This window comes from Felis catus, chromosome B3 (assembly GCF_018350175.1).
Source record: "Felis catus isolate Fca126 chromosome B3, F.catus_Fca126_mat1.0, whole genome shotgun sequence".
Lineage (NCBI taxonomy): Eukaryota > Metazoa > Chordata > Mammalia > Carnivora > Felidae > Felis > Felis catus.
The window spans coordinates 22,398,065-22,542,243 of NC_058373.1; the positions used below are offsets into that span (position 1 = coordinate 22,398,065).

Below are 144,179 nucleotides of genomic sequence, written 5' to 3' on the forward strand. Positions count from 1 at the left end.
TTATTTGCAGGCTGTGTAAAGGTTGAGGCTCCAGCAGACTTCAATTAGCACATTCCTCTGGTCCCCAGAACACAGTCAATCCAGTTGTTGAAAGGATCTTGTATCTTTAAAAGACTTGAGGAGCTTAGCCACCTAGGGAAGTCACTGGAACTTTTTGATTATGGTATGAGAGAGAAATAAACCTTATAGTGCTATGCCAACAGGATTTGTGGATTATTATTGCAGCTGATATTACTCAATAACTTTGGCATTTTAAACATACTTATTTTATAGTTTTTTTCCCCAAATCATCCTCTTATCTCAAATTGTGGGATACTAACTTTTTTTGCCTGTGGTCTGTGTACTTTCACTTACTATTGGCTATTGCCTCATAGGGGATGTAGTTTATTTCGGAGTGGGTTTTATATTTTTTAGTTGGAGTTCATTTTCATGAAAGTCATAGTTTTTTTGAGCTCCATGTGTGTAAATTTATAGAAGCTGTTCCCAGAGGGATTCTTGAATTCTAAACCATGTAAGTTGTATACATTTGGGCACACACCTAAGCACTATGCATTTTTTTCAAAGTTTGTATTTACTTATTTTGAGAGAGACAGAAAGAGAGAGAGAGAGAGAGAGAGAGAGAGAGAGAGAGCGAGCAGGGGAGGGGCAGAGAGAGAGGAAGACAGAGAATCCCAAGCAGGCTCTGCGCTGACAGCACAGATGAACCCAATGTGGGTCTCGAACCCATGAATCACGAGATCATGACCTGCGCCGAAATAAAGTGTCAGATGTTCAACTGACTGAGTCACCCAGGCGCCCCTGCAATTTTGGGTTTATAAATGTATAGTTACCTTTTCCCCCTATCCAGACTCAAAGCAGAAAACATGTTTCCTCCCATTACCCTTGGTCATGTTTAGGGTTTGCTGGTCTATTTTTACATGAAACGGGAGATTTTTGCAGGCTCTAGATTTATCTGGATATTTTTGTTCCAGTCCCCCACCTCTCATAGACTCAAGACCAGTTTGCTTCATTGAGGTTTGTTAAAATTTAAGACTCTTATCCTTGGAGCCCACGTCTAGATATGCCTCTCTCCTGGACTATGATAATAGCACCAGCTTGTGAGTAACTATTCTGGGTTTGTTTCTGGTCCCTGCCTTTCTAAGCTCAAGTATGTATTAATTTTCTCTTACATTTTACTTACCATTCATGTTGGGAATGGGAGTGAAAGGGGTACCTGCAGCTCTGTCAGCTCAACTCCCAGAAAGTCCCACTCCTTTCTTTATTTTACAAATGAAAAAACTGAGTCTTATATGGGGATGAACACAGCCACACTCACAGACCTATTTACTGGCACAGCACAGACTGAAATTTATTTATCCACACTCATGTTAGCTCTAAATTGTAAACTGAGTGAGTGGATTGTGCTGGTAGGTCCTACAGGCATCTAGCAGATCATAGGACATACATAAAAACTCATTGACTGGTTGTCCCACTAGAAAATAGTTTAATTCTAGGTTTCTGATATTATGGGTACAAGGGACAAAAGAAGTTTTTATGCTTTTAGGAAGGTGATCCCAATGGCCAAACTCAAGGTATATGAATTCCCTTGGCCCCTCTAGGCTCATGTCCCTCTAGAATGGAAGGCTGGGCTTTTAGACACTTTCAGGAAATGTGTTTGAGAGCTAGTGTTGCTTGCATTCAGATGACCAGTGGGGATGGCATGCCGGTGAGAATCTCCCTGTTGTGTCCTATGCCCCCTCTATTCTGATATTTTATTTTCTTTCTCTGACTCTTTGCCAGCAGCTGAAACCCTTTAGTTCATTTCTTCACCAGTGCCAGCTCTGTGGGTATCCAGACTGCCAGATTGCAGAACTCAGGAGCTCGATTAAAGCTAAGAGCATACCTGTCTGCTCACCAGGAAATTCTATTCTGGTGTTCCCTTCTCCTGGCTGGACCCTTCCTTTGTGGCAAGCCCAGGTTGGCTGTCATGTCTATGAACTCTTCCCCAGAAAGAATCAATCTTTCTTTCCTCTAGGACCTTCTCTTAGTTCAAAGCTTACACTCATTATTTGCTTATACATGCATCAGTTAACAGGTGTGAATTTGCTATCAGACACTTCCTTGCAAGACTGTCACATTTCTTTGTTTTTTTCCAAATCAAATAACTGGCTCAGTCACCCATTCCTGCCGCTCCGGTAAATTCAAAGGCAGTCACGTTTTGGTGAGCTTTTCTAGTGTTTTGTTTGTTTGTTTGTTTGTTTTTAATGTCATCCAAAAATCCCGTGTCTTATGCCTTGCCCAAATGTGGGCTTTGTCTCTGCCGGTCCAACCTGCCTGAGCTCTTGGTGTAGATCACTTTGGGGCAGCGCCCCCTACGTGGGCGCAGGGAACCTGCTGCACTCAGCTTTCTGCAACCTTCTTGCAGAGAGCTAGTGGGACAGAGCTTTCCGCCTCCCTATCCTCACCCCCTTCCTCTTCCAAATCCAAGCCCCCTCCTTAACGTCTAGGACTCGACTTAGCCTCTGACCATTTGACTGATGTTTACTCTGAGCCTCCCCATGTCAATTAACTCTCTCCCGAGTTAAAAAGGAGAAGGAGAAGGAAAAGGAGAAAAGCCTAAATCACACCACCAAGTTTTGGTTGTCCTTCCAGAAAGGGGTGGGAAGTAACTTTTCAATTTTAAATCTCCTTTAAAAGAGAACGAGACATAAAGAGGGTGTCCACTGGGATTGCCATCACACACTTCTGCGGCGTTTCTCCTCCCCTATAGAATGTCTTCCAGGCAGAGATTTCCCCTCTTCTCCCAGCACCTAGATGAGAACCTAGATGAGAATCGGACTGGTGATGCCCAGCAAATGGTTGCTGAGAGAACACCCTGGCGGGAGGTAGGAGGGGGGCTTCCTCTCACGTCTGTTTTGTCTGGTTGGAGAGACGTCCCAACCTGTGGGAGCCTGGTTCCTAGTCGCTGTCACCCAGCCACTGTCGTAAGGGAGGGGAGGACCCTGGAAGACTGGACCCCAGAATTGTCCCGCTCTGTCTCAAGGACCCGTGCAGCTTCTGTCTGAGAGCAGGAGGGAGCGGAGTGGGGACCAAGGACAAAAGGGAGAGACAGAACCTGGCCTCGGACAGCCCCTGGCTCGGCCGGAGGTGTGATGCGGAGGGACCGGGACAACGGTGGAGACGGAGGCGGGGCGGGGTGCCCTGGCTGTAAGCAGTACTCCGGAGCGCACTTCCCACTTATACCAGCGGGCTGCAGTTCCCTGGGCGGCCGCCGAGCCGCCAAGGGCCCCGCTGGCTGGCTGGGGTGGGGGCGGGGGCGGGGGCGGGGCTCGTCACGTGGAGAAGCGCGCGGAGGCGGGCGGGGCGGGGGCGCGCGCTCGGCTCTTTAAAGGCGCGCGAGCCGAACCGGGAGAGGCGGCTCCGCGGCCGCAGGCGCAGGCCCGGGCCGACTAGCGAGACGCTGGGCGCGCCGGCCGCGGCAGCTCAGAGTCCCAACATGCGCCGGTCGGTGTGGCTGGCGCTGGCCGCGTCGCTCTTGCACGGTAAAGCCGCCGGATCTCCTAGTCCTCTACTCCTCCTCCGCGGGATCCCGGGCGCATCCTGGCTGCTCCGTGCGCCCCGCGCCCGGGCCAGGTTTGGGGGCTCGCGCCAGCGAGGGACAGTGGGCGGCGCTGCCGGGGGCTGTCCTGGGAATGAGAGCCCCTTTCGTTTGGGTTGCTTGCTTTGGGCGGTGGGGGTCCGCGGGCAGGGGGTGTGGGGTGCACCCCCGGTGGCCTTCCCTGAGCAGCCCGCTGGGCTCTCCTTAAGTGTCCCTGCAAGGCGAGTTCCAGAGGAAGCTCTACAAGGAGCTGGTCAAGAACTACAACCCCTTGGAGAGGCCCGTGGCCAACGACTCGCAGCCGCTCACCGTCTACTTCTCCCTGAGCCTCCTGCAGATCATGGACGTGGTGAGTCCTGGCCCCGGCCACAGGGCTGCCCTCTCCCCGCCTTGGGCTCTGAGGGGTCGCAGAAGCATCAGGCGGGGTGGCTTGGCTTGGACGCGCTAGTTGGCTCAGGGTGAGGCGGACCCACGCTCTGTCCCCGACCTGGGCCTGCCCTCTGCTTCCTACCTCAGTTTCCCCATCTGCTGCGTGCCTCAGTTTCCCCACCAATCGAGGAGGAACCCCGTGTAGCATGTTTCACTGCCCCAGCTACTTGTGCATGGGTACTTCAGTCCCACCTTTCCCTCAGCTTAGAAACTCAGGATGAAAGTATCCCCATCCTGAGCCAGAATCAGCAAGAATAAGGTCCAAATGATCACATTTTAGTGCTCCTTATGTGCTAAGCGTTAGCATGCAGTCTGTGCCAATTTAGCCATCTCTAGACTTTGCTGGTGCCTGAGGTATGTAATTTCTTTGGGTAGGGGCTTGGCCTTGGGCTTTGTAGTTGGTTAATGTGTCCAGGCAGTTGGCCAGCTGTGAGCATTTACACGCCCCTCACCACCATACCAGTAATGGACTTTCCCTGGCCCCTTACTGGTGAGAGTAGTGCTGGTAGTCCAGCTTTGGGTCCACACCCGAGATGCACTTGTCTGTTCCTTCAGGCACCTGCTCTCAGCCCCATGGGGTTTTTTCTTTGTGGACTTGCTAGTGCTCATTTCAGTGGACAAATCTGTATCATATATACGACAAGTTCTTTTTTGCTCTTCTAGACTGCTCTGAAGGTTCAGTTTTCATTGTTATATCCTTCATACAATACAAATATTTTACAAAAGCGTTTCATTGTTAAAAATGGGTTTCTGTGCGGTGTCTGTACAAGGCATCAGATTCTGTTCTGGGGCACATGAGGATAAGAGTGGGACACAGGGATGGTGGTGTTCAGGGAGGAAAGAGGTGTGCGAATGGCCTAAGTTCCACACAGAAAGTGCTAAGAGCCACCAGAGAGGTTCAGATAGGTGGTGTAAGAAGACATGTGATATTTCATAATTTTACAAAGAGTACCCACACTACCACACTGATGTGTGTTGCATCACTTAACCTAGTTAGAATTGCCACAGTGAATGCCTTCCTCTCCCATACTACACCTGTGTTAAATGTGTACTTTCTGCTACAGACAGAACTATGCTTTAAAATATTCAATGCATATGTGATGACATGGTCAACTTATCATGAAAGGAGGGCTGTAAAGAAAAACACGTGCCATCGTACAGTTTGCAAAAATTGCTGTTTACAGAGCTTGGATTATAGGAGAGGGGAAAGGATGAAGAGTTGGAGTTAGGGGAAGAGAGACTGAAAAAGAAGCTCTAGCATTGAATGAAGCCAGGTCAGAGAAATGCAAGTCCAGAGGCCTTGGGAGGGGCACAAGTCTCTGGGTGTTTGGAGAGGCAAGTACTTTACAGAGCAACTTCTCTTTTACTTCAAGAGGTTCAGGATTTGTACTTGGGAGCCTTGATGGGTTCTGGCTTTGACAGTTTGTGGATGATTGCTATTAGGTAAGTTTTATAAGTGATCAGAGTCTGTACTGTGCATGATAGCATTTCATTGGTCACTGATGAGCTAAATATGTGAATGCACTTTGAGAGACCACAAAGTTAGCACATGACTGTGGTCATTTTCAGTAAAACATACCAAACCAAACAGCACTCCCCACCCCATCCCCTACACACATGATAAAGGACCAGTCAACACACTCCACAGTTGGTGCATGATAGGCTGGGAAGGTGAAACCCACTTCCCACTGTCCCATTTGCCTAGGATTGGCTCCAGCCAGCAAGATAGCCTTACCATGGGTATGCTACACAGTTGCCTCTCTTGAGTGGTCCTTGTGCTGGCTGGATGGTATGTGAAGTTACAGTGGCTACTTAGCCAAGGAGTAGGAACAGTGAGCAAGTGAAGCTGTCCTCCTAAGGCTGGCCATCTCTTTTGGAGAGGAGACTACTCACTGAGCAGCTGCAAGCCTTTCTGAGTGCTTTTGACTCTTTAAGAGACCCTTAAGGAATCAGGTTATATAAGGGATTTGGGGGTCTTATAAGAAGTTTAGGCATAAACTTGAGTTACACAATGTGACAAATAATAAAACACAAACTTGTGTCAAGTTAGGAAGTTTAAAAAAAAACAAAAATCATGAATACTGGATATCATCATCATTACAGTATTAGAGAAACACGTGAAGACAGCCATTAGCAGCGTGAGGTAATGGGAAGGTGGGAGGGGAAAAAGCCTTGATCTCACCTTGGCTGTCCAGCCATGACCCCATTGAACTTCCTAGGCAGGCAATGCTGCTAGCTCATGGTGTGGCCTTGAACAGATTTCTTTACCTCTTTAATCCCTGTTTCTTCATGTGTATAATGAGAATGGTAATACCCACTTCACCAGGTTTCAAGAGGATTAAATAAGAAAAAGTGCTTGACATACGCTAGTGATTCACTGAAGGTTTGCTCAATCTTAATTATGTAGCTACTCAACTCAGAGATTGGGAAGTTGATGCCTAGAAAGCTGTGGTCACTTGCCCAAAGTTGCTCATTGGTTAGAGGCAGGGCTGCAAGGAAAACCCACATCTAACTTGCAAGTTCTTTGCATCTCTTGCCTCCTTTAGAATTGATAACTACTTTTGCAGAATAGTTAGCTTGATTTATTTAAACTGGCTGAACTGTAACTGATTGAGTGTGACTGTCCTGAGATCCTAGGTGAAAAGGAAGTCTCTGTATCAGAAGTAATGAAATATGCAAACATTTGTATTCCAGTTGGAATTGACTCTGCCTGGTTTTGAAGCAGGGCTCTCCAGCTGGAATCTTAGCACTGTGGACAGAGACACAGTGGCTCTCATAAGGGATTCATGTGACAGTCTTGACTGGTGCAAAATTCTCTTTATAAATCTGGTAACAGGGGTCATTTATGCACTCTGACTGAGCTGTTCTAAAGACCATTATCCCTCCCCCTAAGTCTTGTTATTGTTCCCCTTTTTGCCAGCAGAGGTTTCCTGGATGGAATGATGGAGAGTTGGCATATGATGTTGCATATCTTATTTTCATGAAAGATCATTTCTCTTTCACCAGTTTATTCCACACATATTTACTGAACTTGTTTTTGTGAACATTGCTTGATTCAGAGGATTCATAAATGAATAAGGGATGGTTTCTACTTTTAAAACTCCTCACAATCTGGCTGGGGAGACTGACATGGAGATCCAAGACTACGACGTGTGTAATTTAACATACATGCCTATACAAAGTGCTACAAATACACATAGGAGAAAACATTTATTTCCAGCTAGCATGGCTGGGAATGGTTTCAAAGCGGAGGTAGTTAGATTTCTAAAAATGAGTAGGAATTTGACAGTTGGAGAAAGTAGAAGAGACTTTCCAGGTGATGGGGGCAGGGTGAGGAAAGACAGAGATTTTGGTGGAGGGCAGCATACCTTCAGCAAGATGGGTTCTATGAAGCACTGTCTCCTGGTTAACCTTCACTACAAGTTTTACTGCAAGACTTCTTAGAATATTGAATGTCCTTATGTTTATTGAGAATTTCTAAAAGAGGGATATAGCATTGACCAAACTACTAATTTTTCTTTACAGACTCTTTTGTAAGAATTATGTTCTAGAAACACACCTTGCAGGGTGAAGGATAGGATTATTTTTTTGGTAGGATTATGAGTTGAGTTAAGAGACAGGAGGGGAATAGTGTAATGTGTCGTGTATGCTTTTGCAGAGTTGAGTTTTTGCCTTCGTCTGGGTATCTCAGAGGGCATGAGGAGGCAGTGTGCCAGGGGATTTGTGAAGCTGCAAGATCAGCTTGCCATAGCATATTTTCCTAGAAATGGAAACAATCCAAACTGTGATATTTGTATTAAATCCAACAAGTATAAATTATAGATTAGAATGAAAAAAAAAGATGCACACATTTTAAAGACAAAGCACGTGTTTTCAAAGGGATTGTTTTACCTGCTGTGGTCTGTTCTAGCTATTTAATAGGCTCCTTGGTGAAGTGCTAGGTGTAGAGTGGGAAGGTCTGGTGGATTTTTAAGGAGAGGAGGGATGTAACCAGATCTGTGTTTATTTAGATAGAGGATGTTGAGGGCAGTATGTGTGCGGAATTGTTTGGAGAGGAGGTGAAGTGTATGTAGGCAAGGGATGAAGAGGTCGAAACTTCCCACATTGTGGGAAAGTGAAAAGTGGACAGATTCCAAAGACACTTTGCATAGCCAATCTGTGATGTATAACTGTTTACATAAACTTCATGTAGCTACATAGATAAATTTGTTATGTAAAAGTGCCTGAGTTATTCCTAAATGCATACTCTGACTCACAAGAGTTTATTAATTTACTTCGTGGGTTTGTAACTGGGCTGCGAATGAGATAAGACACAAGAAATCATTTTGAAGTGTTGCAAATGCAGGGTTCTAAACTGCCAACAGTTTCCATAATATTTCTCCTTTATTTGTGCCATTTAGTCATTCACCTGTATGCATACATCTTAAGGCCATTCCAAGTGTTGATTTGCATAAAATAAATGTGCACAGTTATGAAAGCCTGTCCAGAAGGCAAAGTATTTAAAATGAGTAATGTGAATCAACACATAATTATTATACAATGTAAAACACATAATTATGCACAAATGATTTTTGGTATTTTATAGATTTTACTTTTAGATTCAGCCTTTTAGAAGCGTTAGTCACAAGACAGTTGAACTAAGTGGTCATGCATTTGGGGTTTGCTGCTACCAGTGGCGGGCATGGTTGTGGAGCCTGATATCCTAAGGGCTTGTGTGTTACCTGACACATCCTCACGGGGCCTTTGCTTTTTCCAGGCTTAGAATTTTTCATCTACCAGCCACTTTAAAATGCTATAACTCAGTTGAGAAACTTAACAGGAACCCATGGGGGAGGGGAAGGAAAAAAAAAAAAAGAGGTTAGAGTGGGAGAGAGCCAAAGCATAAGAGACTGTTAAAAACTGAGAACAAACTGAGGGTTGATGGGGGTTGGGAGGGAGGAAAGGGTGGGTGATGGGTATTGAGGAGGGCACCTTTTGGGATGAGCACTGGGTGTTGTATGGAAACCAATTTGACAATAAATTTCATATATAAAAAAATAAAAAAATAAATAAAATGCTATAACTCTAACTTAATGTTATCAAATATTAACTGTAAAAATTGTACATCTTGAACATCATGTGTGAAGAAAACCCAATGTTCAATTAAGTATCCTAATGTTTGTATACATATTTCTTAAAACTACAAAGGTAATATATATTTTGTGTAGGAAACAAACAAACAAAAAGGCCCGAGGGGAAAATCATCACCCAAATTACCATTACTCAAGCCATTCTGGTGTAGTTCATGGTCTCTTTTCTCTATAGAGTGTGTAGAGAAATATTTAAAAATTAAAAGTTTAGGGGTTCCTAGGTAACTCATTTGGTGAAACATCAGACTCTCAATTTCAGCTTATGTCATGATCTCATCATTCATGAGTATGAGCCCCACATCAGGCTTAGTGCTGGGGATAGAATCTGCTTAAGGTAATCTCTCTCCCCCTGTCCCTCTGCCCCTCCCCTGCTTGTGCATGCACTGCACACGTGCTCTCTCTCTCTCTATCAAGAAAAAGTGGGGGCTCCTGGGTGGCTCAGTTGGTTAATCATCTAACTCTTATCCTCCTCCCTCTCAAAAATAAACTTAAAAAAAATGTATAACCCCATTACAACACCTTAAACCATATTAACAGGCATTAATTTTAAAGTGATGCCAAGAAAGCCCAGGGTCCCCCAACTTCTCCGCCATATTAACTCCTCCCCCCAATATGCCATGTAGTAAACAAATACGAGTTTTAAAATAAAATCAAATTCATTTTCCACTATCCTGCATTTCTCACATCAGTGCATGTTCAATCTCTGTCCCTCTTTTTATTTTAGAAATCGTTTAAAAAGTGTATATTGAAATGATTCATGATGTGACTTTTAAGTTACATGAAATGATTCATGATGTTGTTTCTAAACCTGGTTGCCTTTTTATTTTGTCCCAGTGCATATGAAGAATTGTAGGTATAATTTGAGGGTCTTGAGGATACTATCTTTATCAACTTTCATGTTTGTTTCTGGCTGACATCTGGGTGATGGCACCAGCACAAGCACAAACTGCCTTAATCCAGTTAATCATTGAGATGATGAGGGCCTGGACTTCCATCCCTGTAAGGGCTGCTCTGCTGTTGATTTTTGCTTATACATACCTAAATATAAATATAAAGAATTTGCTAGAGTCTTCTTTCTTTTCAGTGGAACTTGAACTCCTGTTTGGTTCCCCTGGCTCTCAAGTCTGTCAAGATGTGCTTAATTTTTTGGTCTCTTAGGCATTGTTTCAGGAATCATCAAATGGTTCCCAAAAGGTGCCCCAAACTCTGTTATCTACCCAGGGCTTCCCTCTCCTTCTGGATCTTGGTGCTGCAATTTCTCATTGCTCTATTAATTTCTCTGGTGTTTTTATGCATGTGATCATTGCATTTTCCATCCTAATTGTTCTAACTGGAGGATTCGTGAGAACCACTTTGTTCATCATTGATGGTAGCAGAATTGAAATTCTAAATTAAGGCATGTTTATAATGCATCCTTATAATTGCTCCAGATTTATTATGGTGGAGATTTTATCCCTCTCAAACCTCTTTTTTTTTTAAATTTTTTTTAACGTTTTTTTATTTTTGAGACACAGAGAGACAGAGCATGAACGGGGGAGGGGCAGAGAGAGAGGGAGACACAGAATCAGAAGCAGGCTCCAGGCTCTGAGCCATCAGCCCAGAGCCTGACGCGGGGCTCGAACTCACGGGCTGTGAGATCGTGACCTGAGCCGAAGTCGGACGCTTAGCCAACTGAGCCACCCAGGCGCCCCTCTCTCAAACCTCTTTATGGCTTTGGGACATAAATAAACATACAAATTTTTTAGCTTTATAAACTGAGAAGTATGGACACTTTTACTAAAGGAATCTTTCTTGTAAATGTTGCTTTTCAGGTCTACCACTGAAGGTATTCCCCAAAGGGTTCAGTTTTCTCAGAGTTCCTGATTCATCCTTGACATGCTGTTAAAGGAAGAGAAATAGTCTTGTTATGGAGGGATGCCAACCAAAATCTCTGTTCTCTTATTGATTTATTAGGATTAGGTAGTGTTTTACTCCTCAGAGAAAAGGAGAGTCATTTGGAACCTTCTAATAGCAATTCCCATGGTATTTTTTTCAGTAATTTATTGACAGTCAACATCAGCTATAAATCATTTTAGCAAAAACGAAAAACAAACAACTCCCCTAAACCAAAACTATTATAAAAATAATGGGTCTGTGTACTTATTTATGTGTATATAAACACACACACACACACACACACACACACACGTTCTTATCTCTCCTTGTTGAATATTTTCTTTGGGTACCTCTAAATGAGATATCATATAGTATGCTTAAGTTTCCATGAAAAAAAGCTAGAAGTTACAGAAAAAGCTAAGGAATCACAGCTCCCAGATTTCCAAAATAATTGGATAAAACTAACATGATATTAAATAAGGAATTGTACAAAAACCCACATTCTAGGTTAAAAGTCACTGAAGGAGAATGGGCTGTGGGAGAGTGTTGGACATGTGCTGACTCCAGGTCCCAAGTCAGATAGTAGATGAAGGAGCTGATCTGTCCCAGTGACAGGTAGAAGTTGGTAAAGGGGGAGGGAATTGTAACTGTCATAGTTAACAAATGCCATTTGTGTGAGATGATTCTCAAAGTGGGGAATTTACTCTCAGATCATTGTAAAGATTCCTGACTTGGGGTAAAAGAGGTAGTGTCTATATTTCAGGGAGAAGGCATATCGATAAAGTAAGAAAATTGCATTTATTTCTCACTGAAAAACCATTAGTATGACACTGAGCACCACGATTTAGTTTTTCCCTTCTCTGGAAGTTTATGCAGGTGGAATAATGCAAGCACATGGTGTGTATTCTTTTGGGTCTGGTTATTTTTGCTCAATTTTATTTTTGTGAGAGTGCATTCAAGTTGTTGCTTATTGCAATTTATTCATCTTTATTGCTATTCTGTTGATGGATATTCAGATTCCAGCTTTTGTCTATTAATAAGAACTCTGCCATGAATATTCCTATTGTACATATATTTTGATGCACATGTGTATGCATTTCTGCCTATCACATGCATATATGTATAGAAATGGACTAAGTCATAAAGTGGCAATATCTTTAAGTTTTCCAAATGAAGCCAAATTGTTTTATTTATTTATTTGTAAGTGTTTATTTTATTTATTTTGAGAGAGAGACGTAGAGAGAGAGAGAGAGAGCGAGCAGAGAGGGGCAGAGAGAGAGAGAGAGAGAGAGAGAGAGAGAGAGAGAATCCCAAGCAGGGTCCACGCTGTTAAGTGCAGAGCCCGATGTAGGGCTTGAACTCATGAACCGTGACATCATGACCAGAGCTGAAATCAAGAGCTGGCTGCTTAGCCCACTGGGCCACCCAAGTGCCCCCAAATGTTTTAAAAAATGGTTATATACCAATTAATATTCTCACCAGAAGTGTATGAAAAATTCTTATTGCTCTACATACTCACCAACTCTTGGTATTTTCAATCTTTTTTATTCACCATTCTGGTGGGTGGGGATTTTATTATTTTTTATTTATTTACATGTTTATTTATTCTGAGAGAGAGAGAAGGAGACAGCATGAGCAGGGGAGAGAGAGAGAGAGAGAGAGAGAGAGAGAGAGAGAGAGAGAGAATCCCAAGCAGGCTCAGTGGGGCTCAACACCATGAAACTTGAGATAATGACTGGAGCTGAGATCAAGAGCCAATCCTTAACCAGCTGAGCCACTCAGGCCCCCTTCTTTGTGATTTTAGTTTGTTTATTTTTGAGAGAGAGAGAGAGAAAGACAGAGACAGAGAGAGCAGGGGAGGGTTTGAGAGAGAGGGAGAGAATCCCAAGCTGGCTCCACAATGTCAGTGCAGAGCCCAATGTAGGGCTCGAACTCACAAACCGAGAGGTCATGACCTGAGCTGAAATCAAGAGTCAGGTGCTTAACAGACTGAGTCACCCTGGCAGACCTTCTTCTTTGTGATTTTAATTAGCAGTTTCTAGATTACCAGTGAAGTCAAGGACATTTTTATTTCCTAATTTTCAGCTTGATTATTTTCTTTTGGAAAGTGTCTATTCATGTCTCTTGCCTGTTTTTATCATTTCTATTTTTTTGTTTTGTGTTGTTTTTCCTTTTTGATTTGTATGAGTTATTCTGTATCATGGATATGAGTCCTTAGGCACTTAAATGCTTTTGCAAATATTCCCTCAGACTCTTGGCTTGTCTTTTTGCTCTTTTAATGTTCTTTCTGTCTTTTGTAAATCTTGAATCAAAGTATAATATACTTCTAGAGAGATGCTGTCTTGACGAACAGAAATTCATTATAATGTGGCCCAACTCATGAAACCTTATTTTCTATGTGTAATGCTTATTGTGTCCTATTTAAAAACTTTCTTTTTCTCAACATCATGAAGATATTTTCCCATAGAGGCGTTTTGTTGTTCTTGTTTTACCTTTCATATTTTATGTACCATCTACCTAGAATTGATTTTTAGTTGAGCATAGTTTATTTTTTTAATGTTTATTTATTTTATTTTGAGAGAGAGAGAGCGAGAGCGAGAGAGAGAAAGAGAGAGAGCAGGAGCAGGGGACTAGCAGAGAGAGGGAGAGAGAATCCTAAGCGGGCTCTACACTGTCAGTGCAGAGCCCGATGCGGAACTCCATCCCATGATCCATGAGATCATGACCTGAGCTGAAATCAAGAGTCAGATGCTGCCCAGGTGTCTCTTAATTTAGTATAGTTTAAAGGGTATCACTTTTAAAGCAGTTTTGTGGAAATCTTGACTGATGATTAATTTATTTTGTTTTTTAAAAGATAATTAAAGGATTGTAGTGTATTTGCTGTGTGAATGTTGAACTATATCACACTTGGACATTGTGTATCCACTGTGTCTGCCTTCAGATAGATGTTTCAGTTATTTAATGTGTGTATAATATGGATAAAATGTATAGGCTGTGACATTTTTAAGTGTTTAAACATGTCGATATGACATACAGCAGTTACAGAGCCAACAGTAAAGGATTTATAAGAAGCCCTAACCCCTAACCCCATTGCTGTTCATTCCTCAGAGACCTCCAGTGGTCTGTTTCTGGTTATGACTCCTGTTTTAATACTCCATTTATTATTCCTTGATTGATCAACTGTATCCACTTGCTATTGACTTCTTGTTATGACAGGATATGAACTTGGCTCACTCACCACAGCTCCCCCCTTCTACTCTCATACCACTGTTGTCATTTTCACTGATCGCTTTTATACCTTCAAAAGACAGTTCTTAAGGCTTTTTTTCATTTCTGTTATCCATAATTGGGTTTCCCTCTCTGTAAGCACTCTAGTTCTGTCCCTACTTTTCTTTAACTCCTTCTGCCTCCATGTTGGTAACCTTTACATTCTCTCTTTTAATCATATTTAATTTCTCTGCAATTTGATTCTGTTTTTTTAAAGCAGTCTTTATGATTTTGTGACAATGTAAACTGTATTGTCTGCAAAGCCATTTTTCTGAGCCTATACTTCCTTCTGTATGGGTCCAATGCTGTGGCTTCTGTGCCATTCAGTGGGGTGGAGTGTATCTGTTGTCTACTGATCCTGGTGTCTGTCAAATTCAAATGTTCTTCTCTTTTTAAATGTTTTATTTATTTTTATTTTTGAGAGAGAGAGAGTGAGAGAGAGCGCACACGCGTGAGAGAGCGCGCATGAGCAGGGGAGGGGCAGAGAGAGAGAGACACAGAATCCAAAGCAGGCTCCAGGCTCTGACCTGTCAGCTCAGAGTCCGATGTGGGGCTCAAACTCCTGAACCACGAAATCATGACCTGAGTCGAAGTCAGATGCTCAACTGACTGAGCCACCCAGGCGCCCCTATTTGTCTTTTTTTATACTCTTTACCAAGTCATATCATACCTTTCTTTTTCTAAATCTTTAGTCATGCAGTTTATTCTGTGGATCCTCCTTTTATTATTCTCTCTGTTCATTATACAGTTGATCACCTTTCTCAAATGATATCAGTTGAAGATTATTGTTCATTTCTTTAGTTAGTTTATGTGTTTTAAACTGGATTGTATTATTTCTTCTAAGGTAATTTATTCCTTTTCTTTTAATTTTGCTCATTCATTTATTTGTCTTTCTGTTTATTTTTACAGTTTGTTTGTCAAGCTTTCCTAAAATGACTTCTGATTCTTAGAATTCTTTTTGTATTTTATTTTTTATTTTTATTTTTTAAATTTTTTTAACTTTTTTTTTTAATTTATTTTTGAGACAGAGACAGAGCATGAATGGGGGAGGGTCAGAGAGAGGGGGAGACACGGAACCTGAAACAGGCTCCAGGCTCTGAGCGGTCAGCACAGAGCCCGATGTGGGGCTTGAACCCACGGACCGCGAGATCATGACCTGAGCCGAAGTCGGCCGCTTAACCGACTGAGCCACCCAGGCACCCCATCTTTTTGTATTTTAAAATTAGGGAAGAGAAGCATTGGTGGAAGTGCTATATTTGAGAGTAGGATTTAGTGTCTTTCAGCTCTGGTTTTAGGGTCTGAGTGAGGACTGTTAAAATTTTTGAGGCCCCTAAATGCCAAAGAGCTGGATGGTTTGCCTTAGGGGCATCTCTTATCACATTAACTTCTTTATTCTCTAATTCATTACTATCCAATAGAAGTATAATGTCGGCTACAGATGTAATTTTAGATTTCCTAGTGGCCACACTTAAAAACATATAGGTGAAATTAATTTTAATAATATATTTTACTTAACCTAATATATCTAAATTATTAACATTTCAACACATAGCAAATGCGGAAACATTGTTAATAAGATGGTTTACACTTCTGGGGGAGGGCAGAGCTGAGTCTTAGAAATTACATGTGTATGTTGCACTCAGCACATTTCAGCAGCGGTCACTTATCAAGGACTCACCTTTTCCTAGTGGCTACCATATTAGACTCCACAGCTCTAACCAATCCACTTTTTTGGGTTTTGACTGTATTGAGAAGAAACCCTGGCTAATGGTTATTCTTAGAAGGGAGCTGGTAGCTCTCTTTCCCAGAGCTCTCTGTCATTCACCTGTCTCAGCTCCACTCCATCCACCTTGCCTCCTTCAGTTCACTTCTGAACTCAGTGAGGTTCCACTCAGCAAACCTGCTCCTCCCACCCTGCAGTCAGTCCCCTCTCCAGTATTTAGCAGTGGCTACCTTCACTCTACCTTTGCAGTCACCAAGCCTCCATGCACATGCTGTTTTCCTGTAATGTATTGAAATATTTTTATTTATGATTCCATTTATAATTTAATTCCCATTCTCTTTGTTTGGGGGTTTCTATACCACTTCCCTCCTTTATTTTAATTTCAGTGGTCTTAGAGGGAAAGGGGAAATAAATAGGTATGTTTAGGGTGACATCTCAAACTGGAAACTTACAGGATATTCTTATCAGCAACTTAGCCAATGGCATAAATATGTTGTTTTGTATTTTTAATCCATTGTTTGATTCACATGTCCATGTTGATACTTCTGTAATACATTTTGATATTTAAAGGGATCCTTTAAACTGATTGGGCAGTGAACACTTGGGCACAGTTGTTTCTGTCATTTTCTTATATTAGTGCAGTTCCTTGGAATGCTGTATGACCATATCCTTCAGATGGCATTCTGTGACCTGTTGAATATATGCTTAAAAGGTATTGTCTAAAAAATACAGGTAGAAGTTATAATTTCCTCGTCCTTGGCAACACCCTTGAATTTACCAAGAATGAGATAATAAGCATTTTCACATATGTCTTACATATACAGTTTATTTAAATGTAAATAAATGTTTTCTTTTAAAGTAGCCACTGTAGAAAGTGATACATTTACTCTAATGAACTACTATATTATCGAATACTTTTGGACTCCTGTTAGGGTTAAAGCACTATTATTTGAAAATTTTCAGTAGGGAATTTTTAGTTTCAGGATAAGTTTGTTTATGATGAATAACAGGGTGTTTCTTAAAGTGGGGTCTCATGATGAAGATTCATGGCTCCTAAATGAGATGGAAATGGATATTCTGTTCTCTTTCTTTTGGATGCTTATAATCTGATACTGAAGAAAAATCAAAATAAAGTTCCCCAAAGTGTCCTAAGCAACTTAAAATCTTTCTATACTATTTTCAAAGAGAGCCTGTAATGAGATAATGAACTTACTGGTACGTAAGCTTGAAAAATCTTTAGTTTGTATTCATATCTTATATATTAAATGAAATGTTTTGTGGGTTTTAAAAATTAAATTAATTAATTTAAAAATTAAATGGTTAAAGCTTTTTTTAAAAAAAGTTTTTATTTATATTCCAGTTAGTTAACATACAGTGTTAATATTACTTTCAGGTATACAGTATAGTGATTCAACAATTCCATATAACACCCAGTGCTCATCACTACAAGTGTACTCCTTAATCCTCATCACCTACTTAACCCATCCCCAACCCAACTACCCTCTGGTAACCCTTAGTTTGTTCTCTATAGTTAAGAGTTTGCTTCTTGGTTTTCCTCTCTCTCTTTTTTCCCTTTGCTCATTTGTTTTGTGTCTTAAATTCCACATATGAATGGAATCACATGGTATTTGACTTTCTCTGACTGATTTTGCTCAGCATAATAATCTCTAGTTTCATCCATGTCATTGCAAATGGCAAGATTTCATTATTTTTATGGCTGAATAACATTCCATTGCATATATACACCACTTTTCTTTATCCATTCATCATTTGATGGACACTTGAGCTGTTTCCATAAAATGACTATTGTAAATAGTGCTGCTATAAATATTAGGGTGCCTGTATCCCTTCAATTAGTACTTTTGTATCCTTGGATAAAAACCTGGTAGTGCAGTTGCTGGATTGAGGGTAGTTCTATTTTTAACATTTTGAGGAGCCTCTATACTGTTTTCCAGAGTGGCTGCATCAGTTTTTTCAGTTTGCATTCCCACCAACAGGGCAAGAAGGTTCCCCTTTCTCGCATCCTTTATAATACCTGATGCTTCTTGATGTTTCTTTCTTGTATTCTTGAGTTTAGCCACTCTGACTGATAATGAAGTGATATCTCATTGTAGTTTTGATTTGCATTTCCCTGACGATCAGTAATGTTGAACATCTTTTCATATGTCTGTTGGCCATCTGGATGTCTTGTTTGTAAAAGTGTCTATTCATGTCTTCTGTCCATTTTTTAATTGGATTATGTTTTTTTTTTTTGGGAGGGGGTTTGAGTTCTTTATATATTTTGGATACTAACCCTTTACCAGGTATGCCATTTGCAAATATCTTCTTCCATTCTTTTGGTTGCCTTTTAGTTTTGTTGATTCCTTCACTGTGCAACACCTTTTTATTTTGATGAAGTCCCAATAATTTATTTTTTCTTTTCTTTCCCTTGCCTCTGAAGACATATCTAGTAAGATGTTGCTCCAATTAAGGTCAAAGAGATTGCTGCCTGTGTTCTCCCCTAGGATTTTGACGGTTTCCTGTCTCACATTTAGGTTTTTCATCCATTTTGAATTTATTTTTGTGTATGGTATAAGAAAGTGGTCCAATTTCATCTTCTGTGTGTCACTATCCAGTTTTCCCAACAGCATTTGTTGAAGAGACTGTCTTTTTCCCATTGGATGTTTTTTCCTATTTTGTCGAAGATTAATTGACCATATAATCGTGGGTTTATTTCTGGGTTTTCTATTCTGTTCCAATGATCTATGTGTGTGTTTCTATGAATTGGCAAAACCTTTCCAAATACTTAGTAAAATCCTCAACATTTAAAAGCTTCTTTAAAAGGTTTTCTTTTTAAAACTAAAATGTAACTCTTAGATTTTTCATTAAATGTTATAGTTATACTCAGCATATTATTCCTGAATCACTTACAACAGTATTTTATATTTGCCTCAAATATCTGTAGATTGAGGATCAATACAATTCTGAGTGATGAAAACTAAAGAATAACAGGTATGTTGATTAAAAATGGGCAAAGTCCATAGAATCTTGGTATTTGTGAACATTCAGATATTTCTGGTTATTTTTCAGGGGCATATCCTAGAGGCAGTTGGAAGTCAGGAGATAGGTTTTTGGGTTTTTTTATTGTTGTTTTGTTTTGTTTTGTTTTGTTTGTTTTAAGTGACATATAGAGCCGGCCGTGTAGATAGCTAAAGCAGGAGAATTTATCTAAATTTGTCTTTGAGGCTTCCCTGTTCTTTATATTAGTAGTCATGTGTTTTATTGTTCCAGAATATTGCATCAAGGGCTTTTTTTCTCAAAGTCATTAGGCCAAGGAGTTGTATTTTCTGACTTAGGGTCCCAGGAATGAGAGAGGATTTTAAAGTAGCTCTGTGGAAGCTGGAACAGAACTGGAATACAGTCCATAGCCACAGGGAGTTTCTCCTTATTTTATTTCCCTCAGAGGGAGTCAGGACAGTTGGACCCTTCATCTTCTTCCCACGTATGGAGCAATTAATGTAACAGGCATGGCCTTGGATGATCCTTTGTCAGTAACCATTGGGTGTGTATTAAAACAGCAACATACAGATGGCACCTTCATTGCTTATGACAGAGAAAATTAGGGACAGTGGATTACATGAAAAACTGAAAGGGAATATTCATGATAGGAAATGCGTTTCCTTTCCAGTAGTGGTTTGCACCAGCAGGGAGCAGCTGGTCACAGAAGTCTCTTCACAAACAATCTTTCCACTGGCTTCCTGCATTTTTCCAAATAGCATACCAGATTAGAGAGAAATGCTTATAAAGTGCTTGAAACTTAATCTCAAACAGAGGAAATGAATAGCAAGATGGAATACATGGTGTAGCATTGTGTAGATGGGAAAGATTGCACTGATTTCAGAAATCTATTTTTTTGAAAATGAGTGTCCTTCTGACATTATCATTGTATCTGCCAGGAAATCTGGAAAAGGCTGTGGGTAGGTGGGTAAGACCTGAGGTGGGTAGGATTCAGGGTCTGGTTCCCCTACCTATAAGTAGCTTTGATGGTTTGACTTTGGACGTATAGCTCAATGTCTGTATTTGAAAAGAGCTTTAAAATGTCATCATCTGTATGTATATAACTTTAAAGTTTCAAACACTGTCACACACCTTATTTTTGTCTCTTCAGTAATCATGTGAACTACATGTTATATTATTATTTTTTTTCCAACGTTTTTATTTATTTTGGGGACAGAGAGAGACAGAGCATGAACGGGCGAGGGGCAGAGAGAGAGGGAGACACAGAATCGGAAACAGGCTCCAGGCTCTGAGCCATCAGCCCAGAGCCTGACGCGGGGCTCGAACTCATGGACCGCGAGATCGTGACCTGGCTGAAGTCGGACGCTTAACCGACTGCGCCACCCAGGCGCCCCTACATGTTATATTATTATGGTCATTCTTGTTTAGGCAGAGAAACTTTGGGGTTAGAGCCCAGGTCTTCTCCTTTTTTTTTTTTTTTTTTTTTTTAATTTGGGGATTTTTAAATAATATATTATGCAATATTAAAGATTTTAAATGGGTGACCAATGAGATTTTATTATCATTTTGAATTATTCTGGGGGATATTTGATATGTTTTATTGCATTGCAGTAAATATTTCTAAATGCTCAAAATGTCGGGTTACCTCCTGTGTCTTTTTGGCATGGTTTCTGTGACCATGGATATTTTCTCTGTTTCTAGCACAAAATAAAATGAGGTGTCACAAGTTCATTGTGTATCTCCCACTCTAGACCTAGATCCCCTTTTATCAAGAAGCCTGTCAGTGGGAAATTGTGTTTGGAAATCACTGATTGACAGTAGGTAATAGAATAAATTCTGACTTGAGTCTACTATATCTCTCAGAAAGAGATAACTGAGAAAATGGGAAGTAAGAATAATAAAGAAATGATTAAAAAAAAAAAAACCTTCTAGAGTTCAAGGAAAACATGAAAACTTAGATGAAAAAGTCACACTGAATACTTCAATTTTAACACTCCAAGTAAAGGAAAAGAAAATCTTTAATTCGTGCATAACAGGCAAAAATCATTTTGCCAGAGGATGATTGCCAAAATGACATCTGTCATATAGGAGGAAACCTTGGATTTGAGAAGACAATGGGCTATAATGCCAAAGCTTAGATGAGAAACTGATTATTATTATCCCCCAAATCTCTACAAAGTCAAGTAGAAAAGAAAAAAAAAGTTTCAAATATGTAAGGATTCAAGGTTTACCACCCACAAATTATTTAAAAGAATTGCTATCCAATGTATTCTAGTTATGCAAAAACAAAAAGCAAACCCTAACCAAACCTTTATAGGTGGGGTATAAGAAATACAAGTAGTCAGAGACAAGAAAAAAAATCTCATTAAGCCTAATTAAAGTGTCAGGCAACAACAATCCCTGCAATTTTAATAGCAGTCTATAACCCAGATCTCTCTTTTGCTCTCTCAATGTATATATGAATGAAAATATTTTTTTTCAAAAATTTAAATAAGCACTATAAGAAAATTATAAAATTTTCAACCTTGAATGGGAAAAATGAAGCAAAGAAACTTGAATATTCCAGTAATATATACAGATGGTTTCAAGAAACATACCAAAAACACTGTGGGGAAAATAGCAACCCATTTTGATGACAGAAACAAGGCCAGTCTTAATCCATAATCACTACTGTGAAATGGGTAGATGCACCTTTAAAAACAGGAAGCCCAGATTAATTTTTCAAAGTTCCAGCTAAATGCCACTTCCAAATTAATTTCAAATTAATCAAATTATGCCACTTTTAAATTAAAACTACTCAGTTACTAATAGATAAAAAGACATAGATAAATATTAGATGGGAAAATGCTGCAACTGGGAGATAGAACAGTGGACTCACTATTGTATCTTCCTCTATTGGAGGCTCACTGTGATGGTTAATTTTATGTCAACTTGACTGGGTAAGGGATGCTTAGATAGCTGGTAAAACATTATTTATAGGGATGTATGTGAGGGTGTTTCTGGAAGAGATTAGCATTTGAATCTACAGACTGAGTAAAGAATATCACTTTCATCCATGCTGCTGGGCATCAACCAATTCATTGAGGGCCCTAATGGAACAAAAAGGAAGATGAAGGGTGAATTTGTTCTCCATATTTAAACTGGGACATCCACTTTGTGCCCATGGACATCAGTGCTCCTGGTTCATGGGTTTTCCAACTTCACAGTTCTGGAAGGACTTATACAGTTGGCCCCTAGTTCTTGGGCTTTTGGACTCAGACTCAGACTGAATTACACCAAGATCTTTCCTTGTTTTCCAGCTTGCAGACAGCAGGTCATGGGACTTTTTGGCCTTTGTAATTGTGTAAGCCAATTCCTATAATAAATTTCGTGTGTGTGTGTGTGTGTGTGTGTGTGTGTGTGTCCTATAGATACTGTTTTTTAGGGGAATGCTGACTAATGCACTCATCAAGGGAGGCCATCTGCAATTGGCCTGGGAGGGAAGGTGGCTTCAGTGAGGTGGGAAGGCATTGAAGCAAGTATTCAAAGTCCACTGGGAGGACAGAGCATACATGTCAAGGGGTGATGGCAGAGCTGTGTACCCTGAGGAGCATTGTGGGCCTTGAGGGCTCTGGATGCTCACTGTGAATTATAAGATCAGAGGGATGACAGCAGTAACCAATGTCAGTACCTGGCTCTGCATTTAGTCCTTGCTGCAGCCCTGCAAATGAACTGCTATTCACTGTATTTTGTTAATTGGACACCAAAGTTGGTGTGAGTTCATGGTAATTGTAAAAGTGGAGCTGCCATGTGTTGAGAAACTACAAATGGCTTAAAAACCATTGAGAGCTCAGCAGCCCTTGCATCAGGAGTCATGAAGTGGACTGTACTTACTGCATCCTTCACCCAGCCCAGACCAGAAACCAAGTCAAGGCAAGAGAGAAGGGAGGAAAATTGTCTAGCCATTTACCCTGCCTGTAAAGAGCAGTCTGAAATGGTTCCTGGCCTAGTTCAAATGACATTTCTATAAAGAGATTTCCTGGTCTCTTCTAGTCGGAATTAATCTTTTTCCCTTTGGTGATATCAAAACACTTCACTTATTTATAAGTTGCTGCTAGGTAGATTCAGACAGATACACAAGATTTGACATCATAAGAAGAGAGTTTAAAACTGAGCTCAGGGGTGCCTGGGTGGCTCAGTCAGTTAAGTGTCAACCTCTTGATTTTGGCTCAGGTCATGATCTCACAGTTGTGAGATGGAGCCACCTTCAGCTCCACGCTGGGACTGGAGCCTGACTGAGATTCTTTTTCCCTCAGGCCTTCCTCCCCTCCCTGAAAATCAATCAGTCAATCTGAGCTCAAACCCTCCTAAGTTGTGTGAGCTCGGGAATGCTGCCACACCTCTTGGATACTGTCCCTTAAAATAATAATACTTACTGTGATAATGTCACAGTACTGTTGTAGGTGGTGATACTTTTAAAAATTTGTATTTTTGTTAATATAATTCTTGCACATAAATTAAGAACTGAAATAGATCTCTATGGCTTATTTATATATCTGCCAACATTTACATTTCCCAGAAGCAACTACTTTCATTTCTTAGCTGTTTCTTTGAGATTCACATCTATATCTTTAAATGAAATGCTTGCAATAACCACTACCTTTTGGTTTAGAGTTATGTTCACTATCTAAGTACTTCCCAATGCTGAAGTGAAGATTTATTTCTCCATTCACTCCCCACCCCCAAACAAGTAATACACTTCCCCCTTTCTTCCCATTTTCTCTCAGTGGAATTATATCATCATTTTTGGTTAAGTTAATACACAGTATGAAATATAATTATGAAATTACTATCACATCTGAGCCATGTAGTAGACTGTGATTGTATTTATTTTCTAGCATAATTTTTTATTTTCCTCAAAGCTAATGTTATTATCTTTTTCCAGTCATTGAATTTCTTGTGTAAAAATCACTGTTTCATCCCTAAACGTTTTAGTAAAGTATAAATTGTACTTCTTATGTTCAGACACATGTTGTTTTTTATTTTTCAGGTTCTTAGAGACATATCTTTTGAAGCATTTTGTCTTCCTGTTTGAAACTAAATTGGTTGTTCCCTAGGTCTGCTGCATAGCTGTCACACTGGTATTTTCTTTAACTATTGGGTTCTGTCAACAAATCTCAAATACCAATGGGGTGTCCTACAATTCAATTCAATTCTCATCCCAACTACCCAGAGTTAGCATCAGATCTGACAAGATAAGGGCATAGAACCCAGCCAGACTGCTCTTCCTTCAGATACCAGCCACAAGTGGGGTCTCCAGGCTATCAGCACTTCTGCCAGGGCTTTCCAAAACCCCTCAGGTTTGATAATTTCCTAGAACAATGCACACAACTCAGGAAAATGCTATGCTTGCAATTATTGTTTTATTATAAAGAATATAAAGGAGTAGCCAAATAAAGCAGTATGTAGGGCAAGGTCTAGGAGGGTCCCAAACACAGAAACCAGATCATGTCACCCTCCCTGTACACCAACCAGGAAATTCTGACAACCTCTGTTGTCTAGAATTTTTAATGAAATTCCATTTTGTAGGCACCCTTAATTAAATTATTGGCGGCATTATTATTGAACTCGATTTCCAGCATCTCATCCTCCTCCTCCTCGAAGGCTGAGCTGAAAGTTCCAGCCCTTTACTCTCATCTAGGGTTTTTCTGATGATCACCCTCCATCCTGAATCCTTTTAGGGAGTCCCCTGCTTTTGCCTTAAGTGCTTCATTAGTGTAATGAAATCATTCTTATCATTCAGGAAATTCTAAGAAGTTTTAAAACTAATTTCAGGAACATGGAACAAAGATGGTGTGTGTGTGTGTGTGTGTGTGGGTGTGTGTGTGTTATTTTTTACTATGCCACGACTATCAAGTACAGAATTTCTGTTGCTCATTCTTAGTTATGTCCTTTTCAGGAACCCATGATGTCTTTCTATGTTTCTGTTCTCATTCTGATGGATGGTGACCATCAGTAGCAGTTCGAGAAAGGGAGCATAGAGGAATATGCTTATATGAAGCAAGGTCTTTTTGTGACTTTATTTTTTGTTGTACTTGGTGGATAGTTTAGCTGGAAATAAGCTAAATAATGTTTCCTCAGAATTTTGTTGTTTCTTTGTCCTCTATCTTCCAGTGTTCCAGCTTTCAAGAGCTCTGTTTTGCATTCTGAATGTTTCTTGTTGGTAGTGTCTGCTTCTTGTTGAAACTTGTTCTTCTTGCATTGATGCCATAGCTTCTCTTCCATCTCTGAAGTTATTTTTTTTAAGTTTTGGAAGTTTTCATCTGCTCCTCATATTGTCTGTTTCTTCAGAGTCTCCTTATTCCTTGCTTATTTTGGTCTCTGTTTTTCATGTTAGAGGCTTTCTCATAGTGAGGTGATCTTTGGTAAGAGTGGTGTTGTATGTATCCATGAATATCTTGGTGATGGTGGGGGAGCGGATTTCACTATAGCATGGTCTGGCTGGGAAGATATTTTGTGGACCTTAGTACTTTTAGATCTTTTCTTTGAGGCTTTTCAGTTTGCCACGAGAAAATATTTCTATTATGCAACCTGGACAGTATGAGCCTGACAGAGTTCTGGGAGCCAGGAAGGGACAGGGGCTAAGGAAGTCAAGTACTCTTAACCCCACATCTATTTTCAGTGTGTTATCTGTTGAACCTGTGTGTCTCATACAGAGCCCAGAGAGTAAAGGTCTAAAATTCTACTAGGACAGGGAGGAGCAATTGCCAGATGTGAATGTGAGTATATTGGGGCATTTAAATGATTCTTATAAATACTTTGCTCCAGTCCTCCTGTTTTAACCCCATCTACACTTTTAGTGTCACAGTTAGCTGCTCCCTTTAATTTGTGACCTGTACTGGGTCCTGTCTCAGCTTCCTCTATGTTGACTTTGATTTGTACTTTGCAGACTCTGACAAGTCATCATCATTTCTTGTCCACTTAGGTTTCAGATTCCAAGCTGTTTATGTTGTGTCTCCTTTCACCTTTCATATTTGTCTTTTATTGTAAATGTGAATTTATGTCTTGACACATTTTGTTAACATTTTTTTTTTAATTTGGGAAGAAGAGAATGCATATCCCAATTTCAGTTTTAATAGGAATTTTCTGAATGGTGGTGTTGAACCAGGACTATGTGCCAGAGCCCTATGAAGAACTTGGTCAAATATGAGTGCCTTAAGGGTATAAGTGAAAATGTAGAGTAAGGAACCCCTGAGAATTCTCTCCTCCAGAAAATCAAGAAGAAAAGTGAAATTTTTTTTATAAAAACAACTTCTTGGGGCACCTAGGTAGTTCAGTCATTTGGATGTCTGACTTCGGCTCAGGTCATGATCTCCCAGTTCACAAGTCTGGGCCCCACGTCAGGCTCTGTGCCGACAGCTCGGAGCCTGGAGCCTGCCTCAGATTGTATCTCCCTCTTTCTCTCTATTCCTCCCCTGCTTGTGCTCTTTCTCTGTATCTCAAAAATAAATAAAAAAAAAGTTAAAAAAAATTAAAAAAGAAACTTCTTAAAAGCTTTGGAAATTAACCAAAGACTTGTAGAAGTCTGGGGGAGCATTAAAGAAAGTCAACTGAATCTTGGTAAGAAGAGTGAGCTTTGTAATTTGCCCTGTTTCCCTCGCCATATTTCCAGCTGTCCAGGAGCCTTGAAACCTACAGTCTGCAATCATGCTCAAAGCCATCAGCTTACCAGCACTAAAGGGAACAGAACAGCATTAGGGTTCCTTGAAAGTCTCATTGTCAGAGAATGGCCATTATTTGATCCATCTGGTGATTCTTTAGTAAACACTACTTGCAGGGCTATCTTTAACAGACCTAATCCACATCTTTACAGAAAAAGGTCCATAAGACCTTTTCCATGGGAGCATTTGTTGAAAAAAAATTTTTTTTTCCTCTGACTTTCATTTCTATATTCCTTCGGTACCATCATAATTTCTTTGTTTTTGTATTTTTTTTCTTTTTACCTATTGACTCCTTTTGCCCATTTCTCCCCCCACTCCAACCCCACATATTCTCTGTATTCATGAGCTTGTTTTTTGTTTTCCTTTTAGATTCCACATATAAGAGAGATCATATGGTATTTGTTTTTCTGTGTCTGACTTGTTTCACTTTGTATAATATCCTCTAGGTATATCCATGTTGACACAAATGGCAAGATCTCACTTTTTTTATGGCTGAATAATATACCATTGTATATATGTATCCCACAATTTCCCTATCCATTCATATATTGATGGACAGTTAATTAGGATGCTATTGGCTATTGTAAACATATCTTGGCTATTGTAAACAATGCTGCCATGAACATGGAAATGCAGATACCTTTTTGAGTTAGGTTTTTCATTTTCTTTGGATACTCAAACATTGAATTGCTAGATCATATGGCAGTGCTATTTTTAATTTTTTGAGGAATCTCCAGACTATTTTCCATAGTGGCCGCACCAAATTATGTTCCCACCAAAAGTGAATAAAGGTTTCCTTTTCTCCACATCCTTGCTACCATTTCTTATTTCTTGTGTTTTTTTTTTTTTTTGTTTGTTTGTTTGATTGATTTGGTAAGAGTTATTCCCACAGGTATGAGGTGATATTGTGGTTTTGATTTACATTTCCCTATGGTTGACCATTTTGAGCATCTTATAATGTACGTGTTGTCCATCTATATGTCTTTGAAAAATGTCTGTTCAAATCTTCTCATTTTTTAAGTTGGATTTTTTTTTTTTTTGCTATTGAGTTGTGTTTTCCAGCTTGAAAATTTTAGAAGCATTTGCTTAAGCTTAGAATTGCCTGAGTCAATGGATGGCATGTGGGGGAAAATACCAATCTAACCAAAAGACTAATAGTAAAAGCTAGGGAATTAGATGCCGATAGGGTCTTTGAAAATCTCCAAAAAGCATATGTAAGGCTATGCACATGCTAAGCAAAGACCTGAGAAGCCCTAACTTTTCACCTTTGATTGACCTTGAGGCTGTGTGCAAGCAGGAAGTAAATGTCAAAGAAAAGTAGTCAGCTGCCTGGCTGACTGTTGAAAATTTACTTCAACACATACACAGAGCCTGTTGACAAAGATTAGGAGACTTACTTGTTACAGGTGTTTAAGGAAATCTCTATTCCATTATTAACTAGAACAGATACTTCAGTGGCCACATACAAGGATACAGACTAAACAAATAAATAAACAACAACAAGATCAAACCTGGGGGAGGGAAAAATGATTTCCAGAGTTGTGACATTATATTATATAAAGTGTCCACTTTTCAACAAAAATATACAAGATGTGCAGCAAAAGAAGAGAGTGTGGCCCATATACAGAAACAAAGCAATCAATAGAAACTACTCTGAGGAAGCCCACTTATTGGATATGCTAAACAAAGACTTTAAATCAGCTGTTTTACATATGTCCAATGAACTAAAGAGAATTATGTCTAAAGAACTTAAGGAAAGTATAAGAATAAGAATGATGTCTCACCACATACAGGATAAAGAGGTATAAATTATTAAAAGGAGCCAAATATAAATTCTGGAGTTGAAAATTACAGTAACTGAAAATGATAAACTCACCAGGGAGTTTCAACAGCAGATTTGAGCAAGTGGTAGAATATAACTAGGAATCTGAATATAAACTAATAAGATTATCCAATCTGAAGAACTTAAAAAGAAAAAATAAATGAAGATAAATGAACTAAACTTCAAAGACCTGTGAGACACCAACAAATGTATCAGTGTATGTAAAATGGGAGTCCTATGAGGGAAGATAAAGGGAAAGAGATAATATTTAAAAATATAATGGATGAAAATGCTCCAAATTTGATGAAAAACATGAATCTGTACATCCAAAAAGCTCATTGAACTACAAGATGAACACTTCATAACTGATAAATGAATGGATACAGAATATGTGATATATGCAATGGAATGATATTTAGCCATAAAAAAGAATGAAATCTTGCCATTTGGAACAACATGGATGGAGCTAGAGAGTATAATGCTAAGTGAATTAAATCAGAGAAAGACAAATACCATGTGATTTCACTCATATATGGAATTTAAGAAACAAAACAAATGAACAGAAGAGAGGGAGGGAGGGAGGGAGAGAGAGAGAGAGACCAAGAAACTAACTTGTAATTATAGAGAACAAACTGATGGTTACCAGAGGGGAGGTGGGTGAGGGGGATGAGTTAATTAGGTGATGGAGATTAAGGAGTGCACTTGTCATGATGAACACCAGTATGGAATTGTTGGATCACTATATAGTACACCTGAAACTAACTAACACTGTATGTTAACTAACTTGAATTAAGATAAAAACTTAAAAAAAAACCTTCATAATCAAACTATTGAATGCCAAATTCAGAAAGAATCTTGAAAACAGTAGAATGCAAAGTATCCTCAGATTAACAGCTGATTTATCTATACAAATCATGAAGGCTAGAAGGCAGTAGGATGAAATATTCAAAATGCTGAAAGAAAAAAGACTCAACTAAGAATTGTATATCTCTCAAAATTATCTTTCAAAAATGAAGAAGAAATTAATATATTTTCAGATTTCAAAATTGCACATCATTTTGTAACTATATATGGCGATGGATGTTAACTAGACTTATTGTGGTGATCATTTTACAATATATGCAAATATTGAATCATTATGTCATATACCTGAAACTAATATATGCAATTATACCTCAATAACAAATGAAGAATAACTGAATAATTGGAAAGATAGCCCATATCTGTGGATTTAGTATAGTTAAAATGGGACTACTCTTCAAATTAATCTGCAGATTCAATGCAATTTGTATCAAATTCCTAGCTGACTCTTTTTGGACAAAAGAATCTTGAAAAAAATGTTGGAGGACTTGCTCCAGTAATCAAGACTGTATGATACTTACATAAAATTAGACATGAAGATCCAAGGATTAGAGTTGAGGATCTTGAAATCTATAAATTGGTGGCTAATTGCTTTTTGATGAGTGTGCCAAGATAATATGAGTAAGAATTTTTTAATAGGGGTTTCTAGGTGGCTCAGTCCATTGGGTGTCCAACTCTTGATTTTGGCTCAGGTCATGATCTCATAGTTTATGAGATCAAACTCAGTGTTGGGCTTTGTGCTGTCAGCCCTCTCTCTCTCACTCCCCTGTTCATGCTTTCTCTCTCTCAAAATCAAATAATAATAAAAAATATGTAGCTTTAAAAAAGAATACTTTTCAATAAACAATTCTGAGACAATTGGATATCATGTTAAAAAAAAATAAAATTAGACCTCTACCTCATACTATATACCAATATTAGCTCAAAATGTATCAAAAAACTGAATGTAATTGCTAAAAACTATGTAGCTCTGGAAAAGAAAATGGGGTGTATCTTCGTGACCTTGGATTAGGCAGTAGTTTCTCTTCATGACCTTGGATTAGGCAATGGTTTCTTAACATCTAAAGCACAAGTAATAAAACCAAAAATACATTGGATATTGTCAAAATTAAAAACATGAGAAGTTACTATAAGAAAGTGAAAAGGCAAGCCCAAGGTCCTAAAGATTTTCTCCTATGTTTTCTTTAAAAGTTTAAAGTTTTACATTTTACATTTAAATCTGTGATCCAATTTACTTTTTTTATAAGTTATGATATTTAGGTTTACTTTCTAAAATATGATATCTAATTGCTACAGCCCTACTTGTCAAGAAGATTATCCTTTATCTCTTGAATTTTTGCATTCTTGTAAAAATCAATTGACCACACTACTGTGGGTCTACAAATAGGTTCTTTATTTTATTCCATTGATCTGTGTGGTAAACCCTCTGCTAATACCACACAGTCTTTATTAATGAATCTGTTTAATAAGAACTGAAATATAGTAGAGTATATTCTTCACATTTTTTCAAAGTTGTTTTAGTTATTCTTGTTTCTTATCTTTCCATATATATTTTAAATAATATTGTGAATATCTACAACTATCTTTCAGAGATTTTGATATAAATTGCATCAAATCTATGTATAAATTTAGAGTATTGAGTCTTCTAATTCATGAATGTTATGACTACATATTTATATCTTTGACTTTTATCACCCATATTTGTAGTTTATAGCATATATGTCCAGCAGATATTTTATAAGATTTACTTCCTCCTTCCTACCTCCCTCCCTTCCTTCCTTCTTCCTTTCCCTTCCTTTCATTTATTCTTTCCTTTCTTTTTGTAAACAAATATAAATAGTAATGTATTTTTTTTTTAATTTTGTTCATGTTTTGTTCACTGTTAGTGTGTATAAATAGAATTGATTTTGGGGTATTCATTTTGTATCACCACATTGCTAAACTCATTTATTATTGGAGCTATTATTGTAGATTCCTTGGAGTTTTCTATGCAGACAGTCATGTTTTCCGCAAATAGTAACACTTTATTTCACCCTTCTCCATATGTATGCCTTTCATTTTTTCTTTCTTTTTTTTTTTTTATCTTGACCTTACTGTCCTGGCTAGAACTTCCAGCACTATGTTGAATAAGAATATTGAGAGCAGGGGCGCCTGGGTGGCGCAGTCGGTTAAGCATCCGACTTCAGCCAGGTCACGATCTCGCGGTCCGTGAGTTCGAGCCCCGCGTCAGGCTCTGGGCTGATGGCTCGGAGCCTGGAGCCTGTTTCCGGTTCTGTGTCTCCCTCTCTCTCTGCCCCTCCCCCGTTCATGCTCTGTCTCTCTCTGTCCCAAAAATAAATAATAAAAACGTTGAAAAGAAAAAAAAATTAAAAAAAAGAATATTGAGAGCAGACTTCTTTGCCTTATTTCTGATCGTGAAGAAAAATTGTTTTTTTTTTGCCACTAAGTATAATGTTAGCTGTAGATTTCTTGTAGATGTTCCTTAAGAAGTTGAAAGCATTCCCCTCTACTCCTTTTATTTCTAAAATTTTTTTTTTTTTTTTTAGAGTTTAGTGCTTATTTTGATGCAGTAGATATGATTGGATGATTTTTCTTGTTTGCCTGTTAATATTTTGATTTTTAGGGGCGCCTGGGTGGCGCAGTCGGTTAAGCGTCCGACTTCAGCCAGGTCACGATCTCGCAGTCCGTGAGTTCGAGCCCCGCATCAGGCTCTGGGCTGATGGCTCAGAGCCTGGAGCCTGTTTCCGATTCTGTGTCTCCCTCTCTCTCTGCCCCTCCCCCATTCATGCTCTGTCTCTCTCTGTCCCAAAAATAAATAAAAACGTTGAAAAAAAAATTTAAAAAAAAAAAAATTTTTGATTTTTATATTGACTGATCTTTAAATGTTAAACAAGCATCAAATCCTTGGAATAAACTGTGCTTGGTCAGGTCACATCATTCTTTTTTTATATTGCTGAATTCCATTTGTTCACGTTCTGTTACTGATTTTTCTGTCAATGTTCATGAGAGATATTGTCATATGTTTTATCTTTTGTACTTTTTTGTTTTCAGGGTAATACTAGTTTCATAAATATGTTGGTATGTCTTCCTCTTCTAATTCTGGAAGCAGTAGCATATAATTGCTGTTAATTCTTCTTCAAATGTTTGGTATAATTTAGTGAAATCATCTCAGCTTTGAGATTTCATTTTTGACAGTTCTAAAATTACAAATTCAGTTTATTTATTAGTTATTGGGCTTTTTATGTTATTTTGTATTGGATGCATTGTGATAGTTTCTTTTTCTTTTTTGAGGGAGGTGGGAGGAAGAATTGGTCTATTTCTTCTAAACTTTCAAACTTACATGAATTGAGTTCTTTGTAATATATTATCTTATTATCTATTGGTTGTCTGAAGGATCTTTTCATATCCTGTTTTATTCTTTATGTTTGTTTTCTTTCATTTCTTTGTTGGTCTTGCTAAGTGTATATTACTTTTATTGATCTTTTAAAAAATTATCTCTTTGTTTCATTGATTTTCTCTATTTGTTTTAAAATTTATTGGTTTCTGCTCTTTATTTTTTTATTATCTTTGCTTTGGGTGTTTTTTCTCTTCTTTTGATAGATTCTTCAGGTGGTAATATAGATTATTAATTTGAGACTTCTCTTTTCTCATGTATGCATTCAAATGCTATAAGTTTCTCTCTCAGCACTGCTTCATTTCTCTTCTACAAATTTTGATGTTATATTTTCACTTTCAATGTATTTTTAAAAATTTCTCTCGTATCTTCCTCTTTGACACACTCATTATTTAGAAATATGTTTTGCAGGGGTGCCTGGGTGGCTTAGTCGGTTGAGTGTCTGACTTCAGCTCAGGTCATGATCTCACAGTCTGTGGGTTTGAGCCCCGTGTCAGGCCCTGTGCTGGTAGCTCTGTGCCAGAAGCTTGGGGCCTGGAGCCTGCTTTGGATTCTGTCTCTCTCTCTCTCTCTCTCTCTCTCTGTCCCACCCAACACTCACACTCTCTTTCTGTCTCTCTCAAAAATAAATAAACATTAAAAAAATTGAAAAAAAAGAAATATGTTTTTCAGCATTTTAGCCTTTGAATAATTTCTTATTGTCCTACTATTATAGATTTCTAGTTTAATTTCATTGTTGTTGGAGAACACACACTTTGTATGATTTCAATTATATTAAAATTTTTAAGGTTTGTTTATGGACCAGAATATGATCTATCTTGGTATACATTCAATGGACACTTGAAAAGAGAGTGTTCTGCTATTGTTGGTTGAAGTGTTATATAAATGTTGATTAAAGCCTGTTCATAGGTATTGTTGTTAAGTTCTTCTGTAAGCTTGCTGATTTTTTTTCTGCTTGTTCTTTCAAGTACTGAGAGAAGTATGGAGAGCTCCAACTATAATAGTTTGTGTTTCTGTTTCTCCTCTGATTTTTTTTTCCAGTTTTTTTCTTCTATGTGTTTTGCAGTTCTGTTGTTTTGTGCACACACATATAGAATTGCTACGTCTTCTTGGTGAATTGACTCTTTTATCATTATGTAATGCCCTTATCTGTCTCTAATAATTTTGTTTGCCCTGAAGGCTATTTTATCTGACACTAATATAGCCAGTTCTGATAGATCTGGATAAGGTTTACATGCTATTTATTTTTCTTTCTTTTTACTTTCAACTTTCCTGTATTGTTATTTTGATGTAAGTTTCTTGTAGACAGCATAGTTAGGTCACTTTTTTAAATCTACTTTGCCAGTCTCTGTCTTTAAATTGCTGTATTTAGGCTGTTTACATTTAATATAATTAATGATATGTTAGTGCCTAAGTCTATCACTTTGTTTTTGTTTTCTGATTGTTTCTCTCTTTTTTAATTTTTCTATTTTGTTTTACTGACTTTCTATAGGTTATTTAAACGTTTTCTTGGAATTTCATCTTGATTTATCAAAAGTGTTTTTTTGTTGTTGTTTGTTTTGTTTTGTTTTGATAGATAGACAGCACAAGAGCAGGGGAGAGGGGCGGGGGGGGGGGGCAGAGGGAGAATCCCAAGCAGGCTCCCTGCTCATTATGGACACTGTTGCAGGACTTGATGCCATGACCCTGGGATCATGACCTGAGCCAAAATGAAGAGTCAGGTGCTCAACTGATGGAGCCACCCAGGCACCCCATATCAATAGTGTTTTTGAGCAAAATTATTTGTATAAATTTCTAGTGGGTGTCTAGGATTATGTTATGTAGAAATAGCTTATTGGTTACTGATGTGGTCATTTTACCTGCTTCAGTACAGCATAGAAGTCTTACCTCTGTTTGCATCCTTTACCATCCTTTGTTTATAATATAATCATCTCTACTATTTCTTCTTCATACATTTAGAGCCATCTCAGACAGTTGTATAATATTTGTTTCAACCATCAAACACAATGCAGAAAACTCAACAGGAGAAATAAAGCTGTATTGTATTACTTGCTCTGTTTTTTTCTCCTTTATGTCCAAGTTTTCTTCTTTCACTGTCTCCTTTGTTTAATGAACTTTATTTATCCATTCTTTTAAGGTAGGATAATAGGCAACAAATTCTTTTAGTTGCTTTCATCTGAAAATGTCTTGAGTTCTCCTTTATTCCTGACCAATATATTTCACTTGATATGGGATTCTGAATTGACCTTTATTTTAACATATCAAAGTGTTACGCCACTTCCTTCTTGTCAGTATGGTTTAGGATAAATAATACACCATCATTTAAATTACTTTTGCCCTATAGGTAAGTTATTGTTTTTATCTTGCTGTTTTTAAAGTTTTTTCATTGTCTTTAGTTTTTGACTATGATGTATCTTGGTGGAGATTTCTTTAGATTTACCTTGTTTGGAGTTTACTCACTTCTTGAATCTATAGATTTGTTTCTTTTGTCAAATTTAGGAAGTGTCAGACATTATTTCTTCATGTGCTTTTTCAGTTACACCTTCTTTTTGATTCACGACTCCAGTAGTACCATTATTATATCTTTGTTGTAGTTCCATAGGTCCCTGAGGCTTTATGTTTTCTTTTTCTTAGTTTAATTTTTCTCTTTTTTTTTTTTTTTTTCAAATTGGGTAATTTCCATTGGTCTATCCTCCAGTTCATTCATTCTTCAATCATTCTGGTGTTGAGCCTATCCATTTATTTAGGTTATTTTATTTTTAAGCTCTGAAGTTTTTATGATTCTTACTTAAATCTTCCATCTCTTTGCCGAGAATATCTTTTCATTTATTACTGTCATGTTTGTAATTGATCATTGAAGTACTTTTATGATGTTTGCCTTAAAATTTTTAGCAGATAATTCTGACATATTTTGCTTGTCATCTTGTTGTTGGCAACATTTGATTGCCTTTTTAAATTCACTTTGAGATCTTCTCGGTCCTTTGTATGATGAGCGGTTTTCAATTGGAACCTAGACAATTTGTTACTATGTTATGAGACTCTGGGTCTTATTTAAACTTTCTAGCTACCTGGCTTTCTCTGACACCATTCTAGCAGAGGAAGAAGGGGTATTGTCTAACTGCTAGGTGAGGGTGGAAGTTGAGATTTCCTGCTTGGCTTCTGTTGACATGAGGGGAGGCAAAAAGGATAAACTCCTCCTTACTCCTGGACAGATACGGAGTTCCTACTCTGCCCCCCGCCCCCGGCTTACTGACTAGTGGAAATGAAACTCATGGCTTCCAAATTATCTTTATTGGATGTAAGAATCAAAAATAAAACCCAGGAAAGTCACTGCAGTATTGTTCCATGGGTACTAAGGCATATAGGCAGTCTACTTTCTCCTGTATACTTTTAAGAGTCTTCTTGTGTTTACTTTACATGTAATATCCAGAATTTTTAGTTGCTTTTAGTTGTATTTAGTGGTAATAATGGGAACAAGTATATCTATTCCATATTTCTGGAACTTAGGCATTTTTATTGCTCTTGCTGTAAGCATTTAAAAATTCTATAATAAGTCAAAATATATACTATCAAAAAATCAGATAAAAATCATAACTCCTGTAGTTTTGTATATGTAAGGTCAGTATCATATCTTGCATATATTTTATTTGGAGAGGTCAAGTAATTCTTAGTAAAGCAGGTTGGATGTAAAGAAAGATTTAAGAGATCAGTTCAATATTGAAATGATCAGATCATATTCATGACTAAACAGGGAGTGAGAAATATGAGGATCACAGAATAGAATTTAAACAATGGAAAATGTTATAAGTACAATTTATGGGATGCTTTTCTCCCATTTTATATTTTAATGTGTTTTTCATATGATTACATTCTTTTTTTTAACTTTTTAAAAATTTATTTATTTTGAGAGAGAGAGCATGCCCACATGTGTGTGAGCAGGAAAGGGTCAGAGAGAGAAGAGAGAATTCCAAGCAGCTCTGCACTAACAGTGGGGAGCCCTGAAGTGGGGCTCAATCCCAGGAACCATGAGATCATGACCTAAACCAAGATCAAGAGTCCAGTGCTCAACTGACTGAGCCACCCAGGCACCCTGATTACATTCTTTTAAAAACATTTTAATAATTAATTACATAGTATTCCCTTTTATGGATGTGCTGCAATTTATTATGGCCATTTAACTTGTTTATAATATTGTTGGCACTATCCATTACATAATCAATACCTTTGGACTTACTTGTTTATTCTGACTCCCAGCTATTTCTTTAAGGTTATTTCTTAGATGTGGAATTAGCCCAAAAAGTTAATAGTTTTGTTTTTTAAATCTTTTGACATAAAGGCAAATTTAAAGGTTTCTTTGAAGAAAGTACGTAACAGTTTACAAACTGACTCACAGTGCTGGAAACTGCCAGTTTCACTATACTGTCATCAGCTTTTACATCTCATCATTTTAAAATACTTAAAAGGAGATTTGGTTTATTTTATATACATACACCTTTGCATTAGTACAGATTTAAGAAAATGGTCTAGGGGCGCCTGGGTGGCGCAGTCGGTTAGGCGTCCGACTTCAGCCAGGTCACGATCTCGCGGTCCGTGAGTTCGAGCCCCGCGTCAGGCTCTGGGCTGATGGCTCAGAGCCTGGAGCCTGTTTCCGATTCTGTGTCTCCCTCTCTCTCTGCCCCTCCCCCGTTCATGCTCTGTCTCTCTCTGTCCCCAAAATAAATAAACGTTGAAAAAAAAAAAAAAGAAAATGGTCTACAGTTGTGGAAACCAATAATTCTTTCTTTCTCAGGATCATATCTTACTATCTACAGTGAAAAGTCCATGAGCCCACACCCAGAGGAGGACGAGTCCAGGATGTGAACATGTAGCAATATTTCAAAGTTTTGTGCACTATTTATAAATTTGATGTTAGAATTAATCCAATACAATGGGAGAAGACAAGCATATTCAATGGCAACCTGCCACTTGTTTCCCCATGTGTATATTTTGGGAAGCCTCATTTTACCCCTCAGCCAAAACCGCAATACATATTCATAATGTTTGTGATTTTATTCTTTCCCTCTTTATTTGTGAGTTTATTGGGCAAGATTTTCTGTCTTATTAGTGTGTTTATTCAGTTTTCAAAAGCAGAAAGAGAAGGTGTGTACTAATTATCTTAACTATCATTCCCCTAGGCCTTTCTGATGGAGATGACCACCATCAGAGACTGTAGAAACACAGGAGAACAGAGGAGTGCCTTTAAACTCCTGGTAAAACAATTCCAGTTGCATCTTGGGAAGGTCCTTCTGGGGGCAGAGGAGGAAGTGAGTGTTGAGTCATGTGGTTGGTCAGGGGAGGGTAAGATGTGTCTTTGTGAACTGGGAAGACTATAGAGAACTTTCAGAAGTTACTGAAAGTTCTTAAGAAATGTCAAAGGGGCACTTCCCTGGGGATCTCTTCTTATTTTATAACCTAATCCTTTTTATTTTTTTTTATTTTTATTTTTTCAACATTTATTTATTTTTGGGACAGAGAGAGACAGAGCATGAACGGGGGAGGGGCAAAGAGAGAGGGAGACACAGAATCGGAAACAGGCTCCAGGCTCTGAGCCATCAGCCCAAAGCCTGACGCGGGGCTCGAACTCACGGGCCGTGAGATCGTGACCTGGCTGAAGTCGGACGCTTAACCAACTGCGCCACCCAGGCGCCCCAACCTAATCCTTTTTAATAATTTGTCTATGAAATCCAAGTTAGGGTAAATGCATCCCCTTGTTATATTGAAGAGAAACCAATTGTTGTTCTAGATTACAATGAGTATAAAATAGGTGCAAGTTTATTCTGATCTACAGGTTAAGGCATGATTGTAGATAGAGGTGAGGAGGTGGGAAATTGTGGAATAGAGATTCAGCTATAATTGTTGTAGATTCAAACTCAAGCATCCCCTTCACTAAGCATTTTCTACCTAGCTAATTCAGGGTTTATAATGAAAAAAATTTCCCTGACATATTAAGTGGCTTATACATAACAAAAGGTCATTTATTAAGGAAGGGCATACTTTGGAACTTCATGCAAACTATTTAATCACTGGAATTACAAAAAAGTTCCAAAGTCATTCTGTTCCTGATTTTGTGATAGGAACATTTTTCTTGGTAATTGGTATAGTGTGCTTTATGGCATGAATCACTTCATTGTACTTCCCAGAAGAAGAAATGAGGTCTGTGAATAGTCTGAATTTGGCTTATTTAGCTCCTCATTGTTCCTTATAGAATAGGACATCTGAATATGCTGTGTATTAGGAGAAATGGACTTTTGGGCTGGGGAAGAGGTATAGAATTTCCTTTCTTAGTGTTAGAACTCTGCAGTGATTAGTTAGAATGAATTGCCAAGTTATTTCTGGGCACTGGTAATTTATTAGCTTTCTACATACAAGTCTGTAAGAAAAGGATTAGAGCCTAAAGATCTGTAGAGGACTCATTATTTATAGATTGTATAGGATCCTATAGTTCCATTGTAAACCACAAGTTCTTCGAGACTTCTCAAAATCCTTGTGGTAACAGTGTGAACCAGGAATCTGTGAGAGAGCACTGTAGTGCTTTCTCTTCATTGATGTACATCTTTTGAGTAGTACTCTTTAGCCCTCAGTTTTCCACAGTGACCCTGATGAAATTTAATGTGTGGCTCATGAGCAAATGGCTAAGAAAGAATTCTTGAGACATTTTTGATGCTAAAAGATGGTTTTATTATAGCACAGGGACAGGACCTGTGGGCAGAAAGAGCTGCACTGGAATTGTGAGGAGTGACTGATTATATACTTTTAAGTTTGTGGAGGGAGAGCCAATAGAGATAAAGTAAGTTTCCAAGGAATTTTGAAGCAAGGCTTTGAAGACCTTATGGGGTAGCTGCTGTTAAGATAAAGACTTTTAGTCTTTAATAAAACAAAATCATTAAGGCACTAAGGCAGCCGTGAGTTCCTTAAGGAAGGTCATGCTCTGTATGCCTCAGGTATCTATCAGTGGGCTGCAAGCTGTAGGGAGATTTAATTTAAGCTACATTTCTCTTGCCTTTGTTTCCCTCATCAACTCCAGCCCAGTTTCCTTAAAGGGTGAACCTCAAATGCAAAGTCCTCTGCTACTGTGTTCCTAGGCTCAGAGTTGGCACTGGGGGCTGCCTCGGTAGCAACATTAATGAGAACATTAAAAACTCAGAACAGGTGGGTTGGGCCACCTTTAGGTCAGGGTGGGCCTGTGGAGCCTCTGTAGAGGGTAAAGTGTTGCCATATAATGCTCAGTGCTCCTGCTACTCCCTCAGGTATCTATATGGCAGAGAGTAGGAACTTAATAAAAGCGCATCACCAGGACTGGGCATTTAGTCCCATAATTAGTTTGAAGAGGAAGACATTTTGAGTCAACTGCTGTGGGAGGGACCTGCTACTTCAATGGTGTTCACTCCCCCATGCTCATGTGTTAGGGACCCACTGTACAGACTGTACCCACCCCTGCTCTCAGATACCACCTAACCTCTGACTCCTCTGAAGGGGTCTCGGAGTAGATATTGGCTTCTCTTTTTACAGAAGCCCCCACTATCTTGCCTCTCTCTTACTAGATCTTTGCTTGCTTTAAATGTCCATCTTTTCTGTTCCTGTTGTATTTTGTTGAAATCTTTAGAAGAGGGAAGTATTCCCATTTTGCTTCTTATAATCCTTTTTTTATTTAAAACATTTTTTAATGTTTATTTATTTTTGAGAGAGAGAGAGAGAGAGAGACAGAGCATGAGCAGGGGAGGGGTAGAGAAAGAGGGAGACACAGAATCTGAAGCACACTCCAGGATCTGAGCTGTCAGCACAGAGACTGACGTGGGGCTCGAACTCCTGAACCATGAGATCATGACCTGAGCTGAAGTCAGACGCCTAACCAAGCCACACAGGCGTGACTTTATAATCCTTGATTGAGGTGTGCAGGGTAACATGCTACTGGGGAATGGGTGACAAGGATTCTCAACTTCTTTTCCTGAGTTGCAGTTGTTTATTTCTCTGACATCACCACAATGAAATTCATTGTTTCTGTAATTCCCATAGTTTAGCAACATATTCCTATAGGTTATTCCCAATTAGCCTTCTCTGCTTGAATGAGTTTAAGAATATCTGCAAACTTAGAAATTTCTCTGCCTTTCAGATAATGTATAAAAATCTCCATGTTGATTCTGGAAGGAACTCCCATGTAGGCTCTTTGCCCCCACTTGTTTTTCGAACATTGGAGTGAATGATGTTGAGATGGATTAGAGAAGTCTCTGCTACTTTTCATTCTTTATCTTTCATTATCTGTAAAAATAACATTTTACAACATAGTCCATCAGTTCTGAGATGTTTATTTTTTTCACATTTTAACATTTTTGGAAAATATATATGTCTTACAGTTGAGTGGCGTTTGAAATTTGATGTCAGAACCTTGTTCTGATGCTTGCTTTGTCTCTTTTGGATTATTTTTTTCTTGTCTTTTAGCTGCCTTTTGGTTTTTCTGTCACAAGCTAGAAATGACCTTTAAGGTAATAGGAATTGAAGTAAATACACCTTTAGCATGATAATTTATGTTTGTTTGACTACGGTTACACTTTACTGTTTGCTGTAGCTGTACATTCTTCTAGTGTCCATATTTTTGTCTCCCCTCCCTGAACCTTGGCCTTCCCTTGGCACTCCTGGGCAGAGAGTCTGTAACTCTTTCAGTTGTACCCACTGGTGTCCTACTGGAGCCTTGTGGTGTGGTGAAAAGGTGGGGAGAGGAAAGCATTCTGTAATCTTACGATAAAATCTCACTCTTTTGGTAGGCCTGTGCTCCTGGGCTTGAACTTCTCAGGTATTTCCTGGTGATACAGCTCTTCCCTCTCCCATTCAGGTGAGACAGAAAGACTACAGGGTACTGATGTGGGCAGGATGTCCTCTTCCCAGCAGGAATAAACCTCTCATGAAGTCTGGAGGATAGGCTTGTGCTGAGGAGAAGGTGCTGGATGGCTTATTTCCCTAGAGTTGCTCCTTCCCTCCCCATGTCAGAGTTTCAAGATGATTTTTCTTGCATAGTTTTCATGAGAACTTGGTTGAGGCGGGGGGCTCCTGGAGATAAAATCCATGAAAGTGTAGGGGTGTCCATAGGATTGTGGCCTGTGTCACGTGGATGAATGAGGTGTGGGGGTTTGGTTCAGCTCCCCTCTACCTGTGGAATCAAAGTTTGTTCTCAGTACCAACAAGGCACTGTTCAAACTCTCTGTGAACGTAAGTAGTCACCATTCACATTCACTCTGTGACTGTAAGTAGTCACAGAGCTCTGCCAGCATCAACTTGTGCACTCACAATGTGCTTTTTACGTTCCTCTTGAATTTTTTGTTTTGGGGGATTTCTTGTGCTTTTTTTTTTATGAGCTTAGATTTGTATTTTAATAGATTTCAGAATTTCTAGGTGTTTTATGGCACAATGGTGTTAAGGTTATGGAGTCTACCATTTCACCAGGACCAGGAGTATGTCTTCTGTGCATTATCCCAGAACACTTACTATTTCTCATGTGTCTGTTCTCCATTTCAGCTCTAGTCCTGTCTTCCTGTGTCACCTCCATCTCCGACCTCTTCTTTAATTGACTTAATCTCTTTGTGTTTTTCCTCTGCACAAACTGTGATTATCTCATGCCTTGCTTTCATGCCAATAACTCAATTTTTAGCTGGATCTGTTTTGTCCCTTTCTGTGTCTAATTTACTAGCTATGTAATCATGTTGTTTTGGTTCTAAGTTTATTTATTTAACTCTGCAGTTTCCCTTTCATTTCATTTGGTTATTTAATGATCTTGTCTTTGAAATAATGTTTAATTTGATTCAAGGCTTTATTAAGTTATATTGTATAAAGAACTCATGGGAAGCATGTCCTTGTTTGGGCTTTTTTTCCAGACTATATTTTATATTTTATTTGTGCCTATCTGCTTGCCTTCCTTTCTTCCTTGTATTTGCTGTTTTAAAAAAGTGTATCCATCCATTCATTCATATACTGCTATATTTTGTTTATGCAGCTGTCATTCCAGATTTTTTTTCAACTTGCCCAGGACTTACCCTCATGATATGTGTACCCATAATTTTTAATAATCTGTATTATAATGGTGGTGAGCTATTTTTATATCACTTTTCCTTATTTTTGGTCTTATTTATTTGTCCTTAATTCATTAAACCAATTAATCTACATTACTTGTAGAAATATTAGAAATGCCAAATAACTGGGCATTGGATGACTTGGTTAAGCGTCCAACTTAAAATTTATTTTTTAATATTTATTTTTGAGAGAGAGAGAGAGAAAGCATGAGCGGAGGAGGAGCAGAGAGAGAGACACAGACTCCAAAGCAGGCTCCAGCCTCTGTGCTGTCAGCACAGAGCCCGACATGGGGCTTGAACCTACGAACTGTGAGATCATGACCTGAGCTGAAGTTGGATGCTTAACCAACTGAGCCACCCAGGTGCCCTAAGTGTCCAACTCTTGATTTCAACTCAGGTTATGATCTCACAGTTTGTGAGTTCGAGCCCTGCGTCAGGCTGTATACAGACAGTGTGGAGCCTGCTACAGATTCTCTGTGTACCTTTCTCTCTGCCTCTCCCCTGCTGGCACTTTCTCTCTCTCTCTCTCTGTCTCTCTCTCTGTCTCTCTCTCTCTCTCTCTCTCTCTCTCTCCTTCAAAAATAAATAAAAATTAAAAAGTTTAATAAAGGGGCGCCTGGGTGGCTCAGTCGGTTAAGCGGCCGACCTCAGCTCAGGTCATGATCTCGCGGTCCGTGAGTTTGAGCCCCGTGTCGGGCTCTGTGCTGACAGCTCAGAGCCTGGAGCCTGTTTTGGATTCTTTGTCTCCCTCTCTCTGACCCTCCCCCATTCATGCTCTGTCTCTCTCTGTCTCAAAAATAAATAAACGTTAAAAATTTTTTTTTTTGAAAAAAAAAAAGTTTAATAAAAATTGCACCTGGGTGGCTCAGTTGGCTGAGTGTCCAACTTTGGCTCAGGTCTTGATCTTGTGGTCTGTGAGTTCAAGCCCTGCATCAGGCTCTGTGCTGACATCTCAGAGCCTGGAGCCTGCTTCGGATTCTGTGTCTCCCTCTCTCTCTGCCCCTCCCCTGCTCATATTCTGTCTCTCTCTCTCTCTCTCTCTCTCTCTCTCTCTCTCTCTCTGTCAAAAATAAATAAACATTAAAAAATGTAATAAAAATGTCAAATAACAACAAAGAAAAATGTTACTGTTTTTACATCCTGCTCCTTCCTTTCACATACATCATCGCCTTCCCTTTGGCCTTTTAAACACACCTTTGCACCAGTTCCACATGGAGTGTTATGTTGGGATCCCTGTATCTATAGTTCATGTCTTTAGAGGACCCTAACTGTGATAAGATGTGCCAGGACCAGTTCCTGCTTTTCACTGGAAAAGCCTGGTGTTGAAGCTGCACACATTTCTGTAATTTCTCAGGCATTTGTGGGGTCTGGCAGTGGGTGCAGTTGTTTACTCTTAGCCCTGTAGGAGATAATGTATTATGTGTGTTGCATTTGTTGTAAACAGTGAAGGCAATGCTTGGACACTAATTCAGTTACAATGATGGTTTAAGTGTAAAAGGGAAATTTATTGTGTCTGTTAAAGGAGAGTTGAGATAAATCTTCATTCTGGGGTCACTGAGTGCATCTGGAGCCCTTCTGACTCTCCTGCACTCCATAATCTTCTTCCCACACTCCTGCTTCCTCCTTCCACCACCCCCTCCACCTCTCAGCTCTTCTAAGTCAAGGTGCTGTGTCTTTGTTAGGTTCCACTCTCACAATCCCCTTTCACAGCTTTGTTCTTCCAGATTTGGGTCTTCTGGGGGAGATAAGGAGGCCCTTCCTTTTACAAAAGTGGAAAGACCTTTTAGTCCCAGTTAAAAGTACACTCTTGAAACTCCATGCCTCCCTTGGGGAACCTGGGCAGTGATGGGTATGGGGTCCACCCAGCGGGAACCATATGGCTACACCGTCAGGGTGGGTCTTTTCCCTAGAATATCGCTCTCATACCTCACACACAGACAGCTGGAGTGGCTCAGTGATGGGCTCTAGTCCCTTCAATATTGCACTGGGCAGTGGGTTTTATGGGGGAAAGAAAATCAGTTACCATAGGTGCAAGGAGCTAAGTGCCTGAGACACGCTTGTCAGTAGTTCACCTGGCATGCATACTTCCCAAAGGAGTCAGCCTGATGGGGTCAGTTTTGTACCCTTCATTATGATGTGTCTTACCTGGGATTAAGTCAGTAAAGAATTACACACTGACCTATTGGGAGGAAAAAAATGTGTATCTGTTATATACTCTGGCATGATTTTAGAGATTTCCTCAAGTCTTTTTCTGAATTGCTCTTGAAAACAGTGTTCTAGAGATATGTAGGATTAACTTTGGTAGCTAAAAATAGAATAAAAGGGTCCTAAATCACTTTGGGGAGTTCTAGAGACAATTTTCCAAGGACTATGGCCTGTCTCTGTGGAGTTCTTTGGAGCAGTATCTACAGTATCACACTCTTCAGAGTGCTGTGTTTTAAAGGGACAGAGCACACACGTTTCCTTTATTTGTTAGTACTTAAAAATACTGCTAGAAATAAGTGTATATCTCTAAACAGGTAAGTGATGATTAAGGGGTTCCAGAACCTGGATAGGAAAATAGTGAGATTCCTTGGCCAAACCTGCTGTGAGGCTGGGTAGCTGGTGGAGGGACGTTAGATCCAATGCTTGAAGGAAACTGTGTTGCATACATTCTTTTTGAAAAGATTCATATCTGAACATGCATACATCACAGAATAACCCTTAACCCATTAAGAAAATTAAGTGTTGAGAGGTGCCTGGGTGGCTTAGTCGGTTGAATGTCCTACTCTTAATTTTTGGCTCAGGTCATGATCTGACAGTTTGTGAGATCAAGCCCCGAATTGGGCTCTGCACTGACAGTGTGGAGCCTGCTTAGGATTCTCACTCTCCCTCGTTTTCTGCCTCTCTCTCTCAAAATAAATAAACTTACAAAAATTAAATGCTGGCATTGAGATATTAACCTCATAGGCCCAGATTTCAGTGAGAATAAAACTAATGTAATGATACACCACACTGAAAGGTAGGCAGTTGGAGGTAGAGAGATGTTACCCATTTGGGCCAAACTTTCTAAGCCTCTCCAGTACCTTTGTATTGGGAGAACTTATTTCTGATAATTGAAAGTTGGAAAGTTTTCCTATGTTTTAGTCACTTTTGGTGTGGTACTCATTTAATCCTTGCAACTTGCTGGTGATGTGGCAATCAGTTTCCTTTTTTTTGTTTTTATTTATTTATTTATTTATTTATTTATTTATTTATTTATTTATTCATTTATTTGTTTGGAGAGACAGAGAGAGCCAACACAAACTGGGGAGGGGCAGAGAGAGGGAATCTGCCAGCACAGAGCCCAGTGCAGGGCTCAGTCTTGTGAACTGCAACATCATGACCTGAGCCGAAACCAAGAGTTCTATGTTTAAGCCAACTGAGCTACCCAGGTGCCCCTCAGTTTCCTATTTTTACATATAGGAAACCGAGTCTCAGAAAAGCTCAATGACTACTCCAAGTCTACACAGCTTGATGGTGACCCAACCAGGTCTGCTTGTGATAGATACCTAGATTTTTCATTTGCACTCCCAAGACAAAGATCATGAGCAACCCCAAATGAAAACAAAGATGGAATAGGGGTCTGCACCCTGAGAGGGCCAGGTCTTTAGGTACAAGAAACAGGGTGTCTTACGAATGCCTAGCCCTATACCAGTGGCTCTCAGACTTTTAAGCTTCAGAATCCCTTTGCTCTCATAAAAGCTATTGAGAATTCTCCCCATTTTTATGTGGATTATATCTATCAATATTTACCATGTTAGAAATGAAAACTAAGAAAACGTTTCAAGTTCACTAATTCATTTTTAAATTGTAATAAACAATTACAAATTGTTAACGTAACTAATATTTTGTGGAAATTAACCATTTTTCCCAAGCAAAACAATTTTACTGAGAATGGTGGCATTGTTTTATATTTTGTAAATCTCCTAAATACCAAGATTAATAGAAGACAGCTGGATTCTCTTATCTGCCTCTGCATTCAGTCTGCTGCTGACATCATGTGCCATATGGTCTCTGCAAAGCTCTCCCCTCTGCTCATGAGGAAATGAGGGGGAAACAGCCTAAAAACTTCTAATGATTATGGAAAAAGTTTTGACTTCACTGATCCTCTAAAGCATCTCAGAACCTCAGAGGTTTCCATACAGTAATTGAGAATTTCTCTGCTATACAGATACCAAAGGGGACCATTTTTTTATTAGCATCACCAAGGTGCTCACTGTTGTGATATTCGGAGGAGTCTCATGGTGCCTCAAACACAGGTGTTGAGATAAACAGATAAAGATAAGGGGTTGGATCTCAGATTCTACACTGAGCTGTGTGACCTAGGGCTAGGAACTTACTTTGTTTACAGATGCTATCTTTATTCACCCCTTCTCTCTTGATTATAAAGGTTATATATGCTCACTGCAAAACATTGGAGCAAAACAGAGACATATTAGGTTAAATTTGGGAGCCTTCCCATTATCTCAATTGGTAAATGAGAATAATAATAGTACTGATTTTCCTGGGTTGTTGTCACAAGACTAATATAGTTTAAAAAAAGTGTGTGTGTGTGTGTGTGTGTGTGTGTGTGTGTGTGTGTGTGTGTGTTTGTGCGCATGCACACATCCACGCATGACATTTTCAAGAATCCAAATGTCTACTGAAGGTTTAGCTATGGTTTTTTTTTCAAAAAAAAATTAATGTTTATTTTTGAGAAAGAGAGAAAGAACGAGCACTAGCTGGGGAAGGGCAGAGAGAGAGGGAGACACAGAATCTGAAGCAGATTCCAGGCTCCAAGCTGTCAGTACAGAGCCTGACGTGGGGCTTAAACTCATGAACTGCAAGATCATGACCTGAGGCAAAGTCAGATGCTCAACTGACTAAGCCATCCAGGTACCCTAGCTATGTTATCACTGATATTCTTTGTGGTGAAAATCATGTGCTTGTTCATCTTTTGCTCATTTTTCTCTTGGATTGTCTGCCTTTTTCTTACTGATATGTAGTTTATTTCTTATTCTGGGTATGAGTTTTGTCAGACCTACGATCTCGCTGACTTAGGGGAAGTCACGGACTCTCGGTTTATTATTCTGTAAAACTAGGGCAAAAATATGGTTGGTGTAAAATTAAATTTGATAAAAGAAGTAATCCTTGCTATAAACTACAAAGACTACACGAATAGGAATTTATGTTATCCAGCAATTTTCTCTGCAAACAAAAACTTAGACAAAGTGAGATGTATTGTTATCTCCTTTTCTCAGTGTCTACACAAAAGCAAAAAGAAAGTGTTGGGAACTATGAAAAAGAATTTTGAATAATGTTGCTGTATAACTTCCAGAAGAATAATTGCTATATGAAATGAAAGGTAGCACATTACACATTATCAGAACCATTGTACTCAAAACAGATACATGATTATTCTGGGAGATTGATTCAAAAAAGCATAGCTACTTAAATCAAGGTGTACTTTAAAAAAAACACTAACTTTATTGAAGTATGATTGACATACAAAAACTGTACATATTTGATGTACACAATTTGACAGGTTTGGAGACAAGCATATACCTGTGAAACCCGCCCTAAAATCTGTATCATAAACATAGCCATCACTTCAAAAATTCCCTCCAGCCCTCTTTATTTATTTATTATCATTATTAATTTCTGTGATAAAGTTTAACATTAGATCTACCCTTTTAGAAATTTTTTAAATATGTAATATGGCATTGTTAAGTATAGGCTCCATGCTGCACAGATCTCTAGGAATTATTTATCTTACACAGCTGAACATTTGTCCCCATGGACTAAGACCTTCCATCTCCCCCTCCCCTAGCCTCTGGTAGCCACCTTTCTACACTGTGCTTCTGTGAGTTCAACTAATTTAGATTCCTCATGTAAGTGTGATCAGGTAGTACCTGTTTTTCTATGTCTGGCTTATTTCACTTAGGATAGTGTCCTCCAGGCTCATCTATGCTATCACAAATAGCAGAATTTCCATCTTTTTTAAAGGCTGAATTATATTCTGAAGTGCTCAGATTTTTTTTTTTAAATGAGGCATTAGACTAGTTGGCTATGGGGGTGCTTTGTCACAAGGGCATCCTGTGATTCCATGGCAACCGTCAGTCGTGTCTCCTCTTGTGTGGTCCCAGGGTTAGGAAGGAGTGTGGGTCTTGCAAGAGAATTGTGTGTGTGAGGGCAGCCCCACAGGAACAGCCACTGGCACTGAGTCACATGTCACAGCTTGTATGAGGCTGCCCTTGCCTCTCCCACTCTGGGCGGTGGTCAGGAAAGCTGTTGTCTCCTTATTTTCTGGGAGAGAAAATTGAAACCCACAGAAACTGAGTGCCTGAGATTAGAGGGCTGAGATTGGAGTCTGGAGGGTCTTCCTCTGCGTGGGGTCTGCTCCACCATGCTGTCCTGCCAGGCAGGGTCATCACTGAAACCATATTCAGATTCTGTTCTGCTTGCTGGTTATTTATTCAGAGGCCTTTGGGCTGGGGTTTGGATTCCTTCCCACAGGAATCCCAGTGTTTGACCAGTGTGACATCCAACTCATGAGGAAAGAGACTACTGAATGCAGTTTCATCAGCTGATTCAGGACTTAAACAAGCTCAAGCGCAGTACAGGAGGCTGGTGGCTTTGCTGTCAGTGGAGGATGTTTAGATGAGAGGGAAGGAAGTTTCCCTCCTGGGTAGAATAAGTAGATTTTGGGAGAGGGAATGGAGCCCCTGTATGTTCTTCCAGGAACATCCTAATGCCTGAAGCCAGAGAGACATCTGGGAACTGCAGATCCATCTGCCAACTTTCTAAACCAAAGGCTCAGTCTCCATGCCCAGTTCTCCACATCACCTCATCATGCACAGCGATGTGTAAACCCTGAGGCATGGCAGTTGAATGCAGGCTGAAGTTGTGCCCTGGGCCCTCTTGCAGAAGGTTCAGGAAGCAGGACACTGGCTATACTCAGGGTGGCAGGAAGGAAGGCCAAGTGGCTGGTGTAGGGGGTGTAAGTGTGGGCACTGGGGTGTGTAGGAGACCTGGCCACTGTAGACTGCACAGGCCCTAGGTCACCAGGACTACACCTTCAGAGGGCCACCGAAGGATGAAAGTGTCCTTTCCAGGTAGGTGGCTGTCCTCTGTGTTTATAACTCCAGGAGCTAGTTGCCACATCCTTTCTGAAGTAGGCTGAACTGTTCTAGGCCAGGGAGGTTCTTCCTCATGTTGAACTGAAATCTGCCTCTCCTCACTGACTTTCATTCTCCTATGCAAAGCCAAGGTCTGTCTGGGTTGCTGGCTCTGTGCTGGAATCCCTGGTGATCCAGGAGGCAACTTCAGTCCAGGGCTGCCTGCTGGGGGTGCCTGGCCTGGAGCAGGAGAAAGGAGGAAGGTGTGGGACAGGGCAGGCCCTGGGAGGTGAGGAGGAGTGAGTTCTTCTTAAAGGGCAAGTGGTGCAGGTGATGGCATGAGGGATCTGGTCTTTCAGTATTCCAATATCATAGGGTGTAAAAGTGAAGGCTCATCCTTGGGACTCTACCCCTGTCATCCTCTCTGAAGGTGTCTCATTCCTTTACTATCACCTTTTGAAATTATATCATTGTTGAGTTGTGTAATCCCACCCCTCACTCACATTTTGTATTCCATGAGCTCAAGAACAATGTTCAATTCCTACTCTACATGTCTGGATAGCATAATGCGTGAGACAGGAAGTACTCTGCAAACATTTGTTGAATGAGTGAATAAATGAATAAATGAATGAATGAATGAGCACATGGCTGGACTATGGCTTGTAGAAAAGGCTGTGTGCTACACTGAGAAACTTGGTCTTAATTCTTTGATCAGTGCAGCTGAAGGAGGGCAGAGAGCTCCATCTGGAGCTTAGTGGAGGTCAGACTGTGTGTGGTCTTCATCAGCTTGGGCTACCATAACTTAAATACCACAGACTGGGTGGCTTAAACAACATGCATTTCTTCCTTACAGTTGTGATGCTGTTTGTAAATCCAAGATCCGTGCACTGGTAGATCTGGTATCTAGTGAGAACCTGCTTCTTGGTTCATAGTGAGTTTGAACATGTGAATTTCAGGGGAATGCAAACATTCAATGTGTAGTGTGGAGAGGACGCTGCATCTCAGGGGTGGTGAAGAGGTAGGACACCTTGTCTCTGTGCGGACTGAGAGAGCTGAGAGCCTCAGCCAGCCGGTGGCCCTGGGATGGAAGCTGGAAGGAAAGAGACCTACTCTGGGAATGCCAACAGCAGCCTCCTTGCTGATCTGCAGGCTGGTCCTCTCAAATCTCCACGGAAGACTCCCTTACCTGGCATCGTTGTGCTCTCCAGCAGTGGCTGGCTGCTGCTCAGTGTTGATTACAGTTTGAAATGCTGGCACTTTAGTCCCATGCTGCTACACACCACAGAAATTCCGTTTCACTCTAATGAGGTTTCAGTTCAAATGTTGGAAAGAAGAAAGTCTTTTAATTAGATTGGTAGTAATTGAGCTCCCAAACCACAGAAGCCTTTTTCTCAGCAGCTGAAGACACAGATGCAATTAAAAGAAGGAAAGCCACCCAAGTGGAACACTGGCTAATTTTAAGTCCATTAAAAACAACAACTCCTTAATAAGTTGACACAACGGATGTATGTCCTAAAAGAGTTCACTGATGCTTTCAAATAATATTGGAGATTGAACCGGAACTAGAGTACTCATCCAGTTCAAATATATGGCTCCGTCGGGAACCATTTGCTTAGTACAGAGTACAGAGAAATGTTAGCTCCATAACTTTTTCCACCCAGAAGACTCTGCCATGTTTTATTTTGGAAAATAGAATGTGTTTTTCCTGTAACCAAACTGACATCTACTTCTGGATTCAGCTGTGTCCTGAGACCCTACTAGGACATTCTTCCCTGTCCCTCCTCAAGTAGCCCTGTTCTTTCTTCAGGATTCAGATACCTCCCTACCTCCTAGTTTCACCTCTCAAAGGTGCTCAGAGTGTGAGTTTCTGGGCCAGGGCCATTGATGTATCAAGTAATCTTTGCCAACTCCTTACATGTTCAATACATTTTTATTTTAATGAGAAGCAGCATTTGTTTCTCGTTTGCATCCCTCCCTATGACCACGCCCCAGCAGATGCCATGTTCTCTCTGCCATTGGGATTGTTTTTGTGTATGCCATAACTGGACCAGGTAATTCCTGCTGGAGGAGCTCACAGTCTCAGCTTCTAGGCACTCTGCTTGGGAGCATTAATAAATACTTTCTCTTAGAGAGAATGGCAGTTGTCAATTTGTAGAGTCCTTTGGTTGGGAATTGAGTGCTAAGTAGTGAATACCACTATTTCAGTATAAGTATTGCATGGAACTTGGTCATTGGTGTGTGCACACTGGTTTTTGCTAGGCCATGTTGGGCTCAACCAGCTGTGGTAAAACACTGCTTGCATCCCAGTTGGAAAGGCTGTTGTTGACTAGAATTTTCTTTAGGTGTCCTGTGCTGGGACAAAGCCATGGTTAGTACACTATCCCAAGCTCTGATTAAAGCACAGACTTGGCACTCTTCTGGATGCCACCTGTAGGTGGTTCAGAAATGTGGAAAAAGAGGCTTTGGGTCAGAAAGATCCAAGTTTGAATAGCTCCTTCATAAAGTCACCTCACCTTTCTGAAACTTGGTTTGCTCATTAGGACAGAATTTACCTTGCAGGTGTGTATCAAGGGCCAGGAATACTTCCTGGTAGATAAAAGATGAGAGAAAAGGTAGGCAGATCCACAGGGACCAGGGAGAAATGTGGCCCACACACTACCATTGGCATATGGTACAACATCTGTCATAGGTCATGCTCCCTTTCCTGGGGGAGGGAAGCATGAGATATTTATATTTGTTTAAAACTCTATACTTTCTGGTAATAAACTTGACTTTAAAAAATTGGAATTTGTACCCAACTTTATTTTTTAAGCATATAAATTATTTTAAAGAGTACAAAGGTAAGTAAGCTAAATCATTAGGAAGTGTCATCTCTGGATGGTGGGGCTTTGGGTTTTAATTTTCTTCTTTATACTTTGCATTTTGTAAGTGCTCTATAATAAATGTCTGTTACTTCAGAATAAAGAAACAAGCTTAACTCTGGGGAAATGCTGCTTGAGTGTGTTTGGAAGTGCTTGGTTCCTCCTAGTTTCCACGCATTCCCACAGCCCCAGTAGTATGATTCCTGCATGAATAATGGCATCAGTCCCTCTTTTGTAAACCATATAAGCAATATTTATGGTTCTTTCTTTTTCTTTGAAGGATGAGAAGAACCAAGTTCTAACTACCAACATTTGGCTGCAAATGGTAAGTTGAGACAAGGGCAGTCCTCTCCCGTGGGTCTTCCTGCTGTGGTTTCTCAGATGCTCCTGCTTGAAATGCAGCGGAGGAAGAGAGCCCCTGAGAAGAGTCAGGATTGTCCTCCCTAACTCCACACATGCCAACTTATGTGAAGTAGAACATCCACTTTTGGGTATTTCTCACTGCGTCCTGCAGGGCTCAGTGAATGCGTGTATTTCCTACAGGGTGATTTGGGGAAATTTTAAAAGCACTCATGCAAAACAAGTAATAAGATGAAGATCTACATTGTTGGTAACCTGTTTGTAACCTGCACCTTAACTGGTCCCCAGGGTTTAGGGGCATCTGCCTCACTCTCTATGCCCTCTAGATGCGCATAATGGGAATCCTAGAGAGTTGCCTAAGCCAGAGGCTGTCGCAGTCATGCTTAGTGCTCTGGGGACCCCTGCAAGAATTCTGAAATGCTGTATTCCATTCATGGATTTTTAGCTTGACATGTAAAATTCTCACCTAAATTTAATGAATTGCGAATGATGTCTTTTCCAGCAAATTGTAAATATTGGCATTTAAAAGTAAAACTGTTAGTCTCTATTTTAAGTGGAAACTAAATACCATAATGATTTGATGCCCATATCATTCATTTAGGAAATATATAAAGAAGGCCTTCTAGCTGCAGATGTCTTGCACAGTCCCTTCCTTTTATTATTGCACTTGTATTGCTATGCCACTTTTCACACAGAACTTATCCTAATGTTCTGTAATTTCATGTTTGCAGGTTATCAATCACTCTGTCTTGGTTCTCTCAAATGTAGATATTAACATAAAGTCATTCTTTTAGACAATAAGTGTTAATTTTTTTTTCTTCTGGATTGATTTAGGATTACAATGATTATTGGTTCTTAATTCATCACGGTGGCATTCATGTCTCTACCAAAGATGGGGCTTTGTTTTAAATTAATTCATATGTTAGTAGATGATGATTTTTTTTTATTACGAAATGAGACACTAATGCAGATTTCACCATCAATTCTATGACTTTTTAAAATAGATGTAGTAGTGTATCGTTCATTATGAAAGGCATTTTGTTAAAACGTTAGTCAATTCCTTGAACTTCTTCCAGATTACATGACAAAAATCATATAGTTTCATTGGAATGTATTAGCTGACAGCTTGCTTAGTTTCTCATTCAATTTTGTTGAAAACAAGGAATTAAAACCTGCCTGATCTTTGAAAGTTTTTGTCACCTGATTTTTAGCACAATTTACACAGACACTGGTATTTTGAATCTGCCTTTTGTTGTTTGCTTCTTGGATCAATGTCCCAAGACAGGAGTTGAGGTGAGGGAAATTCCCTTTCTTTGTAAGGCAGAAATCAGAGTAGTAAATGTGGGGAAAGGGATATTCCCAGGTGGTTGTTGGGCAGGTGAGTTTTGGTGGGAATGCAAGTGGAAGTTGGGGAATAGAAAACAGATTCACTTAAAGCCATCTGCTATATGTCCCCAGAGCAGGCTTTGCTATATAAGAGATGCCTCACAGAACCTGCCTGTAATGAATAAAGTAGAACCTTTGCAGAATTTCCCTGCAGGATTTAAAGCAACATTCTTTTTTTTTTTTTTAAGTTTTCCTTTGAAATTTATATACTACTTTCCCTTTTTTAAAAGACTTGATCTTTTTAGAGCCGTTTTAAGTTCATAACAAAATAGAAGGAAAGGTGTGGAGAATTCCCATTTACCCCCTGCCCCCACATCCCCTTTCTCTCTCTTTTTTTTTTTAATATGAAATTTATTGTCAAATTGGTTTCCATACAACACCCAGTGCTCATCCCAACAGGTGCCCTCAATACCCGTCACCCACCCTCCCTTCCCTCCCACCCCCCCCCTTCCTCCCACCCCCCATCAACCCTTAGTTTGTTCTCAGTTTTTAAGAGTCTCTAATATTTTGGCTCCCTCCCTGTCTAACCTTTCTTTCTTTTTTTTTTTTTTTCCTTCCCCTCCCCCATGGTCCTCTGGTAAGTTTCTCAGGATCCACAAAGAGTGAAAACATATGGTATCTGTCTTTCTCTGTATGACTTATTTCACTTAGCATAACATTCTCCAGTAAAGCAACATTCTTTAGTAAGCACATCCTATCTTCAGCCTGTGCACATCTGCTCTAGCTTCCCTCCTTTTGTCTGGGCACATGGGCTTGGGTCTGTGCTCCCCTTGGAGATGGCGCCTCCCTCCTGGGAAGAGGTTCCCTCTTCTGGGGCCTGCTGAGAGCCTTACTGTCACAGTTGTCCCTGTTGTTTCTAAAGTCATGTCCTAATAGTGTCTAGAGGTTGGCCTCATTAGCATACAAACTGCAGTTTATTTGTCTCCATTAACTTTCCCCAGTGACTCTCCTTTCCTTCTCACCTTTACAACAATGTTCCTTCAAGCAGCATCCTCCCCAGACATCCCCACTCTCTTCCCATGAATTCTCAGTTAAACTCACCCTTAGCTGACTTGGGGTGAGCAAACCACTAACCCCCAGGTTGTGAATGCTATACTCTGATGTTTTTCCCCGTTTTTCTTTTTTTCTTTCCTTTCCTTTTCTTTTCTCTTCTTCTTCTTCTTCTTCTTCTTCTTCTTCTTCTTCTTCTTCTTCTTCTTCTTCTTCTTCTTTTGAGAGAATGAGAGAGTTCATGCATGAGTGGGAGATGGACAGAGGAAGAGGTCGAGAGAATCTTAAGCAGGCTCCATGCCCAGCACAGAGCCCAAACTCTTAACTCTGAGATCATTGACCTAAGCCAAAATCAAGAGTCAGACACTTAACTGATTGAGCCAGCCAGGTGCCCCTTCCCTAATTTTTTGATGAAAATTTTCAAATATACCTAACATTTGAATTTATGGGGAGTCTATAGCCTCACCTCTTAGATTCTGTAATTAGCATTTTTTTTTTTAATTCTTACTTTATCCCATTTGGCTATTTATCCATCTTTCTATCAGCCTAGCTTATTTTTTTAGTTCATTTCAAAGAGGAATAGCAGACAGTGGTGCATTTTCACCTGCATGTTTCAGGCAGCTCTTTGACCAGGGTTTCTTTCAAGGTAAAAATTTTGCATACAATGTGATGTATAGATCCTAAGTGTATCAGTCAATGAATAGCCAGGAACGCTTTCAGCTCCTCAGTCCCACCCCCATCAGGAAGCAGAACTTCGCCATCACCCCAGGTGATACCTGATGTCCCTTACCTGTCAATACCTGTCCTATCTTTCCACTCTCCACCAAGGATAGAACACCTTTATTCTGGTTTTTCCAGGGATCAATTTCTTCCCTCTTACCTTGGGTCTCTCAGGAACATTTGGTAGAGTGGATTGGTCCCTCTTACTGGAAATCCTTCTACATTTAGTGTTTGGCTACCTGTCCTTAGGTTTTCCTCCTAATTCTCTAGCGACTCCTGAGTTCCCTCTGCTAGTCTCTTCATCTCTGTGCAGTCATTCCTTGTCCCAAGAGTTGGAGGACCCAGTATCCTGGCTTAAAGCACCAACCCAACTGCCTTCCTGGTGCCCCTACGTGGGCACCCAGTAGGCTCTTAAATCCAGTGTGTCCTTTCTTTCTCTTTCTCACTTGCTCCCTCTATAGTGAAGGGAAGGAAAAATTCTTCTCTACCCTTTGGGGTCTTCCACTTGGACTAAGATTGAATTTACATGAGACTGATTAACAGGAGAAAAAAAAAAAGAGTTTTATTATGTGCACACGGAGGCCAAATAATGACTTTGACAACTTTGACACCTAAGGAAATGACAAAGGCAGATAGTTTTTAAACTTTTCAGACAAAGACATGATAAATCTGTGAGGAGTTAACAGGACAAAAAGCTTTAACTTTGGGAGCTTTAATTAGTAAGGAATTCTAAAAGGAACTTGGGCTGGGGTGGTAAATTAGTAAAAAGTCACAGGGGTTGTTTATGTAGTCTTCTTGGCTCTAAATTCCCTATCTCTGGTGATAAGGAGGTCTCTACATCCTCCTAATTGAGGGAGGACACCTCTCACATGGTAGATTTATTTCCTGCTTTCAGGGGGACAGTGGAGGGTCTGAGTGTCCCTCTTGAACAAGCTGTATCGTAATTAACTTTTATTTAAAATAATCAGTATGACAAAGTGGCACGTTTTGGGCAGCCTGCCCTTCGCCCCTACAATTGCTGTCTCCATTTGGATAAATGGTAACTCCGTGTATTCATTTGCTCAGATCAGAAGCCTCAGAGTCACCCTTAACTCTAGTCTCTCACACCTACCTCCGATCTCAACCTTCAAAACAGAGCCAAGGTCTAACTACTGCACATCAACCCCATTGCTTCCACCTTGGTCTAAACCAGCATCATTTCTCACCTATGTTACTATGGAGATTCATAGCTGGGCCTTGTGTTTCAGCCCTTACCTCCACTAGCGATGTCTGTTCTCAATATAGCAGTCAGCGTGATCCCAGTAAGAGAAGAAGAAGGCTTAGCCACAAGCCTCATTGACCCAGATCCTTCCAGGGGCTCCTGTCTCACCCAGTAGCAAGCTAAGGTCCTTGAGGTGGTCTTTGACTTTGCATGCCAGGCCCTTGCTTCTTCTACATCCTCCCCAGCCCTCTTCTTCTTGCTGTGCTCCCTGCCCTGCTTGTTGACCTACACACATCATCTACCTCAGGGCCTTTGCATTTGCTCCCCCTGCCTGGAAGGCTCTTTCCCCAAGAACCACTTGCTTTTCTTTCTCACTTCTTAGTAGTATCTACCTGAAGATCACCTTTTCAGTGAGGTCTTCTCTGAGTTCCTCTCAAACCCTACTATCTCAAACCCTCATTGCCTACCCCCAGCCCATACCATTCTCTTCACCTTGGTATCTTAGTCTTTCTGGCTGCTATAACAAAATACCATAAACAGGGTGACTTATCAACAACAGATATTTATTTCTCACAGTTTTGAAGGCTGGAAGTCCAAGGTGCCACCATGGTTGCATTCTATTCAGAGCTCTTTTTTGAGTTGCATTTTTGTTGTGTCCTCACTAGGTGAAATGGGAGTGCTAATCTCTTAGGGAGGGATCTGTTCCATTGTATAAGGGTGCTAATCTCATTTGGGAGGGCTCTCTCCTCATGATCTGATTACCTACTAAAGGCCCCACCTCTGATATCCCTCACACTGAGATTAGAGTTCAACATAGGAATTTGGGGGAACACAACCTGTATTCCCTAAGTCTACTTCATTTTGTTTTTAAAGCCCTTGTCCCATACTTTGTATTGTTTATTTGTTCTCTGGCTCTGAGTTCTCATCCCCCACCTGGAATGTGTCCTCTGGGAGGGCAGGACTCCAGTTGTATTCACTACTCTATCCCCAGCAGGCATGAGTAAGTTTTGTAGAATGAATGAATGAAACAAAAAACTCAAGGTGAACCTAGGAAGGGCTAAAATATTATGATACAAAATAAAGCCAACTCCACCTCACATTTAAACACTGTAGTGTAAACTCTGGGAATTCTGGGAGATAATACAAATGTTTCCTTTTTTATATAAAACCAGGCATTTCCCATGTTTTCTATGGTACAGAGCTGCTGTTGACATTTTTCTTATAAAGAGAGAAACACCTAATATGCTCACTACATATTAGGTCAGAGACAGGTCTGTCTTCCTGATGCCTATATCTTTATCCCTCAGTAAGCAAATGATCGTTAATAACATATGATTTGGCATTTTTTTTTTCAAAGAGTGTTGTTTTCTAGGAAAAAAGTAACTAGATTATTACTTATTGCATTGATTTCAGGTGCTCCATAAATAAGCATGCTTGCTTTGGAGGATGTCACTGGAGACCTCTATATTTCTTTCAAGCACAGCTTATTTCTAATTCATTATTGCACTTGCAAAAACATCCACAGCTTCATTTGTTTTAAAAATCACCTTTTTATCTCACTTACCTATTCACCTTATCTTTTTGAATGCCTGCTACGGGGAAGACATTGAAGTAGGTCACATGAGGGGGAACCCAGAAATGGATGAGACCCAATTTCTTCTCTTAAGCCATTTACAATCAGGCTGTGCAATTTACAGCCTAACAAAAAGGTTAAAATATTGTGAACAAGTGACTCCCTTGAAGTATGGCAGGAGGCCAGCTGGTGGTGTGGACAGTGGAGTTCAGAGGTGGAAAAAATCTCTGCTTTACAGAAATGGAAGGGAGAGAAAGAAAGGCATAGACCCTTCTAAATGTGAAGATCAGGAAGCATTGGTGTGTGTAGGTGTTGCATCAGTAATTAATACTTGTTTCCACATGCCCACCACCTGGAAACATGCTGGGTGCCTTTTTAGCATGTGTCCTTACAAAGCAGGGGTGACATATTTATCTGGAAGGTGGCATCTGTAGCTCATGTAGCAGCTTTAACACTGGCTTCTGAATGAATTTTAAGGAATAATGGGTATCTTGGGTTTAGAACAGATCTTAACAGGCACCTAATCGAAGCTCTTTCCCCCTGGAAAGCCTTGGAATTCCTCTGAGGCCACAGCATGGAAATAAGGAACTTGAATGTCACCATGGCAGGCCTTGGAAGTTGCACCAGGGCTATTTATAAAGCCACCATCACCTAGATTCCTGCTTGTTATGTTCTCTAGCTGGTGACCAGCCTGACCTGACCTAGCCTGAATAAAGGGTATGAATAAGAAGTGAAGCTCCGTATTGAAGACCAAGAGGGCAGAAGACCCAAGGGAGGCAGAAATATGGACAGGAGAGGACAGAAAATCAAGGAAATTGCCTTCAGCCACTTTTCTTCCCCAGAGCTTCATGTTGCTGAATTGCTGTTCTGAAAATCTGAATCTGAATAATCTTTTTCCCAGGGTATTTAAACTCTGAGGTCAATATTCTGCAAATTAGAGATTTTCTATACAGTCAGAATAGAAGGGCAGAAAAGTAAAATAAATTAAATTCTCTTTTGACTTACAGTTTGTTATTTTGTTTTCCTTTCTTTCAATTCTCCTTGATTTTGTAGGACTTTCTGATTATTTAAATAACCCGAAGGAAGAGAAAGTTGCTGTTCTATATACCTCTTCTTATTCCTAGCAGGAAGCAATTGGGGTAGTTTCTCTGTAGATTAGTTTTATCATTTTGGGAGGCCTGTCAGATATGATCTGATTTAATCTATAAGAAGAAGTGGCAGCAGCATTTCAGTTTCTGAAGAGACAGTTGAGCCATCCAAAGACTTGCCTGTGCTTTTCTTCTATGGAATTTTAACCATTCTTCTGACTCTCCATTTTCCATCCTTCTTATGTTTATTCCCTATTTTTTTATTTCCTGATTATGGATTATAATTATGGAATGAATAGCATTCACACTGTAGAATGCTAGGTTGCAAACCATGTTTATTTCTAAAATACTTAATTGCTGCATTTTCTACCACTTCATCTCTGAGAATGCCACACCTTATGTTCACACACAGGCTAGCCAGTGGCTTGCTTAGGGCCCTCATGATGACCCATAGTTAATGGTGATTTCAATCATTCTGTCAGAATAAGAGAAAAAGTGTTGGGGGCAGGAGGAAGAAGGAGGCCCACTTTCTTCATCTGAGATCAAAATGGTTGACTGGAAGAATTTCCAAAACATGTTTATATGGAGTTTTCCAACACCAAGTACATGCTGTCTTTCACACCAGCAACTGATTCTCTGATTCTCAGGATACCAACTGGGTAGATCCTCTCTACTATTTGGAGTTAGCATCAGATCCTACAAGTTAAGGACTCAATCCCACAAGACTACCCCATCAGATGCCAGGTGCAAAGGGGGTGTCCAGGCTGCCCACACTTCTATCCAGCTGAGTTTGAATGCTGAACAGCTCATGGAATTCAAGAAAACACTTACATTTACCAATGTATTATAAAGAATCCTGGTCAGGAACAGCTGAATGGAAGAGATGCATAGGGCAAGGTGTGAGGGAGGCCCAGAACTTTCATGCCTTCTGTGAGCTAGTTACTGTCCTGGCACTTGGATGTATTCACCAATCTGGAAACTTTCCAAATCTTGTGGTTCAAGAGTTTTTATAACGCAGTCCCCATTCTCTCTCTTCTCCCTGGAGACTGAGGTTGGGTGGGGCTGAAGGTTGCCACCCTGTAATCAAAGCTTGATCTTTCTGATGACCGGCTGCATGCTGGCAACCTGAGGTGATCTCAGGCCCCCACCCTAAGTCACCTCACCTCAATAGAATAACCTCTGGTGGGCTCAGAAGGTGCTCTATATGAATAATAAGAGACACTCCTATCCTCAGGAAATTCCCAAGGTTTTAGAAACCATGTGCCAAGAACCTGGGACATAGACCAAATATGTTTCTTATTATACCATAATGTACTTTTTTTTTTAAACAAAGAAAATGTTCCCTTTCTTCTCTCTCATTATCCTGCTATAAATATTTTCATGCATGTACATGCACACAAACTTAAAGTTTCCTATGGCCTCAAGGTAGATGTTAATGGGGGCCAGTTCTGAGACCCATGGAAGAATTAGGGTTCTTATGGTACATCTCAGATCAAGGGCCCCTTCCTCCCTTGTATGTCCCCTTAAAACCCCACATAGTCATATCTTGAAGATTAAATGAGAAGGGATCCCACAGAAATAGGGAGAGAAGGAAAAGCACAGACTCTTCCAGATGGTCTGGGAGTATTGGCGTTTCTAGACTGACACTATCAGCTGCCCAACAAGCCACACACTGTCTGTAGGAAGATTTTGTGCAGGGCCTCTTGCCCTCCAGGGATCTGAGTGGGGAGTGAGTGCTTTAAGAGGATAGAAAAGCTCCTTCTGGAACATTATTATTCACAAGCCCCTTTACACATCCATTCTTCAGAAATGCTCATGGAAACCTGTGGCGTCCTGGGCTCTCCCGCTCCCAGGGCACACAGCCCCAACATTCCCACTCCGGCTCCCAGTGCCCAGTTGATGGGGCTTCTGCACCTTTAGCTGTAGCTTGGTTGTTACAGCTCTCCTGTCCTGTAGTATCTTATGAAATGGAGGAATCCCTCTTTTTTTTTTTTTAAGCCATCATTTGTCATGGGCCTACCAGGGCCACATGACTTACCTGCTGCTGCACACATTTCATCCTTCCAGTGCCGTCCTGCCCTGTGAGGCAGGCACCTGTGAGGAAGCTGCAGCTCCCAGAGGGGGTATTTACCTTGTTAAAAAACAAAATGCAACCAAGTAAACTTGAAGATCTAATTGGCTTAATTAAAGGATTTGTGAGTTGGGCAGCACCCTATCTAGCAAGTAGAGAGAGCTCCCACAAGTTGTACAAAATGGAAAGTTTTTATAGGAAGGAGGGTGGGGCAAGAAAGTTATAAGCAAGGGAAAAGAAAGGATTGTTTCAGGCAAGGTAACCTTATCTTTGGGGGAGGGGCAAGGGGTTTTATCAAGTAGATTATATCTCATCTTCCACTGAGGGATGGAGAGGGTCCTGTTGCGATGGATGACTTCACAGAGGCTAATCAGAAAATTCCTGATTGGCCCTTTAAGACTTAGGTTTCTGTGGGAGGTTGAAAATACAGTTAAGTATTAAGCCTCAGTTTGGTGACTTGGCCTAAGTAATTTTGGGCCCATGTTTTTGTTGTTGTTGTTTGCTTGTTTGTTTTTAATGTTTATTTATTTTTGAGAGAGATGGGCGAGGGAGAGCATGAGCTGGGGAGGGACAGGGAGAGAGGGAGACAGAGGATCCGAAGCAGTCTCTACACTGACAACAGAAGGCCTGATGTGAGGCTTGAACTCCTGAACCCTGAGATCATGACCTTAGCAGAAGTCCGACACTTGACTGACTGAGCCACCCAGGTGCCCTGGGTTGTTTGTTTTTAACAATCTGCTTGAGGGGTGCCTGGGTGGCTCAGTCGGTTAAGTGTCCGACTTCGGCTCAGGTCATGATCTCGTGGTTCATGAGTTCAAGTCCCACATCAGGCTCTGTGCTGATGGCTCAGAGCCTGGAGCCTGTTTCAGATTCTGTGTCTCCCTCTCTCTCTGACCCTCTCCCCTTCGTGCTCTGTCTCTCTCTGTCTCAAAAATAAATAAACGTTAAAAAAAAATTAACAATCTGCTTGAGCTCACACAGCTGGTCTCTGCCACAGCCTTGGTGTAAACCCAGATGTGCCTGAGTTCCACAGCTCTCTGCAGCCCCCCTTTTCTTTCCTGAGGGTGGGGGAGACCCAGGTTGGCTTTTGAGTGAGCAGATGGGGGGCTCCTTCAGAGAGGATGAACAGCCCCCAATTGCCAGTGCAGAGAGATTGGGTTGGAAGAAACATCAATGGTAGAGCCTACTGATCATTCTTCTTGAAGTCAAATAATGCAGTTCTGAGTCCTGACCCAGTGTCTGACTGAAAGGATGTTGCTTCTCTGTGCCCCGGTCTCCTCTTAAAAATAGGAATAGTAATCATGCTGGCATTCCTGGATCATGACAAGCAAGGTGTACACGTGACTCTGAACAAACCAAATGGTCAGGATACATACCCATGGGACACATGCAGCTAAGATGATGGGTTGGGTTGAGGAGATGTGAAATTGCTGGGGAAGTATTGTGCAGCTCACACATGCCATCTGAAGAAGTTGCGGTTTGACCAACCAAGGGCTTCTACTTCCCTGCCTTCCCTCCCTGCTCTGCCCATCATTTCAGCAGGTGTGGGAGATGGGCATTTGCCTGCCATGCCCACCTTCGCTCTGGGAGCCCTATGACCATGATTAGCATGGTGGCAATAGTGACAGTGACAGGCATCCCAGGGTGAGATATGAGATCCTGGTAAGGAAGGCACAGGTGTTGAGTGTGGAAGGGCTTACCCCCCTGACAAGGGAGAGAAAAGAAGGGAGCACTGGGCAAATGGTACAGAGACAGAGCAGGCTGGAGCAAACACAGTTTAGTTCATGCCTAGGCATTCCTGCAAACCAGCTTCAACAAGACTGGCCCTTCTGGGTACTGTCCTTCTCCTCCCCTTGCGTATCCTTCCTGCTCTTCTCCCCTCTTCCCTTCCCCACTACTAACTACCCACATCAATTAGAAACATCAGTAGGGTGGCTCTATCCTAAATGTTCCAAGTGATTTTTCACCATGTTATACATTGACGGATCTTCATTCTCAGACGCCCATGGCTATAAAGTCACATTACTCACCTGGCTATTCCCTCTCATCTGACTTCGTATGGTCCCAGAACTGGAACAGCCTTTTTGGATGCTTGCCTGTCCTCTCCAGAGGATGGTGGAATCTCTGGGACGTGCTCTGTGATCCACAACCCCTTGGCTACAATTCCCAAATCTCAATAGCTTTGAAAATTAAAGGGTTTTTGTCCCCCTTGATGTTGTTTTTGTAACCTTGCATCAAATTCACTGAGTCTAAAATCAAACCGAAATAGATGTGCAGTGGAGGCATTTATTTTTCTTACTTAGTATCAGTATGCACGTTTTGCTGCAGAAATAATGATATGTTTGATTCTGGGGAGTTGCCTAGATCCCAGCTGGAAGTATTGCATCACATACCTTTCTAAATCTGAGGTCTGAGCTCCAGATCATGGGTGGCCCCAGGGAGACTGGGTACAGGATGGGGCCTTTACTGGGGGTCTGCCCTGATTATGGCACATTTGTAGGAGGTGCTGAGTCCAAACGGGCCAGCCCTGCAACCCTGGCTTGGTGGAGCTGTTTGTATAGCAGCTGTAGGTGGGATCTTACCTGAGCAGTCTTTACAGAGCTAGTGGACCCTAGGTAGGGCTGAGCTATGTGGTCCTTGGACAAGGGACCCCAGGCATGGGCCTTCCTCTGGCAAAGGTCACTCAAGAACCAATTTTGGACCTGACGTCAAGCAGATGCACCTGTGTTGGTGTGTTTATGACTATTTCCTGAGTCCCCATCTTCACCCTTGTCCTGATTCAGTGTTTTACCACCAAGGCCATGTGTTTGCATTTTGGGGTTGTGGCATCAGAAGCACTGTTCCTGCATGAAAATAAGAACTCCAGTCCAAAAACACATCCTCCTTGGAAGCTTCTGAGAGGTTCCCCAGCAGCTGCAAAAAGTTGTTTCATGGAAATAAATATTCTTAATTTTTCCAGCTTAGTTCATATTCCAATTGAAATAAGTGAATTTATTTTTCCAAAGTGTCCTTTCAGTGGAGAACTTTGAAAGCAAAACAGTTACTCATTTGGCTAGGAAAAAAAACCCATCTGCTGTGGGAGGGGAAGCCTTCGGGGCATGCAGTGGATTGGAATTAACTTTAATGATACTGTTTGAATGTGGTCATGGTGACAGCAGGATCTTAAATGTGATTTTTATGCTGTTCATGGTCATTTTGCAAGAGATTACTTAATTCTCAGTTTCCTTATATTTTATAGATAACAATTCAATTATGTAAATAGTATCTGGAACTCTTTTTGGCTTTGAATGTATCTAATAATCCCTTATAAGAAATATTAGTAGGAAAGGAAGCAAAGTGCTGCTAATGTCATTGTCTGTGTGTGTTAGTCTTGGACAGATCACTATTTACAATGGAATATGTCAGAATATCCGGGCGTGAAGACTGTTCGTTTCCCAGATGGCCTGATTTGGAAGCCAGACATTCTTCTCTATAACAGGTAAGCACACTGGACAAAAGGAGAAATGATTTTAGTTTTGCATATATGTAACAACCAAGCATATTTGAATATTTCATCGAAATGCCAGACCCATGATCTGTAATTTGGGACCATTGCTGCCCATGATGCTTTGTAAATGGCCAGGCCTTTGAGAAACATTCTGTCCCCCTCTCCCATGTTCTCTGCCTTGGCATGCAGACTTGCATTACCCATCACTCTGCCTGAGCACATGTCTGTAGGGCTGTGCATTATAGGTACATATATACTTTTGTGCATATTGGCACTGAGGCATTTTTTACATGTGGAATTACCTTTGCACCTGAATGGCAGCAATTATGGTCACAGCATAAGTTGCTGGCCCTTGACATGCATGACTGGAGTCCACTGTTTGGACCCAGGTCCTCATCTGATGTATTCCCATTGTGCATTGGGAGAGTCCTGCTGCCTATAGCTGAGTGCATGAAGACCATCACCTTAGCTGTGCTCAGAAGCTTGTGATGCAGGTGGAGTACTTGATAGAAAAAAGACAGATAATAGTCATATTCTAATATGGATTAAGAACAGGAATCCTGCTCCTGAGGTCAAGAAATGAGGGATTCATTGTGAACCAGGACAGTCTGATTTGTAAACCAGATGCCTAAAAGGTATTCAGGCAAGGTAAATTTCTAGAAGCACTAAATCTTTTTTTGCTAAGCTACATAATCAAAATAAGGGGATCCAGAGCATCTCTTCCCAGTAAGGTTTAGAATGTGATAACAAGCTTAATATTAAAGAAAGATACTTCCTAATTACAACTGCTGCATTTGGTCCTACCGGGAAGAGAAGGAAGTCCCATGCCTTCCTGACTTAGAAAACAGTGTGACCATTGGCTACTGTCCTTGGTTGTCACCAGCTGATGTGTTTGTCCTAAACTGACTGCTTCTAGGAGGCTGGGTGATTTCATTTCTTGTGTCAACTTTTAATTCTGTCTTTCTTGCTGGCAGTTACATTTCATTTGAATAATTGGGCTTGTTTCTAGAAGAATAGTATTCCCTTCTGATTTGCTGCCACTCTTCAGTTTCTTAAATTAGTTCAGACACCTGAGCTCTGAAACATGTCTAAAGTTAGAGTAAGTGGTCCCCAACTGAGTAGGTGAAGCACATGGAACCCCATGGCTCATCTTTGGATCATTAGTTTCCCAGCCACTGACATCAAAAGACCACAGAAATACATTTTATTTTGGAGGCTGGAAATACAAGATTAAGGTGTCTGCAGGTTTTGTTTCTTCTGAGTCTCCTCTCACAACTTGTAGATGTCCATCTTCTCTCTGTGTATTCACATGGTCTTCCCTCTGCACAGTTGTAATTAGGAATCTGATCTACTCTTGTGCAGACTACCATCACATTGGATTAGGGACCACTCTAACAACCTCATTTTAACTTAGCTACCCTCTTTAAAACCTCCAAATACAGTCACATACTGTGGAACTTCAACATACGAACTAGGACTTCAGCCATGTGAATTTGGCGGGAGTTGGGGGGTAGGGAACAAAATTCAGCCCATAACAGGGGCATTGCAGTTGACTTCTTAAGGACAAAGAGTCAGCATTGGAGAAGTCTGGGTATAAATTGTAGCTGTAATATTTAGTATGTTATAAACATTAAGTCTCAGATTCCTCCTTTGAAAAATGGGGGAGATGCCAGCTTCAGAGTTTGGAAGGGATAACTCTGCGGATGCACCTAGCATGCTTAGTGTGGTGCTTGGCAAAGATTGAATGCTCAGTGATGGTGGTTGTGCATTTATAGACATGGTGATGAGGATTTCTGCTCAGAGTAATTCAAAAATAAATGTCAATAATGTTTTTACATTGTGCCTAATTCTTTTTCATTTGAAATCAAGAATAGATATTACAATGTGGTAGCAACTTCATGAGGTTATAGAGGTGCTTCTTACCACTTACATGTAGCACCTCAAAACCTAATAAATAAAATGTTTGATGCTTTTAATGTTCTGGCTAAGGAAGAGTTACCACGTATTCTATGCAAACTGAATTTCAAGGAGCAAAGATGCAGTCTCCACCTGCTGTCACCAGGGAGCAGGATGTCAGAAATAATGGTACCCACCCCCCCCCACATGTGACCCAGCTGATGGTCCCAGAGCCCCTTTCCTCTCATGTTTCCCCTTGAGCTCTAAATAACTATTTTTCTCTTTTCTCTTTTCCTCATCTCCCCATTGACCACATCCACCAGCTTCTATCATGGAATCTGTAGAGGCTGCCTCCTCTTCTGCTTTAGTTTTTCTGAAAAATGGGATATAGAACTTCCTTTCTGAAGTAACTGTTAAATATATGGCTTACATGTCCACACAGACATGATGTAGGATAAGCAGGTTACAGAATACATGTAAGCCAGTCATAGACACAGTGTCAGTTATTTTTTGCTGCTTGAGAGACTATCCTGAACTTGGTGTCTTAAAAAAAATGTATGCATATGACTTCTCACCACACTGTGGGCTGACTGACCCATGTGGTGGCCTGTCTGTTTAAGTCAGTTGTTGGCAAAAAACAGGGGGGCTGAGGCTCTGATGGGCTGGAATGTGGAGAGCCACACCTCCCAGCTGTTGGTGGGAGTGCAGCTGAGACAGTTACCTGTGCCACCTTAGCTTCCTCCATGAGCCTTTTCCACAGGATGCAGGCAACCCCCAGTGTGTGGCAAGAAGTGTTCAGAGAGGAAGGAAGTGGCAGCCACCAGGCTCCTTATGAACTGAGCATATGAATCCTAGAACAGTCCCTTCACTGCACTCTGTTGGGCAGAGTAGGCAGGAGCTCAGCCTGGATCAGGGAAGCAGAAGTCAGCCTCATGTCTCTAGGGCACACAGGTTGGGGGGGAGGAAGGAAGATGAAGGTGTGCTCTATGGAAGGGAAGAGGTGAAACAGGAAGGCCAGATTAGAGTTGAGGGGGGAATGAAGGACCAAAACAAACATTTGTAATGAAGGAGCACTCAGTTAAGTGCATGCTGGAGGGACTGGTAGGAAGGAGACAGAGGGTAGGTAGGCAAGCAGACAGAGTTTCCAAACACAGAGTGATCTCCTTATCCCTTGCCTCTATTCGCTGGCTTCCCTCTACTGTCTGGACACAAGTCATGTGGCCTGGCTGGCAGGGATGAGTGGTCCAGCCCACCCCTGCAGCTGCCTCTTACACCTCCTGCTTCCTGGCTAGATGTTTGTCTTTCACCTCCTTGGTGTGTCTGGACTCTTTTCCACTACAGGACATTTCTGTGAGCTCCCCTCTTGGTGTGGAATGCCTACCCTTCTTTCATCCCTCAGACCTCAGCTTGACTCCCTGTTCCACTGAGTCCCTGTTGTGTCTTTTTGTCATGCCTTACAGAAAGGCATTCCTGTCCCCTATGGCACATGGGCTCTGCCACACCCCTGGGGGTGTAGAGAGTGCTTAATAAATATTTGTGCACAGACAGGATGGAAGGAGGAAGCAGGGATGCAAGAATTAAGAGAAAGGGGGAATGGGATGGGTCTCTGTGACATGAGCACTGCTAAGAACAACAAGAGAAGGAAGGAAGGAAATCATATTGGCAAGCTGGAAAATATGAACCTGGGCCTGAGCCCAAAAATTGACAGAGGAAGTAGCAAAAACAGGCTTGAATTTAATAGGATCCTGACCTTCTGATATTCTGTTATTGGAGATTTTGAGAGATGTTGAGCTTAATACTTTCTGCCAGCTTCCAGGCACTCCAAATAGTATGTTCTCTCAGTAGGCTTGTGTGATGGTTCATTAAATTGTTGTGTTTGCAGGGGGAGCTTTTCCTTAAGGAGGGGAGCATGCCATCATTCTGCATAAGCCATGATTTTGAAGGGAGCATTGATTCAGGTTAGGGGAAGCATCACAAACATGTCCATCACGTTTCTTGCTCTATTCTGGTTTGATATTGGAGTCCAAGCTTGAGCCACTAATGGTTTTGGGGATATAATACATTTTTCTGTGCTTTGAAGAGGTTGGGTCATTGCAAAGCCGCCATCTCGGCATCATTTCTGGGATGGGCTGCTTTATTTCCCTGATGGATGGTGAACAAGTTACAGTGCTGCCAGCCAGCTGGCCGGGTTGCTCTGAGGAGAGGACAGGCGCTGATAAAAGCATCCCTGCCGGATGCTGATCCCAGTACTTTCTTGGTTGCTTTATTCTGCTTTACTTTAAGCCTGCAGTTCAAGGATTTTTCTGAACACAGTCTTGCTCAAAGTGAGTAGCAGTTGTGGATAGCTTTTCATGATTTTCCCATTTGGACGGAATGAAAGGCCTCACTCTTATCAGCAGTCGGCTTGCAGAAGAAAGCCTGAACTGCAGTGACACCTTGGCCACCCCTGCCCGCCCTGTGCAACTGCAGGCAGCTACCTCAGCCTCTCTGGTCTTCTCTATTCTTAAGCTGCTCAGTCAGAAAATCCCATAATAATAGTGGAATCTTTGTTGATGAGTGTATTTGAAGATGTTTTTGTTGGCTCTGTATTGGTAGGGCATGAGGTATCAACCACCCCTTTCTTATAGCCTGTGCAAAGCTGCATTTGCACATCTGCAGACTCATGTTTGCCTCTGAGATTAGAGTCCTCTGGCTATATAACCCTCTTTCTGTCACAGATTCCCATGACCCTGTGGCTGACAGCAGAGCCTGGAGAGGGGGTGATGTAGGCAGGACACACCTGGGTGGAATGTGGTGATCCAGCCGATAAGGGTTAATGATTGTGTGCTGATCAGTGAGTCACTGATTTGGTTCACCCAGAAGTCAACCTACAACAAGTACTTCAGCATATGGTTTATGGATTTTATTTTTTATTTGAGAGAGAGAGAGAGAGAGAGAGAGAGAGAGAGAGAGAGAGAGAGCACTGTGAGTGCTGGAGGGGCAGAGAAAGAGAGGGAGAGAGAACCCCAAGCAGGTTCCACGCTGTCAGCACAGAGCCTGACACGGGGCTTGAACTCACAAACGATGAGATCATGACTTGAGCTGATACCAAGAGTCTGATGCTTAACTGAGCCACCCAGGTGCCCCTCAGTGCATAGTTTATTTGGGAGAGGAAGTGACTCAGAGAAGGGAGGGAAGATAATATATGCATTAAAAATGCGCTAAAAAGCAAGCTGCTGCTCTGGGCAGTGGGGACCCATTCCTGCTGGAGACCTCTGTGGTGTTTGTCTGTCAATTGTCTTCTGTCATAGATTGATAGTTGCTTCCAGGAATGGCAGCTCCCTGACACCGGCTCTGCTTGCCTGCCCCATGCATGGACCGAATGTGTGCTGGTGGCCAGAACCTCAAGCCTCAAGTTGGGCTGGTGATGGTTGGAAAAGGCAGCTGTCAGGGCCTTGGGTCTGATAAGGACAGCTGTTGATGTGGTTAGCTACAGCACACATGGGTTTCACACTCAAGTTTCAGTTGTTGTCACCTTTGCCTGATTGAAGTTCCAATCCTGACTCCTGATGGGGAGGACAGCAATGAAGTGAGCAGTAAGGAGAACATCATAAGGACTTAGGGGGTTTCTCAGCCAAAGCAGAGAGGAGACAGACAGGTAGCAAAGATAATGGGGAAGAGCCAGGACCTGCATCCTTGTGAGTGGCTATAGCCCTACTGTGGGCTTCATGTCTTATCATGGTATCCCATCAGTCCAAATAAAGAATGGGATCTTAGGGAGCAAGTCTCTTATTCAATTTAATGCCTCTTGAAGAAGGTTAACCAGTTGGTGTTCAAGGGCCCAAAGTTCAATCATGGCTGGTCTGGGGCTGGGGATGGGAACAGAAGGCCATTACCAAAAGAATATGAGTTAGCAGCTCTTGGATGTGGCATGAATTTTCAGTTAAGCAAAGATAATTTTTCAGCTTTGGACCTCCCAGAGAATGAGGTTTTATGATGTGCTGTTATAGCATGATATGCATTATCAAATATTCAGACCTAATCTGGAGGGAGGCTGTTTCTAACAAGGTGTGGTGGGAAAAGAGTGGAGCAGTTACCTGTTTTTAAGTAGTGAGTGGAAGCGGCCAACCTATGTGTGCATCTCCAAAATCATCCTCTGAACTGTCTATCCAACCCTCCCCTTTCTCACCCCTGCCGCTTTGATGTTTGTTTTTAATTTGTTCGTTCACTGAACCAATATTTAGTGAAGGCTTACGTGCTGTTATCACACACTGTCCTAGGATCTGAGGACACAGAAGTGACCAAGCCAGACAAAAATCCCTGTGCTGTAGACAAATAGAAGAGGGGAGCACACATGCCAGATATCAGGGGCTCCAAGAAAAAGAAAGCATGGAGAGCATGTAGGGAGTGGTAGAGCCTAGGGTGGGACATGAGGCCAACAGAAGAGCCAGAAGGAGGTGGAGGAACAAGTCATAGAGCATCAACGAGGTAAACGTTCTTGATGGAAAGAATAACAAGGGCACAGGCCTTTCAGGGAAGGTTGTGAAAAGCCTTGAAATGTGAGAACAAAACAGACAAGAGAAAGATGACCCAGTAGCCTATGGCATGTTATGTGTGGTTTCACACACCTTCCAGGTTATCAGAAACTATCTCGGACTATGTCATGGTCTTTGAACTACTTTCCAACTCTGTAAGTTCTAGGAAACCAATAGTAATGCAAAGGACTCCAGTCCATAGAGAAGCAAATGGATTTTGTCTGGTGGACTGATTCCTGTTAACATATCTGATCCATGTTTCTGGTTGCCTTTGTATGTGTCAGCTTTTTGGATGCTTCTTGGAATTGGTTTTTGACACCTTGCTTGTTCCCTCATTAATTAATGACTTAAGTAAAAACTTTGACACATGTTCATTTTATATTTGTGCATCATGCTTTTATCTTTGAAACAAATTGATCTTTTTTGACCACCCTGAGATGGAAACATGCCATCTGGGTCTGCCGAGGAACACAAGGGGGTGATGTGGCTGGAGTGTGAGGGTGGAGAAGGTCAGAGAAACAACAGGGTGTGGCCCAAGTGTTGGGGGTCTTGGCTTTTACTATGAATGACATGGGAGAGGCTCTCATCCTTTGGTAGAATTCCTTTCTTTTTTTGCTCTGAATAATTGTCAAAATACTTATTCATATTCTTCATCTGACTTCTTCTGCTATCAACTGATTCACATTCCATGGTTATTTTGTTCAGAAGTTACCTGTTCTTCTCTGCTTGTACACTTCTCCAAGATGATGGTGGTAGATGTGTTTTGTTTTTGTTATTTCCTCTAGCTTCTTGGAAACGTTGATGGAGGGTGGGCACACGAACACATGTCGTCATTCAGCCACTGTCAGCCCAGATACTTGTCTGCCCCAGGCTGACTCAGGGCCCAGCCTGTCTACACTGGACAGCATGGACTGTCCCTAGTGAACCTTTAGCACCTCTGCCTGGTTCCACTCTTTCTGCAAAGGGCTGGGTGGCTCCAGAGTCTGTCTTTACATCCACATTTCTCAGGGCTGGAAACTGGTGCTCAGAGAGGTCCAGCCACTTGCCCAAGGTCACCCAGCAGGGTGTGCCTGACTCCAGAGTCTCATGTCCCTAGGCTGGCCTGACTGTGGTCATACTTTTTAGAGCTCTTTTATTTTTCTGTAACTTAGAAAAAGCAAAATAATTCCTCTCTCACTCTCTCTGAGTTGACTCTGCTTTTAGACCTTCTCTGGGCGTCTCTTTTGTCTTTCATTCTGGAAAGGTGAGTCTGTCTCTTCCCGGTTTCAGAGCATCTGACATCCAACTTTTCTTTCACCAAATCCTTTGCCAGCCAGAGTGGGATGACAAAATGCAAACCACTGTGCAAGGGTTTGAGCAGAATTTCAAACAGAGGGCCAGGTGCTGCAGCAAGCAGAGTTTTCTACGGACGGCTTTGCATCCAGATGGCCCAGGCAAACTGTCTTTCTGCCTATGGCACGGGGCCAGTCCACTGAGTGCCCGCTCCCTCCCTGCACCCTGAGGGCCTTGTGAGACTGATTGAGTCCAAGAGCGTGGCTTTTGGAGATGAGCTTATTGATCTTAGTGGCATCGGACACAGAGCCAACATGATTGTAAGGGTCTGTGTAATAAATACGTGAGACAGGAATTCAATGGAAAGTTCAGTCATCATCATGAGCTGCCTGAGAGAGGACTGGACAGGTAGCACAGTGGTGGGGGCCAAGATCAACCCTTGCCTGCACTTCTCAGACTGCTGTGGGGGTCCCTGCAAATTTCCACTGCCCACCCAGGGCTGTATTCAAAGCTACCTGCATGGAGGAGCACATAGGAGTTTGTTATTCACAGGAAGAGATGCAAGAAAGAGATACTGGCCCTCCCCAGCAAGCCCTGGGAGGCTGACCTACAGAATGCACTGCCCAAGCAGAACATGCCCCACGGAGAGTATGAAAGCCTGGAGAAATGGGTACTTTAACTTGCAGGGCAGTGCCACAGGTGTGATGTGGTTGATGCTGTCAGTTAAGCTCAGGAGAATTTTCTGAGGACCTACTATGTGTGAGATGCTGTGCTTCTAAGAGGACACATATTCAGTGTCCTGGAGGCACTTGTAATCATTAAAAAATCACTTTACCCTGGGTGGTCTCATATGATTTGATTTCATGGCTGGAAATTAAGATCCCCAGTTCATCTGTTTCTGAGACTAAATGACCTGCACGCAGAACCACAGCCTTGACTCCAGGCCTTTTCACTTTTCCCAGTGCTTAACACCTTCTTCGTGGATATTGACAAAGGCTCAGAAGATCATTTTACAGGGGAGAAATGATGTGTGTCAGTGATCTGGCATCTTAGAAAGATCTGGAAGAGGGAGATCCTCATCCAGAAGGCAGAGGGGAGTAGTTGTTTATGGGATGGTGGCCGGGGCTGTGTTCCTGAGACAGTCGTGGGTTTTTAGTCTGCTGTCCTGGCACAGCTGTGAATAGTTACCCTTTAACTTCTAAGAGTGACTCAGTTTAGACAATAATATGTGTGGTCTCCTCATTTTGGGACAGTGGCTATCTAGAGAGAACAGTTAGATTAAGACATGAGTGCCAAGAGAGGGCATTTTCGTGAGAAAAAAAAATGAAGTTAGGCCATAACACATACCTCTTTAAAAGAAGTGGTGGGGAAGAATCCTACAAGAGATCAAATGTTGCAGATATGTGCTTTGAATGCAAGGAAGGGGATGAAGAATAGGATAAGGTCAGGATGAACTATAATCAGGAATTCAGTTCAGTCTGGCCAGGCTTCTCTTCAGGGGCTGTCCCTACCTGGGCCACTGTGTGCCATGGGGACTTGGTGTTTCTAAGTAGCATGCCACATGGAAAAATCAGGTTTAACATTCTCCTCCCTCCCTGCTGGCTAGTGATCTCTGTCAGAGAGACCATGTGCTGTACTCATGCTTTATCCCCCAAAGTTAGTGTGGCAAATAGCACATGGAGAACATCAAATTACAGTGAGCAGGTACACTATTGGGGACATTACCTGGGTCCCCAGTAGGGAATTTCTGGAGGTCAGAACTCGGGTAATAGCACTAGGAACTCACACTGGATTGATTATTCTTCCCAACACCAAGTACATACATACATTATACATACATACATACATACATACATACATACATACATACATACATAAATTCTGGTTGTTTGGGGTGGGAATGTTGGGTATGAGTCATTAAGATATACATGGATTTTAGCCTGAGAAACAAATTAGCCTAGAGATTATCATTCTTCTTTGTCCTTCACTTTCCATACCAAAATTTCATGAAGGATTATTCAATGATAATTGCTTAAGTTGTCTTTTAGTATGGTTCATGGTCTTTTATTTAAAACAAATTTTGCATTCTTAGTGAAGGAAATCTATTTCATTATTTTATTTATGTATCCTCTATGGCTTTGGGATCCCATACTAGAAGATTATATATGTATCCATTTAATACTTTAAAAAGTTTATATGAGGGGCGCCTGGGTGGCTCAGTCGGTTAAGCAGCTGACTTCGGCTCAGGTCATGATCTTGCGGTCTGTGAGTTCGAGCCCCGCGTCGTGCTCTGTGCTGACGGCTCAGAGCCTGGAGCCTGTTTCGGATTCTGTGTCTCCCTCTCTCTGACCTTCCCCCGCTCATGCTCTGTCTCTCTCTGTCTCAAAAATAAATAAACATTAAAAAATTAAAAAAAAAAGTTTATATGAAACTAAACTACTAAGGTAAACCAAAGAGGTTGCTTTGTATTTTGTGGGTTTTTTTCTTTAAATTTTCATAAATGGTATGAGGTAAGAGTCTCCCTTTATTTCACTTTCAAGACTAGGAAATGATTGAACATGATTTAATGAGCATTTCATCTTTTCCTCAGTGAATTAAAATAGGATGGTTGTATTTGTCTCTTCATGTGCCAATAGCATACTGAATACTAAGCAGGGTAAACAAAAAAAGAAACATATATCTTGAATATCACACTGAAATTTAAAAACATTGAGGATGAGAGAAAAATCAAAGCTCTCAAAGTGAAAAATCATTGTAACAAGAAACAAATTTGCCCAAGTTAATAGAGCATTACTTTCTAGTATTAGAGGGAAATTCTTTTCAAAAGAAAATATTTTACTGAACTGAACTACCCAGGCAAAAACTAACGTAGTTTCAAATTTGTGAATACTTGAGTGATTTACGTACTCAAGGATATACTTAGCAAAATGGGATGAAACCCAAAAAAAGGGGCAAGCATGGAACATATTCATGAATTGTTATCAAGGAAAACACTAAAAGTCATAGTTAAGTTTAAATATTTGATAATATGTTTAAGTAAAATAATAACTAAGAGGTTTGGGTCAATAGGAGATTGAGATACAGAGGAGTGTGGCATGGAAATTTGCTGTTCTGTGGTTTGTATATGGTAAAGATACCCCTGTTAAATGTACAAAATGGCAAAAAAAAAAGTACAAGTAAATTTATATGTTGCATATTTGAGTAGATATATTAGAGGAGAAGAAGTGGTATTATAACTTCCAAACCACTAGACATAAAACAAATAATGAGAAGAAATTGACTAGAAGAAATTCAGGAATAGAAAAATAAGAAATAATATAAGAAAGTATGGTAAAATGACAATAGAAAAGCAGAAATAAGTTAATGTAGTCACTAATCACAAAAATGCAAATAGGTTTAAATCCCATAACAATCCCTAAAGTAAAATAGACCCTCTGATTGAGTTGGCATACAGGGGTGCTGGGGTGGCTCAGTCAGTTGAGCATCCAATTCTTGATTTTGACTCAGGTCATGATCCCAGGATCGTAGGATCAAGCCCAGGGTTAGCCTCTGTGCTGAGCTTGAAGCCTGCTTAAGATTCTCTCTCCCTTGCCCTCTGCCCCTCTCCCCCACTCATGCTCTCTCTCTCTCTAAAATAAATAAAATTAAAAAAAAAAAAAAACCCAATGGTGTGCTATATACAGAAGACAGATTTTAATAAAAATGATCTAGCAGAATTAAAGGGATTGAAAAAGGTTTGTATTAAAAATGCCAAAAAAAGACACCTGATTTAGCAGTGTTCTTATTCAACAAATAAAAAATAAAACATAAAAGGCATGAAAAGAACAACATAACTAAAATTTAAATTAAAAAAAAAGGCATGAACAGGGACAAAATTAATCTTTTTATATTGATTAAAGGAAAATTTACTGAGTAAACAAAGTGGTTATGAACAATTACATGGCAAACAATCTACCTTCAAGATATTTGCAACTAACACTGATAAAATATATAAGAGAAATGGAGAAAACCAGAATTTTAGGAAATAAGTATGGTTAATAGGATTAAATAAAATAATTGATAAGACTGAACCAAGAAATAGATTTGTACCCAATCAACAAAAGATATTAAAAAAAATTTTACCTTTATTTATTTTGAGAAAGAGACAGAGTGTGAGCAGGGGAGGAGCTGAGGGGAGGGAGACACAGAATCAGAAGCAGGCTCCAGGCCCTGAGCTGTCAGCACAGATTCCCAACGCGGGGCTCGAACTCACAAACCATGAGATCATGACCTGAGCCGAAGTCGGACGCCTAACTGACTGAGCCACCCAGGCGCCCCTGAACAAAAATCATTTTTAAATACCCTTGAAATATTTATAAAAATTATTTTTGAGTTATAAATAATATCTAGTGTATATTCTAAAACAGATCTCCTACAGCTCATATTCTCTGATCAAATGCCATAAAAGTAGAAATAACAAGGGGATTATGATATAGTATTATTTTTGTATATGTATCTATAATTTGTACCTAATTTTTTTTTAAAGAAACTCTCAGATTAGTCTCAGTATATAGAACCTTTCAAGAAATATCTTTTAAGGAATGAATGATAATGAGAGCAAACATAGCAAGACCAGGGAGATATGTAAAAGTAATGCCTACAAAATAGGAAACAAGGAAGTTTGAAATTTGGTTAGTAAGCCTGTACCTCAAAAAGTTAGAAAATGCATACCAAAATAAACCTGAAGAAAGCAGAAGGAAGGAATTAATGAAGAGATAAGCAGAAAAAAAATTTAAAGACACAAAACAAACACACATTTAGAAACAAGAAAGTCAGAACTAAAATCTAGTTCTTTAAAAACATAAAAAAACCTAAATGACTAAATGAAAGAACACACACACACACACACACACACACACACACACACAGAATATCTCATTTAAATGGGTGATTTTCTAGGGGAATACAAATTACTGAGTATACCTAAAAAGTGGAAAATCAGAATAGATTTAAAAATACATTTTAAAAATGTAAAAGATAGGCAAATATTTACATTTTAAAAAATACATTTTTACATTTGAATTTTAAATATTCAAAGAATAGATAAATCTACATTATATAAATTATTCTAGAACATGGATAAAAGATGGAAAATTTATACCACTGTTATAAATTAACATGGCAAAGACATCTCAATAGAAGAGAACTATCAACAAATCTTGCATGTGAATATGGAATGCAGATATTCTAAATGAAACACTGGCAGATAAAATCAAGCAGTGCATTAAGTGAAAAAGACCAAATAAATTTTATCCCAGGTATGCAAAGATGGATTAACGTGATAGGCTTGCTAATGGAATTCACTACATATCCATGTTAAACAAGGAAACAAAGAAAAATCTCAACTGACAGAAAAATATATTAAGTTCAGCTAAATTCTTGATCCAAACACATTATAAACTAAGACTAGAAGAAAACTTTTATAATTGGATAAATATTATCCACAAGAAAACTCCAACAAACATAAAGTTAACTGTTGAAAAGTTAGATCCGCATCCAAGTCAGAGATAAAGCAAAGATGCCAGATATTCCTGCTGCCAGTGGTCTGTTGGAAGGCCCTAGCCAGAGCAAATTAAAAATAAGAGATCTAGATATTACAGAGCAAGACATAACAGTCATTGCTACTAGTTGATTATTTGTCTAAATATAGAATTAGCTGACAAACTTTGAGCTAATAAGAGAATTCAACAAGGAAGAGAGATAGCAGCTGAGTTGCATATCAGCAGATAGTAATGTGGAATAAAAGACCTCATTTACAATAGTAAAGATAACTGTGAGATACTGAGGGAAAAAACCTGGCACAAATGTACCATACCATTGTGAGGAAAACTATAAAATTCACCAAAGCATCTCAAGGAGAGTGAAATGGCATGTGTGTTCTTCCCAACCCTCTTTCCAATGTGGCCACCCAGACATTGAAAGCAGGATGCAGTAGCAGAACTGCTATGGAAGGTTCCTAGGTCAGGCTCTAGAACCATGTCTGCAGTCTTTTTGCACCCGGTCAAAGGGTCCATGAGGAGACAGTAGATTAGCTTTGAAACTTCTCAGATTCTTCAGTGGTTCCTTTGGTGGCCCTCTGAATCCTAAGAGCATTCTACATTCTGCTGCCCACTTTGACTCTTCTGTTTTGATTCTCTGACTTCTGCTCTGACTTAAGAAGCTCCTTGAGTACTTGTTAACAATGGAGACATCATCTCTACCTCCTCAGGGTCAAAAATAGCAATGTGAAGTACAGCTCAGGAATCTGCCACATATGGTCCCCAGGCCAAACTTTGGAAGACCCTGCCTGCTGAGGACTAATACCAGCTTGCATTCCTTTAATTAGATGGAAGCCAGCAGGGATTTGGTGGCTGGAAGTTATGAATTTCAGCCCGTACACTAACCTCAATTTTATTCTTGTCTCCTTATTGCTGTTGAGAAAAAGACCAACCGAATGGTAAATTGTGCTCATGCCATTGGAGACTATGGCAAAAGCACCAATGAGAACTTGATTTTAACCATCTGAATGTTTCGTTCTGGTACTTACTTACTTAGTGCTTCTTATTTTTCCCAGGGATGCATTAATGCTAGACAATTTTAGTGACTCATTACAGGATTCCTTACTCATTTTTGTAATCAACAGGTAAGATGTGTTATGATTATAACATAGTCCTTTGATGTTCTTGGTAAGCAGAACATAGTGTGGATTCCATTTTATGGTCTTCCAGATGGTTCCTCTAAAAAGTTTACTGAAGGGACTCCTGGGTGGCTCAGTCAGTTGAGCATCCAACTCTTGATTTTGGCCCAGGTCATGACTCCAGGGTCATGGGATTGAGTCCGTGTCCAAGCCCAGCTCCACACCTAGCACAGATCTTCCTTAAGATTCTCTCTCTCTCTTTCTCTCTCCCTCTCTCTCTCTCTCTCTCCCTCTCTCCCCCTCTGCCACTCTCCCCTTAATGCTCACTTGCTCTCTCTCTCTCTCTTAAAGAAAAAATAAATAAATAAATAAAAGGCTTATGGAAGACCTGTGGCAGTAGCATCTAGGTGTGAAGGTTGCAGTTCTCTCTCAACTTCCAATACATGTTGTCACTTTTTATCTTGTCTTTGTTGACCCTTATTTATTATGAAAGCTAACTTCATATTGAAGGCAAATTAAAGACAGACATCTTCATATTTCAAGACTATCATTAATGGCCATGACAAAGTCAAAATGCTTAATTTCTGTCCCCCCTTCCCTAAACAGCTAAATTTCATTTTGTATGTCTTCCTTCAGTCCATCCACTTAATACATTTTTAGGTGATTATAATGACTTCATCTTTCAGTCATCATAAACATTTTCCATGTTTCCATGGATTTTTCGTAATCATCATTTTAATGGTGACATAATAGTCCATTGAGAAGATGTATTTTAATTGACCATTGTTGGATACTTGGTAAAGTTTCTAATTTTTTAAAAAAATAATCCTACTTTGGGGCGCCTGGGTGGCTCAGTTGGTTAAGTGTCTGACTTCAGCTCGGGTTATGATGTCCCGGTTCGTGGGTTCGAGCCCTACATCAGGCTCTGTGCTGATAGCTTGGAGCCTGGAACCTGCTTCAGATTCTGTGTCTCCCTCTCTCTCTCTGCCCCTCACTCACTCATGCTCTGTCTCTCTCTTTCTCTCAAAAATAAATAAACATTAGAAAAAAAATAATCCTACCTTGGGGCACCCGGGTGACTGTCGGTTAAGTGTCCAACTTTGGCTTAGGTCATGATCTCATGTTTTGTGAGTTCAAGCCCCCCATTGGGTTCCATGTGCACAGCTCAGAGCCTGGAGCCTGCTTCAGATTCTGTGTCTCCCTCTCTCTCTGTCCTCCTCCACTCACACTGTGTCTCTCTGACTCTCTCTCTCTCAAAAATATACATTATCCATTCATCCATCGATGGACATTTGGGCTCTTTCCATACTTTGGCTATTGTTGATAGTGCTGCTGTAAACATGGGGGTGCATGTGTCCCTTTGAAACAGCACACCTGGGGCGCCTGGGTGGCGCAGTCGGTTAAGCGTCTGACTTCAGCCAGGTCACGATCTCGCGGTCCGTGAGTTCGAGCCCCGCGTCGGGCTCTGGGCTGATGGCTCGGAGACTGGAGCCTGTTTCCGATTCTGTGTCTCCCTCTCTCTCTGCCCCTCCCCCGTTCATGCTCTGTCTCTCTCTGTCCCAAAAATAAATAAACATTGAAACAGCACACCTGTATCCTGTGGATAAATGCCTAGTAGTGCAATTGCTGGGTCTTAGGGTAGTTCTATTTTTAGTTTTTTGAGGAACCTCCATACTGTTTTCCAGAGTGGCTGCACCAGCTTGCATTGCCACCAACAATGCAAAAGAGATACTCTTTCTCCGCATCCTCGCCAACATCTGTTGTTGCCTCAGTTGTTAATGTTAGCCATTCTGACAGGTGTAAGGTGGTATCTCATTGTGGTTTTGATTTATATTTCCCTGATGATAGTGATGTTGAGCATTTTTTCATGTGTCTGTTGGCCATCTGGATGTTTTCCTTGGAGAAGTGTCTAAGATGTGATATATATATATATATATATATATATATATATATATATACACCACACACACACACACATATACACAATATCTTTATTCCTTTTATTTCCTTTATTTTCCTTGTGAGGACATACAGTATTATGTTGACTAAGAGTGTCGAAAAAGATATCTTTGCCTTGTCCCTGATCTTAGAGGAAAAGCATTCAGTCCTTTTACCATTAAGTATAATGCTAGCTTAGTTTTTTCTGTAAATGTTCTTTATCAGACTGAGGAAGTTCCTTTCTATTCCAGTTTTCTGAACTTTTTTTTTTTTTTTAATGGATGAGTATTGAATATTACCACTCTCTTTTCCATATCAATTGAGATAGTCATGTTCTTTTTCGTCTTTAGGCTCTTAAATATGGTTGATGCCACTGATCAGTTTTAAAATACTAAACCAGCTTTGTACCCATAGACTAAACCCCTCTTGGTTATATATGTGTGATTACTTATACATGCTGCTGAATTATATTTCCTAACATTTTGTTAAGGGTTTTTATGTCTATTTATGAGGGAATGTAGTTTGTAGCTTTCTTCCCACCCCCCCCCCCCCGCTTCTCTTTCTTTTTTCTTCTTTTTTTGTTTTGCTTTTTTGTTTTTTTGATACTATCTTTGTGGTTTTCATTTCAGAATAATTTTAGCCTCTTAATATTAGTTGATAGACATTCTCTCATCCTCTACTTCCTGGTAGAGAGTTATAGAGTTAGTATTAATTCTTCTTTAATCATAGGATAAAATACTCTAGTAAAACCATCAGGATCTAGAGAACTAATTAAAGAGTTTTTGGTGTTTATTAATTTAATTTGTTTTAATAGTTTGAGGACTATTTATCTTATTTGTTTACTCTTGGTTAAATTTTAGCAGTTTGTGCTTTCTGAGGAATTTGTGTATTTCACCTAGCCAGTCAAATTTATGCATAAGGAGTTGTTTATAGCATTCCCTTATCACTCTTTTGATGTCTACAGGGCATATAGTGCTATACTCAGATTCATTCCTAATACTGGTTTGTCAATTTTATTGATCTTTTCACAGAAGTAAATTTTTGTTTCATTGATTTTCCCTATTTTTTTTCTCTTCTCACTTTGTTTGACTTTTGTTCCTATCTTTATTATTTCCTTCCATCTACTTACTATAGATTTATTTTTCTCTTCTTTTTCCAGTTCCTTGGGGGGTGATCACAGATTATAGAATTGAGACTTTTTTCTAATGTAAGCATTTGCTACCATAAATTTCCTTGTGGGCACCTTACCTACATCTTATAGGTTTTGATATGCATTTTTTATTTTCATTCAAATCAGTGTATGTCTTGAATTCCCTCTAGACTTCCTCTTTGACTCAGAGATTATTTAGAAATTTGGTGTTTTGAGACTTTGCTGTTAACTTCCTGTTATTTGTTTCTAATTTGATTTTCTTGTGGGCACATGTAACACTCTGTATAGTTTCAGTTCTAACAAATGTTGTCAAGATTTGTCTTATGGCTCAGGATATGGTCTTATTATATGTCCCATGGGGTCTTGAAAAGAATGTGTTTTTGCTGTTGTTAGGGAAAGGATTTTCTGTCCATTAGGTCCTATTGGTTGAGGATGTGTTAAGTTCTTTTGTATCCTTGCAGATTTTCTATTTGTCCTGTCGTCAGTTGTTGAGGGAAGAGTGTTGAAGTCTCCAACTGTAACTGTGGATTTGTCTGTTCCTTTTTTTCACTTCCATATGGTTTTGGTTCACATATTCTGCAGCTTCTTTGTGGAAAGAATGTATGATTACTATGTCTTTTTGGTGGACTGAGACTTTATCAATGTGTAAATTTATGCCTACCCTTTGTAATGATCTTTCCTCTAATGTCTACTTTATCTGATGATAATGTAGTTGTTCTTGCTTTTTTGGATAATATTTTCTTGGTATATATAATTTGGTTGGAAGTCTAGAGTCCTCACTTGGCTGTTGTTGATGGGGTTAGTAGTGGAACGTGATTTTCTTTGGTGTTTAGTTGAGACATGAATATTGTCTAAAAGTTTTCTGTGTGACTGGCTGCCCTTCTGATCACTGGGCTACACAGAGAAGGCTTTTTCTCAGGGCTTTATTGTTTTGTTTTGGTTTGGTTTTGGTCTATGCCCATTTGTGCTTCTCAAGTACCCAGTTTGGAATATAGGAGGCAAATGGAACACATAGGGACCTTATGTCATTCCTTCTGCCTTCTTCTATGCACTTTTCGTGTCTCCTTATATTTATTTATTATATTCAGAGTTTTTAGTCATAAATCATGGAAGGACTAGTGGATTAGTCAACTTGAGCTGCCATAACAACGTACTATATATTGGGTGGGGTTTTTTTTTCTTTTTTGTACTAAAGTAGATATTTTAGACTGAATCCTGAAGCCATTAAATTTTATTTCTTATTTATTTATATACAGTGCTGCTCCCAAGAATAATTCAAAGTGATCTTAATAGATGCATAAAAATGGAGACACTTATTTCTCACAGTTCTGGAGGCTGGAAGTCCAAGATCAAGGAGCAAGCCAATTCCATTCCTGTTGATAGCTTTCTTCCTGGCTTGTAGATTCCTGCCTTCTCACTGTGTCCTCTTATGGCATATAAATAGGAGTCGGGGGTGGGGGGAGAAAGATGGGAAGAGAGATATCTTCTTATAAGGTTACCAGTCCTATTGGATTAGAGCCTCATCCTTATGCCTTCATTTAACCTTAATTACCTCCTTTCAACCTTTAAGCCCTATCTTCAAGTACAGTCACATTGGGAGTTAGGGATTCAATATGTAGATTGGTGAGGGGTGGAGGGGGACAAAAATCAGTCAATAGAAAATAGTTAAAAGTATGTCTTTCTATAACTGAAAATCTGAGCTCTATTTTTTATTCTATCAAAATGGTAAAAAATGCATTTGTGACTATAATTGTTTTAATCTTAGATAACTTTCCAGACGAAACATGGAATTTTTAAGGCTCTTAAATGCTCTTATTGTATTTTGTGAAATTTTTTTCCAAGCATGTTATACCAACTTGGTTTACTTCTAAAGAAAATTAGGTTCACTTCATTCCCAACAGCTGTTTTTATTTTACCTCTTTGGCCTAAACTTTGCACACTTTCAAAAAAAAGAAAGGAGGGGCGCCTGGGTGGCGCAGTCGGTTAAGCGTCCGACTTCAGCCAGGTCACGATCTCGCGGTCCGTGAGTTCGAGCCCCGCGTCAGGCTCTGGGCTGATGGCTCGGAGCCTGGAGCCTGTTTCCGATTCTGTGTCTCCCTCTCTCTGCCCCTCCCCCGTTCATGCTCTGTCTCTCTCTGTCCCAAAAAATAATAAAAAACATTGAAAAAAAAAATTAAAAAAAAAAAGAAAGGAAAGGAAAGGGGAAAATAAAGGAAAAGGAAAAGGAAAAGGAAAAAGAAAAGAAATTAGGCCCCAGTATTATATTCCACTTAATGTAAACCAAGTTTGGTTTTTATAATTCATTATAAACCTTTTTGCTTCAGTGTTTTGGTAGAAATAGTATCATTATGGGCAGGAAATTTTTAGATTGACTTCTTGAAGACAAAAATAATGTTTTTTATCTTTTTTTAATATGTCATAGCAAGTGGCAGTTTTTGAAAACATATGCTTAGTTTATTTAGGCATCTTAATCATTCAGATTAATGTTGATCAGTTTCTTTACTATCTTCAATCTGAAGAGAAAAGCTCCCTTAAAAAATTAATGTGGTCACTTTTTAGCCAGTTACGTTGGCAAGGACTCAGGCCCCCTTTTATTTAGGGGGTTCCCAAGCTCATAGAGATCTCTGGAGTACAGGTGGGCAGAGTTGGATATTGTTACCTTTACCATCATGTTTTCTAGTCACCCTGCACACACACAAATGCGAATTTCTGCATATAATTTATAGTCTTTTAATACATGGTCATACCAATGGCAGAATACTTTGTCTTCCACTGACAAGGGTGATTAATTTTTTTCCAATTTTCTCTTTGTTTCATATATCTAGAGTCAGAAAAGGTGTCATGGGCTACATAGTTCAGGAATGAAAAATTACTTCTTCTTTCATTGACTTCTTCACATCAATTTATATAGGCTACCTAAAACACTGTGTTAGAAGGAATGCCCAGGCCACAAGCAGACCTTGGAAAACGGAGATCATCTCTCTTTTTCCCACATGGGGCCCTGGAGAGTTCAACGAGCTGTTCTGTGTCACAAAACTAATCACCCACCAAGGCAGGAGTAATACATGTGCTTCCTCTTGCTTGCCCCCTAAGAGGTGGGGTGAAACTGAGAAAGCTGGCATGGTGTGGGAGTGCTGCTGTCAGTGAGAAGTGGACTAAGAAAGCACTTACTTTTCAGTGCAGGAAAATGAAAAAGAAGTTTGCCTGTTTCAGGCTGTGCTGGGGGAAGCTGCCTTCTGGGTCTAGTGGGCTGAAGGTTCGTTCCAGTCTGTCCCATTAGGAAGCTTCTTTGTGCCCTGTTCAAGCTCCACAGGTGGTAAATCTGTGTTTGAGCCATGTGATTTCTGCAGCCTGACAAATAGGACAAGGAGAAGTGTCCATGGACAAGGGCTGTACAGCTGTGACAGGAAAGCCACAGGACTCTGTTCTTTCCTCCCACTGTCCCCTCACTTCCCTGCCCTCCTCTCCCACCAATGCTGTTTCTGCATCAACACCAACGTGAGCTCTTGTTCTTACAGAAAATGGTACAAAGACTCTATAAGGAATGAAACAGCAGAGAAAGCAAGATGGAACTCACTTAAAAAGTGTACACATACACAAAAACAAAAACCCTGCTAAAGAGGAGTTGAAAATTAAAATTATAAAACAAAGAAACCATTCACTTGGAACAAATGGAAAACACAGCAAATAGATTTAGATCTAAACTTTAGATAATTGAAACTAACAAATATTTTTAAGAGAATTAAACATGATTAAGAATTGAAAACACAAGAAAAGAGGAATGTACCATTTAAAAAGCAGCTTTAAGGGGCACCTGGGTGGCTCAGTCAGTTAAGCGTCTGACTTTGGCTCAGGTCATGATATCACGGTCCACAAGTTCGAGCCCTGTGTCAGGCTCTGTGCTGACAGCTCAGAGCCTGGAGCCTGCTTCAGATTCTGTGTCTCCCTCTCTCTCTGACCCTCCCCTGTTCATGCTCTGCCCCTGTGTCTCAAAAATAAATAAACATTAAAGAATTTTTTTTTTTAAAGCAGCTTTAAAAAGTCAAGCAAGGGGCACCTGGGTGGCTCAGTCGGTTAAGCGTCCGACTTCGGCTCAGGTCATGATCTCACGGTCCATGAGTTCAAGCCCCACGTCGGGCTCTGTGCTGACAGGTCAGAGCCTGGAGCCTGCTTCAGATTCTGTGTCTCCCTCTCTCTCTGACCCTCCCTCATTCATGCTCTGTCTCTCTCTGTCTCAAAAATAAATAAACATTAAAAAAATTTTTTTTAAAAGGTCAAGCAGGATTAACAGGGGTGAGAAATTTAACCATCAAAATTAAAAACTCAGTGGAGGCATTGGGTATCATGAGACATAGTCGAAGAAGAGGCTATTTCCTGAGTGAATTATAGCAAGCTAAATAGATGGAAAATATGAAAAGAACAGTGAATAATTGCAAAAAAATCTAACACTTCTGTGATGTTTCTGTGTGCCAGGTCCTGGTCCAGATGTCTTACATATATTAACAACCTTATGAGAAAGGTACTATTATTATTCCTATTTTGCAAATAGGGTAAAATAGGAATAAATAATCATGATCATAATCATATTAAAGCACAGTGTGTCTGAGGTCATGCAGAAAGCAGATATGCAAGCCTGAATCTAAGGGATACCATGTACTTAATTCTGCAAGACATGGAGTATGGGTTCCTCTCATATGTAGTGTTCCCACACATGTTTGCTAGTAAAATGGAAATAATAGAATGTGGGAGAAGTTTCACGAGATTATTCTGAAAATAATCAGAAGAAAGGTAAAATTGTGACTTGTATATAGATATAAAAAATGAACACATGTTCAAGAATTTATTTTACTTATATAACTGACAGATGTTAGAGCCAGTTCAAAGGAGAAGTTAAATCAGGAAGATTTATATGGAGGAGGGGAATATTGAGATAAATTGTAGGTGGACACAAAACTTGTTTATCTACAACGCACAGAAAGTAAAATCACCACCAGTTAAATCACTACCAGACAGCATATAATTTATACATCTATCAATTGCTTGCAGCTTACAAAGAACTGCTAAATAGCTCAAACACAATGACAGGGTAACTCAGAACCGTGTGTTAGCAAGGATACAGTTTTTCATTGAAACAACACTTTTTTTCAACATAAGCCGTGTTCCAAAAGAGTGGCTGAAAATTTAATAATATTGATGAAAAACATAAATCCTCAGATTCAGGACATACAAGTCTGAGGAAAGGTAGATAGTAGGAAATGAGCCCCTAGACATACCATTCTAAAAGCTGCAGATCATTCAAAGCTAAGGAGATCCTAAGAACAATGAAAGAAAAAAGGGCAGCTTACTAACAAAGATGTGACAATTAGACTGCAGACCTTTTAGAAGCCACAGTAGAATCCATTAATAAAAACAAGAGAGAGAGAATATTGTCTAAGTACTGAAAGAAAATAATTATCAACCTAGAAGTCTTTCCCCAGCCAAATCATTTTTTACATGAGGGGCAAAATCAGACATTTTCGGGAAAACAAAGACTAAAAAAGTTTCCCATGCAGTGGGAAACTGCCAGAAATACTACTATTAAGGAAACTACCAGAATAAACATTTAGGAACAAGGTTTGAAAAGGAATGGTAAGCAAAGAAGTTGGTTACAAAGTCAGGTAAATACAAACAAATTAGAATATATAAAATAATAATGATGAACTTGGAGGTATTAAAAGCAAAGAGATTAAAATGCTGGAAATAATTATGTGGAAGGCAGTACTTGGAGAGCAAGTGCAGGTAAAACACTGTTGTACTTAAGTTGCTCTGGCAGGGCATAGAGTTGTCATTTTTGAGTAAGACACATTAAAAATATAAGAATAACCATCAGAAGCGTAAGAATATAGTGAACTTTCAAACAGGTAGAGAGCAAGTAAGGAGAAAAATAAGGAAAACACAAGAAACCCAAAGAAAGGAGACAAAGGAGAGAGAAACTGAAAGCACAAAATTAAGTAGTAGAAATAAAACTAAGCATTAGCAACATAGAAGATAAAAGTAAATGGATTAGGTAGCTAGGTAAAAGTACCGAGGTTTCCCAACTGTATATACTTTTAAAAATCCAGCTATTGGCTGTTTGGATGGAACTAAAGCACTTAAGTACATGAGACAAAAATAAACACACTAATTAAAATAAAAAGTAAAAAATGAAAAGACGATACCTGACAAACAGGAACCAGGAATGAGAATGGCTGTATTTACAACAGGAAAACAATAGCAACAAACAAAACAACCCCCCCCCCACAAAAAAAAAAAAAAGAAAACAAAAAAACACAACACACACTGTAAGAAAAAAGAACAACTAAAATTCAAGGTAAAGTCAGTGATAAAAGAGAAACAGTTTCTAACAAATCATGAGGCACCTGGGTGGCTTAATTAGTTGAGTGTCTGACTCTTGATTTTGGCTCATGGTTCATGGGATTGAGCCTCACATCAGGCTCTATGCAGACAGTGCAGAGCCTGATTAAGATTCTCTCTTCCCCTCCTCCCACTCACACACACACACACACACTCTCTCTCTCTCTCTCTCAAAATAAATAAATAAACATTTAAAAAAGGACTATATAACAATCTCACATGTATGTATGCAATAAACACAAAATATCTTTGAAACAAATAAAGACAATTAACAGACAAATCCATAATTATGGCAGAAGATTTTGATGTACTTCTTTCAGTAATTGATAGTTTAAGAAGAGAAAAAAAAAAAAAAACAAGGATACCTAAGTTTTTAACTACACAGTTAACAAGACTTATCCAATATATAAATATGATAGTTAATAGAGATATACATAGACACAGATATAGGAATAGATTTATCCTTGTTTTACTAAAAGTAAATATCTGGAGAACTAAATATCTTTAGTGTGAGAGTGTATGTGTGTGTCTATGTGTCTTTGTTTCTGTGTGTATGTAGGGGGAATATGTAACCTTAAATATTTACATTATAAAAGGTTTTATGGAGTATTGCTTGGCAATCAAAAAGAATGAAATCTTGCCATTTGCAACTAGGTGAATGGAATTGGAGGGTATTATGCCAAGTGAAATTAGTCAGTCACAGAAAGACAAAAATCATATGACTTCACTCATATGAAGACTTTAAGAGACAAAACAGATTGACATAAGGGAAGGGGAACAAAAATAATATAAAAACAGGGAGGGGAACAAAACAGAAGAGACTTATAAATATGGGGAACAAACTGAGGGTTACTGGAGGGGTTGTGAGAGGGGGGGATGGGCTAAATGGGTAAGGGACACTAAGGAATCTACTCCTGAAATCATGTTGCACTGTATGCTAACTAACTTGGATGTAAATTTTAAAAAATAAAAAATAAAAATAAAAGAAACAAAAATAAAGAAAACATTTTAAAAGGAAATTTGTGAGTTAATCACCAATCCCAAGAAGTTAGAAAAATATTAATATTAAGTAAATAGAAGGGACAACAAAGAGTAGAAATACATTAAACAAGTAAGATAGAAATCAAGAAATAAACTGTTTTTAAAAAGAACTAATAGGGATGCCTGGGTGGCTCAGTCAGTTGAGCGTCTGACCCTTGAATTCAGCTCAGGTCATGATGCTAGGGTTGTGGGATCGAGCCTCAAGTTGTGCTCCATGTTGAGTGTGGAACTTGCTTAAGATTCACTCTCTGTCCCTCTGTCCCCCTCACCTGCTCATGCTCGCTGTCTCTCTCTAAAATAAAAAAATAAATAAAATAAATAAATAAATAAAATAAAAAAATAAAGATAATTAAGAACTAATAAAATGAACACACCTCAGAGTAATTATTTAGGAAATAAAGAAGATACAAACAAATGTTTATTAGATATGTAAAGGGTTTATAACCTCCAACAGGCATTTTAAAACAAGTGAGACTTTACAGAAGACCATGGGGGAGGGGAAGGAAATAAAAAAAAAAGTTAGAGAGGGAGGGAGCCAAACCATAAGAGACTCTTAAAGACTGAGAATAAACTGAGGGTTGATGGGTGTTGGGAGGGAGGGGAAAGTGGATAATGGGCATTAAGGAGGGCACCTGTTGGGATGAGCACTGGGTGTTGTATGGAAACCAATTTGACAATAAATTTCATATATATTAAAAACAAAAACAAAAACAGGTGAGATTAATATAGACAACTTTATGCCAATAAATTTGGAAATTTAGCCAGAATTAACTTTTTCTAGAAAAATAGAAGCTGGTTCTACACAAAATAGAAAAAATAGACAAGAAAATTGAATCAATATATATTTCTTAAAAATAGACTTTATTGGGGTTCCTGGGTGGCTCAGTAGGTTAAGCATCAGACTTAAGCTCAGGTCATGATTTCACAGCTTGTGGGTTTGAGTCCTCTGTCAGACTCTGTGCTGACAGCTCAGGGACTGCAGCCTGTTTCAGATTCTGTTTCCCTCTCTCTTTCTGCCCCTCCCCTGCTTGTGCTCTCTCTCTCTGTCAAAAAAAAATCAACTTTCAAAAATAGACTTTATTTTTTAGAGCAGTTTTAGGTTCACAGGATAATTGAGTGGAAAATACAGAGATTTTCCCCTATATCCTCTGCCCCCACATTTGTATAACCTCCTCCATTATCAACGTCTCACATCAGAGTGGTACATTTGATACAGTTGATGAACTTACATTAACACATCATTATTACCTAAGTCTATAGTTTCATTTAGGGTTCACTCTTCATATACGTTCTCTGGGTTTGGACAAATGTATAATAACATATATCCACCATTGTGATATCACACAGTAGTTTCACTGCCCTAAACATTTTCTACCCCACCTACTTATCCCTCCCTCACCACAACCCCTGGCAGTTTTGCCTTTTCTGGAATGTCTTATAGTTGGAATCCTACATATGTAGCCTTTTCAAATTGGCCTAGTAATAAGCATTTAAGGTTCCTACATGTCTTTTCATGGCTTGTTAGCTCATTTCTTTTTATTGCTGAATAATTTCCCATTGTCTGGATGTATCACAGTTGATTTATCCAGTCACCTACTGAAAGACATCTTGGTTGCTTCCAAATTTTGGGAATTATGGGTAAAGCTACTACAAACATCCATGTGCAGATTTTTGTGTATTACATACATAAGCTTTCAGCTCCTTTGGGTAAATACCAAGGAGTATGATTGTTGGATTGTGTGGTAAGAGTATGTTTAGTTTTGTAAAAAACTGCCAAACTATAGCCCCAAGTGACTGTACCATTTTGTATTCCCACCATTAATGAGTCAGAGTTTTTCTTGCTCCATATCCTTGTCAGCGTTTGGTGTCAGTGTTCTGGATTTTGGCCATCTAAGAAATGTTTCTCATTTTAATTTGCATTTCCCTAATGACATATGATGCGGAGGAGAATCTTTTCTTATGCTTATTTGACATCTGTATATCTTTGTTGATGTGTCTGTTCAGGTTTCTGGCTCATTTTTTAATTAGGTTGTTTTTTTTTTTTCTCCTTATTGTTGAGTTTCAAGAGTTCTTTGTGTATTTTAGATTATATTCTTTATCAGGTATGTCTTTTTCAAACATTTTCTCCACATCTGAAGCCTGCAATTTCATTTTCTTGGTTAATATGTTTTGAAAAAGAAAGGAAAAGTTGGGTTTTATAGGCAAGTTCCATCTAGTGTATAATGTCAATTATGAATATACATGTATAAATCTTAACTACAATATTAGCTCACTAAATCTAGCAATAATTAAAAATAAATCCTATCAAATTTAGTTTTCTGTTAGAAATATAAGTTTTGTTTAACTTTAGAAAAATCCATTTATATGAATCATCCTATTTACAGAAAGTAGAAAAATTATGTGATCATCTTGGTAAGTGCAGAAAAATCAACTGACAGTGTTTAATACCCACTTGTGAAATAGAATAAAACTTTTGTTTTAAGTTTATTTTTTTGAGAGAGAGAGCACACATGGGCAAGCTGGCTATTGGCAGAGAGAGAGGGAGAGAGAGAGAATCCAAAGCAGACTCCTCACTATCAGCGAGGAGCTCGAACACACAAACCATGAGATCATGACCTGAGCTGAGATCAAAAGTCAGACACTTAATCAACTGAGCCACCAGGCACCCTGAAATAGAATACAACTTAATTTCACTTGATGTAAGGTCTTTACCCATTTAAAGTTGAAACATTTAGAAGTTTCTGTATGTGGAACAAATAAGGATAATCATTGTTATCACATATCTTAACAATGGTATGAATTTAAGTAGTAATGAAAACAAAGGAATAAAACATCAAGTATTAGAAAGGAATAAACTACATTATCATCATTCATAGAATATGCAATTTCTTTACATAAAAAAAAAAAACTTTTAGAGACTACCTAGACAAAATATATTGGATATAAGACAAGTGTAAAAATATTGAATGTATTTCTTTACCCATGTGACAATTAGAAAATGTAATTTAACAAATTTTATTTCCAATATCTGCAAGTGTTTATAAGTGCCAATAAAAATAAATATAAGAAAGACCAAAATAAATGATGAGTTATATCATATTTATATGAAAATTGAATATTGCAAAAATGCCCAATTTTCCCAAACTATTCTATAAATTTAATGTGATTGCAACTGAGGTCTCAACAAGGTCTTAGTGGGAGTGGACAAGTGGATCCTGTAATTTACAATGATGAGTAAAGGGTAGGTGATGCAACATTTAAAAATTTTTTTGGGGGCGCCTGGGTGGCGCAGTCGGTTGAGCGTCCAACTTCAGCCAGGTCACGATCTCGCGGTCCGTGAGTTCGAGCCCCGCGTCAGGCTCTGGGCTGAATGCTCGGAGCCTGGAGCCTGTTTCCAATTCTGTCTCCCTCTCTCTCTGCCCCTCCCCCGTTCATGCTCTGTCTCTCTCTGTCCCAAAAATAAATAAAAAACGTTGAAAAAAAATTTTTTTTTAATTTTTTTTAAGTTTATTTATTTTGAGAAAGAGAGATAGTGAGTTGTGGAGGGGCAGGGAGGAAGGGAGAGAGAATCCCAAGCAGGCAGTACAGAGCCTGATGCAGGGCTCAAACCCAATAACCATGAGATCATGACCTGAGCTGAAGTCAGATACTTAATAGACTGAGCCACCCAGGTGCCCCAGTGATACAATGTTTAAACAAAAGAACAAAGTTGGGAGACTTACTCTGCCAAATACCAACATTTCATTATGTTGTAGTGATTAAGATGATATTGTACTAGGTCAGAGATAGTCATATAATTCAAGGAAGAAAATAGGGAGCTCAGAAACTTGATACATACTGTAATAACATTTTCTTATTTATAACATGGTTATAATACATCCAATGTTACATTCAATTATTATAATAACATCCATGTTACATGCCACTTAACATGTAAATTGGCGGATAAAGAACAGATTGAATATATTGCTCTGGAAGCTTCCAGCTGATGCCCAGATATCTGTCCCCTGGGATCTCTGACAGGTAGAAATGGCCATAAAATTTCAGTTTTGCTCAAGACTTTTTGTTCACAGACTGTGATTGGCCACATTGCTGGTAGTAGACCTTTAACATTTTAGAGTAAAATGCAGAACTAAAAGTATCCCGAAAAAGGACTTACTACTCTTTTTTTTTTTTTTTTTTTATATAATTTATTGTCAAGTTGGCTAACATACAGTGTATGCAGTGTGCTCTTGGTTTTGGGGGTAGATTCCAATGATTCATCGCTTACATGCAACACCCAGTGTTCATCCCAACAAGTGCCCTCCTCAATGCCCATCACCCATTTTTCCCTCTCTCCTACCTCCCCATCACCCCTCAGTTTGTTTCCTGTATTTAAGAGTCTCATATTACTCTCTTTTGAAAAAAAAATCATCTATTCTAAACAGACTGTTTTCCCCTCTGAAATCTAAACATACTTTATATCAGAGATGTCTTAACATGTAATTGATAGCTTTTTTAAAAAAGAGATTTAAAATAAATGATACCTTGATCCACTGTCTTTTGAGATAAATTGGCTCTCTGTTTCTTCCCCCTTTACTTTTTTTCCTTCCAATGTTTTTATTTTATTTTTTAAAAAATTTTATTGAGATATAATTGACCTATAACCGTATGTAAGTTTACTGTGTGCAATGTATTGATACAAATATATATTGCAATTTAATTACCACTGTAACATTAGCTAATACTTCTATCACATCACATAATCATTATTTCATTTTGTGGTAAGAACAGTTGAGATCATTTTTCATCTCTTCTGCTTTTCCGTCCTTCTTTCAAGGACAATGTGAGCTCAGAGGGAATGGGGCGGATTGTACATGAATCCTTATTCATTAGAGTCTTCATGAACCCACATACCTAGTGCCTACCCTCTTTGGTACAGCAGGGTGACCCTGGATTTTTTTTCCTCTTTCTTTCAGAATTACCTGCATGTAGAATCATAGTTTAGTGAGTATGTGGCCTGTTGGGAGTTGGCTTTCTTGGCTTTCTTGATGGCTGGTCACCCTGTTCTTCTCTCTCAGGGCACTGACAGCCAGACTCCAGGACCAAAGGATTCTGGGGGTGGCATGTTCAGTTTCTTTTCCCTGGCTTGAGGCTGAGCTCCTCCATGCTCCCCAGTGGGGGTCACTGCTGTAGGGCAGGCTAAGCAGGAGGCTGCACTGAGCTGGGTTCAGAGGTTCTGCTTCCCAGGCCAGGAGTCAGGGGTGGAACTAGGCACAGAGCAAGCCCTAGGGAATGGAAAACAGGAAGAAATCTAATCCCAGACCTCCAGGGTTCACCTCTGCTGGCCCGTGCCTTCAATGGCTTCTGAAAGCACAGCTTGTAATTAATTCCATAAGCATTGATTGACTCCTGGATCCTGCAGTCATAGCCACCCACAGTTTGCTCTCAAGCCTCCATGCTAGCCTTTGCTGCTGAGGCAAGTGCTAAGATAAAGTGTTGGGGCAATACCTCACTCACCTCAGGGTCCAGACAAACCACACCTTCATGACGTTTCCCTCTGTCTAGTTAACCTCCAGATATGTGATCAGATCATGCCTTCTGTTGGGGATATAGCAACTTTCCTTTCCACCTGCTGGAGTTCTGCCCATCTTTAGAGCATATCCAGATGCCCTTTCTTCCTGACCACCCCACTAAGGACATAGGGCCTGAACCCTGAATATTTAGGCTAAATATCCCTCCTGTCCATGGTCACTTTGCAATGGCCAAGGCCCATTGCCCTTGTTGCCCCATCAGTGGTGGGGGGGGGGGGGGAGGAGCCTGTCTGCCCTTCGCTGGCTGGACAAGGACCCAGGCAGCTAGAGAGAGGAGCCCTCAAAGGTAATGAAGGGGCCATGTACCTAAGTTGTCAAGAACTCTGTGAGCACATCGTGTTCTAATATATATTAGTATATATATTCAAACTGTTTAATACAGAAAGGTTCACATGCACAACAGAGCAGAAAGAGGAATAAACTGAGTCCTTGGACCCATCCCAACCCATGGTTATCAGTTTCTGCTGGCTTCAAGGCTGTGTTACCACATGGCCTCATGGTCACTATCTGCTGCCCCCCCCCCCCCATTGTACATCACTGAATGCACATAGTGCTGGGCCGGAAGCCAAACAGCACTGACACTGTCACCTCCTGTGTCACTGCAGTGGTTTCGGGTACTCATGTTTCATAGGGACTTCATTACCTGCCTTGGAGAGCTGTTTTCAGACTCCGTTTTTAGCAATAGGGCCCTTTTTCAAACTTTATCTCCAGTTATCATGGCCAAAACAGATAAAGTGGTATTAACATACAATTATTACAGGAGTTTACTTTTATATCATTTATATATAAAATGGAAAAGAATTATAAAACTGCCAAAAGAATATAAAGATTTGAATTTTGATAATGATGACAGAGTTACAATTCTGTTTGTCTTCAATATTCTATTTTGGTTGGACCGCATTTAAAAATCAGTGAGTCACGTAGGTAAACTGTTGGCTAATGGAAACAGATTTTTATCTTGATTTTACTCATTTGTCTTGTGATCTCAAGAGTCTTCAATTAAAATTGATCCAAATGTATGGAGGAAGAGCTTGGAGGAATTTTTTTTTTTTTCCTTCCAGAATTGAGTCACTGATCTAACAGATGATCACAGTCTTTGTTATAAATGTAAAAATCAGGGAAGAAACCCAAGCTTAAAATAAGCAAAACTATGTATCCTCTGTCATGAATCGCACAGTGCTCTCAGTTGTAGCTACAGAGGTGGAAACATGTGCTGGTTCTGAGCTGGAATTGTAGGCTCAAATGTGAAGTTTTAAAAAGAGCAGTGCAAAACTAAAGTCTTACTGGGTAACTCATTCACAAGAGGTTTATAAATACAGCATAACCATGCCAAGAGAAGTTTTAGCTTAAACTTCCACGAAAAAAGGAGTTAAATGGGCCACATGCATTAATCCACTGGTAGGTAGTCTATTCTGAAGAGTTAAAATTTTGTAAAAATTTGAGAGGGTTTGGACTTTTATTAGCATTTTAAAATACAAGGAAATGAGATGTTGGAATAAACATTTACAGAAACTCCAAAGCACATCCACAGAATCTCACGGTTCCTGAGAACTCAGTTTGAAAATCATGATATGATATAAAGTGATTTTGTGAAGGTCCACATTTTCAGCTATTTTGTGCCTAGTCCCTGTTTATCATGTGATTCATTGAGACAGTCGGGTACAGACCACAGTCAAGCAAAGAATAGTTGCACCTTGAGCCTGCCCCCTCCTCCTTCTCCCTTTGTGTGTGCTCAGAGTTAAGGAGGTGGGTGTGTCCTTCATCTCAAAGGATTATCCTTTTGTGGTGGCTTAGTCTCCCTCTCTTCCTTCCTCCTCTGCACATCATCACATTTTTGTTTCATATTCACACCCTGACTTTTTTTGTACAGTGTTTTCCGCAGAGTTTGTGGTTGACATTTCTTTTTCTTATTACAGTGATTTTTTTTAATGTGTCTTTAATAGAATCTGTGGTGTTTTCCAGCTTATTTCTTCTCTCCATTGCTCTGAATCTACTTGAGTCTCTTCAGAGACACCTCATATCTTGCTGTAATGTGTAAACACACCCCCTCTGTGCCTTTTCTAGGTCCACTGCACAGCTCATCATGGAAATCCATTTTCTTGATCCCTAGTTTTATTTATTTATTTATTTATTTATTTATTTATTTAATAATTTTTTATTTAAAAAATTTTAATGTTTATTTTTGAGAGAGGGAAAGGGCAGAGAGAGGGGGAGACACCGAAACTGAAGCAGGGTCCAGGCTCTGAGCTGTCAGCACAGAGACTGATGTGGGGTTCGAACTCACAAACCGTGAGATCATGACCTGAGCTGAAGTCAGACACTCAACCAACTGAGCCACCCAGGCACCCCAATTTATTTATTTATTTAAATGTTTATTTATTTATTTTGAGAGAGAGAGCGTATACACGAGCAGGGAAGGGGTAGAGAGAGGGTGAGAGAATCCCAAGCAGGCTCCACTCTGTCGGCGCAGAGCCCCAGAGCCATGGGACCAGATCTTGAGCCATGTTATCAGGACCTGAGCTGAAATCCAGAATCGGACACTTAACCCTCTGAACCACCCACCTGCCCTCACACTTAGTTTTAGTTCAAAAGTTTATTTCTTCTTTTTCAGTATTCACCCTCATTTTCCTAGAGCTCATCCTCAAGTCTAGCACGTGGGACACAAGCTCTGTAAGGCCTTTAATGTTCTTGAAGGTGCCTCTCTTTGCCTTCATGCTTGACTGGTTTCTTTCAGCCCTAGAATTTCTCTGTGTGATTTCTTTGGCCCCTCCCTCCCACCCATTGCCCCTGTTGTTTCTCCAGCAGCTGTTGAGTGAGTTCTCCTGGCCTTGTACTCTGAAGGCCCTCTTCATCAATGTCTCACATTTCATCTTTGTGATTCTTATCAGCCAGACCTCTTACCTGTCTATAAACATTTATTTCATAAGTCAAAATTTAATTTTCGTATTGCTATGTTTTACTAAATGCAATATCCTCTTGAATTTCTGTGAGGATATTACTTTTTTAAGGAGAAAATTTTTTTTGTTCCTTTTGTTCACTTCTTCTTCTTGGATCTTTTCTGTGTCTTTAATTGTGTCTCTCATGCTGAGTGCTGTCCTCAAATATGTTGTGACTCTGAGTTTCCCTTTCAGAGGACCTCGGGATTAGAAAAGGCTGCCCCAGCCTCTGCAGAAGTATGCAGCCTTACTACAGGTCCCCAGTTGCTAAAAGGAGAGGAACTTAACTCCTTGGTGCTAGCATTTTGACCCAGCTGCCTGTATTTTCTTGAGGGAGTTCTGTTTCTTTTTATTTAAGGATAGCCAGGATTTGTTTTAATGAGGTATGCTAAGAGATGCAGACACAGAAGTAGCTGTCACGGAGGAAGCAGTTTTTATTCACAGTTCCCTAGAAACAGGAGGCATAGCACACCATGCAGACCCACACAAGAAAACACCGGGGTGGGTCAGGAGGCAGAGGGAGTGAAGGGGGAACATGGGCAAGAGCCTTTGTTGTGGTTTCCATGGAATGGAACTGGTGAGGCAGGATGAGCAGAGTTAAGATTGGCCAGTGTGAATAATTTCAGTGGGCTCTGGGCGATAGGGGCTGTCCCTAGCTGTCTGGTACCTGGCCCTCTGGTTATTAGGGCAGAGGGACAGAAGCCTAGAATATGAAACCCTGATAAAGGAGGTGGCTGGGGTGTGGGCTCTGGATTTGATGGTTTGCATTTGAGGGATACACTGGTGAACAAGTTGTCTGCTATCTCTGGGAACTGGCTAACCTGGGAGCGGAAGGGGGGCACACTTCATCCAGGGTCAGCAAAGTATCATAATACAGAAAATAAAAGACATGGATAATAAGGGCTGTTGACTTTAATTGTTGTTCTTTCTTCCTGTTTTGTGTCTTCTTCCCATCCCCTTTATAGAATTTGTTAAGTGCTGGCTGCAGGAGTTTCTGAACATGGGCAGGGAGGGGGCTGGGGAGGATCTATCTAAAACTTATACCTAATTCTTCTCTCTCCACCTGCCCACATTCCCGTCATTGCTGTTCATGGCGCCCAGTATGCCTCTGGGCTCTGCCCATGCCTGGCAACCTCCTGCACTTGCAGCTTCAGTCATTCAAGATGTATTGGATAAGCATCAACCAAGCATTGGGCACATTCAGGAGACTGGAACTAGAGCTTTGAGGACAGTGGATCAAAATCCATGCCTGCATGGGGCTGTCAATGGCAGAGAGCTTCTACCCTACAGATAGATAGAAATTTCTCATCTGCTCCTGTCCTATGAAATTGTCTTCAGGATTGACTTTTGCTAAGAACTTTGTTTTATATGCATATGAAAATCACAGTTCATATGAAATGAGGGGGTGGTGGTGGACATTGGCCTCTACCAACCTCTGCTCTGAGATCTCCCAGGCAGGCTGTGAATGGTGGCATGACCCAAGCGCGAAGAGTAGCACCTGCCAGAGCTATTCCAGCACAGTCACGACAGACCTAAGGGCATGGGAAACCCACTGCCTGGCAGTGCTGACTCATGAAATCCTTTTTGTGTTTCTAGTGCTGATGAGCGATTTGATGCCACATTCCACACCAACGTGTTAGTTAATTCTTCTGGGCATTGCCAGTACCTCCCTCCAGGTAAGATCCACTTCCTTTGTCCTCCTGTAGTTAGACAATTTCGGCATGTTTGGGGTGCTAATCCCCCAATGGTTGCTCACACTAGTGGTGGGCCTCCTTTGCCTCATTCACAACCACCCCTTCCTGTTTTCTTCCCTGTGTGCTTGCATGTATTTCCTGAACTTGATGATGCCATCTTTCCCTTTTTTTTGTCTTGGGGTCATGGCTCAAACTGTCTTTGGTGGCATGTGTCATATGTTCTTATTGTGTGCCTCATGTTCTTTAAATTGAATCCACAGTGAATGTAAGTCCCCCTTGTCAGGTCATTTTCAGTTCTCCTTAAAACCTGCAAGCTGGGCAACCCTGGCCATTCTCTCCACCCATTTCAGCTCACCATTTCCCCTCCCACCAGACTGCGTATCTTGGCAGGTGCTGCTCTTCAGGTGTTGGGGCGAGATGGTGGACTTGCTGGCTTCTTGAGTGTGTGTGTTACAGAGGACTTGGGTGTTGGGTATAAGAACAAGTGATTTCAAAGCGGGGCTCATCAATGACTTATTCCTAACTGAGCTTCTCTTCTCCTTCCCAACCAGTTGATGGTTAACTGCTTCCTGGGATTGGTTTTTTTCCCAAAAGCCCATCATTTCTGTCAATTCACTGGGCCCTGGGCTGTTCACTGAATAATATAGAGCATGAGGACCCTGGGTTTTAATGCTTTGAGGCATGTAGGTATTAACAGAGTTTTAGAAATCTTTGAGATGATTTTTTACATGTTCTTTCCAGGATTATTTCCCCACTGCAACCATTTAACTTCCTGCTCCCAGGCAATCTGCAACCACCCCCCACCTCACCACCAACACACACACACACACACACACACACCATACCCACACACCTACCACTCCCTGCACAACACATACATGCATACACATTACACACCACCTACCAGAAAATGTCCAGAGTTGCCCAGATTGCAGGTTTTAAGGAGAACGGGAAATGACCTGACAAGGGGGACTTGCATTCACTGTGGATTAAATTTATAGAACATGTGGCACACAAAACACCCCACATATATACCTGCCCCATACACGTACATGCACCACACCACCCCCCGCATACACACACACACCTACACCACACACACACCTACACACACCACACCACCCCCTACATACACACATGCCACACTATACCCACATACCTACCACCCCCAACACAACACACACACACACACACACACACACACACACACACACATACATTATACACCATACACATACCACAAACCCCACATATACACCCCACACACATACCTCCCTCACACATACCCACACACCAACAACACACCCCCCCACATACACACACTGTACACCACACATATACCTTCTTATTCATTTCACAGCACAGCAAAGCTGGCCTTGCCTCCTGAGTTGTTGCTTAAATGCTCTTCCTCCTTAGTGGAGGATAAGCATCCCATGGGCAGATTCCATGTTTATACACCTTAGAACCACCACTAATCAACCAGGTACCTGTCCATAAATGAATGTGTAAGTGATTAAATCCATCAAAGGCAGGTAACTCTCAATAATGTTTGTACAGACTGAAGAGCTATAGATTTTCAGGTTTTCTGTCTTAAAGCACGGGCTTCCATTTTACTTTCCCCAGTTCCTTCACCCCTCCCCCAGCCCAAGCAGGCTTTCCACCTAACAGTAGGCCCCTTGGAGACTGAAGCTATGGGATGAGCCTTCCATCACATGCACAGACATTCTTTTTCACCAGGCTGTGAGTTGCAGCTTTTATTATGAGGGCTATTTTAGAAAACTATCTCCAGTAGTCATCAGTATACAAGAATATGGTGTTACAGATTGTTTTGAAGGCTGAAGCTATTTTCAGCTACAAGAAGCAGTACTCCTGAGCCCCAAGCTGCCTGTGTGCAATAGCCCCCTCTGGGGCTTCATTCCTGTGTCCCAGCCTCCATGGCCCCAGGAGCCTGGTAAGGACAGGCATGTTGTGCTGTGAGTGTGGGAGTCTTCCATACATTGGCAGGAGAAGTTTGGAGCTTTCTGGCCTGGGGCAGCAAGACTGTGCCCTGGGGGTCATGTAGAACAGATCTGGGATGATGTTCTGTTCATATAATGAAGCACAGGCAAAAAAAAAAAAATGTTTTGGGTACAAGATTTGAAATAGAGACTTGCTTATGAAATTACCTTCTTTTCTATTTCATATTTTTATAACAGCTTTATTGAAGTATAATTTATATATCATACAATTCACTGCTTTTAACTGCATAATTCAATGATTTTTAGTGAATTCACAGAGTTGTACAGCCTTTACCACAATCTAGTGTTAGGACATTATTTTTTTAAGGTTATTTATTTTGAGAGTGAAAGTGCAAGCAAGGGAGGGGCAGAGAGAGAGGGAGAGAGACACTCCCACACAGACCCCGAGCTATCAGCGTGTAGAGCCAATATGAGGGTCCATCTTATGAACCATGAGATCATGACCTGAGCTGCAACCAAGAGTCAGACGCTTAACTGACTAACCCACCCAGGTGCTCCTAGAACATTTTTTATCACCCTGAAAAGATCCTTTGTGCTGGTCTGCAGTTAATCCCCATACTCACTGCCAGCCTCAGGCCACCATTGATCTGCTTTCTGTCACTAGAGATTTTCTTTCTCTGGCCATTTCATAGAAATGGAATAATTCAGTTATAGACTTACATTTTCTACAGGCAATGTAGGTTTGAAGGGATCTAGCCCATTAATGGGAGGGCAGTGTCTGTATTGACTTCCAGATGCCCATGAACATTGGGTGTAACACTGAACATCATATTTAAAGAGACTTGAGGGGACAGGAAGTTATTACCCTCTCCTAACTTGGTTGTGGGGTGAGGGTTGTGTTTGCAAGGCTGTTACATCCCTTCCTCCATTCATTCTTTTTTAAATTTAGTAGCAGAAATGTACAGAGCTGACTCTGTCCGCAGGGATAGAGGCACCCTTAGTTACCTCTTTGTGCCTTCTCTTGCCTTCTGGCCTTTCTCTGGGCAGGGAGGAGTACATGGGCATAAATTGCTAGAAGGGTTTATCTGATCTCCTCTCTGACCTGGAAGAAATTCACTCCCAACTTGTCTTAGCTTGGACTTACTCTTTTTCTTTGTTTTTATTTTAATTTTTTTTACATTTATTTATTTTTGATAGAGAGAGACAGAGCACAAGTAGGGAAGGGGCAGAGAGAGAAGGAGACACAGAATCTGAACCAGGCTCCAGGCTCTGAGCTGTCAGCCCAGAGCCCGACATGGGGCTCGAACTCACAAACAGTGAGATCATGACCTGAGCCGAAGTCAGACGCCCAACGGACTGAGCCACCCAGGTGCCCCTGGAATCACTCGTTTCAATGGAAACTGTCACTTGTGCCCAAGCGCTATGCCTTCAATTTAAACTTACCAGTCTTTGTTCTGTTCGTAATCTAGAATTTAAACTAGTTAAAATTATTCCCTACATACATTTCTAGATAACGAAGTATTTTCTCAATTTTTAACATAAGGAAAATGCCCACGCTGCGCCCCGCCCCCCCACCAAACAGAGACACACAAACACACACAGACACAGACACACATATTCTTTCATATTCATATCCCTTTCATATTCTGCTTCTAAATAAACCCTTTGTCATTTTTATCAATTTCTCTGGGATTTTTTTCTATTCTTCTTTCTTATTATTTAGAGATTGAAGATACACAGGCATGACAAGTTTACAGAACTTCTAATTCTTTGCACAGAAATCCCTCAGAACAGTCTTCGATGGAGCATAAAGGTGTTGTCTTTGAATTAAAAAAAAAAAAAAAAAAAAAAAAAAAAACAAGAAAGCTTCACCCAAGTTTTCTTTCTAGACATCTCCCAAAAATGTCCAAGCTTATTCTGGACAGGTCTAGCTGTAGTTTGGAGGAGCAGGGGCTGAATGCTTCTCTACTCACCCCTAGTCTAGATGCCCAGAAGCTTACGTCACCTCCTCTCGAAGGGAACACAGGTGGGTCAGAACAATGTGTGCATGAGGCCCTCCTTAAAAAGACGTGCTGAAATCATAAGTAATGTATTGTATAACTCGTCAGCCCTTTCCTAGGCCATGAAAAATAGGCACTGCATATTATGAACAGCATATTGAGGATCGAAATCAAAGGATTGCTCTGTATGTATTTATTTATTTGAATTATTTATATTTTAAATTTAAAAATATATTTTTTATATTTAAAAATTTTTAAACATTAATATATTTATTTTTGAAGGAGAGAGAGAGAGCATTGCGGGGGAGGGGCAGAGAGAGAGGGAGACACAGAATCTGAAGCAAGCTCCAGACTCTGAACTGTCAGCATAGAGCTCAATGCAAGGGTTTGAACTCATGAACCGCGAGTTCATGACCTGAGTTGAAGTCAGACACTTAACTGACTGAGCAACCCAGGCGCCCCTGTATTTTTTTGTATTTTAAAATATATTATTTATATTTTAATTTTTGTCCAGCTTCATTGAAGTACAGTTGGCAAATGAAAATGTAATGAGGTGTACAACATGATGACAACGTACATATACATTGTAAAATGATTTCCACAATCAAGTTAACATATCTATCCCCTCACATGGCTGAGTTTGGTTTTGCTTTCCATGAGAATGTTTAAGATCCACTCTCTTAGCAAATTTCAAGTATACGGTATTTTTAACTAGAGTCAGCATGTAGTACATTTGAGCCTTAGAACTTACTCATCTTGTAACTGAAAGATTGTCCCCTTTGACCAACCCCTCTCCGTTTCCCCACCACCCCCACCTCCTGGCATTTCAACACTTCTGTGAGTTTGGTTGCTTCCTTTTTTTTTTTTTTTTTTTTTCAAAATCTACATATGAGATCACATAGTATTTGTCTTTGGTTTATTTCACTTGGCACAGTGCTCTCCAGCTTCACCCATGTTATTGCAAATGACAGGATTTCCATCTTATTTTAAGGCTGAATAGTATTATCCATTGTGTGTGTGTGTGTGCGTGAGAGAGAGAGAGAGAGAGAGATTTGATAATCTTTGCCTTTATTTATTTGTCCATCAATGAATACTTAGGTTGATTCTGTGTCTTGGCTATTGCAAATGATGCTGTAATGAACACGATGAACATGGGAGTGAAGATATCTCTTCCAAGTAATGATTTTGTTTCCTTCAGATATATACCCAAAAGTGGGGTCACTGGATCATATAGTAGTTCTATTTTTAATTTTTTTAGGAATCTCCATATAGTGTTCTTAATGACTGCACCAGTTTACATTCCCACCAACAGTGTGAGATGCTGTGTATTTAAAGCAGTCACCTTCCATTTTAGTCACCTTCCATTTCAGTTTTTCTGGCCGTTTTCATTGTCCACGTAGGCATATTCAAGAGCTCCTGTTACATTGATGTGCGCTGGTTCCCCTTTGATGTGCAGCAGTGCAAACTCAAGTTTGGGTCCTGGTCCTACGGAGGGTGGTCCTTGGATCTACAGATGCAAGAGGCGGATATCAGCGGCTATATCCCAAACGGAGAGTGGGACCTTGTGGGTAAGTCTAGCAAAGACATGAGACCAGTGGCCTTGTAGAAAGCCACTTTATTCCTGTGCTGACTTTAAAAGTTTGGGATTTTCCACTCTGCTTTTCAGTGTGAACATTTATTGAACCCTGCAGCAATCTCTGTAATTTACTGAGAGCTATACAATGAGAACAACAACCAAAAAAAAAAAAAAAAAAAAAAAAAACAATTAGAAAATTCAATGCTTTCCATGAAAAGTATGTAGTTAAACAAGTCAGTGCTAGTAAAGGCATCTCTATATTAGAATCTGCTCCATTCCTAAAATCAGGCTGGACAGTAAATTGCAATTCGTGGGAAACTATATTTGATGATTTTAAATAGAAAAACAATAATTACATTTATAATGGTGTAAAGCTTATAATGTATTATTTATAATCCTGGTGTCTTAGTCCCTTCAGGCTGCTATAATGGAATACCATAGACTGGGTGGCTTATAAACAATAGAAATTTATTTCTCACAGTTCTGAAGGCTAGAAGTTTAAGATCAAGGCACTGGCAGATCTGGTGTCTGCTGAGGGCCTGCTTCCTGATTCATAGATGGCTGTCTTCTGGCTGTGTTCTTACATAGAAAAGACTAGGGAGTTTTCTGGGCCTCTTTGAATAAACAAATAGTTTATTCAAACACTGATTATCCAGGTTTTTAGCACTCAACAAACCCCATGGTCATTTGTGTGATATGCTCATTAAAATAAACAAGCAGGGTAATTTTATTCAGACAATGGTTCTTTCCCACCCCCTGCTAATGGAGGAATCCCAGGCAAGCGGAGTGAGAAGTTCTATGAGTGCTGCAAAGAGCCGTACCCAGACGTCACCTTCACAGTGACCATTCGCCGCAGGACCCTCTACTATGGCCTCAACCTGCTCATCCCCTGTGTGCTCATCTCTGCGCTGGCCCTCCTCGTCTTCTTGCTCCCTGCAGATTCTGGGGAGAAAATATCCCTGGGTAAGTGTCCTGATCTTGGGTGGGAGTCTGCAACAGGACAGGAGGCCTTGCCTCCAGGTCAGTGCTGTAGGGATCACTGTGGACAGTGCAGGACTTGTCACGGCTCTGGGTGCAGAGATGTTGCAGAGCCTTCTTGGTGCATCACACACTGACCTGCCAGCCCAGGGCATCTTCCCGACACCACAGGCTCCTGATCTAGGCTCCATGCTGGATGTCCATGCCCTCCTGAGAATCTGAAGGATCCTGTGATCCTGCATAGAATATAAAAATGCCCAGGGAGAGACTACTGAGTTCTGTCCTGAGGGGCCTTGCTTTCTCCTCTCCTGCCACCCAATCCTGTTCCTTGGTAGCAACTGACCAGCATTTGTTATGGACAGGGAACAGTTTAGTCTAGTACCAGTTTGCATCTGTATATTGCTGTCCACAGGGTGATTCCTTAAGATCCAATACAAAGATAAGAAAACTAAGATTTGGAATGGTGAGATGAATTTCTCAACATCTTAAAGAGTTACCAAGGCCATATTTAGTACATGTAGAAATCATCCTCAAACCCGTATCTTAAGTGCAAGGCTCAGACACGTTAAGTGACTTATCGAAGTAAATAGCAGTCAAGACCAAAAGCCAGGTCTTTGGATAGCATGTTTTTTTGTTTTTGTTTTGTTTTGTTTTGTCATGCTATATGAAACTACCTCTAGATCCTAGTGTAATAAAGAAAACGAGACATACTTGTGTTGAGTTCCGTAATTCATTTTGTATTGTTGTTCTAAAATTCTGGCTCCTAAACTTATCTCTATCTAGGACTCTGGTAAATGATGAGAAGTCCCCAGAAAAAATGGCCATGCCTATATGTACAGAGAATTCTGCATCTAGTTTCAGGATGTCACTGACCCCTCCCCCATACCTCTGTAGTTATTTGAATGTCAGGTTAGGCACAGTTAAGTGGAATTGAGTCCCTATAATCTGTTCTATCTCAGGCACCTTTGTGTTTATGTTTCAGGGATAACAGTTTTACTCTCTCTTACTGTCTTCATGTTGCTGGTGGCTGAGATCATGCCTGCGACATCTGACTCAGTGCCCTTGATAGGTAAGCAAGTGTTGGGCCTCTCTTGAAGACACAGACTTAGAGAGTACCCAGGATTTCCTAGCATGGAAACAGAGCATAAATCTGTCCTCCGTGCCCTGAAGAGCCCCCAATCCTCTTTGCCATAAGGAGTGACTGTACCTATAGTGACTATATACCTATAGTGACTATAACTATACCTTGAGTCATTGTTTTTCCACAAATTCTTTGCCAAAATGTAAGGATCTCACATTTTAACTCTTAGCCGTTGTTTCCTGAGATACCTCAATGTCTCTGTATAAAGTTAAAGCTTGTGAGGAAATGTAAACAGGACAAATATATTTATATTTTGGCCAAGACAGATGTAAGGCATGACTTTCTGCCTAGGGCAGGATGGCAGAAATAGAAGACAGCATCACTTGTTGCTACACCCCTCCCTGGATTGGAATAAGCAGGAACATGCAAAGGGGTGCTCAGTGGTCTAGTGGTTAGGATTGGTACTCTCACCAATAGCCAGGGTTCCATTCCTGGTTAGGGAATCAGACCTCCAGCCAGTTTTGAGAATGGGAAGCAAACGTTCTGACAGTGGATATTAGGTTTAATATAAGAATCCCTACTCTAGTTTGGTGATGGAGATCAGAAACAGGAAAGGAGTCTATGATTATTCCTGTTGACCCATGCCACCTGAGGGCTGCCATATGTGGTTAATTAGGGAGGACAGGAGTAGGGGAGCTTATATGGATACTCCCAGGCTTCACAAACTAAGAAGCCAAGGCTCATCTTTGTGGAGTTCCCTTAATGTGTAATAGTTTGGCCAGAGAGAGTAATTGTTGGTATGAAAAGCCTTTGTGGGTTTTCCTAGTTCTCTCAGTACCATCCAGACAGCAAGGAACCATGTTTCAACTTGAGGGTCTGACCCCATTATTTCTACCTTCCAACACAATACTTTCAATAGAGACTTTCAGCAGAAAGCACTCCCTGTGGGGCAGTTGGCAGAAACTGCCTTGACTGATGAACCAATGGGGAAAAAGCATGGTTGATGCATAGCCTATTTCTAGAAAGATGTGATGCTGTTGGCCTCTGACCTCTGTTGTTGAGACTTCAGCTGTGGGATCCTTTGACCATGGACACCTCCACAAGTCATTGTATTAGTCTTCTAGGGAGACCACAATAAAATTTCACAGACTGGGTGGCCTACACAACATAAATATATTTGCTTACAGTTCTGGGGGTTTGGAAGTTCAAGATCAAGATGCCAGAAGGTTTGAGATCTTCTGAAGCCTCTCTGCTTTACTTGCAGATGACCCCCTTCTTGCTGTGTCCTCACATTGGTCTTGCTGGGTGCATCCTTGGTACCCCTTTGTAGGTCCAAATTTCCCATTCTTATAAGGACACCAGTCATAATGAATCAGATCCCACTCTAAGGACCCCATTTTAACTTAATCACCTCTTTAAAAGGACAGTCTTCAAATACAGTCACAATCTGAGGTACCACGGGTTAGGGCTTCCACATATAAATTTAAGGAGGCCACAGTTCAGCCCATACCAGTAAGAGTTTTGTTTACTACCCTTCCCTTTCTTAGAAATCCCTGATGCTAACTTTAAGCCTCAAATGTCCATCTCTGGCAACTCCTAACCAAGGTACCTCTTGGTCTCCACAGTGGGGCAGTGAGTTCCTTCCTGCCTGGAGAGAAGGAAGTGTTCTTAACCAGGTGTGTGGTCACACACTTAGCCTCTGCACCAGAATGTCTTCTGCTTAGACCTCACCCCCCTTGAGCTGAAAGCCACACCAAAGTTCTAATAATCAGAGTTGCTGATCAAGGAATGTCTTCCTTGTGTCAGACTTTCTCCTAGATCCTGGGCTCATATAATTGCTAATTCTTGCACCAACCTTGCAAAGAATGCACTGCTTGCTATCCCTGTTATACTGGTGAATAACCTAAAGCCCAAACAGGCTGAGTAGCCTGTGTAAACTCACAGATGGCAGCCACTGGATGGGGGCAGGGGGTTGGGGGAGGGCTGTTTTGGATGCTCCATGTTGCTTCTCCTTGGGGCCAAGATGGAGAAACCCATTCTTGCCCATCAGAGCTGAAGCTAATGTTCTCCTGGAAAGTCACTGCCTTCCACATCTTCCTCACACAACTGGCACCTCCTCCTATCTCTCATTAGATGGGGCCAGACTCATTTTCTTAACTTTTTTGTTTTTAAATGTTTATTTATTTATTTTGACAGAGAGAGAATGAGCAGGGGAGGGGCAGAGACAGAGGGAGAGACAGAATCCCAAGCAGGCTCCCCACTGTCAGTGCAGAGCCTGATGCGGGTTTTGAACTCATAAATCATGAACTGAGCTGAAATCAAGAGTCAGATGCTTAACCAACTGAGCTACCGGGTGCCCCAGCCTCGTTTTCTCCACTAATACTAGCTATCCAGGCCTCATAAGACAGCCGGTGATGCCCAGGTTTGCCCTTGTTCCATCCCCACCCCCAGCACGTTCACAGCCTGTAGTCATCCCTGTGGTGAGCACACCCTCACCACCCAAGTGTTTTCAGTTCCGTGACAGTCCACATCCTTTATCCTGGGAACGATCATTTCAGCAACTGGTGAGGCTCTGTTAACCCTCAATGAAGGAGGCAATGGACGGAGTTCAAAACAGTGTAGTTAGGTAGGCCAGGCTGCTTTCGTGGACAGGAAACCAGGTCTCTGTGCTCTGGGCTGGCCTCTGCCTGCCAGGAATGTGGGCAGGAGTCTGCAGGCCTGGAGGTGGCCCTGCCCTGCTCTTGGCTTCACCATCCAGCCCCAGGCAATCAGTCACCGCCGTCTGGGTCTGCCTGCCACCCTGTGATAATTGTGCCATGGAGGCCCCGGGTCTCACCCTGTGTCTCTTGTCTCTGCAGCCCAGTACTTTGCCAGCACCATGATCATCGTGGGCCTCTCTGTGGTCGTGACAGTGATTGTGCTGCAGTATCACCACCACGACCCCGATGGCGGCAAGATGCCCAAGTGGGTGCGTTCCTCCTGTGCTTCACCACAGGGAGTCAGGGCTTCTCCCCAAGGGAGGCTCTAGGAATGATTTATTTATCTGAAAAATCCCACACACAGCCCAGCATTCCTAAACAGCACCCCACCCATCTACATTATTGCATGGTCTATATGTAGAGGACAGTTCTGGTGAGCATGCTCTTAGGCTCCCATGGCATTGTTCTTACAATTGGACATTCCGGAAGAGGGCTCACACACAGACTGCTCTGTACATTTTGCTACCATAGTGTTTGTGAAACTACTTTTTGCATGTACACCACAGAGAACTGTGCAGTGGTTGGAAGCAACAGACAAGATAAGCACACAGCCATGTGGTTGGATCTTCCAAACAGAATGAGGAGTAAAAGGGTAAGAAAGAGTGAGCCATGTAATAACCTGCATAGTCAATATATGTAGGAATGTAAACTTACCACAGGCCTATAAAATAAAGGTTAGTAGTTACCAGTGGGGAAGGGAGTATAGGATGAAAGCTAAAGGATGAAAACCAAATGATTGAATACAACAGCCTGTTGTGTCAGCCAGAGCATGCCACACCTTACCAGCACCTGCTTAGCACCGGCATGCAGGCTGATGCTTACCTAGTCACATGCTGTGCTCCTTAGGAGTCCAGTATCTGACACTCACCTGACACTCAGGAAACCTTGATTAAGGCCACATGGGTCCTGGGCTTTCCTCACCTCACACCCAAGGCAGGGGAGGGATGCCCCCCACCCAAGATACTTACTTGGGCCCTGCAATCCTTCCAGTCTTCTTGCCCAGAGAGCATAGCCTAAGGGCAGTAGGAGCTAAAGGAGCCTCTTATGTGAAAACAAGATTGTTTTTCTTTGGAGATCTGTAACCTTGCATCCAAGTTCAGAAAGGAGTCTAGGACTCACCAACTTGCTAAAATGCAGCTGCAAGAAGCAAGATGCATTTTGTGAACCTCCAGCAACAGGGAGTTTCCAGGCCTTCTAAAAATATTCATTGTGCAATAATTTACAGTTACCCAAAAGTGAACTTAAGAAAAACTACTTAAAAAAAAAATAGCTTTACCAAGTTAATGTGTCCTCTTAGATTCTCTTCCATAGGAAATTCTTACACTTAACAAAAACTTTCTCTCATAGCTCATTGCATCAGCAGTAGAGTGAGCTCCCAGAAATGGTGTTATCTCCCACACATGTCTAATCATTGCAGTCCATTGGCTTGTTTTCAGAAGGTGCCCTCATTAAAAGCTGGAACACATCTGTCCACATTCACCTGCATTCTCATCTGACTTTTATAACCCTGACACACTTTCTGTCTACCCATCCTTCCATTTGAAATAAGTAATACAGTTACGTGTTCCCAAAGTCGAAATAAAAGTAAAATTGTAAGGAAGGATATCAGCTCTCATCCCTGCCCGTCACTCTGCTTCCACCACCAATATTGATGGCCATTTCAATTAATTCCTCCATTATCCTTCAAGTGTTTATTTATGCAAATGTAAAGCTAAAAATATATATTATTATTTCTTATGTTTAAGACATGAAGAAAAAACAATTTTACCAACCTGGTAGTACTTTAGTATCCAGGAAAAAATCTTTTTTTTAAATTGTTTTTAATTTTAAATTTAAATTTTGAGAGACAGAGAGAGAGCACAAGCAGGGGAAGGGCAGAGAGAGGAGACACAGAATCTGAAGCAAGCTCCAGGCTCCAAGCTGTCAGCACAGAGCCCAACATGGGGCTTGAACTCATGAACAACAAGATCATGACCTGAGCTGAAGTTGGACGCCTAACCAACTGAGCCACCCAGGCGCCCCCAGAAAGAAAATCTTAATTAAGACGATATGCTAATTATTCACCTCTCAGCACAAATGTGTCCAAACCAATGGCTGCAAATGAAACATGAAGCTTGTATGTCTCGCTTTCAGTTTATATACCCTACTGCATTTTTCTTTCTTTCTGTGTGTATTTGAAACATAAACAGCCTCCAAGGAACTTTTATTATGATGTGTTGCTATGAAGAAGATACTGCCGGTGCAGCGGCATTATGTGACATTTGCACAGCCAGACACAAAACCATAACCTAATAGAAGAGGTCATGAGCACAGTTTGATAAGTGCCAAGAGGATAATTTCATCTTTTGAGATGCTTTAGCCTTGAAAGCTAATGATTCAGGCCATGGAATTCAAAATAGACCTGGCAGCATGGATAATATTAGTTTGAGATGTGCCCCAGGGTATGCACAAACACCCCCTGTCCCCCCACCCCCCCCCCAACCACCACAGACACGCCTGGCCTTAGCTCTCCGTGTGCACAGTTGCCTCTGGGTTTGGACGCATTCATTGCCCACTGCACTCCCTTGAGCTCTGGTTCAGTCTTCCCTGTGCCTTCAAAGTGCGGGTAGGGGGTGGGCTGAAGTCACAGGTGTTTTGAGGAAGACATTGTAGACCCTTCTACAGATGAGGCTGTGGAAGTCTAAACACATAAGTAACTTGCTTACTATGTGGCCTTGAGCCAATTTATTAGCCTCTTTGAAGCCTCTGTTTCTTTGTCTGTAAAGTGGGGAGATTATACTCACTTCACAGAACCTCTGAGAGGCCCAAGTGATATGGCATGCCTTAGGAGCCTCCTGTGGAGGGACACATGTGGGGCCATGTGGCCCTGCCCCTTAATGATCACAGAAAACCCTACAGGGTCTGCAAAAAGCCCTTTCCAGGCTCTGGAGGTTTGTCCATAGAGTGTGGGCAGGATATATAGACTGCCATCTGCTATGAACAAAAGGTTATCTTTACAGCTTAAGTGAACCTGCTCTTATGCCTTCTTGTTCTTTCATTACCTTTCTCCAGACCGGTCTATTGCAGTTATCTCTGATAAGATGTTATAAAAATGATTACCAAGAAAGTGCTGCAGGCATGAACTTCACAACTTACTGCCTAAACTTATAGATGTGAAACATACCTGCTATGTTGCTGATGGAGTTCGCCCACAATCATAAACCAAAGTTAGAATCAATATCTGGATAATTTCAGGGAAAGAGCCTACTTTTCACACACTTGTCTAAATAGGCTTCCAAGAATTTTTTTTTTTAATCTGGATTGAGTCTTCACATGGCTCCCTTCTTTTCATTAAAGGGAAAAACAAGAAAGATCAGTGATTTCTCTCGAGCATATTGTATGCATGTGGGCGATGTATGTTGATAAAACACTTTAAACCAGAGATTGACAAACTATGGCCTTGATGGTCAAATCTGGCCCACCAATTGTTTTTGCAAATAAAATGTTATTAGAAAAAAGCCACGTTTGCTTCTTTACATGCTTTCTATGACTATTTTGTACTTTATTAGCAAAGCCGAGTAGTTGCAATGGAGACCTTATGGACTTTATTGTGTGGCCCTTTAAAGATAAAGTCTGCCAACCCCTGCTTTAGATTTTTCCAAGTACTTTCCCACATATCATGTTACTCAGTCTTCACTGTGTCCTGATAAATTAGGTTAGAGATTCCTAAACTTCCCTGGTTCACAGCACCTTTAGTGTCTCAGGGATTTTTTCACAGCCCCCGGGGCAAAACAAACAAACAAACAAACAACCTAATGGCTCTCTCTATTACATCGGTCAAAACAACTTAATAAGTATTTATGTCCTGACCACTTAGCACCTGTTGGTACAGCACAACCTCTCAAATCTTAGGAGCACGCTACCCTAATTTCCTGTCCCATGTTGACTTTCTTGGCACTTGCTTTTCATCAGGACAACAAAAACTGCTTTGTAATGATATGTCATCACCGCAAGGGATCTGGTGTCTCAGTCTGGACTGCTTCAAGTTAGGCGTTCATGCAGCATCTGATAGGTGTCACAGGGTCACCCTTGAAAATCTTTAAATCTCCAGGGGTGTGCCATGGGACACTAGGGTGCCTTACAGGCAGTTAGGTATGATGGCTGTTAGTTACAGTTGAGGAAAGATTGGAGAGGGAAAATGACTGGTCTTATTCACACAGCTCAGGCAGGACTCTCCTAAAATAACCCTCGCCTCCCACCTGCTTATCTGTCCAGAGATTGCTGTGTGTCTGCCACTGAGAATTCACTCAATCCTGGGGGGCCTTTCTGCGTTGCCTTCATCTGCATAGCTCACATTTGACTCAACCATTGTAAGGCGTTGGCACTGCCTGCCTGTGGAAACTCACCCCGGAAGGAGCAGGGGCATGTCACCCTTCGGGTCCACTAAGTAGGGCTGAGGTCCTAGGATCACCTTGCTGTTAGGATCAGCTGAGGCTCACCACCCACCCTGCTAACTGCCCCGTTGTCTCCCCAGACCAGAGTCATCCTTCTGAACTGGTGCGCATGGTTCCTGCGCATGAAGAGGCCCGGGGAGGACAAGGTGCGGCCGGCCTGCCAGCACAAGCCGCGCCGCTGCAGCCTGGCCAGCGTGGAGATGAGCGCGGTGGCAGGGCCACCGACCACCAACGGCAACCTGCTCTACATCGGCTTCCGCGGCCTGGACGGTGTGCACTGTGCCCCCACCCCCGACTCGGGCGTCGTGTGTGGCCGCATGGCCTGCTCCCCCACGCACGACGAGCAGCTTCTGCATGGCGGGCAGCCCCCCGAGGGGGATCCCGACCTGGCCAAGATCCTGGAGGAGGTCCGCTACATTGCCAATCGCTTCCGCTGCCAGGACGAGAGTGAGGCCATCTGCAGTGAGTGGAAGTTTGCCGCCTGCGTGGTGGACCGCCTGTGTCTCATGGCCTTCTCCGTCTTCACCATCATCTGCACCATCGGCATCCTGATGTCTGCCCCAAACTTCGTGGAGGCTGTGTCCAAAGACTTTGCTTAATCTGGTTCTGGTCCCCAGCATGTAGGAAAACGCACAGACAGGTGATGTCATTAGCTTGGGGATAATTTGGGGTGCTAATCCTATAGCCACACTAAACGTGAGGACACTGATGTACCCGTAGCTGTCAGTCATGTCGTTACAGTCTCCTTGTTCCTTTCAGTAATAGGATCTCAGCACGTTTTTGTTTCATCCTCTTAGAGGGGCTCCTTGATATCCTTGGAACATCCTTAGGGTCCCCAGAACCACTGAGAGGTCATTTTGCCCATTCCCCAGTGCCTGGTGAGCCCTTTAGAGAGGTCAGAGTGGCTCAGGACTGCCAAGGGAAGCCTGTACACCTGGTTTGCATGCCTGCATGTCACTTGCCAAGAAGGCCTACATGAAAATTCAACATATGCTTTTGCCTGTTTACAAACCTAGATTGAAAAAAATAACAATAATAATAAGCTGCAGTCACTAGATCCATTCAAATTATTGGTCAAAGGAAACAAAACTAAAACTAAAAACCTAACTGCTGGTGTTTTCTGCAATTCAGGTTTTATTTTTCTCTACCACAGACAGTTGGTAGAGAGAAACAGTTTTATGCTGTTCCTACATTTTAAAACACACACACACACACACACACACACACACACACACACACACACAGTTGATCTTATAAATTATGCTTTTACCAGCCTGAGTCCTGCCAGTCTACCCTGTGGAGGGAATTAGGACAGACACAGATGTGTGTTGATTCTGAACTAGGACTAGACCCAGGCAAGTCAGAGGGATTGCTATAGCTCCTAGTGACTCACATTTCCTGTGCTGCCCCCAGACACTGGGGACTTGAGTCTGCTCTATTCTGAAACACCCAAAGGACAAATAGAGTTCTATTAGAATTACCAGCCCAGTGTAATAGCTAGAGGTTAAATTAAACCAGTTATGTATTTCTTTTTTAAAAAAAAATATGTTAGATATTTCACATGTACTAGAGTTGATTAGTGTTAGAAACTTGTGGGTCCATACAAATGCACAACATAAAGTGAAAATATGCCAAGCTTTTCTTTACGTGTCAAGGCCAGGGGCAAGGTCTGGGACATCTTCTCGTTCCCTGTATGGCAGGAACTGGGAAAGGAATGATGTGGCCACTGGCTTTCCTGGATGAAAGGCCAATGGAAGTCAACAGAAGGGGCTGGCAGGCTAAAAATGGCTATACAACCAGTAACTCCAGTCTCTGATTTTTAGGGATCTGCTTACCCACAGCTCATCTACCCCAATGTTAGCCCAGAAAGGTGGCTTGAGCAGGTAGATTCCCTGGAGATAAGTGTTTTGAAAGCCAGGGAAACTTTAATTTTAAACCTACATGGTGACATGGTTCACCACTTAACATAATCCAGCTGACAAAAGTCACTTTGCCTTTTCCCATTCTCCTTATTTTTTAATGACAGGAGAGGGAAACACAACAGAACCTCTCCTGTTCTATTGTTTCATATAGTATCTGCTCAGAGCTCAAAACTACAGAAGCTTTGAGCTCCTGAGGATCTTTAATTTGCTTCTAACCCCTGAGATGGGTATATATTATGAGGGAAGATTAGATTTTCAGAGGAAAAGAAATTGCATACCTTTCTCCAGCCATTTATTTCACTCATTTCTGGGTAATGAGCATGGATTGGTTTGCACTGAGGAATATGGAGGCTTGGTGCATGCTCTGTGGGCACGTAAGCTCTGTGGAGGCTTGTGCATGTGGGCACTGATTGCAGCTGCAGAGAGGATACCTTGTTTATAAGGCGGTTGATAAATAAAAGCATTCCAGCATCACACCATTGGGAGTATGGCTGTTCTCAGAGTTTACCCATTCTACATGGGATAAACAATGCACAATCTTTTCTTTTTGTGTTTATTTTTTTTCTATTTTAGAAATCAGTAAAGGTGTTTTGATATCTAAGAGAATGTTTCATTTGTTACTGCTATCTGAAAATTAATGTCTACAACATTTTTCCTTGGAAAAAACCTTTTTGGCTTTGTATTTTATACAGAAAAACATAAAAAAGCAAATAAAAGTATGTTGACCACTAAAATAATGCTCTGCCATTTTAAAAGGTAATAATAAGGAAAAGATGCACATGTAGTAAAAAAAAAAAAAAAAGAGAGAGAGAGAAAGAAAGAAAGAAAGAGCAAGCAAGAAAAAGAAAAGAAAAGCATGAATGGTCACAGGGACCACCTATGAGTGAGCTTCTGAGGACTAGGAGGCATTTCCAGAAGGGAAGAAAAAGAAAGGGAAGGAGGCCAGGAGAGGGAGAAATGGGGTGTGGAAAAAGACTCCTTTTTTTTTTTTTTTAACCACTCATGCTATGCACACAGCACTCTGCACTTCGCTTTCTGCACTTAGTGTTTTATCTTTACATAACAACATATAAAGATCTACCTCATTCTTCTTAATAGCTGCTTGGCATACCATTGTCTCAGTGGATATAATTTCTTTGGTTAGTCTATTATTGAACATATAGAATATTTCCAGTTTTTACTTTTATACACAAATCTGTAATTAGCATCCTTGATTTATGTTTTAGCATACTTTTGTGACTATACCTTGGTGTAAATTCTAAGTTGGAAATGAAATTGCTGGATTTAAGGACATGTGCATTTAACATTTTGGTAGGTATTGCCAAATTACCCCCCAAAGACCGATCAATGGATACACCTACCAAGAGTGTAATGAAAAGGCCAATTTCTCAGCTTTCTCAACACTATTATCAAACTTAATATTTTTTTTCTAATCTGGTGACAGATTATATTGCAATGTTATTCTGATTAAGTTGATTTTATTATAAATGGAGTATCTTTTCACATATTTTTTGTAAATTTCAGTTTTTGTAAATTTATGTCGTTTATACAATTTACAGTTGGGCTTTTGGCTTTTTCTTAATTTGCCTGTGTACTTTGGAACTTTTCTGTCTTACGTCTTGAAAATATTTTTATTTGTTTAGAAACATTTTTATTTGTTTATTATTTGTGTTTTGATGTTATTTATTTTGTAGCATATATAAAGTTTTAAGTTTTATGTTGTCAATTTATCCGTATTTGCCTCGGTAGATCCTGGGATTTGTTTCCAGTTTTAAAAGGCCTTCCCCATTCTGATTATAAATAAATTTACTCATATTTTCCTCTAAATTCTTATGGTTTCATTTGTTTACCTTTACATCTTCTTACTCCCTGGAATTCGTTTATTACAGGAAATTAAGGTAAAAATGCATTTGTTTTTTGGTTGGTCACTTGTGCCAACAAAATATATAATGGAGTATCCCTGTAAGGCAGTTAGTGTTTTCCCCATTTTGATCAAAATGCCACCTCATTTGTAAACTAAGTTTCTCTAAGTGTTTGGGGCTATTTTTACTCATGATTTGTCTAAGAATGCCTTTCAAATCTGAAGCTTTTATCCATGTTAATATCAAATACTCAAATATTCAAATATCAATATTTTCAAAACAACCATCCCCTCCACCCATTCTTCTCTCTCCCTTCTGCTCTCTTTCTATCCCCCTCCCTCTGTATTCTCTCTCTCTCTCCTACACACACACAATTTTTTTTAAATTGAGGTCACAATGAGTTTATAGATTGAGTCTTCCTACTTCAGACTGCTACAGTCTAGGCTTGTATTCAGTCTAAGTTTATACCACTTAGTAAATTTTTATGGTTTTGTTCATACAGGCCTATGAATTTCTTGCTTATTTCTAGATATTTTATCATTTGGGTACCATTTTCAGTGGAATGATTTCTTCCATTTTATTTACTAACTGGATGTGTAGGAATGTAGTTGATTTTGTATATTAATGTCATAATCAAGGACTTTAATGGTAATTTCTTACTGTTTCTAAGATTTTCTTTTGCCTTGTCCTTTCCAATAATTTCCCTTATTTCTTTCTTTTAGGCAATTGCATTTGGGAACAGTGTCAAATAATAGTGATTCAGGTGGCATACCTATTTTGTTCTTGACATTAATGGGATGGTTCAGTGTCTCACCATTCAACTTGTATGAAGACATGTATTTTCCTTGTCATAATAAAAAAGTATCCTTGTATTCTCAAACTATTAAGGCTTTCTGGGGAAGTTAGATTTTTGTCATAGCCTCTCAGTATCCATGGAGATGATCAGAAGGTTTTCCTCCTTTGCTCTAGTAGTTGTATTATATTTATAGATTTAAGACCAAACCACTATTATGTTCCTGAGATGATCCCTACCTGTGATTTTTCCTACTAATATTGATAATTGAGATTAATCATTCTGCTGCTTGCTTTTGTGTGCTAAACAAAAATCTCTACATTCTGCAACCAGATACTTGGTTTTAGAATCATTTTTGTAAGTGAAAAAGAAAGCACCTGGTGGCTGTCTGGGCATCCACTGGTATGTTTCTGAATTCCTCCCATGGGGCCAGTTAGGTCCTCAAGCACTTCTGAAGTCACCTTTAGCTACATATTCTTTTAAAGAAAAAAATTTTTAATGTTTATTTAATTTTGAGAGAGAGACAGAGTGTGAGTGGGGTAGGAGCAGAGGGAGAGGGAGACACAGAATCTGAAGCTCCAGGCTCTGAGTCGTCAGCACAGAGCCTGATGTGGGGCTTGAACCCATGAACCGTGAGATCATGACCTGAGCCGAAATCAGACGCTTAACCAACTGAGCCAACCAGGGGCCCCTAGTTACATATTGTTTTAAGAAAACTAGTTACGATCAATTTTTTAAAACATATTTGCATAGATTTACAATACAGGCACTTAGAATTTTTTAATTTCCTCTGTATTGGTGGCTATTCCTTAGTTTTTTATTTCTAACTGTATACATTTCTCCTTTCTTCTGATTTTATTGATTTGACTCACCAAGGATTTTGTGTTTGTATTTTCAAGCACCGAACCCTTAGATTTATTCATCAGTTTGGGGGAACTGGCCGCAGCCCCTGTTGGATTTGTGCTGACCTGACCTGTTCTGGAACAGCTTACACACTGTTCAAGGAGGAGCCACAGGTGGGAGAAACTGCCACCCTCACTGGCTTACAGGCCCAGGACAGGAGCTTCACTTGGCAGAGGGAGCCAGAGGGTCAAACAGGCCAGGCATCACAGATATGTCAGACATGATTAGCCATTGTATTGGTATGATGGCCACAGTTACTTGGAGAACAGACCAACCTAAAGCTCTAATTAACCAGAAGCCATCTTGAGGCGCATGCTTCTGGAGGTAACTCTTTCTACATAATTTAATATTCTCTCATTACTACATTCTTTCTGACCCAAACCCTCCTGAAATTCTCCCTACACTTGACTTCACTGCTCTTGGCTCCTTTTCTAATTACCACTTACTTCATTTGCATATGGGTTTGATTTTCTGATATCAGAACTTACCATAATATGGTTAGGAGGTCCTGATGTCTCACACCTGGGAGGAGGGAGGTACTGTCCACAATTTCAGCCTTTTTGAACTCTTGGGGTCAAATATCATTGTATTTTTAGCACACCCCATTTAGGAATCACAGGATTGCAAAATATTCCACAATTCTGCCCAGTTCTTCAGACTTTCTTGTCTGACTCTTCAATATCTCATTTAAAATTGTACACTCTCGTAATTTTTTTTCTCCAAAAACCTTGTTATCAGTCCCACTTCTGGTTGTGTTGGATTTTTATGAATTTGCCTTCTAACATATACTGCCCATCAACAAATTCTGCTGTTTTATAATTTTTAGATTTCTGCTTTTATTTTAATATTTCAGTCCTTTTCCTCTATTTATTTATTTATTTATTTATTATGTAAGATTTATTTTTAGAGCAGTTTTAAGTATAGAAAAATTGGGGAAGGTTCAGAGAGTTCCCATATACCCCCACCTACTCGCATGCATAGCCTCTCCCAGTATCAACATCCTCTACCAGATTGGCACATTTGTTATAACCAATGAAGATACATTGGCACAACATAACCACCAGAAGTTCATTGTTTAAAGTTCACTCTTGATATTACACTTTCTATGGGCTTGGACAAATGTGTAATGATATGTACCTACCATTACAGTAACACACTGAATAGTTTCACTGTCCTAAAAATCTGTGCTCTGTTTATTCCCTCATCCCCACCAATCTCTGGCAACCACTGATCTTTTCCTCCATAATTCTGTTCCTTTTTTTACCCCAAAATGCCATATAGTTGGAATCATATAGCCTTTTTAGATTGGCTTCTTAGTAATCATGAATTTAGGGTCTCTCCATGTCGTTTCATGGCTTGATAGCTCATTTCTTTCTACAGGTGAATAATATTCCATTGTCTGGATGTATCACAGTTTATTTATCCATTCACTTACTAAAGGACATCTTGGTTACTTCCAAGTTTTAGCAATTATGTGTAAAGATGCTATAAACATCCATGTGCAGATTTTTGTTTGGAAATAACTTTTCAACACCTTTGAGTAAATTCCAAGGAGTATGACTGGTGGATCATATGGTGAGAATATATTTAGTTTTGCATAGAATACATTAGAATGCATTTTGCATTCCCACCAGCAATGAATGAGAGTTTCTGTTCCTTCCCTTCCTTTCCAGAATTTGGTGTTGTCAGTCTTCCAGATTTTGGCCATCTAATAGGAAAGTAGTGCTATCTCAGGGCGCCTGGGTGGTTCAGTCGGTTAAGTGTCTGACTTTGGCTCAGGTCATGATCTTGTGGTTCATGGGTTCGAGCCCCGCATCAGGCTCTCTGCTGACAGCTCAAAACCTGGAGCCTACTTCAGATTCTGTGTCTCCCTCTCTCTCTGTCCCTCCCATACTCACACTCTATCTCTCTCTGTCTCTCAAAAATGAATAAACATTAAAAAAAAAAAAAAGGAAAGTAGGGGTATCTCATTGTTGCTTTCATTTTCATTTCCCTGGTGACAAATGATGTGGAGCATCTATCCATATGCTTCTTTGTCATATGTCTATCTTTGAAGAAGTGTTTGCTAAGGACTTTGGGCCAATTGTTATTTAAATGTTTATTTATTTTTTAGAGAAAGAGAGCACAGGAGCAGGGGAGGGGCAAAAAGAGAGGGAGACAGAAGATCCAAAGCGGGCTCTGGGCTGACAGCAGAGAGCCCAATGCAGGGTTCCAACTCATGAACTGCAAGATCATAACCTGAGCTAAGTTGGACACTTAACCATCTGAGCCACCCAAGCACCCTGGCGCATTTTTAAATCAGGTTATTTGCTTCCTTACTGTTGAATTTTAAGAGTTCTTCGTGTATATATATTGGATAACAGACCTTTATCAAATGTTTTTTCAAAATATTTTCTCCCAATCTATGATTTGTCTTTCTTTCTCTTAACATTGTTTTTTACAGAGCAGAAGTTTTGCATTTAAATGAAATCTAGGAGCACCTGGGTGGCTCAGTGGGTTAAGTGACCCACTTCATCTCAGGTCATGATCTCACGGTTGGTTTGTGAGTTTGAGCCCAGTGTTGGGCTCTGTGCAGACAGCTCAGAATCTGGAGCCTGCTTCAAATTCTGTGTCTCCCTCTCTCTCTGCTCTCCTCACTTGCACTCTATCTTTGTCTCTCTCTCTCAAAAATAAATAAACATTAAAAAAAATTACAAGTAAATATATAAATGAAATCTAGCTTATCAATTATTTCTTTCAAGGATCATGCCTTTGCTATTGTATATAAAAAGTCATTTCCATACCCAAGGTCATCTAGGTTTTCTCCTACATTATCTTCTAGGAGTTTTGTAATACTGTGTTTTACATTTAGGCCTGTAGTTCATCTTGAGCTAATTTTTTGAGCAGTGTAAAGTCTGTATCTTTTTCTCTTTTTTTTTTTTTTTGCATGTGCATATCCAGTACCATTTATTGAAAAGACTGCTCCATTGTATTGCATACGTACATTCAGTTGCTCTGGCATCCATTGTTAAAAAAAAAAAAAAAAAAAGACAACTATCCTTTCCCACTGAATTACCTTTGCTCCTTTGTCAAAAATTAATTGAGTATATTTATGTGTGTCTTCTGCTGGGCTCTCTATTCTGTTCCACTGGCTTCCATCTGAGTTCTCTATTCTGTCCTGTTCTTTTTTTTTATATGAAATTTATTGTCAAATTGGTTTCCATACAACACCAGTTCTCATCCCAACAGGTGCCCTCCTCAATGCCCATCACCCACTTTCCCCTTGCCCCCATCAACCCTCAGTTTATTCTCAGTATTTTTAAGAGTCTCTTATGGTTTGCCTCCTTCCCTGTCTGTATTTTTTTTTTCCCCTTCTCCTCTCCCCTGGTCTTCTGTTGAGTTTCTCAGGATCCACATATGAGTGAAAACATATGGTATCTGTCTTTCTCTGCCTGACTTATTTCACTTAGCATAACACTCTCCAGTTCCATCCACGTTGCTACAAAAGGCCATATTTCATTCTTTCTTATTGCCACGTAGTATTCTATTGTGTATATAAACCACAATTTCTTTCCCATTCATCAGTTGATGGACATTTAGGCTCTTTTCATAATTTGGCTATTGTTGAGAGTGCTGCTATAAACATTGGGGTACAAGTGCCCCTATGCATCAGGACTCCTGAATCCCTTGGGTAAATTCCTAGCAGTGCTATTGCTGGGTCATAGGGTAAATCTATTTTTAATTTTTTGAGGAACCTCCACACTGTTTTCCAGAGTGGCCACACCAGTTTGTATTCCCACCAATAGTGCAAGAGGGTTCTCGTTTCTCCACATCCTTTCCAGCATCTATAGTCTCCTGATTTGTTCATTTTAGTCACTCTGACTGGCATGAGGTGATATCTCAGTGTGGTTTTGATTTGTATTTCCCTGATGAGGATTGATGTTCAGTATCTCTTCATGTGTTTGTTGGCCATCTGGATGTCTTCTTTAGAGAAGTGTCTATTCATGTTTTCTGCCCATTTCTTCACTGGATTATTTATTTTTCGGGTATGGAGTTTGGTGAGTTCTTTAATTTTTTTTTTTTTTTACATTTATTTATTTTTGGGAAACAGAGTGAGACAAAGCGTGAGCAGGGGAGGGGCAGAGAGAGAAGGAGACACAGAATCTGAAGCAGGCTCCAGACTCTGATCGAGTCTGGTCAGCACAGAGCCTGATGCGGGGCTCGAACCCACAAACTGTGAGATCATGAGCTGAGCCGAAGTTGGATGCTCAACGGACTGAGCCACCCAGGTGCCCCTGGTGAGTTCTTTATAAATTTTGGATACTAGCCCTTTCTCTGATATGTCATTTGCAAATATCTTTTCCCATTCCGTCTGTTGCCTTTTAGTTTTGTTGATTATTTCCTTTGCAGTGCAGATTTTTATCTTGATGAGGTCCCAATCGTTCAGTTTTGCTTTTAATTCCCTTGCCTTTGGAGATGAGGCAAGTAAGAAATTGCTGCGGCTGAGGTCAGAGAGGATTTTCCTGCTTTCTCCTCTAGGGTTTTGATGGTTTCCTGTCTCACATTCAGGTCTTCATCCATTTTGAGTATGTTTTTGTGAATGGTGTAAGAAAGTGGTTTAGTTTCATTCTTCTGCATGTTGCTGACCAGTTTTCCCAGCACTTTAAAGAGACTTTTTTCCATTGGATATTCTTTCCTGCTTTGTCAAAGATTAGTTGGCCATACTTTTGTGGGTCCAATTCTGGAGTCTCTATCCTATTCCATTGGTCTATGTGTCTGTTTTTGTGCCAATACCATGCTGTCTTGATGATTACAGCTTTGTAGTAGAGGCTAAAGTCTGGGATTGTGATGCCCTCCCGCTTTGGTCTTCTTCTTCTTCTTCTTCTTCAATATTACTTTGGCTATTTGGGGTCTTTTGTGGTTCCATACAAACTTTAGGATTGCTTGTTCTAGTTTCGAGAAGAATATTGGTGCAATTTTGATTGGGATTGCATTGAATGTGTAGATTGCTTTGGGTAAGTATTGACATTTTAACAATATTCCCTGCTCATGGGTTGGAAGAATAAATATTGTTAAAATGTCAATACCACCCAAAGCAATATGTCCTGTTCTTTTGTTAATACCATACTGTCTTGATTACTATAGCTGTATAGTAAGTCTTGAAGTTGATCCTATTTATTTATTTATTGATTTTAATGTTTATTTATTTTTGAGAGAGAGAGAGAGAGAGAGAGAGAGAGACAGAGTGTGAGTTGGGGAGGGGCAGAGAGAGGGAGACACAGAATCTGAAGCAGGCTCCAGACTCTGAGCTGTCAGCACAGAGCCCGACACTGGGCTTGAGTGCACAAACCACGAGATCATGACCCAAGCCGAAGTTAGTTGCTTACCACTGAGCCACCGTGGAGCCCCATGATCCTCTTTTTTTTTAGAAAATTATATAAGATATATAAAATTTAGGATTTTAACCATTTTTAAATGTACAGTTCAGTAGCATTAAGTACATTCACATTGTCGTGCAACCATCTCCACCACCCATCTCCAGAATTCCTTTCATCTTGCAAAATTGAAACTCTGCACCCAACTCTGTGCTAACTCCCCATCTCCCATCTCCCCAGATCCTGGCAGTCACCATTCTACTGTCTGTCTCTACAATGTGATTATTCTAGGTACCTTATACAAGTGAAATAATATAGTATTTGTCATACTCTGACTGACTTATTTTACTTATCATGATGTCCTCAAAGTTCATCCAAGTTACAGCTTATCTTCTATTTTTATTGCTTACTTTGTTGTTCTAACTTATTCAGTAGATATATAGTTCATTGATTTTCATTAGTTCTGTTTTAATTATTTAAGTACCTTTAGCTCTGAATATTCTCACCAAAGCTTCCACAGCAATCCATGTTTTAATATGTAGTTTTTTTAACCTTCATTTTCTAGATATTCTATAATTTCAGTTTTGATATCTTCTTTGAACTGGGCTTTTTTGAGCATTTTAAAAATGCCCAGATTTTTTTAAAAGTTAAAATTTAATTTGTAATTGTAGCACACTGTTCTTTGAGCACCATGCATTCTGTACTATTTGTAATAAATATAACTTATTGAGGTATGGTTTGAGTTTTTCTTAATATAATCAGTTTGTACAAATGGGTCCTTCCCAGAGTATGACCTTGGAGTTCTACCCTTAGACACTGACCTGTTAGAGTCAGGCAGGAGCAGTCGCTCTCCTCATTTACAGTACTTCTCAGTTTTCCTTTCTGTCCCTATCTGATATTGAACAATTAATATATCATATTTAGATTCTATCCTAAATGTCTAGTTTGAATACACACAATTGTCTGATCTTAAAATCAGATCCCCAGATTTCCTTTCCTGAGCTAATGCCTCATATATCCTCACTCATAACTTTATTTTTAACTGTTTTTGAGTCACTTTTTTGTAGGTCTATCTTGAATGTTCATTTACATTGTAATACAACTGATATGTTTGTTTCTAATATTAATTTTCCTCAAATGATTTCTGTAGTTAATATTTCTTTTGCATCCTATGTTTTAGGTTTTCTTTCCCCTCTTTTGAGCATATGGGTATTCCTTTTGTTAAAATTGAAGATTTATTCTTTCTATCTGTTTAAAGTGGCTACATATATACTTTTGCATACCATAACTAAATCTATATTTCATGATTTATCCATCTGAACCTGTCTCCAGTCTTCTCATGTGTTCTGAAATGGTGGGTTTGATTCTCAATTTGTCTCCCAAGCTCTGCAATTTGCCTTTCATTTTATTCACTGATATCTTTTAGATCTTGTTTTATTGAAATCAATTTTTCATTAACTTCTTATATTCAATTTTGGAGCATTTCCTTCTGTTCATTTGGCTCTCTGTCCCTACAGAGTGGAATCGTTGCCTCTCCCACATGCCATGGCCACACTTTCTGTTCTCCAACAGCATGTTAGCATGGATGCCTTGCCATTTATTTTCATCTTGCTTCTGCTTAGTTTGGGCAGCTCTGGGTGGTCTTTCTATTTCCTCTAATTGAGAAGGTCTCAGACCCTCTTTCCCAAATCTCTAATTATTCTCCCATTCAAGCTTGAAGTGAAGGCCCACTCCGCCCCCTTTTTCTGCTATTCTGCCTTGAGGTTCTGAGAAGAAGGATAGAGGATCTAGGGTTTATGTTTCCTTGTTGCTGCAGTTGTTGGTCTGTTAAGTGCCAGTAACATTTGAGGTACAAGTCTGAGAGAAGACTTCATTTATTTCTTAAATTCAGCATGAACTCCTGGGGCCTCCCACCAGCTCATCTCTGCAGCAGCTTTGCCCAAACCTTATCCTTACACCCACTCTGCTCAGGACAGAGAGAAGAAAAGATACTCATGGATGGAGCTGCTAGTCCCACCAGTGGGTGGGACATGGGAACATTCCCTTTTTATCTGATTGTGCCTTGTAGGTGGTTAATATCACATTCCTTTTTTTTTTTTTTTTTTTCTGTCCATCTGGGAAAGACAATGTGAAGATCCCTGGTGGGTTTGCTGCTTCTGCTGAGATCCGCAAGGGGTCAACAGGACATTCTGCATTCATGGGATTTCTAGACGTGTTCCCCTCTGGATTACATTTTCCCTTCTCAGTCAGCCTCACTCAAGATTGGTGTGGCGGGGTCAGGGGAAGTGGGGTGAGGTGTTTCAATAGGACGTGTATGTGGAAGCGTCTCACTGAGGCAAGGTCTGTGCCTTGCAGACCCACACCACTCTTGTCTCTCTTGTCTTGGCTGCAGTATTTTGAAGAGTGTGGCATGCAGCTTTGTCACTTCACTTACCTCCCTGCTGCTGTTTAGTATTCTTGCTGTTTCAGCAGGGAGCATATCTGGTCCTGCTTTCCTCCACTCACAACACCTTTTTAAGGCACTTGACCTATATTCAGAAAAATGAGTGTGGAGAGTAAGTGTTCTACTTAAATTCCAAAGCTAGTGGAAAATTATATTCTCAATATTTTGAGAGTATCCTGACAGGTGTTTTTAACTTTATGTTGAAGCTGTTGATCTTTATGTTGAAGGAGCATCTACAGTTGTGGAGCTTAGTATTCCTCCACTGTGTTTGCCCATTTTTCTCCCCATGGTAAATGAAAGTAACCAAGAACTGGCCATGTATTGTCATATATCTTTCTATTAATACTAACTACATAGCTGTTTTTTAAGACATGCAATACTGACCTATCTTTTAAGATACAGACAGTCTTGCAGGAATGAATATTTCAGAGATAAAATGAGTCTTATGGGTTCTCCTGTGCATTTTGGTAATTACTATACAGTAGAAACTGTTGTTACACTCTTTAAACATAATAAAGGCTCAGAAAATGACCGCCCACTGTTCATGCCTCAGCCTGCTCCCTATACCCTGTCATCCTTGGCCTTCTGGTTCCTCTGTGACAACCTCAGGCATCTGCATTTGCCAAGGCCCACATGCTTTCTAAGTAGAGGGAAGAATGGTTGTGCATTTGAGAAAGGAGTGTCTTAAATCCTTTGTAGAATGAGGTTAAGTTTGTCATCAGCTAGACCCCAGACCTGACCTTCACTGCCTACCTGCTTGTACTCATTGACTTTTGTCCCACATTTTTCCTTAAGCTCTCCTTTCCAGCTTATGTCTTAACTCAGGCAAATGGACAGTGAAACTTCCCCTTAAGCGATAGCAACTGCCCAGACCAGACCTCCTACCAGCCCAGACCACCCAGACCAGTTTGAGTGTCACCCATGACCCTTACCTGTGCAGATGGACCACAGAGTGATGTCTAGAATGACCAAAAACTACTTACTAAAATCTCCACCCAGGGAACCTCAGCCTCATTTACATAACATGCAATATATGTATAGGCATGTTTCCTTAAGGTGCATGTGTCACCTTAAGCCCACGTCTACATATGATGACAAGCCTTTTATATCTAAATATTCATCCCAACCCTAAATAAAAGGAACCCATCCACCATTGCTCGAGGAGTCAAGGCTTTGGAACTTATTCCGCATGATATCCTTATTTGCTGCAAATAAAGTTTTCTTTGTGCGACAGCTCAGCCTGGTGCAGTTTCTGACTCACCAGAGAGCAAACTCACATTGGTTAGATTACAATATAGGTGGGCCCTAATCCAATCTGACTGGTCTCCTAATAACAGATGATTAGAACACAGACACCCACAGAGGGAAGACCATGTGGGACACGTGGAGAAGAGGGTCATTTGCAAACCAACTGGAGAGGCCTCATAAGACACCAACTCTGCTGGCACCTTGATCTCAGACTTCTAGCCTCCAGAAGTGTGAGATAAGCTTCTGATGTGTAAGCCCTAGTCCATGGCATTTTGTTACAGCAACCCCAGCAGACTAATAAAGACAGCTTGGTATGACATGATGTCCCCTCTTCCAGGCTCTGAGGAGCAAAGTAGATACAGTCATGTGAAAAAACAGTCCCTTAGCTGGAACAAGAGCTCTTTCTCAGTAAGAGACTTAGATATAAGAGAAAAGAAGTAAGGTATCCTGGCCTTGGGAAATCATGGAAGACTTCCTAGAGAAGGTGGCTCCTTGGCTACAGACAACAAGACTGAGGCCAAAACTGGTCATTTTCTCAGTCTCTCACAAATGCTTGTTTTTGAATTAGGACTAGAGACTCAATGTCCCAACATTGTACTCATTAACCCCAAACATGTCTGCCTGCCTTGGAAACGGCAGCAAAGAACGGTGTCCTGTCTTTCAATATCTGGAATTATAGGAAATGTGAAGATGCTATGGCTGCTTTGTCAACTCAACTTCATTTCCATTCAAAGTATTTATTGTTTTTGTTACTGGTGAGTGCTGTCTTCAATAGCTGTGAATGAAATTTGGTGCTGAAACCATTTTTCTTCGAAAGATATATCTTCAATACCATGATTTTTGAGGCACTGGTCGTTCCTAAAAGTGCTTTCAGTTGGAGCCTGGGCAGCAGGGGTGGCTGAGAATAATGCCCTGAGGCCATGTAGTTAGAGCTTTCCAGGAGTATTCTAAGGCTGTGTTAAGGCACCGCTAATCTAATAAGTTTGGGTTGGCAATGATTAAGAAAACCCCTCCAATGCACTTTGTGGCTTGTAAATCCATTCCCTTCAAACCCTCTGTCATTTCTCTAGTGAAGTGGTTAGAAATGGCCACCCCAGGTCAGCCCATCTCACCCGCAAACCCAACTCTGCCTCCCACTGACTGACTTCCAGCACACTCTATATAGGCACCTAATTGAAACCTCAGTGTCCCCATCTGTAAAGAGTAAATGACTAATAGCAGAGCCTTCTGAGACAGGTGTCTCGATACAGTCCAGGACAGAGGAAACACTCAGAAATGTCAGTTAAATTTATTTTCACCAGGATCAAACGTCATCTCACACAGGGAACACTCCATTCTTGTTTTCAAAGGCTTATACAGGGGCTCCTCGTGGCTCAGTCAGTTGAGCATCTGACTTCGGCTTAGGTCATGATCTCACAGTTCATAAGTTCGAACCCTGCATTGGGCTTTGTGCTGACAGTGTGGAGTCTGCTTGGGATTCTCGGTCTCTCCCCCTCTCACTGCTCCTCCCCCACTGGTGCTGTCTCTGTTTCTATCAAAATAAATAATAAACTTTAAAATAAATATATAAAGGCTTATAACAAACAGCTTCCCAGCTGTTCTGTCACAGGTGTCCCTTTCAAGTTTAACAAATTGCTCTTGACCCCATGGGCAAGGGCCTCTAGCCACATGTTTTCTGGTGAGAAAAAACAAAGTTTAGAGAGACAGTGTCAGTCGTCTCTTTCAAGTGGTATTTTCCAAGACCCCAATACTGCAAAGCACAAATCAAAAATAAAGAAAAGGGCTTTGGCAGTGAACCCCACAAGAAGCTGGCAGGTCAGCAGGGAGAGATCATTACACATGAAAAGCGGCAGAGCCCCTCATAGAATAAGTACTTGAATACTACATGTTCTGCACATTCCCACATGGAAAGGGGGAGAAGAAAATCTATGTGGAGCTGGGAGGCTTTCAGGGAGGGTGGGAAACTCCTAAATGGACACGGACATGATTGAGACAGGATATGTGTGACAGGGTGAAGACCTGGGAGAGTGGAGTGGAAAGAAGGGGCCAGGAAAGTATCTCTGGAGACAACCTTGTGCAGCACATGGAGAATGAGCAGAGTTACCCAGAAGGACAGATAGGAGTGGCAGTAGCTCAGCAGAGGTCCCTGACCATGTGCAGCACCAGACAAGCGATCAAGTAAGGTTAAGAGCTGGGAGGTGTGACATTGGGGTGTCACTGCTTTTCCTCAGAGCAATGTGGGGGGCATTGAAAGTTATCAGCAGGGGCGCCTGGGTGGCTCAGTTGGCTGAGCGACCGACTTCGGCTCAGGTCATGATCTCATGGTTCGTGAGTTCGAGCCCCGTGTCAGGCTCTGTGCTGACAGCTCAGAACCTGGAGCCTACTTTGGATTCTGTGTCTTCCTCTCTCTCTGCCCCTCCCCCACTCATTCTCTGTCTCTCTCTGTCTCAGAAATAAACATTTAAAAAAATTTAAAAAAAGAAAGTTGTCAGCAGTGCAGTGGTATAATCCGATTTGTCTTCAGATTCTTGAAGACAGAATCAAGGGAGACAGCATACCCGCCTCATTTCCACCTCAGAGGGCAGGTGTTGAGGACTATGCTGAAAATCTGAGCAAGTTTGAAGGCAGGAGCTGAAATTCCCCCAGTTTTTAAGGTGAGATACTGGGTGAGGTTTGCAGGATGTGGGATAGAAGATCACAGCCAACTTGGTTGATGAATTAGTAACCTACAATCAAAGACAGGACAGAAGGACCCAGATGAAAAACAAAAACAAAAACAAAAAAAACAAAGTGAAAATAGGATTTTGAGGCATTTTCTGGATAAGTATGATATAAACTCTCTTCTCCACCTCACTAAATGGTATTTTCTAAACTTTGCAAAGCTCCCTGTGCCAGTCAGTGCAGACAGGAGGCAGAAATGTGAGCATGGAAGATTTCATAGGAAGAACCATCAAACAGACAAAAGCAGGCAGCTGAGACTGAAGGAGTGATCAAGGACTCTAAGGTGTAGAGAGGCGGGAATCACAGAAAGCAGCTGCCAGCCTGGAGCTGAGGGGAATGACAGATTTTCCAGTGTTTCATTTATTTCAGGAAAATGTATCATTGTAGAAGCATTTTTTGTAATGGCTACTTTAAAGTTCTTGTCAGACAGTTCCAATATCTGATTCACTCTGTGTTGGCTGCACTGTCTTTTCTCATTCAAGTTGTGATTTTCTTTGTGGTGTGGTGAGTGATTTTTTTCCCTTGTGTCGTAGACATTTTGTCTGTCATGTAGGGGACTCTGGGTCCTTTTCAAATCTTTTACTTTAGCAGACAGTCTCCTGTTTAGGCATGCATGCCCTGGCATATTTTGTGGGCTGTGGTTTCAGTGACAGTGTCATAGTCTCTGCCGTGTTATTTTCCCCTGCTGGGTTTATCTGGTGTCCCTGGAGCTCCCGTAGTCCCTGCTGATGCTGCCTGAGGGGCAGAGGGGTTTTCCCAGGCCCAGCACTGGGTGTCTCTCAGTGAGGCAGGGTGTCCTGTGCTGCACAAAGAGGCTTCCCAGGCAGGGTCCATCTACAGGTGCTATTTATCCACCAGGTATTTCTAGGTGGGGAGGAAGTTCTCAGCTTGTGAGAAAGAAGAGTGCAGGCTGTTCACACTGGCAGGTCTCAGGATCCATCCACCTTGTTAGTGGTGTTGAGCTGGTATTGTCAAAAGGACTCTGTTGAATCAGAGGAAGAGCAAACTCATCTGGCCACCTTCAGACACTGTGCTGGGATCTTCTGTTGGATGGGAGAGACACCAATTTTCCTGCCAGTGTTCCTTCCTTCATAGGGTCCCAAACCAGCCCTCCATCCTCTGATCACCTTTTACAGTTCTTGGATTGCCTCTTGTGTTATTCTAGGCTTCTGGTTGTACTTGGAGCAGCAGGGAGGGGTCTACCCATCTTGCCCAGATAGTAGATGGGGGGAGTGAAATGGACATCTTATGTCTTTATCATACACTGTCCTTGAGGTGGGAAGCTGCACTGCCAAGGACTGTTGGGGAACATTCCATGGAGTCCAGGAAGTGTGAAGGTGTTGGATAGATATCCCTGGGGCTGTGGGCAGAGAGGCAGCCCAAGTGAGGGAACCACAGTGAGAGAGGCACACTCAGGAGAAGGGGGTGCCTGCACTGATAGGGACAGTCGTACCCTCTCTGTAGTCTCCTGGGGTTTCGTTCAGTGGCTGCATCACAATGGAATCTTTGGATATTGCATTGTCTTTAGCCCAAGAATTTTAAATTACTTTTCCTTTATGTATCCCATAATTTCAAATATCATACTACCCACTTAATAGCATTCCAGTGTTTCTAAAGAAAAGAACATTGATATCTTATTCATCAATAATAATAATCCTGCAGTGAACAAAAACAAAAGAGTGCTAATGTAGTCATATTTTGCATTGATTATTATTGCTTGGATTTGAGAAAGAGAAAAGCAGCCCCAGTTGATGGGCAGGAGCCTGCCTGGCACTCACAGCTGGGCCTTCGTGCTCTCCCAATGAATGCAAACAACTATACCACACACAAAGTCAGGCAAGGCCATTCCAAGCATGTGATGGAACAGGATGAGAGCAAAAGCAGTACATCATCATGTCTGAATACCAACAAAACAGGAACACTGTCCAAACCACAAAACTGGCCAAATATCCGCCTCTCCCAGATAGAGTGAGAGAGTGCTGCTTCTTTATAAGTAGAACAATGCCACCTCGCTCTAGTCTGCCCTCCTTCTAGATGTAATTTATTAGGATACCTGAGTGCAACATTATGCTTCCTGACAGCATCCGATTCAGAGGAAAGCCCCACTTCTTTGAACTCCTCCATAGTCATTCAACACAAACCCTAGTCCTGTAATGAGTCATTTCTAACACCCTCTTACCCAGATGCCCCGTGACTCCCCATGGGGTGCACTGTGTGTGGTTTCTCTAGCTCCAAGGGACAATAAGCCTACCTTGTTCACCTGCAAGCATGTTCCTGGGGGTCTCCGGTTGGAGGACATTTTCATTTACAATATATTCAGGTAGCATTCATGGGCTAATTTCCATGAGGTCTTTGACATATATAAAACAGTTTATATATTCCACCCTCACCTGGCCACCAACACCATGATAGTATAACTTTTGTTAAACCCTAGGATTCTGGAACACTCAGGATTTTAACTTCTGAACTAAGAATATCCTTGCATATTTTTGTGGTGTCTGGATAATAACAGGGGTAACTTTGTGAGAGAGGAGATCATATCTTCTTCACTTATCAATCTGCTGATTGTATTAATGACTAATGAGAACCACCTGGGGCCTTTAAACTCTCCTTCCCACCTCTCCTGCTATTTGTCCCTAAGACACACACTCCATTAGTTTTTAATTACTGTGTATCTCCTTTCAAAGAACATTTTTTTTCGGAAAACAAAACAAAACAAAACAAAAGGCACAAAAATGGATGTTCACCACCAGTTTTCTCACTGAACTGCACAAAAATTGTTAATTTTAAATGTTAGCAAAAAGAAACAAAAAACAAATAAAATTTACTTAAAGTTTCTGGCTACAGACTTTTAGCAAAATGGCTCAAAGGAAGATATCCAAAGTCAGGGAGACTTTGTACATCATATGGAGCCTTTGACACACATGCCTGAGCCCCCTACATGTCCTCTGTGTCTGGAGTTGATGATGGAGTTAGGGAAGCTTCCAGAAGACATCTCCAGCTGTGCATACTAATTCTTTTCACCCCTCCCAGGAGTATAAAGACATGGAGGAGATCTGAACACGCAGTTTATACTACTGGATGGCCCCTCCCTCACGGAACTCACTGTGTGGGCATGAAATAGTTACCACTGTATCCCTCTTCACACACCAATCTAAACAAACAAGCAAATAAAGCTTTTAAACATGTATTTTTGATATTATACAACCATGATATGATTTTGGAAAATATCTCCTTGAGTTTGGGGGAGGGTAATGAGGGAAGGTAGGGTTAGTAGATTTAGAAAATAAAAATAGGGGCGCCTGGGTGGCGCAGTCGGTTAAGCGTCCGACTTCAGCCAGGTCACCATCTCGCGGTCCGTGAGTTCGAGCCCCGCGTCAGGCTCTGGGCTGATGGCTCAGAGCCTGGAGCCTGTTTCCGATTCTGTGTCTCCCTCTCTCTCTGCCCCTCCCCTGTTCATGCTCTGTCTCTCTCTGTCCCAAAAATAAATAAACGTTGAAAAAAAAATAAATAAAAATACGTGATGAGATAAATACTGCATGAGACATCTTTACACTAAAAAAATGTTATTCAACTGAAATTAAAATTTCACTTGGTATTCTGTGTTTTCTCTGCCCACACAAGGGGGAAGGAGTTCATCACACACACACAAAATATTAAAAACCTGACAAGTGGAAGTGATGTTCTTTTTTTTTAATGTTTATTCATTTTTGAGAGACAAAGCGTGAGTGGGGGAGGGGCAGAGAGAGAGGGAGGCACAGAATATGCAACAGGTTCTAGGCTCTGAGCTGTCAGCATAGAGTCTGACCTGGGGCTCAAACCCACAAACTGTGAGCTCATGACCTGAGCCGAGGTCGAATGCTTAACCAGCTGAGCCACCCGGGCATCCTGGGGTGTTCTAAATTAAGAATGGTCTGGTCTGTGATGGCATTCCAGATGTGTGATTCTGGACTGTTCTGCAAATGACCCAGAGGCTTTGGCTGGCTCTTTTAGGAAGTAGGAACCCAATGGTTGGCCAAAAGAGAACTTGGGAGCAGTGTGTGTGGCACAGGATTACCTGTTGATGCGTTCTAGAGAACCCTGATCTCTACGAAGTTCTGGTTGCCCATCGGAGCCTAGAATGGTAGAATGGGACACTGGGGTAACTGCTGCTAAGTTGAGACAAATTTCTTGACTGTCTGGTTCTAATCAGATGGTGTTCTTGGTTAAAGGGAATGAAGAGGACAGTGTCCTGCTTCTCCACCCCAGACCCTTGGGGGTCTAAGGCTCTCCTGGAAGCCTAAGACAGCCACAGGTCTGTAGTGTTCAGTGTGAATGAGAGAACACAGAAGCCTGACAGAAGGACCACCTGTTTTTATTTTCCTTGTCCCAGCTGCAGTCCCACTCTGGACTGGTCATGCCACTGTCTGGTTGGAGCTTGCCAATTTCAGCAGATACATTGTCTCAGGTTGGCAATGCTGCTTTTAATGCAGAAGTATCCTGCTGTGAATGATAAATTACACCATCATCCTATTCTTAGCCCAGGGGCCTCTGTGCATTGAATGGACTGCATCAGCTTTGTTTTAACCACAGAACCAACCTTTTCTATAGGCGGGCAATATGATTCTGGCAGACAGAGTAAGGATGAGGAAAAACAGGACAAAAAGGAAACAAGGTAAAGATAGCCAGTATAGAAAATGGTAGGAATGGGGAGAAAATATCCTACTCTTCCCTCCTGGGTCTCCTTACCTACAGAGGCCTCAAGGAACAGGGTCACGGGAGCTGACCTGAGAAACTCCAAAAAAGCTTCCAAAAAGCTGATTCTGGAGATACTGAGGCCCAGCTCTAGCATAAACTGTGCCAGCTCATAAATAGAGCTCTAGCTCTATCTTAGATCTGAATTTTGAAGAGGTAGTTAGCATTTTTTCCAGAGATGCTTCATTCAGGTGGGGCAAATGGACTGGGGAAATGGACAATTGCAGATCATGTCAGGCTGATATTGAACTGCAGTGTGCTAGGCACTTAGTGAGTGTCTTGTCAATGTTGGTGGAGTAAATATATATGAGTTCAAACTGCCTTATTAGAGTTTCAGGTACTTCTCCTCTGTAAATTATTAAAATATTTCCCTTACTTTCTTAGAAATAATTTTATTTAAAAACCCACCTGTGTTAGTTTCCTATGGCTGGTGTAACAAATGACCATAAACTTGGTGGCTCAAAATAATATAAATATATTCCCCTACTGTTCTGATGGTCAGAAATCTGAAATGAGTCTCGTGAAGATAGCACACTGAGATATCCGTAGCACTGGCTCCTTCTGGAACATCTCGGGGAAGATCCATTTCCTTGCCTTCTCCAGCTTCTGAAAACCACTTGCATTCTTTGGATTTTACACTTTCCTTGCAGAACCCAGCCCTTTCTACCCTTACTTCTCTGTCATATTGCTTTTCCTTTCTATTGTCAAATCTCCCTCTGCCTTTCTCTTTAGAAGGCCACCTATGATTGCCTTTATGACCCACTTGGATAATCCTGGATAATCTCCCCATCTCAAAGTCCTTAATTTCATCACATTGCAAAGTCATTTTGCCATGTAAGACATTTACAGATTCCAGGGATTAGGATAGGGACATCTGGAGGGCTCATTCATCTGACCACACAACCCTCAGATTGAACTGGTGTGGTGGTCTTGTCACTCTTTCAAGACAAAGGAAGGAATTCAGGGTTCTCTGCTCCTGTGGAGCTATCTTATCTGTAGAGAGTATCCTTCACATACAACCAATGTGATCTTCAAAACTACCCACCAACCAGGAGTCACTTCCATGATCAGTTTGCAAATGAAAAATTGAGAGGAAAACTAACACTTACTGAATTAAATCAGATATCATTATATACAAGGTCCTGTCCTTTCATTGCTTCAGTCAATCACTTTACAATCCGGAAAGGAGTTTTGTTCTTTAGTGTGTTTGTTCCCATTTTATAGGTAGAGAACCTAACAATGGAAAGGTTAAGCACAATAACTCATGACTGCAGAGCCAGACAGGTTCAGACATGAAGATTCATAATTTCCAACCTTCACATATTCCACAACCCCATTTCAACTTTCCAAGCATTCCTTAGCACAGTCCTGCAATGGTCTGAGGATGGGGTGGTTGATGGCTGCAGGGAACTTTGTGGCTGCTCCTCTGTGGTATGCAGTAACATCTTTGGATGTGTCCAGAACTACAGAACATTAAGACAAAAATGTGTCTTGATGAAAACTCCCCAAGTGCTGTGAAACTACAGCATATACAGAACTATCTGGGGGGCTTATAAAACATAAAAGTTTCTGAGCCCAATTCTTAGATATTTTTAACCTAGAAGGTCAGGAGTAAAGACCAGAAATCCAATTTTTAACATGCCCATAATATGCCCTGATACAACTGGATGGAAAAGAAAGACACCAAGATGAGAGGATAATGCATGTTTTCTAGAATGTAGCATTAACTTTTCTTCTGAGAGCATGGATTTGTTTGTTACCAAAGCTAATCATGGTAGGCCATATAATTAGAAAATGGCAAAAAATTCTTAACAGCTTTCAGATTGTTTAGCAGATTTAGTCAGGTAAAGAATTTTGGCAGTCTGGGGTCTTATTTGAGTAAGAGAAACAAGTGAGATGTGGATTCCTAGTTGTGGAACAGGACATTTGGGGATGCCTCGAGTCTAACTTGTGCATTTGCTGTAAGTAAATCTGGAATGGGCACTAGAATTTCTACACTACAATCTTTCCAACTCTGCTTTCCAGAATATGGGATCAACTGACTGCTGAGGAATATTCCAAATCAGGGAGTAGATGGGCAGTATCCAGATGCTATGAATTCACCAGAGATGTTAGCAAAGACTTGAGGTTTGTTACTGCTTAGAATATTGAGAAATGGAGCATCAGAACTTAATGTTTAGGGCTGGGAGAGTATGCCCTAGACCAAATTCCTGGACATCTGGTTGTCTTAGGCAAATTTGCCCTATAGGCATCTGTTTTCTTTGTATTTATAAACTTACCAAGTCACCTGTTCTTTATGTTGCATTTCCCTAGCTGAATTACCAGGGACATATATACAGTGAATCTGCTCGACTGGCATATTTGTTGTCATACAAATGAGACACATGAATGATGATTCATGGCCTATAATGAATGATATAACTTCTCACACTGGGATCTGACTTTGCAGTTCACTTGGGCTTACTACAAGCTGATTTCTTGAAAGAGCTCAGATTCCTGGCTCTAGCGGGCCTTTGCTAGAAGAGTGTGCTCTGAATGGAAGAGAAGCAATAGTTCCATTTTTTTCTCAGTGGACCACTTCTAAAGCGAAGTCAGAGTTTTAAACAATGTTCAATGTCTCTTTTTAAAATCCCCACCTCTCCATTTCCCATATGAAAATATCCAGGCCAGAGTTTATGCAGACATTATTTTTTTGATGTCAAGGTCAACAAATTGTGCTATGTGTCCTACGATCTCCATAAAAGGGAATCATTGAATTTTCTGTCCACTTAGTGGTGTCTTTTGTTAATGATGGGCAAGAGGCTTGCATTATTTATGGAACACTTTGACAACTCAGCAGTTTATAGAGTATATATGAAGAAAGGGAGCTCTTTATCATCTAATAAAATGCTGCATAACAACTTCAGTATTGAACTGAAAGAATCCTGTATTATCATGCAGCCAAGTATAAAGGACTTACTTTGGTCTCACATTCAAACTAACCTTCCAACTTTTATGACTATGTCCCTGTATGTCTGCTGGCAAAAATGAAGTACTACTTCAAAGATAAGAAGATTTATTTTATCCATTATAAATACTTCCCAAAGCAAAAAACCATCTTGTTAAAATGCTGTAAGTCCGTCCACGTGGGACTTAGGTGAAAGCAATTTTGGACAAGTCACTGTGTACCAGTAATGAAAACAGAAATGAATTCAACCCTCTAATGGGAAAGTGACAAGCAAATAAATTAGTCTTCAGGTTATCCAATGTTAGAAAATTATCTAAGACAAAAATATGACCACAAATTGAAATGCAAAGTTAAAAGAGTCTCCAGGTTTCTATATGGATAATTGGTAATTTAAAATAGTTGGGGGCGGGAAGGGCAAATTTGGATATCAGGATTTGCCCCCAGTTTCTCTGCTGCTTCTTAAACTTTTACTGCACCTCTACCTTCTCCACTTCTGCATAAGTGTTGGCAAAATTCACATGTAACTATCACCAGTCTGAAGTACACGTAGTCTGCCTGCTGCCTGAGACTGGCCAGAGGCCCCCCCCCTTAGTTTTGTCTTTTACATAAACAAGTTATCACTTCTGCTTAATTATAACATAGGTAGAAGCTGTATGTTGCAAGTCCAGGACATATGACTAGCATTAAATTACACCTTGATATTTAGGAAACAGAGTGGTGAAGGACCTATCCTGGACATGTGTTGCTCTTTTTCCCTAGAATTCTAACACACTTATGTCACACTTTAGCCCTAAAAACCCACCCTCAAAGTCTTGCTTTCCTCAAAGTACACCATGCCCCAGAGGTAGCACTTGATCCTCCTCCCTCTACTTTGTCCTACCTCCTCATATAAGGCACTATGCCAGGAATGTGGGCTTCTATAAGCAGAGTCATTGTACTGGCCTCCAAGATAGTGTGGCAAACTCTCAGTTAGAAAGTAAATAAGTCATTATGGAGATGCAAAGTATAGCTTGGGGAATATAGTCAATAATATTGTAATGGTTTGGATGGTGACAGTGAGTACACTTATTGTAGTAAACATTGAGTAATGTATAGAATATTGAATCTCTGTGTTATAAAGGGGAAATTAATATAACATTATATGGTAGTTATATATCAATTAAAAAAATACTGTTGAGACAGTTGCGTAGAAAGGAGGCGAATGTAGGGCTCCTGTAGTTCCCCCAGCTCTTGTTCTGGAATAATGGAACAGAAGCCATGAGAGGTCTTATTTTTTAACCCAGGGGTTCAGCCTGAAACTCCTTGCCTGAAGCCAAACAGCTGAGATGTTGAGGAGCCTGGACTGATCCCAGTTTTAAGATACTTAAAGATTCTTCTTCCTGTGTCCAGGTATTTATGAAACCCACCCCATTCAGGTAGGCAGAAAAATCAATGATGTGTCCGGTCACAAAGAAAATCCTATAAATTTCTGAAAGTAAAAATGATACACGCCTTATCTCCTTTCATAAAACAATGAAATTAGAAATTACATATAAAGGGATAGCAAAAAAGAATATGATCTATCCCCCTTTAACAAGCCCAGCCTTCTTAATAATTCTCAAATTAAGGAGGAAATCATGACAAAATTTTAGATTACTCAGAAATATACAGCTGTGATAACACCAAATCCAAATCAATGGAACATGGCCCAGGCATCAGCTAGAACAAATCTATTATCTTCAAGATATACACTGAAAAGGACAAAAATATGAACAGCATATGAATTATGTATGCCAGTTAAAAAAAAAAACTCGAGAGATGCTTGTTTGTATAATAAATGGAGCTGATGTGGATGAAGTTCACTTTCAGTTCAAACTTTGAAATTCTAGATAAAATATCCAAAGAGAAATATATATATATATATATATATATATATATATATATATGTGTGTGTGTGTATACATACATATATACATACATATATATATGTATATATATATATATATATATATTTCTTGGTTCTGGCTGTACTTGGAATCAAACTGATTATTGTGGTCATGCTCAAAAAAACTTGGCTTTGGAGAGGTGGGCCTTAGATTTTCAGCCTAACAATGTCTCATTGCACATGCTCTTTGAAGTATTTAAGTGTTTAAAGTTGAATAAATGAAGACCAAGAATGTTGTTGGAACTTCAAAGTCTCAAAAGGAAATGATAAGGCCATGTAACCACTGTTAGTGCATGTCAGAGGGGCCCCTGTTTGGTCACATCAGCTCCTCACAGTTTGGAATGATCAGAACAAGAAGACCACTCTTTGATGAGTCTTTTTCTTGGCTAGGAATCTTTCCTGTTTTTGTTGGCTATCATACACTGGTTTTAGGGTGCAGGCAAGGGGGTTAGAGGTATCTTTGGTGGAGGATAAATGTGTAGGGGAGGGAAAGAGAAAGTGGGAGAATGGCTTGCAGAATTAACAGCCTGCCTCCAAAATTGTGACCACAGGTATGATTTAGGTTGGGCCCAGAGGGAATAAAAGATGTTTTCTCTTGTGACTCTCATGTTAAAAAAATAAATAAATAAGGTTATATATATATATATATATATATATATGTATATATATATATACATATATATATATATAATATGTATATAGTCAATTAGTTTCTCTAAGCTGAGGCCCCCAGATGGCAGAAATTTATACACATTTTTCAAATACAGTTGACCTTTGAACAACACATTGCTTTCAATGCCCCCTGGGGATTTCCATCCCAGGTGGGAAGGAGGGGGACGGACCTTAGAAGAAAGTGCAGGCATATTTTAAGGGTCTGGCTTGGAAATAACACCCATAACTTGTGTTTACATTCCAATGACTAAGATACCAGTTGCATGACCCTACCTAATTGCAAAGGATGCTGGGCAGTAAGTCTAGCTGCTTGCCCAAGAAGAAAAGCCAACTAGATTTTGAATGGCCAGAAAATTCTGCCACAAATGTAGGAAAGAATCTACAAGGTGTATGTGAATAAAATTTCAAAATCTGCTGAAGGACATTAAAAAGTAAATAAGAAGAGAGATATATTATGTTCTTATATGAAAGATATAGTTGTATAAAATGAAATTGTCCCAATATTAATCTAGCATTCACATGAAATCTCAGTCAATATCTTAACTGAATTCTATGGAAGCTGATAAAATGATTCTAAATTTCATATGATAGAGAATATCTAAGTTTTTAAACAGGACACTATAGGGGTACCTGGATGGCTCAGTCAAGCATCCAACTCTTGATTTTGGCTCAGGTCATGATCCCAGTATAATGGGATTGAGCCCCACATTGGGCTCTGCACTGAGCCTGGAGCCTGCTTGAGATTTTCTCTCTCTCTCTCCCTCTCTCTGTTCCTCTCCCCTGCTTGCACTCTCTCTTTCTAATATAAAATAAAATAAAATAAAATAAAATAAAATAATAAAAAAAGAGGACACTGTAGTGTCATTATCACTATAGGTCTATTATAATTAAAACATAGTGGTATTGGTTAAAAAAAAATAGATACATAGAACAGATAAACAGATTAGAGGACCCAGAAATATATTTTTAGTATTATTCAACTTAAAAGGAAGGAAATCCTATCACATATTACAACATGGATGAAATCTGATGACTATGTTAAGTGAAATAAGCCAGTCACAAAAAGAAAACAAAACAAATACT

General features: G+C 40.5%; 1 protein-coding gene across 2 annotated transcripts; it reads left to right on the forward strand.

Moving 5' to 3' along the window:
• Positions 1 to 3,370: 3,370 nt before the first annotated feature.
• Positions 3,371 to 119,322, forward strand: CHRNA7 (cholinergic receptor nicotinic alpha 7 subunit). 2 transcript variants are annotated; one of them, XM_011282725.4, is made up of 10 exons: positions 3,371 to 3,521; positions 3,787 to 3,926; positions 53,131 to 53,175; positions 65,608 to 65,717; positions 100,691 to 100,770; positions 106,147 to 106,314; positions 107,091 to 107,285; positions 108,283 to 108,369; positions 111,240 to 111,349; positions 115,654 to 119,322. In XM_011282725.4, the coding sequence occupies exons 1-10, from the start codon at positions 3,476 to 3,478 to the stop codon at positions 116,170 to 116,172; spliced, it is 1,500 nt and encodes a 499-aa protein (XP_011281027.1). In that variant the 5' UTR covers positions 3,371 to 3,475; the 3' UTR covers positions 116,173 to 119,322. The 2 variants fall into 2 exon arrangements, with proteins under 2 accessions (XP_011281027.1, XP_019687537.1); XM_019831978.3 differs by lacking the exon at positions 111,240 to 111,349 and having other exon boundaries at positions 115,654 to 116,174.
• The last annotated feature ends 24,857 nt before the right edge of the window (positions 119,323 to 144,179 follow it).

What these genes read in the sequence shown, in the direction of transcription:
- CHRNA7 (XM_011282725.4), top strand. Translation starts at nt 3,476, where the DNA reads ATGCGCCGGTCGGTGTGGCTGGCGCTGGCCGCGTCGCTCTTGCACG. An exon ending in GACATTCTTCTCTATAACAG is followed by an intron (nt 65,718 to 100,690) that starts GTAAGCACACTG and finishes TTGTGTTTCTAG; the next exon opens with TGCTGATGAGCGATTTGATG. An exon ending in TTGCCAGTACCTCCCTCCAG is followed by an intron (nt 100,771 to 106,146) that starts GTAAGATCCACT and finishes TTGTCCACGTAG; the next exon opens with GCATATTCAAGAGCTCCTGT.